The following is a 144179-nucleotide window of genomic DNA, read 5'->3' as shown; positions in this document are numbered from 1 at the left end:
AATGTCAGATGACTTTGGCCTGGTGAAGTGCTTCACAAAGGCTCAGCAGGAGGATCTAAGTGCAGTGCTCTCCTTTCTGCAGCAAGCCATCCCTGTGGAGCACCAGCGCTGACACTGCAGGCATCAAACTCGGCGACGGGAACAGCTTCTCCCCCCAACACAGCCCCGCGTCAGGGCAAAGTCTCCGGTGGGCTCCATCCTGCCAGGATGCTGGGTCCTGGCAAGCATCTTCCCCCCTGCTGCCCCAGCAAGGCAGGGAGGTGTAGGCTGGGGAAGAACTGACGTGGAGAAACCTTTGTGGAGCATCTTGTGAAGCATGAGGCTGCCACAAGCACATGGAAGCTGCAAGGCCAGGTCCTTGGATTGTGCCATTTCTCCTCTTCTCCTCTATTAAAAGGGCATAGCATCCTGTGCCTCCCTGGGAGGCGCTTTTGCTGCAGAGCTTGGAGACTTTCACATAGACGTGTCAATGAGTTCTGGTCCAAAGACTACAAAAATTACTCTCTGGCATGTTCCTGCAGAAGAAGCAAACCAACTCCTCCTGTGCAAAAGCCAGAAGACATGTGCAGTGGCTGGGCAGCTAAGGGAAGTTGTCACAGAAGGGCAGAGGCTGGAGGTCCCTCTGAGGTGCGTCTGGTCCAACCCGTGTCTCACAGCAGTGTCTGCTAAGGCAGGTATTGCATCCTAGTTGGGTATCCCAATATCTCCAAGGATGGAGACTCCACAACCTCTCTGGGCAACCTGATGCAGTGTTTGACCACCATCCCAGTGAAAAAGTGGGCTTTTTTATGCTTAACTATCATGTCCCATGCTTCAATTTGTTCCCATTCCTATCCTTCCACTGGGCACCCAAGAAAAGTCTATCTCCATCTTCAGGGTTTGAGGAAACCTCTGCCTTTTTATGGAATTGGGCATGCTTCCACCTGGGTGCAAAAAAATCCAACCTGCAGAGTCAAAAACTAACTTATCTGGAAAATATTGGCCCAGCTCTTTTCACAATGCTTTGGCTGGGATAGCTGATTAAATGAGAACTCCAGAGGTCCCCGTGCTTTTATGAAACCCAGGAGAGAAAGAGAGCTTGTGTTTAAGCGGGGCCAAGAGTCCCCATGGGCTCTGCCAGCAAGGGAGGGCAGTTCCAATCTAATTAAACTGGGAAAATATCACTGGGCAATGACTGCTTCCCCTCTTCCCTGACACTGCTTCCTGAGCTCTAGGATCCTTCCAGAGAAAGAACTGGAGAATATTTAAGATTATTTACCCTTTTAGCAATGGATTTTAAATGAGCAGGTATGGAAGTGGTGTGCCACCACCCTTAGGAAATTAGAGGAGGGGGCAGCTCTGATGCTCCCTTTGGCATTAGACCCTCCAGAGTCTGTCACTGCAATGATGGAGCAGGACAGGGAATTGATGAGGCTTAAAAAACCAATGATATCTACTCTCAAGCCTGTCTCATGCTTGTATTGGACACAAACTGCACAGCATGTAGTTGAATACATACCTACATACCCCATATATAATCGTGCCTCCTTTTGTATGCAAAAAAAAGCCCTTCCTCCCGAGAAAACAAGCAGGCAAGGGAGGAATGGCCCAAGACAGCGAGTGCAGGACCTGTTGGTGCTATCTGAGCACCTCCGTTCTGATCCGCTCGCATCTCCATCGCCTCCCCGGCTCCGCGGTTTCGGCATCCTGGGATGCCCGCCCTGCGCACACGTCAGTTCCTCGGCAGCTTCTCCCGGGCGGCCAGGGCTGTTTTCAAGAAGCAATTTCCTGCAGAGAAATATTTCTTTTTCAAGGAGGGTAAGTGGCCAGCTTCCTGGTGCAGGCTTTTCACAGGAAACAATTGCGAAAGCAGCTTCACCACCCACCAGGAAAGGCTGGAAATGAGCAGGGCGGGTGCAGGCTTCACCCAGCTCTGTGTCCCTAACCCAGCCCCTCTCCCCCCCCCATACATGCCCAGGGGGTGAGTTCTGTGCCCCTCACCCACCTCTCCTGAGCTGCTGCTGGGATGCTGGCTTGGGGCAGGGGGAGCAGGCAGATGGGGAAAACCTGAGATGGGTGCAGGCAGTGCAGAGCCTACTGGGGAAGGTGCTGTGAAGCCCCTCCAGCTTCCAGCCTGTCCCTCTGGTAGGAGAAGGTGAGAGAAGACACCATGACTTTGCCAGGCTTTGGCCCACCAGCCTTCACGCTTTCCCTCCTCACTACTTTTCTGGGTCTGATTTCGAGCAGGGCCACCAAATACCAGGACGGTCTTCTCTCCCCACCCTCAGCTGAGTGGTCACCGCTCCTCAGCCTGGTCCTGCAAGGCACCTGGGTTTCTGGGTGCTCCTCTGACATGCAAACCCGGCCAGGACTTCTCCCCACTGCTGAGAGGGTGAGGCAGCCCAGCTCAGCCCTGCTGTGGTGGATCCGAGGCAGTCCCGAGTCCCGGTGGCTTTGGCAGCTCTATCTGGGATTTGCACCGTGACAAGATCAGAGGAGGACTCAGCAACGTGGTGGTGCACCACATCCCTGCCTATCAGCAAAACCCCAAACTGCACCAATTAAGCCCTTAGCTGATGCCGAGATACCGGGGAAGGAGGTTGCACCATGCTGCTACTTCTCCGTGCCTGGCTTTAAAGTCAATTATTGTTCGTATCCTTTTATGCCAACGAACGGGGCAGCTCTCCCAGCCAGTGGATGTCCCCTCACAACGCTGCTTTTCATTCATGTAGTTGTTCTGGTTTGGATGTATTTGGTGGCTACTAATTGACAGGCAGCCCAGGCTCCTGCCCCGCTTTGAGGTCTCGCCACCTGTGCTGTGGCAACACTGCTTTTTCATTGAGAAGTTTTTTTTCAGACATCCGTGAAGATGCTCCAGTTCCGGAGGCTTTTTTCTTGCACCAAGTCCTCTGGTTTTGCAACTCCTCATTGCGATTCAACTAAAACCGAACAAAACCCGAGAAGCCATTTCCGTGAAGCGTTTCTGGAGCAAGGCGCTGGTTCCCCTTTCAGAGCCCTGGAAAACGACTTCTGTTTTCCTCCCAGTGTTAGTCATGTTCAGCTGAACCCTGCTCTTTTTCCCCAAAAAGTTTCGTTTCCAGGATACAAAGTTTTATTTTGAACACAAAGTGTCTCTTGGGACAATCTCTTTTTTGCTTCTTTTTGGTGTTTTTTTTTTAATTACTGTATTTAACAAAATTCCAATTTTTTTGTGAACTTGTTCAGCAATCCCTACCAGTCACTGGTCCAGCCTGTTGGACGCTCTTGGGTACACTCACAGCTTTCGGACACACATCTATGACCTGCAAGAACATGACCAAGCACAGAGGGAACTGGACCAGGTCTCAGAGAAGAGACTGGCCCCTTCCCAACTCACCACACTCACACCTAACTGTGTGATGCTGGGCAGGTCCCTACCCCCTGTCTGTATCCTGTTTCCCAATCCTTGAAATGTGATTAAAGCTCCTTCATCCAGCACTTCGCTGGATCCAAGAGTTGGCGAGAAATATCTGAAACACCCACAAGGTGTTTCCATCAGTGGCAGCAGTGCTTGGTGACAAAGGAGGAATCAAAACCTTCTTCCTTCTTCTTTCTTGGCTTGCTGGGAACACTTTTCCTAATGCAGCCCCTGACATTGCTTGCTCATGGTCAACTTGTTGTCCACCAGGAACCCCCAGGTCTTTACCTGCAAAGTTCCTTTGCAGCTCGTTGGCCCCCAGCGTGTACTGGTGCGTGGGGTTATTCCTCCCCAGGGGCAGGAGTTTACGCTTCCCTTTGCTGGAATTCATGAAGCTTCTCTCTGCCCACTGAGGTCCCTCTGAATGGCAGCATGATCAACTGATGGATCAGTCGCTCCTCCCAGTTTTGCATCTTCTAAAAGGCGGTGCACTTGGTCCCATCATCCAGGTCATTAGTGAAGAAGTTAAACTACTTGGCCCAGTTCTGACCCTTGGGGCACACCACTGGCCTCCAGCTGGGCTTTGAGCTGCTAACCATAGCCCTCCGAGCACGGCCGTTCTGCCCAATTCTAGTTCATCTCACCGTGCGCCAGAAAGGATACACCAGTATTGTCTGGAGAAGGAGACCTGCCCTCTGAGTGCTGTGGGCCTGTCTCACTGTGCCTGCCCGGCTGCTGAGCCACGGCAAAGATGTCCTGGCTGCAGCTCCTGCTCCTCCCTGTGCCTAGCTTTACAGCCGGTCCCGTTCAGATCCTTGCTGTGCTGCAGCTCAGAGAGGAAGATGCCCCAATTTCCAAAGATGTCTTCCAAGCCCCTCAGTGGACCATCAAGCAGTTCATCTACGTTGCAACAGCCAAGCCCTGGAAGCTTTGCTGGACCCTCAGCCCAGCCTATCACCCCAAGAAACACAGCAGACAAGACACTGGATGGTACTGGTGTGAGGAAGCAATGCACATCATTGAAGGCACTTGCCAGATCCCACCCAAGACATCATGTGCGTTGCGTGCCTGCTGGCAGCATCAACTCTGAAGGGTTCTCGAGGGTCTAGAGCTTGCTCGAGCGTGGCTTGGAGGGGCCAGCTTTGGTGGCCAAAGGGGACTTGGGGGAAACCTTCCCAGCTGTAATAACAGCCTGGCTTTCACAGGCAGCTGCTATAGCTGGGATGGCCCTGGCACATGTGCAAAGCTGGGGCGGGCAGGGAGAGCTCACATCATAGAGAGATGTATGCTTCTCCACATCTGACCACAACAAGGGGGAACACGAAGCCTGGAGACACACAGGGCACATGGAAAGGAGGATCCTGCACGCAACTTGTGCCGTTTCAGCGCACGCGTGCGTTGTGCCTGTGTGTCATGTTTCTTCACTCCTGACTTGAAAAGCGAGGAAGCAGTGAGCAGAGAAAAGAGGTGACCAGGCAACTTTTAAGCAAACACATCCTGGGGGATGAGTCACCGGCTTTGCGTAAGAAGCCGGACTCATCTCTGGAGGGAGAGGGGCCACCAGGGCACCAGGCAAGATGAACTGCAGCGTGATTAAAAGGCAACTTGGACCTTGTGTTAGGAGACCCGGCTGAGATGGCAGGTGGAGATGTGAGATCAAAGCCGAGGGGGCTCTGGGGGCGCCCATGCAGCTCAGCACGCAGGGAGCCAGTCCCAGCCCCACAAACCGGCTGGCCACGAGGATGCGGTGGTGGGAGCACAGCTCATCGGAGTAGGCTGCTCCCAGGAGCTGGAGAAATCACAGCATCCACCTAACCCAAGCTTTTCTCTGGAAAGCTGGGGAAGGTTTAGGTCTGGGTGGTGGCATTTCGCATTATTTCCTTGAAAACCACAGGTATTCAGGTCAAGTAAAAGCTATTAGCAAAGTGGCATCAGACACATTGAGCCGGTTGAGTCAGAAGGTAATTTCCGAGGATGAGGAGTGTTTCGTCACTGTGTTTTCCTGATGACATCTTCAGCTGTTTTGCTTTTAAGAATCAAGCTTTTGTTTACTATTTTAGCTTATTTCCCCATGGAAAGCTTTTCATTTACTCCCCAGCATTACCTGTAGCTTTTCATCTGAGTGGGTGAAGAAGGAGGTGGAAGAGGAACAGCTCTTCAGTGGCGTGGCCAGTGTGCCAGAAATGATCCTTTTTTTTAAAGCCGTTCATAAAGATAATGAGAAATGAAAAGGTTGTGTCGAGAGGAAGATCTTCTCTAGGTGGAAAACATGAAATACGAACGCGCTGCTGCCTTTTCTGCTGGGGCCCTGGCATTTCTGATCTTATCTCTCCCAGGGTTTTCCCTGTGGGGCAGATGCCGCAGAAGGGCAGCCAAGGTGGGTGGATGGACAGACGGATGGATGGATGGATGGGAGAGGAGCCCACCGAGGGACTCACACCCGTCCTAGAGGTGCTGCAAGGCCTCAAAGAGAGAAGAAAATCTGGCTGAAAAAAAAAATAATCTCAGAGTCCAGACTTGTAGGGTGAAAGGTGTTGAAAATGCAAATTACTAATTTAAAGAACTGGGACAGGAACCAGGGGTGCCAGGCTGAGCTGTTATCTGCTGCATCAGCTGTGAGTCTGGCTCAGTATTTCAAAATAAAATTAGACTTGCACTATATGTCTTTAAATATTTAAATTACTTTCAGTAATTCATACAGTGACATTTAAACAAAGTACGCCAAGCAAACGGCTCCCAGTGCTAAAAGGAAATGTTTGCAGGTAATAATATTTAATTTAAGAGGGAACAGCTGATATCAAGGCAGAATCTTAACGCTGAATTCAACCTACATTCCTCTGTGAACCAAGAAATGAAGAATAAATCCTGGGCCTGTGAACAGTTAAAGATGCCGAGTGATGTGACTGAAGTGCTGGTCCCAGGCACCCCAGCAGAGCTGCAAATTATGAACGTGCCAAAATATTTGCAGGATCGGGGCCTCCATGGAGAGTGGGCTTCCAAAGGTGGGGATGGGCGGGTCCACGGTGGGAGGTGAGGACCACCAGGCTTGGCAATGCCAACCCCTCCTGCCCCTCTCTGCGGCACCTTCCCCGCTCCCCTGCCCGCCCACATCCTTCTCAGCCCCTTCCCCGTGGCTCTGCTTTAGTAACTAAAGGCGAAATCCAGCCTGGGTACAAACAAGCAAAGCTCAATGAAGTCAACTTACACACGGGCTGTTGGTGCTCCCGGCCAATTTGGAGAGCTCAGCCGGGTCTGTTACATCAGTCACACTGGATTTCATAACATTAGACGTTTCAATGAGGGTGACTCATTCTCTCTTGAAGTGCATTGTATGTATGAGCAAAGATGATTAACTTTTGCTGAATGGTATGATTTCTGGGATGGGAACTGCTATTAATTAGGAGCGGATCTCAGATGTTCACAAACCCTGTTTTCATGGCCTACTTTGTATATTTTTCTCCATTCTACATGTTTTTTTAGCTCAGGATAAATATTAAAGTGAGCTTCCCTGCTATCTGCTAAAGCAGCCAGATGTCCAGTGAAGGCATCTGACTTTCACAGCCAGGCACGGCCCAGGGCTGTCAGTTCCTGTGGCCAAGCTTCAGTGACCTGCCCCCCAAAAATCTCTCTTTTCACATTAAAAGCAAGCAAAACAAAATAAAAGGGAGCTTCCAGCCATTGCAAGTACAGCAGATAAAGTAACAAGGGAAGTAAAATAAGTTTAAATGGCTCAGAATGTAAAATATAAAGAATTACCCTTCCCCATCCTCTCCCAAAATTTTCTTTATCAAAAGAAACTCAGTTCGGATCTTGTGCTAATCTTGTGCTTCTGACTGCTGAGGGTTTGAGGGTCAGCAACACCAGGGACCCTTGACATAAAGAGTCTCCCAGGTTCTGGTAGAAATACCCTTTCAGCTGTACTGGCTGCAAAGCTGGACAATTTGCCAGCACTAGGGTCAGGTTGCTCAGTGGCTTCAAAGGCATCCGCAGCACCTGACACCATGGTCCTTCATGAAGCCTGAAGGTATTAAGACCAGCCTGCTTGCAAAAGCCAAGGGAGGCAGATATGGGACAGAGTTGTCCTTCCCCAGGCAGTGCCCAAGGGATGCTGAGGAGCAGCCAGGGCTGAAGCTGAGGAGCAGCTAGGGCTGAAGCTGAGGAGCAGCTAGGGCTGAAGCTGGGGACCTGGCAGGCCAGGCTGCTCAGTAGCATCTTGCCACCACCTTGTGACTCCCAGCAACCCCTATTCTGATGACATGGTCCCCTGCCAGCCCCAGCCTGTGAGCTCCCTCTTACCCCATCCCACAGCACCGATCAACATACCACCCCACAGAGCCAAATGCTCCACGCTGCTCGGGCTCCATTGCTGCTGTGGGCAGCAAAACGGGCTTGGGAATAGATAAACTGTGGCCAAACTCTCTGCCTGGCCAGCGAGGAGCTGGGGACAGGTTTCTTGTCCTTGGTTCCTGGCTGCCATGCAAGTCAACTAGGACTTTTGGAGAGAGAGAAAGGACGGGCCACAGCTCAGCCTGGTGCTCCGCCAGCAAGGATGAGGTTCATCTGCTCTGCCCAGCACCCCCACCACCATGCACTTACGGTCGCCCTTCAAATGTCAGGCAGGGGCTGTGGGCAGCGGTTACGCACACAAAGGTCACTGGATCCGCGCTTTTCCCTTCCATCAGCTGCGGCTGCACGAAGCCCCTGGGCACAGGCTGGAGGTTGGGTCCGGCTTCGCGGCAGGCGGCTGTGATGAGTGGAGGCAAAGCCCGAGAGAGGCAAATTTTGCTCATCTTTTTAACTAATCAAGACCAGGACTGCTGAATTTTTCATTGAAAACTGAGATGAGAGGGCCGGGCGTTTCAGTGCAAATGGGGGGTGAGCAATGAAACCGCCTGTGCAGCTGGCCAGCCCTGAGCTGAGGGTTTTTGGAAACCTCTAGGGTAGGGATTTGCTTGGTCTCCTCCACTCCTGCCTGCCACAGGCAGCCCCTCTTCCCTGGCAGCTCGGGGTGACCCGCTCTGGCTTGGGCACTGCAACCAGGCTGGTGGCAGCAGACCTGGAAGCACCTGCTGCCCAAGCTTCCCCGTAACCACCACTGCTCCCAGGCTTGCTCTCGAGAAGCTGTGGGAACGTTAAAAGGCTTCTCCTTTCAGACTCAGTGGTGAGGAATGTGCACTCGAAACAGAGATAGGGCTAGTTTCTTTCGAGCTCACGGGAGGACATCCCTTCTCCTGCACACCAATCCAACCCTGCGAATCTTAGAGATAAAGTGGTCTATAAGGGTAGGAAAACCCCACAATTTGCCTAAAATGGGGCTGTTTGAACTAGTGAAATGCCACTGGCAGATGGAAGTATACATGTATGATTCAGGCACAAGTCTGGGACACGTGAGCCGCTGCCCAAACTCCAGGCTGAGCCACGCAGCCCCAAGGGTTTCCTTGGAGACTGACGCAGAGGGGCTGCTCCTCCAGAGGCTCCTTCTCCCTGCCTTACCAGGCAAAGGAACACCCTAAATCCCATCCCCACCAAGAGAACCATAAAGGCTCCACCACGCCGCTGGAGGAAGGGGCAGCGCTGGGAGCCCGGCGGGCGGTTTTCCTCCCCTGGCAGCGGTTTTCCTGCTGCGCGGCTCGCTCATGCTTCTAAAAATGTTCGCTGGAGCAACTGTCTCTAAGGCAATTTCCATAACAATGGGTGCAGAAGAACAATCCATGCTGCTGGTGTGCCTTGCTCCCTCACACGCACGCTGAGGAACCGGCACACTGCAATTTCAGCAGTGAGGTACCTATGTGAATGAGAAAGAAAAAAAAAAAAAAAAAAGAAAAAAAGAGTATTTATCTGGTTTGATCTCGATGGCTGCTAGAAAGTTCCCCAGGGGACCTGCTGTCCATCGCCCAGCCAAGGGGCACAGGCAGAGTTCCCCCCTGCCCTGCCTGGGGAAGACAGCTTGTCCCTGGGTCATCGCAAGACTGATGGAGGCATAAAACCACCCAACACCAAGGGTACAAAATGACAGAAAGCGCTTCCACACCTTCCCCACCGAAGTGGCTTACTGGTGCCCTGTGACTGCCCAGTAAACACACACCAGTGCAGGCAGAGGGGAAGGACCAGCGCCGGTGGCAAGCGGCTTCCGTGGCAGCACTCCTGACACCGGCCAACGTGCTTCAGCTGAGGTCTCGGTCCTCGAGAGGCCACGAGTTACACAAAGTCCCCAAGTGTTGCTCTTTTACCACTCAGTCCCAACTCCAGCCAAACTCTCCCAGGTTCACTCCTTCCCCACATCTTTTCCGGCTGACCCATTAAATCCAACACTCCGCCACTGCCTCTGGCTTGAATTGCTCGCATCCTGCCACTACAGCTTTGTTTAAATCCGTGCAGAGCTCAACCTGTTGTCAGACATACACTAATTTGTGTGTTTCTAATTATTTGTTTCCATCTTAAAACCTGTTTTTCAGCAGATTGCAGCTTTATTTTAATACATGCTTGGCTAGAGCTTGATGTACTGGTTGCCAGTAACCTAGACGCAAATGGGCTTGCATTGCATAGGGGGGAGCAGGGGGAGAAAAGAGACTGAGTTAAACTGAATTAAAAGCCTGTTCATAAAAATGAATTAAGCAAAACCATGAAGCAAGCAGCAGTTTCGCAGCGCAGAAGATTCTGCTTTTATATTCCTCTGTTTCTACCCCTTGAAATAAGATGAATCTCAGCACTCACAAATGGGCATTTGAAACATCTCCTTACAGAAACACTTTGACCACCTCCATTTTATGTGATTTAAGCTCTTAAACTTCTGTTTAATCCTTTTTTACACATATGCTTGGTGTTAAGAACTAGCTCAGCAGCGGATGACCAAACCAGAATCATTTTCCACCTGCTTTCCCAGGATGTGAATACAGAAAATCGGGCACCACCCTCGGCCTCTTCATTCAAACAACGCTCGACCAACAGCCTTTCACTCGTCCAGTAGCAGGCTGGGCACTCTTTCTTGGTCATTTCCACACAAGTCGTCAAAAGGCAGAAGAAACAGCTGAAAGGAAACTGGGGTGCTGCTCCAGGGCAGCCGGCGCCCCTGCAACACACCAGACAGCATAACCGATGCTCCGGGACTCATCCTTGTTTCATTCTTTCTCTGGAGCTCTTTCTCCTGTGTTGAGGATTTTGGGGTCTCTGATCTAAAATGCAGATTGGGAAACTGACTCTGAGGCAGTTAAACCAAAAGAAAAACCGTAAGTTATTTGCCAGCAAATACTGACTTTTTAGTGTCAGTTTAGTGGCTTTCTGCATATCACGCTGGTCTGGCTGCCCATCCGTCCAGCCTAGCAGAGCAGGAAGGGTGCTGCGGTGCTTGCAGCAGGTTGGGGAGACCCTCCCCAGCTCCTCAGCAGGACCCTGGGCCAACCAAAGCTGAAACAGCTACAGAGAGGTCCAGGCTAGGTTTTGCCCATGATAGTGCTGGTTGCTCCTTGCATTAGCCCTGAGATGGGGCGAGTCATTTGCAGGGGGAGATGCTCAGCAGCAGCAACCATTGAGCCGGTCCCCACTCCGAGGTGTTTTACCCTCAGCTCCCATCTTCTTCAGGTCCAAGACACAGCTCCTGTTCCTTCCCATCCTTTGTGTGCATGGCCCTGCCTTTTCTGGTGATGGTCGGAGAAGTCATCTGCCCAATGAGTTTGTGCTAAACTCTTCACACTCAGCCACGTCAGCCCTTCTTGCTGGAAAGCCATGAGGAGCCTTGGATCAAATGGCCAAATGTAGGGACACAAGACTCTGATATGCGGCTTCTCAGTCAAATCAGTGTATCTTCTGCAGGGACAGAGAAGGCTCCACAACTAACACTGTAACTGGGGTTACAGCGTTAAGAACCAAGTCCTGACTGAAGCTGCTCAGAATGGTCTCGCCTTTGGCTTCCCCTCCCCACCTCCCTGAGTGTGTGAAAACTCAGGAAGAGCATCCCACAGGCAAGAAAGCTTCACCCCCCCAGCACAGGAGTTGCTGGTTGCCCTCCAGGACAGGCAGGAGCCACATGAGGAGCTGGCAGCGTGATGTTTCCCGAGCGCAGCCTGGCCTCCAACTGTCTCCATTGTCAGCCGCAGAGGGAGAGTGAAATCCTTGTTTGGTTCTTTCCAGCAGTGAACACAGTCCAAGTACATCCTGATTTCTCTGCAGGCTTTTTGTCAGCAGACAAAGGTGCTCAAAAACTTGATGTGACCAGTGGGGTGTGAGGATACCCCTCCCAGGAGGAACTGCTAGAAGAAAGCAGCTTTTCTGTGTCAAAGTGGCCTGGGACTTTGGAGGAGACTCTCAGTTTGAGTATGCAGTCCAGAGCACCTGGGAAAGGCATCTTGCTCCTGATGTGCAAAGGCCCAGCTGGAAGGCTGATGGTGTGCAGCATCTCCACATGAGCACCAGTGACCTTCTCCTTCTTGCAGATCTTGGATTCTGCAGGGTACTTGGCCTGGGGCAGCCCCTCCATTGTTACTAAACACTTGGCAGCAGCATGGAGGTCACCTGGGAAAAGTCTTTTGCCCGGCTAAATTTTGGTGTGGGTACCAGCAGCAAGGAGATCCTCTGGACAAGGCCACCGCCTCCTTTCATCCTTGCAGAGGAGTATCTCATCCAGATATATCTGCCTCCACCTGCCAGCTGGGCCAGTGGGAACACGAAAGGTCCATCACCTCCTTGTAGCCCTTCCCCATTTCTGCCCAAAGACATTTTTGATGAGTTCCTGATCCTTTTTTTTTTTTTGCTAAAAAGGAAAGAAAAAGGGAATAGACACACTTGATGTTAAGGAAATCTAACAGAGCGTGCAGCAATCCAACTGCTCAGACACATATGCCGCCTTCCTTCTGCTCTGTACCAGCGAGGCTGTGCCATATTTAGATCTGGCTCCATCTCTCGCAAACTTGACCAACTGTTCCTCCACAGTGTCATCTTAGCTTGTTTACCCCCAAACTGTTCACTGAAATCCTCAATTCAGTGAGAGGAAAAGTAAAAAAAAAAAAAAAAGTAGGTTTTTCTTTTTTAATGACAGGAAAAGCACTAAGTGCCAAGAAAGTCAGATCGCAGCACTGCTGGGTAGAGAGGTCAAAAGATCCCTTGGTGAGTCACCATCTCCATCAGGGACCTCCTGTGTGTGCCGGCAGCCGTGCTTCCTAGAAATCGCTCCACTGTGGCAGCGGGGTCAGCCCTGCGCTGGCGGCCAGGGCAACCTCCGGCTGGAGGAGTCATCAGCCCGTGGGATGCTCCTACAGATGAGCGACAAGTTTAGTGACCACACGTGAGGGCAAGCAAAGAGCTGTGGTCACATTTGCTGATGGTGTAACTCCCCCAAGGAGCCACCCCAAGCAGAGCACTGCACACCTGCAAAGCAAACAGGTAACAGCCTCCTTGAGGGAAAGGCTGTAAAGTCCAGCTTTGTCACAACAAAACATGGGAAAGGACAGAAGGCATTTCCTTACCTTCCTCATTGTGCTAAACCACTGCAAGTTCACCCCAGTGTTTGGGCACTGGCTTTGAGACCAGGATCCAGGCAGAGATGGTCTTGCTCAATACTTTCACCCAGGGCTAAGTCATGCACAAGGCAGAGGTGAGCCCTTGTCCTCCCACACACCGTGGGGAGTCTTGCAGGCTTCTCATTGAACATCCACATCTCTTCCTGGCTTGCCCTTGATGTCAAGGTACTGCTGTTTACTGGAAGATCTGGTGACAACATGTCCTGCAGCCTTGCAGGACACCGCAACGTGCAGCATCTCAGCCCTCCCACCAGCTCTGGAGCTTCTATACGAACATTTCTCAGGTTTGAGGCAGATCTTACGGAGTTAAGAGCATTTTCTTGGCTTGCTGTGCCAGGGGAAGAGAAACTTACAGCACAGCAGATGGATGAAATTCTAATTTGGGTTTCACATGATTTATATAAATAGTCTTAGACGAGGTTGCGCATAGATGGCGCAGTCATCTGCCAGCTTTGCTCTGTTTACCTTAAGACCCTCTCCTCCTCTTCACACTAATCTTACAGAGCATCCCAGGAACGTCTAGTGCTTTTGCAGTGACAAGTCATCTCAGCCTATGCCGTCCTCCTGCACACCCCACAGCTCAGGTCTGGCCTCCCAGTAACGCCAAACAGCCTCCTGGCCACCCCAGCTCGCTGGGGACAGCATTGATGTGCACCCCTCAAAACAAGGGACAACTTGTCAAGGAACACCCTGGAGCCACAACTCCCCCGGTTGGCTCAGGAGATTAGGAACAGGGGATATGGACCATGCTGCTCCCTACCCAGGTGAGTGGGGACAGGAATGGGGCTCCTCCGTCTCCCCTACTCACTTGTAGGACATGGATTTCTGCCAGTGTTTCTCCCCACCAGTGTGTGCTTGGAGTGAGAGGACACCAGTGGCCCCACTGACATCCACTGCATGAAGATGACGCAGCAGCTTCCTCCTCCTCCTCCTCCTCCTCCTCCTCCTCTCCGCCAGTGCATCACAAAGGAGCCTCCACCACATCCTAATGAGGGAAAAATAAAAAATCAACAAGCACATCTTTGTTGGGTTTAATTAGAAACCTCTGCCTCATCCCCACTGCTCCTCTGTCCCTTGAAGGGTGGCATGGGCTGGTGATGCTGTCAAGAAGGGGCTTGTGACAAACAGATGCAGGTCTAGCTCCTGTGGGACTCCAGCATGTATCTGCTGAACATCTCTGTCACACATTTATTCTCTCCTAAAAAACAAGCATGATGTGATCCCAGCAGAAAAAGGATAGAGAACTAAGCTGGTGTTTTCTTTATGCGGCCACCAGAAGCTATCGCCAGGTTATGCGACAGCTGCATCTTCCCTGTGTTGGATACAGCTCAGGAGGTTACTCCATGCCTGGTGCAGAGGACAGTGGAAGGGCTCTGCTCTGAGCATCCACCAGCCCCAAGATATCCCTAAATCTGAGCCGCAGGGTGATCAATGCCAAAAATGCCAAGCCTAGGCTGAAATGGGAAGTTGGACACAGGTTTCTCCAGTTTGGAGGCCAAAAGCCAGACGGCTAAACAGAACAACTCCTCTCACCTGCAGACCCAAAGTGCCCCAGCCCAACACTTTGCCGTGGGGCTCCTCTGCCTTTTGAGGCGCCTTTGCCTCCAGCAAAATGAGCATCACCACAAAGCGCATATGTAATTTGGGGCAGAAACTGGTGGAAATGTCATTAAGCTTCCCCAGAGGATGCTCTGCCTGCATCCTTCATTTTACAACCTGATTTTCTATGGAAACAAGGTTTACACAGCCATACCATCCATGCACCCCTCCTCTCCGCCTCTCCTTTTTTCAGCCACACTCTACAGGGGCTCCCATTTATTATGGGAATGTAAATTTTGTGAAGTCTGGTGGCTGATGAGAAGCGGACGAGCGCATGTTTAGCTTTTACCCACCAGCGAGAGCCCACGCGCACCCTTTACCCCACGACACAGACCCGTCGGAAACCGGGCTTTGCTGGCTTCCGCCGCTCGTGGAACAAGTTGTATTATTTGTATTATTGTATCCTAGGAGCCCTAGTTTCTGTCCTGCATTTAGTCTCTGGCGTGAGCAGCATTTTCCATGGTCAGCCTAGAAGGAGGGAGCAGGCTTTAACCCCTTCGGCGCAAAGAGCAGATTCCCATGGAACCATGGAATTTTCAGAGTTGGAAGGGACCTCTAGAGATCATCTAGTCCAGCTCCCCTGCTAAAGCAGGATTTCCTATAGCACATTACTCAGGACTGCATCAAGGCGGGTCTTGGAAATCTTCAGAGAAGGGGACTCCACGACCTCCCTGGGCAGCCTGTTCCAGGGCTCTGTCACCCTCACTGTAAAGAAGTTTCAGCTCGTTTAAATGTTTAAAAGTTTAAATGGAACTTCCCATGTTCCAGCTTGTGCCCGTTGCCCCTCGTCCTATCACTGGAAACCACTGAAAAGAGTCCAGCTCTATCATCCTTCAACCAACCCTTTAGGTAGTTATAAACATAGATAAGGTCTCCCCTCAGCCTTCTCTTCTCCAGGCTAAAGAGCCCCAGCTCTTTGAGCCTTTCCTCGTAAGGGAGATGCTCCAATCCCTTAATCATATTAGTTGCCCTACGTTGGACTCTCTCCAGTAGTTCCCCGTCTCTCTTGAACTAGGGAGCCCAGAACTGGACGCAGTATTCCAGTTGTGGTCTCACCAGTGCAGAGTAGAGGGGGAGAATGACCTCTCTCAACCTGCTGGCCACACTCTTCCCTATGCAGCCCAGGATCCCACTGGCCCTCTTGGCAACAAGGGCACATTGCTGGCTCATGGCAAGTTTGCTATCCACCAGGACTCCCAGATCCTTCTCCTCAGTAGTGCTTTCCAGAAGATCCATCCCTAACCTATATTGGTGCCTGGGGTTCTTCCTCCCCAGGTGCAGGACCCTACATTTGCCCTTGTTGAACCTCATTAGGTTCTCTCTGCCCAGTTCTCCATTCCCACATCACGCTATTTCCGTGCAACCCTCCCCATGAGGAGAAAAGCCCTCCTAGGAGCAAGGCACACGGAGAGAAATCCTGACACCGGTGAGGATTGCCTGTAGGAGAGGTACGGATGGCTCGGGAGCAGCTGGGGAGGCTCCTGGGGGGCTGCTCAAGCCTTCGCAGCTCCTGCAGCCAGTACCATGCTCAAACCCCACCTTCAGCCCAGCTGCTGCCAAAACTCTCTGATTCAGTCTCTCTTTTCCAACCACACGCCATAAAACAGCTCTTCCCCAGCTGGGCCAAGGCACAGGTCACCAAACAAATGCAGAAAAAGAGATTTCTCAAGAGACAAGGCAGATAAACCCCATGCTTCTGCCTAGTTTCCCTGCTTGTGCATCTCTGGTGGAGAAGAGTGATGCTACACTGGCAGTTGGAGATACCTCTAGTTGGGGAGATGCAAGCAGAGCCAGGGTCCCTGCTCTAGACCCCTGTGAAAGATAACAGGAACTCCATCAGGCACCTCTGGCTTGAGATGGGCAGGCCAAGGCTTGCAGAAGTGACACGTGACTTCAAGCTTCCTGGGATCTGTGTCTGGTACACACTGAAGGACCCTGAGTTGAGAAGGCAAGGACTTAGGGAGGCCTTTGGGGAGATCGCACCCATCCCAGAGCACAGCCACCCTAGTTCTTGTGGTTTGAGTCCATTATTGAGGTCCTCCTTAGCCAGCCTGAGCCACATCAACTACCATTCCCACTCCTACATGGGTATGTTGTCTGAGATCTGCCCCTAATTATGGGCAGCAGTGAGAAGAAAGGAAGCACAGAGGAGGTCAGGTCAGGTCCCACAGATTCAGGTCAGGGAATGGTGGGGTCCTAGGACACCAGCAATCCCTGAGGGAGCTGCAAATGTGCTGCAGATGGGGGCTAGGAGAGATGCAAGGTGCAGGGCCACGTGGTCCATGGAGCCCCCCACCATCAGCACCTCCAGGGTCGCAGAGCCAAGCTGGGCTATTTGCACTGTGGGTCGTGGCAGACATGGGCCATGAAACCGAGCTTAGAGACTCGGTTCTTCACTGCCCTGGGAAAAATAAGAGCAAGCGGCAGATTCAGGGTACTGCCGGCAGAGTAAAGTTTACAACGATGTTTGGAAGTGCTCTTGCATTTCCCCAGTGCCCACGACAGCGGCAGATGAGAATCACGTCATCCGGAAAATATTTGGGGTTTTCTCCTAACAGTTGCTGCCTCTGTGCTGAGGACATACAAGAAAAAGGGCCGGATCTTCTGTCAAAACCATTTCCCATTATTGCAATGTTTTTCAGTAAAAGCCCAAGCATTCCAAAGAAGACTGAGGAAGACACCCATAAACCAGTGAAAATCACTTTGGGGATGCAAAGCAACTGGTGGGTTGGGGTGTCATGTGCTCGTGAGAGGAGTGGCAGCCTCTGCCCCGGCGTTACCCGGAGAGGAGGACACACTGAGCCCTGGGCTCAGGACCCAGTGTCCCCTCCTGCTTCCATCGCTGGATGGTGTGAGGTACAGCACCCCAGCAACCCCATCGCCTAAGACGTCTCACTGGGGACATGTCAACTGGGAAAGCCAAAGTTCCCATGGGAAATCATTCAGAGGGAAGGGCCAGCATCACCAGTGTGGAGCAGCGAAGGCAGCAGGAACACCGAGGAGGGACAATCCCTGCCCCAGAACCCAATTTTGGGCTGAAAGGCAACCCTTTCACCTGCCAGGACGTCTCTGCTGGTGGAAATTCAGCCCCCACTGAAGCTACACACATTTCTCACTCAAGTCACAAATGATTTGTGGCTGGACCTGCAGTCAGAAGAGTCAATACACATCCCTCGCAATGTTTCAAACAAATTTCTCCAAAAAGGTTTGCATTTAGAATCAATTTCAGAACCGGATGATTTGATTATTTCTGGATTTCATTTCAGGCTTCATTTTTTCTAATCCTTTTAAAAAGCACCTGCCTAGTAGTAATGGCAAAGGTATTCCCTTGGAGAAGTTTGAGTAGCTTGTAGAGGCGATGCTTGAAAAATAATAAAAAATAATAAGACTTTGCTAGCTCCCAAGAGCAAAGAAAAAAAATCACGTTTGTCTAGAAACATACTTACGCCAGCAGGATTCTACTGGCATGTGAACCAGTGTTTAGTACAGACAGTCGCTGAGGCCTTCCCTGGATATTAACAATAAAGTGACATTATTTCAGTCCCAAGCAGTAGGATTCCTGCCAACATCTTTGACAAATATCCTGTGACCAAGCTGAAAGCTTTGATGAACAGGACAACTGATTCCTGCAACAGGTACAAATCACCAGACCTCGATCCATGCCAGCAGAAAAGCTTGGACGAAGCATCTACTGAAGCCTCTTTCTTGTGCGAGAGACTTTCCCGAGCCGGGTGCTCAGGGTCTTTGCCTCTCCCCTGGGATACAAGGGCATCGCCTCAGTTATTTCGGTCTCACACCGGGTAAAGTCTCCACCGCCACAGCGCTACTTGTGCAGAGCCGTTCCCATTCACAACTCCCGTTCATTCACTCCAAAGCATTCCCGTTGGCCAGATATTTATCATTCTTGTGTCACCCTCCAACTATTTTGCAGGGGTGGTAGGAGTGGCTTCCGGAAGACATTTGAGCACACATACAAACACAGGCTCGGGCTGCTGTGTGTTTGGACAAATAAATAAGTGCAACTTATCAGAAGAAATGTTTTTATGGTAGCTACGAGCGGGAAGAGAGTATCCCAGTCCTGCCAGAAAAAAAAATCCCCCTGGGGATTTCTGAGTGCACCCAAAACCAATTGGACTAAGACCCTGCCTCCCCACCCCACTGATCTGCGTGGGCGAGGAATTCACAAAAATAGGAAGCTTTTAAAAAATAAACCTAAGCAAACAAAAAAAAAATCTCCTTACCTTCATAAACACAGTCTGAAAAGCAACACAGCTGCGTGGGTCGGGCAATACGGCCACTGGGCCAGGTCTCTTCAGCCCTGAGCTGGACATGGAGCGCCGGTGGAGGTAGCTGCGCCTGCAGCTCCCAGCAACCAGGGACCAGCACCTTCTGCCCAAAACAGCCACTCACATATATAAATTCAAACACATGTGGTTTTCTACCCCATTTATAACACAAGTAGGAAGGTCAGCCTGTCTGGGAGTGCTTTTCCTGGCCCCACGGCACGGTGGCAGCAGGCGAGCGGTAGCCCTGGTGCAACACTGTTGGTGGTAGTGGTTTTCCAGCCCCAGATAAAGCCATCCCAGACCCATTTGTCTCGACATTCAAAACAGATGCTGGCAGGATCTGTCATTCCTGCTGGTTACAGGCAGTGATGGGCTGTTTCTGTATCAGGAGATGGTTTCGAGAAGATGACTGAAGAATCACAGAATCTTCATGGTTGGAAGGGACCTTTGAGATCATCGAGTCCAACCATACACACACACACACACAAAAAAAAAAAAAGAAAAAAGAAAAAAACCACACAACAAAACACCCAACCCAGCAATCTCAGGCACTAGAGCATGCCCTGAAGTGCCACGGCTACATGTTTCTTAAATACCTCCAGGAATGGCAACTCCACCACCTCCCTGGGCAGGCTGTTCCAGTGCCTGACCACCCTTTTAGTAAAGTAATTCTTCCTAATATCTAATCTAAACCTCCCCTGCCGCAACTTCATACCATTCACCAATTAGCAGCTGCTGCTTGGTGAGGTTTCACAGACGCCTCAAGCCGAGCAAGGTGGGCTCGGTCTGGAGCCAGGACCTGCACAGGGGAGGGGAAGCACAACCAGGGCACCCCACTGCCATTCTAAGTGGTCTGCAATCATTGCAGCACCCAGGGAGCGGGATCCCAGCCGCGTGCTTGTCCCTGGCCGGGGCAGCCTGTCCTGCTGAGGGAAGATGTGCCAAACACCTGGCAGCAGGTCCCAGCCCTGATCCCTCTGAAACCAGCAGCTAAAGCTCCCATTTAACATCAATGGGACTGGGATTTGGCTTGGATCTCAACTAAACCCAGGACTGTCAATAGCTTTGCTTGGGATTTAATTCCCTGGATTAAAGGGAATTGCCCCGCAGTCCCCTGGAGAGCCCCAGCTCCCTGGGCAGAGCTCAGTGCCCACATCCCACCACCGCTCCACGGCCAACGAGAGCAAACCAACCCGAGGTCCCCGGGTTTTAAACAAACAAACAGCAAAAAGAGAAAGAAGGAAAGAAAAAAGAAGAGCATTTATTTCCCCTGCAGCTGTGCTCTCCCGGACAGAGGATTTCTGTGGCAGTACAATAACGCTTTATACGGCGAGGTTAAGTTTCAGTTACTTGAAACTATCAGCTCTTGTGTTCGAATCATCTTATTACCTCCACAATCAAACAAGGCTTCCCCGTTGGCAAGTATTCGGTCACGCTGTTTAAATCGGACACGGAGGCCAAGCAGGGCTGGATTTAAAGTGGTCTAATGGGAGCTGCCCGAGGCTACTTTGGGGAAGGGGGGGCTACAGCCATTGTGTTATTCACCCTGTTGGGCTGCCCAGCCCCTTTCCTGTGGGGAGAGGCAGGTCTCACATGCTGAGCCCTGTTCCTAAGAAAGAGGAACGCAAAACCAAGTTCCAGAGTTGGGCTTTTGGTTCCCAAATATTCCCTCTGACAGTGATGGACAACCATCTAGCATCAGGTTTGGTCCTCTGAAAAATGCTTAAGGTATCTTCAGGTCTAGAGACGCATCTCCAGTAGACTTGCACTTTATCTTTCTTCAAGCAAACCTTCAACCCAAGTCTCTCCCAGCTATTGCCTCTCCCACCAGCAGGTTGGGGAGGGCAGAATCTCTTCTGACTATCTATCTAAATGTTCTCCATGATCCAAGTGGAAAGAAACAGTCCTAGATCCCATCTGTCCTAGTCAGACACAGCTTGGGAAGTTACTTAATATTTGGGCACATCCCACAGTCAGAAGTGCTAAACATGTGATGGAGCCAACATGCATTTCAGAGCTGTAAAGCTAAAGATAGCAGATGCTACAGCCTGGGAGGTGCTTCTGAGCTACCACTGCAAGGAGGTGGCAGGAGCGCAGGGAAGCGCGTTCCGAACGTCACCTGGAGAGGCAGTGGGTGATCAAGCATTTGCATTTGTCCCCATGCAGGGGACAGGGATTTACAGACCAACCCAGTGCCATGCAGACCCACAGAGACAAGGGGAACATCCTGGACTGACATCTCACTACACAGGCATGAAAGGCAACTGGCAGCGAAACAAGAGAAAAACAAGTTGCCTGCATCTCATTTATTCATACTGAAAACTGCTGCTCCTCCATCCATCTTCACCCTGCCGGCTGCCCTTTCCCCTGCCGCAGCCCAGCCAGTGCCTCAGAGCTGTGGTTACAGAGAGGAGAAGCTGGTGGTAAAAATCAATGCTGCTTCAGCAATAAGCAGCAACCAGTTGCTGGCTGCTGCTGGTACCTTCTGCAGGGAGCGAAGCAGTCTGCCTCCTCCTGATCCAGGCGAGCTCCTCACAGCTTCGCAGGCGTAATTGCGTTTGGGTTTCAGCTCCAGCGTGACAGCCCTTCTCTCACTGGGCATCCTGGGTACCATCCGAAGCCTGGCTGATGCCGCACCAGCATCGGTCTGTCTCCTAGGTAAGATGCAGAGATTCATTAGCAACAAGCTGCGTGGAGGGAGCAGACAGTGCCGAATGAAACAGCCTTACGAAACACACGCATGGGGATACTTTACCCATCAAGGTACCATGGCTTGTGGCCCACAGCTACCCCAAACAGACACTCCAAGCTGAAGTCACTCCCAAAACATCCACTTTTGAACCCGTTCTGCTCTTCCTCACCAGTAAATAGTCTCCGGCCCTTCTCTGCACCAGAGCAAACAGCTCCTCCAGAAGAAGCAGCTGAGCTGGTCTTGCAGCAGGATCCTGCAGGTTTCATAGCACCATTGGCCTGGCTTCTTCTGCCAGCCAAAACCTGGATGCTCCATCAGCCCCTTGGAGCAGGCACCAAGCCTGGGAGCTGTGCTTGGAGCTGCTCCAGCTCTGTACAAGTGTCCAAGGGAAAACTGTGGCTCCCATGGTCTGATCCACCCCCTTGCCCCAAGGTGATACATGTCATTCTCCATTGAGGAACTGTAGGATGAACATGTAGCATGAAATTAGCCTGCTACCCTGCACTCTTGACTACCAAAGGGAAGGACGTTGCATTATCAGACCCCAGTGCATGGTCCTGGCTCTCAGGAGTTCTCTCACGCCCTGGGAAGGGAAGGTGAGGGAGCAACATAGAAACCCCCAGGGATGCAGACAGGCAGTGAGCTGCTCTGAGCAGCCTTCTGAGCTGCCTGAGGCAACGTGCTAAGGAAGATCCAAAATGCATGAGGACGGGGCATGTGTCAGCTTACCCTGTGGCTCCTTTCAAATTAAAAGGTTTTTTCTCCCACCCAGCTTCCTTCCCAGTTCTTTGGGATCTCAGTCCAGGGGAAGAAGGGGAGGCCGGGAGAAGGCACAAACACAGAGGAGTTAAGCAGAGCCTTCCTAAAAGCAACGTGAACATTTCCACAAAGCAGGACTGACTCTGCCCCAAGACCAGCATCTGGGGTCTGCACCCCAGATTTGCACGCCTCTTCCTAGATCTCCTTTAGGTCCTGCCCTAACAGGCACCACCAACCTGAGCTTGCTGGCTGGCTCCTCAATGCAAGGTGACATCCTGGTCTTTTCAGATGAGCCCCAACCGCTCTGCCAAGATGGAGAGGAAGCTCAGCTGGGCTTTCTGCACGAGCAAGCTCTGCCTGTCCCTCCAGGGGCACAAGCCAAGAACCAGAGTCGCTGCAAACAGCAGCTCTGTTCGAGGCAGGCAGATGCTCAGGGGATCGTCTAGACACGATCGCCATTTCATCCGCCTGATTTCACATCTTCAAGTAGCTCTTAAGTAGCTTGATTTAATGATCCAACCCATTTCCACCCAAGCCCCAGGCTACAGGGAAATTTGGGCAGGTGTGGCAGTGTTTCATTACACAGCAAGATGCAACAGCTCCCAGCCACGCACTGGAGCTTCCAGAGCGCTCCAGACACCATGGCTGCATTATCTCCTCCTCAAGGTGCTCGGCATGTGGCTCACATCAGCCTCCACACCTCTGAGCTCACTGTCATCGGGCGGAGGAGCCAGCACAGGTCCATGGCACGGCCACATCCCACGGCAGCAGTGGAGCTGGGCATGAAGTCCACCTCCCCTTATCGCTTCGTCTTGTACTTGTCATCACGTGGACAGCCAGGGTGTGAAAAAGCACAGGGTAAATGAGCCAAATCCCATAACTATTTAATATAATTAACCACAGGATTGAAAAGAAGATAGGCTGCTAGAAATCTTCCCTCTTCTTAGAGCACTAACTTGAACACAGGAAAGGCTTTGCCACATCTTCCCCATTGGGGGAACAGAGAGGAGTAGGTCCTGCTTTTCCCCCCCCCCCCAAGATTATTGATCCTGAAGACATCTCTCATCTCAGGCTCTGACACGGCAGGATGCCAGGGTGACCCCGGGGTTTCTGGACAGCCAGCATGGGTGGTCGCACTGGTTTGGATCAGAGCAAGGGAGGCAGCCGCCTTCCACAGCCCCATCAACTGCTTACCAGGGCCGTGGCCAGCACCCTTGCTATGGGCTAGTGAAATTAATTGATTAATTGCCCCCATCCTTTGGGGTTTTACGTGAGACAGCTTACAAGAACCATCCGTTCATTTACTTTGTGAAAAGCAGCCAAATCACCAGCTTTCTCCTTTCACCTCTTCCACTCCTACAGAGCCATCTTAACCCACTGCTCTGACCCATGAGCCAAAACACACCATGAGGCTCTCGAGGCTTTGAGCAGAGCCACCATGAGCCATGTTTTCAGCCAATCTGGCTAGCTCCTCACCGAGCAGCACCGCCTCAGCGTTTGCAAACACCGCCTGTAACGGGGTACGAGGATGAAGACATCGTTGGCAGTGCTTCGCCCAGGCTCCCTTCCAGCAGCCCTCGCTGCGGGAAGGGGGTGACCGATTCCCGGAGCGGATCTGTGAAGTCATTTCTCTCCCCACGCGCCTTCTCCTCCCCAACATCACTGGCTGGGGAAAGCAGGCACAACAGCGGTCCCCTGCTGCAGGATTTGCTTCCGAAGGCACCAGCAAAGGATGCCTCGCTGCTCACAGAGTTGGCTGGCACCTCAGGGAGCATGGCCGGGTGCCCCTGACACCTTTTCTCCCAGTAAACTGCCATGGAGAGGCAGCCCCAGAGGGCTGGTGTTCGGTGAGCTGGGTGACACTGGCTGGAAAAGGCTCAGAAAAGGCAGGAAGGAAACGACTCACCCAGCTCAGTCCCTCTCATTGAACCTGGCTTGGGAGCATCCTCATGCCACAGATAACCAGGAGTTCATGGGCTCAACAAAGCCTCTGTCTACCCTGAGGGGAAGGTCTCGCAGCATGGATCTGTGTGGTCCAGAGCAGGGATGCAGAAACCTCCCTTTAAATGAGAGAAACGTGGCGTCAGTGATGAACATCTTCTAGAGAGGCTCTGATGGTAAAGGAGGGCACACACCCTTCATTGCAGCCGGGTTCTTCCTCCAGTCCCTTTGATGCCCAGCAAAATATCCAGGCAGAGAGAGCAAGGTGCTGCCCTTAGGGATGCTGCGTGCCCAGGCTGCTCCCCTGGGCATCCCCCAGACCCAGAGAGAGCAGCCGGGAGTAGCTCCCAAATTAACAGGAGTGGGGGCTGAGCTCCTGTGTTGGAAGTATTTAAAGATTTTTCTGGGCTGGCATCTTCACCTCCTCGTCCACCCCAGCAGCACCCGCCGTGGTTTTACCCAAAGAGAGTCCCAGTATAGCTCATCCTGCAGCGCTGGGGCTACACGCTGCCCTTCCAAAAGCTTTTATCTACCCAGGATGTCACTGCCAACACACCCACAAACACTCACCTTCTGCCCCAGTTTCCAAATCAAACTTTTTAATTTAAGGCAGGATGAATTATTTCAAGTGGTGGCGGTGGGGGAATCACATGCAGAAAGTGGAATTTCTCTTCCTTTTTCCAGAAATTAGCACAAACCACTTCATTTCTCTTTAAAGTTCTTAAAAGATTAACCGGAAAATGAAATATTTGGCCTTTTTTATTACTTCTCCCCCTTCTTTCTTTTCATTTTTTTTCTGTGACAAAATGAAAAGAAAAAAAAAAAAAAAAGAAGAAAACATTGAAACCATTGGAAATCATTTACAAAAGGGAAGAAACTTTTGTTTCTCAACTACAACACAAGCAAGATTTGTAGTCTTTTTTAGCATCTTCACTCTATACCTTCTTACTCCTAGAATTTAGCAGAAGGGGGAGACTTCTTAAAAGATTTTGGGGGAAAAAAACACCCTGAATTCCAGAGATCCTGGATCCTCATGCTCTAGAGAACTTGCCAAAACTTACTGATCCTTGAAGACTATATACTAGGACTGGAACAATGTTGGTGGTGGAAACAGCCAAGAACTGATTTGAAATTAAGGGGGTTTGATGGTACTTGTAACTTTTTGTCTTCACTTTCATGCTGTCAGAGTTCAGTAACAGGCTGAAATGTAACCCTTGGGCTTATACCTCTCTAAGGGCAGCAGTAACATTCTTCCAGGCTGGGGACAGCAGCAAAGCCACGTGCAAAGCTGCATAACCAGGACTTGCTCGTTTGAATTCCAACCAAAGATAAAGTGCAATTTGAGAATATGCTTCCCCTGAGCAACTTCCATGACGAAGTCCGAGATAATCACGGATCTGTTCGTGGATGCTCTGCCATCAAGGGAGGATGGGCTCATGAAGGACAGGATCTGTTCCGACTGCTGGCGGTGGGCTGTCCGCGGTTTATTCAGGTGGCTGGGGGACACCAGCTTGGGAATGAGGTCTCCTTGCATGCTCCAGACCTACAGAGAGAAACCACACAATGTAAAGGCTGCATGTAGCTCAATGTGCTTTAGAGGTGCTCTTTCAGGGGCCTCCAAGCTCTTGCAAATCAAATGCACCTAAATACCAACCGGATTTCAACCTAATTCCAGAGGTAACACCACCTACTCACATGCCAAAGCAGGGAGCAGACGGCTTGCTAATTAACGTATCTCCTTCATGAATATTACACTTTCCGAGGAGGAATTTGGTGCTGGAGTGAAAGACTGCTGAAAGCAAGCCAAGCTCATTTGAGCAGAGAGGATGCTTTGAAACCGCTGAGATCCCTCCGGTGGGGCTGGTGCTAAAGCCAGCCCCTGGTTTTCACACCCGCTGGGTGACACACAGGTGACACCTCCAAAACATGCACGCAGCTCATAGCCACCTCCTGAGGAACACAGGAGAGGTGGTGGCAGGCATGGGGTGGGGGAAGACAGTAAACCACAGGGTGTTTGTGGTCCTGAACCTCCGTGACATTTGACAGTACCTGGGGCCTGATCTTTTTTAACACACACCCAAATCCTTCCCTAAAACCTTCTGGGAGCTTCCTGGGGCTGCCATACCCCACTGGCCCTCCTTTCTGCTGTAAGCAGCTGCCCTGGGCAGTGGCCGAGTCCCGTCCCCGCACAGCAATTAGGCGGCCCAGGGAAGGGCTGGCACGGCTGCACACTGCCCTGGGAAGAGCCGGCTTCGCCAGCCTGATGGAGCCGGGCAGGCGGGTTTCCCTCGGCCAGGGCTCCCATGACGAGGTGTTACCTCGGTCTCTATTTGTTTCCAGTCTCCTTTGATGTTACCCCACAAGGCTGAGCGGGGAAAGACCAAAGAAACCTCACCGTGATGCACCTGGTGTTCTCAGAAAGCAGAAGGTTCCCTCGGTGCCCTCCCCACCCCAGCATCCCTGCTCCCACCACAGCACAGCTCAGATGCCCAGTCCTCCAAAACCCACGCAGTGCCTAAATCCCATTCGTCTTGTGTACGGTTTAGGTATTTAAGTAGAAATTGTGCTCCTAAACCCCTCCAGGAGTCTCACTTTACTAGTTGTAATTGAACCGGAGAGGGAAAGCCAGGTCTGACCACATTAAAAGGGTTCCTGCTTTTAACCAAAGTGCTGGAACGGCCTCACTGGGGTCAAAGGACTCCTAGTTTGGATGCCTGCAAACTCAGCTGCTGTGCTGCCAGGGCTGAAGAGCAGCCAACCAACAGTCCCACCACGGCCTCATTAGGAGGAGACTTCCAGAGATATCGAACGGACACCTTTGCACTACAACACATGCTCCAGAGGAGAAGACAATGTCAGGATGTTGCAAAGGCATCATCTGTGAAGCTGTGTAGCCCCCGGCATCAGCTGCAGTCCCTGCCCTACCAGTATAACGTGTCATGGGCTTTGCTGCTCATGCCTGACCCCATAGGAGGTTAGCAGGTTGCTGCAGAGGGAACAGGAACCATGCAAGTCCTTTGGCCAGAGGATCCTTAGGTCACCTACCATGAGAGAGGGTAGGGCTGATTACCCTGCAGATTACCCCAGCAGAGACACAATAGAAGGATGATGGAAGAAGAGCAGGATAGACCAGGGTTTGCAGAACAAATGAACCTTTCCATTTTCCTCCAGGTCAGCTTGAAGGACACTGGTAACGCTGCTGAGAGGTAACAAAGCAGCTCTGTCCTCCAGGCTTGCCATGGCAAGAGAGCAAGCATGGTCTCATCTTCATCACTGGCCAACCCAAAAACACAGTCCTGCCCGGCTCATGCTCTTAGGAGATCAAATTCAAGGGCTGTGTTGAGCTCTCCCCACAGCCCATGACAAACAGCCATCCCAGCAGCAGACTCTAAGCTGAGGATGGATCCCACAGCAACCTTTAAAGCCACTTCCAAGAAAACACACAGGCTGTGTTCTTGCCCTGCAGGACAGGGAAAGACTTCAGAGACCTGCTCCATCGCCCTTTCTGGACAATCACCCTTTAAATTTAGCTCCTACTAAAAGTGTGCATGAAATCTACTTGGCAGAGTGAAAAACCACCCCAGAAAACTCACTCAATCTTCGTTAGCATTTCCAGTACTGCACAAACAGCCTCCCTTGATGCTGGAAAGTCTGCTTTTCCCCAGCCAAAACGCTCCTCTGCAAGTCATTTGAGCTCTTACCTCAGAAAACTCCTTTCCTGCCTGCACACAGGGGGAAGCAGCTGTAATCTGACTTTATTACGGTCGCACACGTGCTGTTGCCATGGAAATGGAGGCGATGCTACTGGGGCCGACTGCGGCACAGCCGGGCACAGGCAGGGACCGCCAACAGGCTCTCCGGGCAGAGCTGCCGGAGAGCCCCCCTTGGCCAAGTCGCAAAAACACCCCACCAGTAACAGTAGAACCCTCTCAGACCAGGGACGAGAAGGTTTCACTGCTGCTCCAGCCCTCAGGGTAGCACCAACGGCACCTACATGGGGACACCATTGGAGACCACTTGACGTTTATCTTGGTAGCAACACAGCTCTTGCTATGTCATTGTCAATGCACCTGCTTAATTAACTCCACTGAAAAGTCATTAATAACCCTTAGGTAAGCTAAGGGACAAACATCCCCAAATGTTTCTTTTCTTCAGATAACTGTTCTCAAGGACTTGGTTTCTGCAACAGTTTGGCCAGTCAAGTCAGCCCCCTGAGGGTATGAGATCAGCCACCACAAGGAAAGTCCTTGCCAGTGTACAGCAGGACATCTCCCAGCCTGACACATCCTCCTCCTTGGTCTTGAACCTGCAAGGCGAAAGAGCAGGAAGAAATGGAAAGGTCTCACTGCCTTCCTTGCCCCAGTGGAGCGGGCACTGCCTGGATCCTGATCCACAGGGTGTAGAGCAAACTCTCAGGAAAGTAACAGCAGCCTTGGTGATGGGGCCACGTCCACAGAGCCTGGAGGACAAGCTTAAGTTGTGATAAAAAAGGAGGGTATAAATTCCTGGAGAAGAAGTCATCCTCTCTTGATCATGATGGACTGGAAACCATCTCTGCTGGGGAAGTAGAGCTTAAACCACAGCTTGCCAAGGGCTGCCCGCCAGGGAAGGATGGGTCTACACGTGCCCCTAATTCTTTTAACCCCACAGCATCCCTCACGGTTACTCTTGGAAGCAGGAGGTGCTTCCAGTTGGACCCACGAAGGCTGTATTTATCTCCTCCTTCAGGCCTGTGCTCAAGCCTTGTGCTGGGCAGGGCTGGGAGAGCCCAAATCCAAAACTTGGGCTGTGCCGAAAGGGACCACACGCAATCCCTCACCAGCCTGCCCCAGGGCAGGACAGAGGATGGGCTGCAAGGGCTTTGTAAGTACAGAGAGATGCAGACACAGACAAGCCCTGCGAGTTTAAGAGTTACCAGGGTGTCAGGCAGAAGGGGTTCTATGGCACCCGAAGCAGATCGCGAAGGAAAGCGGAACAAAAATTTGATTCACTGAAAACATAGAGAGGACAAAGCTTCAGCTGTCACGTGTGGGACCTGAGGAAGCAAAAATGCTCCTCTAAACCACAAGGAAGGAAGGAAAGGCATCACAGCACCAACCTGCCCACTGACGTCCAACTGCTCCTCCACCGCCATGGGGTGCATGGGGAGCGTCAGCGCTCTGAACCCCTCGCCCTCGAGCAACGATGTGGATGGCCGGGGGGTGCACCCGGCGCCACGACACCCAGGTTCATCTCTTCGTCTGGGCAGGAACGCTTTTAGCATCCTCCCATCTTGGAGCCAGCGGGAGTTATCTGGTGTTTGGCAGGTAGAAACCGTGGGCAAAGGGAGATCCCACATCAAGCGGGTGCCTCCCTGCTGCACCCCGGCGCTTGGGCTCCCAGACCGCACGGCTGAGCGCCCCACTCCCAATTACAGATCTTCCAGCCTCCCTGGCCCTTTCATCATCCCAGACACGCAATACCCAGCAAACCTGGCAACTTGCTTCTCATTTACCTTCAGAAGAGTTGAAAGAACCTGGCCAATATTTATAGCAGCAAATCAAGGTAGTAGTGTTTTAAGAAAAATAGCTGAGGCTTTACTGAGCCTGAGATTATTTATTATTCATCAAATTGGATTCCACCTTCCCCCCTCAATTTTATGTGGGTTTTTTTCCCCTAAAATATGGATGTTTCTTTATGTTGAGGTTTTACTTAAGGATTAAAAAGGAGGGCACAGAAAGGGAAAACAGGAGAAAGGGAAAAGGAGGATAACAAAAAAATGCCATTTCGTAAAAACAAAAAAAAATTGCAGCTAACAAAATTTACCCTCTCAGAAGCCTGCAGAGGAGAGGACATCAACAAATGGCACTATGCACATTTTTTATGAACTACTCAATGGATGGAGAACCCAGTTTACACCAACACCTCCACCACAACCAAACCCATACTGCTGATAGAAAATGGTGTCCCAACTTGGCTGTGGGAATGAGTCCCCCCACAAACTAGGGGGATCCCTCTCGGAGGGCTGGAGCTGAGCAGGAGTGGGCACTCAGCTGATGCAAGGCTCCTGCTCAGAGGACCTCGCTCCTCCATCAGCCACCCAGGGCACATCTGACAAAGCTGGTTGACCACAGGGCCGTGAGAAAAGGACGGGATCTGCAACCGAATTACCACATCTGTTTTCTCCAGGGCTTGCCCAGGAGTGAGTCACATCAAGAGGAGGCTTTGAGCACGGTCTGGACCTGGGCAGATAAAAGCAGTGTTATTTGTGTGCATTTGCTTGAATTAGCCAGAGAGAAAAGTGCCCAACACATCAATCCTGCAAAATAAGTACTGCACCATAGAGGCTGACCCAGAAGAGATTGCCTGGGAAATGCTCTCCTTCGTTTATCACCTGCCCGGGGAGGAGGAAGCGCAAAGCACGGATGCACAAGAGCATGTTCCCACAGCACTGCGCAGCCTTGAATAGGGAAGGGAAAAAAGACCAGGGGAGTTTCTTCCCTGAGAAGAGTCCTTTGGTAGAGCCACCATAAGGGCTCAAATACAGTCAGGCAGGCATTTTCCATTTCCCTGGTTACTTTGGCAAGGAATTCTCTCACCTCTGGGTTAGGGGTACTCCCTGCATGTTAGGGGATCACATCAGGACAAGCTCTCCAGTCCCTGGGGCTTGAGCAAGTGGAGAGGCATAGCCTAAGTGTGTCTTTTCCACACAAAGGGGAGGCAGAGACAGCAAGAACCACTTGAACGAGGAAAAAACAAGTTCACAAGAGGGGTACTGCATCAGGGATCAAATCCACCATGAAAAATCAACCCCAAGATACCAGTATGTTGGCAGGAGGAAGGCTACAGAGCAGGCTCAAGGTGGAAAACTAAGCAGCTCCTGCAGTGGGGACCATGAGTGGAAAGAGAAGAACCAGGCTGAGGAAGACCCCAAGAAAGGCAAGAGACACTTCCACAGCAAGAAACAGATGGTCCAAAATGACAGGCAGGTCCTTGCACATCACGTCAGGCACCATTGGTAAACATTCACTGCTGACATTTCACACCTACACCAGGGCTCCTTGTAACATCTCAACACCCAGAAGATGAGACAACATCCTCGCTGCACTTGTCCCCAGTGCCAGGTCCTCCAGCCCAGATCTTTGGAATTAGAGTCCAGATCAGATCCCTTCCTCCCTCCCTGGAGATACACCCAGAGGAAGCACCATCCTACCACCCCGTTCCTTCAGAAGAACGGCACTTTCCTTGGCAGAGGCTACAAAAGCTCCCAGCGGTAGTATTAGACTTAACAGCTTTATGTGACCCTGAAGGAACTGCTATTTATTGGGCCACTGACTGAGGGCACTGAAGGTCCTGAACTTCAGACAGACCAAACCAAAACTCATGTAGAAAAACACCCAGTGATATTTTCCACTGTTCCTTGAAGAGTCTAAACAGAAGGTCTGTATGTGGTGGGAAGGGGGTCTAGTTCATGTGGCCTGTTGTCTAAAACAGCTGCTGTGCCTGAGACATCTCTACTCTGGAGGTCTCCCATTTATTTGGTCACTTTTCCCTTGTGCTTCAGTCCAAGGCAAGAATTTGCAAGAATTTTCCAGGGACAGGAGAGCCCCTGCCTGAATTCCCTTTGATTTCCTCACCAACCCGAGGGTCACAGCAGCCTTCCAACGCTTGTGAAGGGAGAAAATCCTTGTGAAGGGACACATCACTTGAAAGGGGACACCGCTAACATCAATGAGTCGTTTTGTCATCCGAGTCGGAGGGGAAGCGCACGGATGTAGTTACCCAAGTAGGTAACGTCACTGCAACGGCTTTGCCATTGGCAAAGGGCGCGTGGCTTAAAGATCCTTTTCCTTCCTGACATTTTAGAAATGACTTCTGATGTCTAAATGCCTTCATCATTCAGCATTTATCTTCCCCCATCTCCATGGGCTTCACCACAGTACAAACTGAGCAGCGTCCTGCTTGACAGGAAAAATGCTAAAAAAAAAAATTAAAATAAGATGAGTAGGATTTAGGAACTGGGAAAAATGGATTCAGATCTTGCCAGAAGCAAGAGGGAGTTGCTTTGAGCACAGGGGGAGCAGCAACAACCCCAGCCCTGCCCTTACCAGAGTCAGGCTGGACCTGTAATGGTTTCAGGATAAAGGAAGTGATGTTTTTCTACAAATTGCTATTCACTGAATTTCACTGAATTTTTTTAGAGTTGGAAGGGACCGTATAGATCATCTAGTCCAACTCCCCTGCTGAAGCAGGATTGCTTAGAGAATGCTACTCAGGACTGCATCCAGGCGGGTCTTGAAAATCTCCAAAGAAGGGGACTCCACAACCTCCCTGGGCAGCCTGTTCCAGGGCTCTGTCACCCTCATCGTGAAGAAATTCTTCCTCATATTCAAGTGGAACCTCCTATGTTCCAGCTTGTGCCCGCTGCCCCTCGTCCTGTCACTGGGAACCACTGAAAAGAGTCTGGCTCCCTCCTCCTTCAACCCACCCTTGAGATACTTATAGGCATTAATAAGGTCTCCCCTCAGCCTTCTCTTCTCCAGACTAAAGAGTCCCATCTCTCTTAGCCTTTCTTCATAAGGGAGATGCTCCAATCCCTTAATCATCTTTGTTGCCCTTCGCTGGACTCTTTCCAGTAGTTCCCTATCCCTCTTGAATTGGAGAGCCCAGAACTGGATGCAATACTCCAGTTGTGGCCTCACCAGTGCAGAGTAGAGGGGGAGAATGACTTCCCTCGACCTACTAGCCACACTCTTCCCTATGCAGCCCAGGATTCCATTGGCCTTCCTGGCCACAAGAGCACATTGCTTGCTCATTGTCATTTTGCTGTCTACCAGGACTCCCAGATCTTTGTCTTTGGAGCTTGGCTCCAGCAGGTCCACGCCTAACCTGTATTGGTGCCTGACATTCTTCTTGCCCAGGTGTAGCACCTTACACTTTTCCCTGTTGAACCTCATGAGGTTCTTCCTTGCCCAGCTCTCACTGAAGTCTTTCACCCAATTTCACTCTACTCGGAGCAAGTCAGTAGATGCTGGCTAGCAGCAGATGCCACCTCAATAATGTTGCAGAACGACTCCCACTGAAGCACTTAACAGACTCCCAAAATTTCCACCTTTGTAAATCAAAGTTTTCCCCAAGCCTGTCCAACAGGAAGGCTTCTGTTAGATTTCAACAACAACCATAAAAACAACCTTTCATAAGGCCAAATGTTAAGAACAACTGGAGAGCAAGATAAGAAAGCAAGCAATTTCAAAAAAAGACAATAAACTTTCTGTCATAACAAAAATATTCTTCATTTTTTTTCCTCCCAAAGACTCCCAGAGGTCTCTAAACAGAGAGTGAAAAAATGGAAATTGCTGCTTTATGCCTCCTCCACAACATGACTCTGAGTGTATGAAAACATATATAACATCTATATAATGAAGGAGGGAGATCAGAATTACCTCTACAAGAGCAGTAAGGCTCAAAGTTTCTAACACCCAATTGTGCATATTACACCTTATACTTGCATTTCAAAATCAGTTTGCACTAAGGGTGACTGATCACCCTCCGCCACAAAATATTTCAATCAGATCTAGAGTCAGCTGGACAACGAAGGCACATTTTATGGCAAAAGATTTGCAGTGCTCTTCTGTCCACGCATGTCAAAATTTGGGGGAAATTAGAAAGGACAACTAATAAGGGAACGCAATAGTGTCACTATTTCCACCAAGATACTTGCTCTGCCTTGCCCAGTGGGCTGTGTGCCCCGGCCCTGCTCACAACACGGCTGGGTTCAGGGCAGAGGGAAAGTTTTGTGTGTAACCTGAACTTTGAACACTGACCACCCGCAATGGGCACGGCACAATCCCAGCTCCTTCAGCCTGGGGGCCGGGAAACGATTTTATTGAGCTGGTCATCACATTCAACAACAGAAACAGTCACAGCTCTGAAACATCCCTCCCAAAATGGGTTTATACAGAAATGCTCCCCAGGCTTTGAGCAAAGCAGACGCTGGCCCCGGACCAAGGCAGCTGGAGAGGATACACTTGCTGCAGAGAAACCAGGGCTCATTCACCGAGAGCTTAGACTGGTTGAGTAAGTGTTTCCTAACACTGCAGAGGATGTCTCCCGGAAAACCTGGGTGAAGCCAGAGGGCTGCGCTCCTTTCCCTTCATTCACCATATTCTCACTGCCATTTTGCCCTCCCCGGTGTGAAACCGCACACTCTGGGTGGCACAGAGACCTGAAGAGCAGGGTTCAGGGGAAGGAAATGGTTGAAATCAGCCAGAGGCTTTCCACAAGTGTCATGCACCAAAGACAAGTTATTGCAAGGTTCCCGTCATAGCCAGCCTCACCCAACCACACCACAGCTGCCACCTGGTAAACTCATTTCTACTCAAACCTGGAAGCTTTTGTTGCAGAAGACACAAGTGAGGACTTTTAGATAAGAGGTGGTGTTTAAGATAAGAGAAGGTGTGATCATCTCCCGATTCTGCCTCCCCATGCAGCCTAATCTGCCCCCACAATCCACACGCTGGACTGACCACAGAGACCACCGAAGCACTGATCCCACTCCGCACTGGTTGCCCCATGGACCCCCAGATGCCGTGCTCAAGGCAGGAGCCAAAGGAGCACTGCACGACAAAGAGCCGATACACGTGTGCACTGCTTGGCCAACATCCTCCGCCTTTGTTTTGCAGCTTATTATTGTCTTGGGGATGGTTTAATCAACTAATTCTTCCCTGCAGCTGGGGAGTGGACACACCAACCTCCCGGGCTTCCCTCCAGCTGTGCAGCCCCACACACCGATAGGGCTCAGGAGGGAACTGGGCTGTCAGTTTGCCCCTTGGCAGGTCAAGCTCACAAGCTCAGGGAAAGCGTTGAGCATGTCCAATTTCTTTAACAGCACCTCTGAAACCCTTCCGCTCCACAGCGGCCAGCCTGAGCAGCAGGAGGCTCACCACCTCCCGGCTCCTTCTCCTGCCTATTGCACCGGCCTCTCCTCGTGCCCTGGGTCACCCTGAGAAATGGTGAAAGTGCAGGTGTCACCCCAAACACATTGGAGAAGGAAGTAACACCGCCTGAGCAACCCACTTTGTGCAACACAGGCGTTAACACGGCCAAGCAGGGCACATCCCATCCGGCAGGGGCTTATCTCATCAGCACAAGCTCTGTGGGTCAGGTTTGAGAGGTGATTTCCCACCGCACGTTACCAGGAACGTACCACGCAGCAGCTCTTGTTGGGCAACGGGAAATGCTGTTCCTTTTCCGCCGGACAAGCCGAGTCACCAAGCCACACGGCACTGCCTGCAGAGGACCTTGCTGCCTGCCCCTCTCCCAGCCCCTCTGCTCAGGATGGCAGAGTCCCACCAGCCTTGGCCAAACACAGCGATGGCAGAGTGGTACCAGGCTGGGAAGGGAAATTAAAGCTTGGGATTTGTGCCTGAACCCTGCCGCCAAGGAAAGAGGTCTCAAAGCGGTAGCAGCAGCCTGCTACACACCTGAGGCTTGAGGAAAGGGGTGGTCGTCATAAGCTACAAACCCTATTAGCAAATTCTGAACATCCTCAGGGTGAGCAAAGAAAATGGGCTTGAGGTGCGGACATATGTCTGGTCCCTCAGCACAACACAACGGGGAGAAAGGCTTTGTATCAAGGGAAGCAGTCTGCAGGGAAGAAAAAGGAGAGATTGACCCCTCCCTTCATAGAGGTCTCCAGTGAACCCACCAGGCAGCATCAAACCCTTAGGAGACAAAGAGGAAGGAAATAAGTCACAAAATCTGGGTGTAGAAACCAGCTTGTGGAGAGTCAACAAGGGAGGAGGTTTGGTGTAGGAGACAAGAAAGCCTCTTGAGAAAGGGCTGGAGAGATGAGCTGTAAAGATGCACAGGAAATCAAACAGCACCCGCAGCCCTGCACCTGGGCCATGACCCAACCCTACGCATTTCCACACGGCCACAGGCTGTTTCTTCAGCCAGGCACAGACACTGGCGAGGGATGCGGGCATTTGTGAGGACCTGTCTTTAGGACGCTGTTCTGCAGTCTCCAAAGAGACTGGCTCACCCTTGGCAAACCCTGTTTTGACCAACGTTTCTGCCTCCTGGAGTATATTAGTAGAGAGGAGAACATCACCACAGCATGGACTTCTTGTAGCTTTTCCAACACCTGCAGGTCTTTCAGCATTACCTCTGCTCACTTGGCTTTGACTGTCACACCACCCCATTAATAGAAATATTATCCCTATCTACAGGAGGAAAAGGCCTTCAGGACTCAGCTCTCCAGCTCAGGACAGGGAACCCAGAGCCAAACCAAACTCTCCCTGCAGTGCTGTGTCTCCATCCAGTGCCCAAACGCCAGGGCACCTTCCAGAAGGCAAAGCCACAAGTGTCCTATGGGACAGCCCGGCCAAAAGAAACAAGAACACAGGTGCTGATCTTGGCTCAGCCTCTCGCTGGCTCAGACGCTGCAGCTGCAGAAGCTGAGCTCCTCACAGGCTGCAGAAGTCAGCTGAGACGGTGGCAAAACAACTGGACAATCCAGCCACGCTGCACTTCCACCGCCAGCAGCACCCTGGCCAGCCAGCTCAAAGCAAACCTGCATCTCCCTGTCCAAGCTGGAGATCACAACCTGACTGCAAGCAGACAAGTTAACAGAGTCTTAAGCAAGTCCCTCCACCTTCCAGTGAGTCGGGATCTCTGTCCACAAGGGGTGGTTTCAGTAGGACCTCTCCCATCTCACAGGGCTCCGGCAAAGACTCAAGGATGCTTGCACAACGCTGCGATTAGGTGACATGCCATATACATGATGGTTTTCATCAGACAGCAGCACTGAGAAACCTACCGGCAGGGAAGTGGATTCTCCACTGGAGGAAAGGACTGTTTCCAGCACTACCCAAGACTTTTGGGGGCAGATTGACTCACTGGTGAGACCCACATACCAGCACACAGAAGTGGTGGGTGTTGTTCTGTCCAGCCTCACTTTGTCAGGTCCAGCTCATAGAACTGGCCCTGAAAGCCTTTCGCAAAGGGGCTTTACAAAAAGCCTCTCCATTCCCATCCCACGAGCAGCCCCTTCCTCCACAGGGCAACTCTAGCAGACAAAGCCCACCTAGAAAGGGTAAAAAGTCCTGATCTGTTAGCACAATAAAGTAAGAGACATTAACCCTTCACATCTGCAGATGAGACGAGGATGGCCCTGATGCTAGTGAGAGGATCTGGAAGAACAGGGTTCCTATGTGTCTTTGGAAGGGGTCTCCTTCTACACACTGACTGCCCTGAACCCATCAACGAGGCTTCAGCCTCCATGCAAGGACCTCAGCCACGGGGCCTGCAGAAGCCCATGACTGCCAGGGTGTGATGAGAAACACAGTCCACACAGCTCTTGTAATGTAGTTTAGCCAGGCTGGAGGTGAGCAGGAGCAAAGAAAAACCAGAGCTGGCCCATCAGGCAAACTCAGAGAGACACTGCTGAGCTGCCAGCTGCTTGGTGGGCTGCGACCATGTTTCCTCTCTTAAGGTTTCCCAGCTATTGCTTTCGTTAGCATTCCTGACTTTACCTGGTTGTCACACCAGAGGGTGATGAGAGGTTTCCAAGCGCACGCCATCGCTCTGAGACACAGTGGCCCGACAATGGTCTACACCAGCTGATGGACTTCATCCCTGAACAGCATGAGAACAAAGACCACAAAATTGAACACAACCTCACACATAGTCTCCTGGAGACACCATCTCCCACACTTTACATGGGTCCGTTGTTTAGATGCAATGGGACCCATTTGAACACCACCAACTGCAGGGACAATGTGCAACTCATCCCGCAAGGCCACAAAGCAGCTTTACGTCCAGCCAGGATGCAAACACAAGGAAAGAAAAGGCCCGGAAAAAAGGAAAATCCATGTTATGGCCCAGAGGAAAGGAGGCATTAAAGTCTCTCCAGCACAACAGTCCTGCAAATGGTAGCAAAGATGCTGTGTTGAGTCAAAAGCAATTTCACTGCCACCTTTCTGTGCAACAGGTTTCGCATTTGGAGAACTCGGAGCCGATATCCTTGGAAGGGACCACCCAAACCATCTGGCCCCAGCCCTAGCTCTGAGCAATTTTCCATACAGGTACCTGATCTCCCCTGCAGTGAGGGAAAGCCATCTGGGACATCACTGCTCGCTCTGTGTGACCTGAAGGGAAGGTAAAGGGTTAAATCCTTTGCAAAATCCCTTTCGTTTAGATGCAAAGGCTAGTTTTAACTAAACTGGGGGATTTCAACTGGGTTATTAGTTAAACTGGTGCAGATACATGTGGATGGATTATAGCGGTCTTGCTTGGATTGCCAAGGAATCAACTGTAGATGAATTGACGTAAAGCTTTTTAAGAACATTTTCCATGCAGCCCGAGAGCGAGCAAGAAGAGGGGAAAAAAACCCTTCAGTGAGTAGTTAAGCCACATGAAATTTCTCACTGGACAAAAACCAAGGAGTGTTCAGTGGGGCAAAAGGTGGTGAAAAGGCAAAGGGTTCCTAAGAAGAGGAGTGGCCAACACAGGCTACAGCTCTCCACCACCCCATAGCCACAGTTCTCCAAAAGCCCTGGGGTGGTTCACACCTGGGGAAAGCAGAGATACCTGGGGAGGAGGTGGAGCCTGGATCCACAATCCCCTCTTCCTGAGGGAAAGTCTCACCGGGCTTAGACCCCAAGATGGGACCATCCTGGCTTGTTGCAGGATGAGGGGAGCTGATCCCGCAGCTCTCCGGGCGAGCCTGTGCGATGCCGGGCTGAATTAGGGAAAGACGGCTTTAGCTGACCTTCCTTTAGCTTTCTGCTGCTCCCTTCCCATCTGTGTAAATTAGCAAGGTATTTGCATCTAAAAGGTGGGCAAAGCCAATCCAGGGGGGACCAGGGCAGCACGCACTTGCAGAAGGGGGCAAAGGGGCTTTTCATTTAAAGAAGGTAGGGAGGAAAAGCTACTTTGCTGACTACTGGGGCCAGGCTGGAACCCCCAGATAACACAGAAGCAGGTAAAACATGCTGCTGGCTTCCCCCTCCCCTCCAGTGCCATGGTGGAACCTGGCACAGTCCTGGTGAGATGACCTTGTGTGGTTTCAAAGCCGCCTCCCAACTTCAATAGGTGGGAGAGAAGGAAAGAGAACGGCCCCCGATCACCGCGCCAATTTTCATTGCTATTAAATACAATCATCTCTGCTCTTTCATCTTTGCTTCTCCTCCAAGAGCTGGCAACAAAGGCAGCACACAGCACGGAGAGGCAGGAGAGTGGGGTAATTGCAGCAAAGAATGTAACCTCCGGAACGCGCCGCCGAGCCGCAGGGCAGGGAGCGCAGGGAAACCCACCGGCCGCGGGGAGAGGAACGGGCCCATCGCTATCGGAGGGGTGGGAAAGGGGAGCAGAGCAGGAGACATGTTCAACTTTGTTTCTTGAAGCAAAGCAAGACCGATTCCCAGTGCAGGGAACAACTCGGCACCAATCCCAAACTCTAGATCTTGTTCAAGCAAGTCTCGCTCTGTTAAAATGCTGCTTCGTAAGCGGGCAGCAAGGCTGGCCCTTGGCACAGGCAGCTGCTCGAGGCAGCAAATGGCCAGAGGTGGCAAAATCACCCCCAGCTGTGCTCACAGCAGAGCTGGTTGCCGTGGCCATGCCTTCACCCACAGCCCGGGAACAGCAAACCCATCGCTGAGTTAGACAACATCGAGCTTCCCTGCCAGCTCCTGCCTTCTGCAGCACCAGGGAGGGGATGGAGGCAACTCCAAGCAGGAATCACTATGGGGAGCTCAGGAGCTGGAGGGGCTGTCGGCACAGATCTTGTGCTCCGTCTGGAGATGCTATCAGGGAGAAATCCCTCAGAAGGGAGCAGCGAGGGGCCAGGGTTTCTCCCCGATGCTTGCTCCTGACCCCACAAGCGGGTATGGCAGCACAGGAGACCTCTCTGTCCCCCGGGAACGGGACCTACATGTGCAGAGGACCCTGCCCCGCAGAGCTGCGCTCTCCATCCCACCCTCCCTGCGCAGGAAGACAGAGTGGTTTATTGCCTGGTGCTCAGGTTACCTGATTTATTACCTGGAAGCAGCAAGGGGCAGTTTAACCCCAAGCTCCCCCTGGTCCTGCTGCCTGTTTCTTCCACAACTCTTCTGTCCCCTGCCCAGGCCACCCCTGCAGCCCCCCAGTCCCTGCTCCAGCTCTGGAGCATCCTCCAAGGACTTACTCTGTGTTCCAACTCATCGGACCCAGACTAGCAGATGCCCTTTGACTTGAAGGGAGAGAACACTCACTTGCAACAGGAAAAACATAGCAGCAGTGAGGGGGAAATACACATTTTCTCCTACTCAGCTCCACTGTTTGCAGGAGATGCCTCTGCCCACATCCCTAGCCGATATTGAAGCCAGGTGCTACATCAGCTGGCTCAGAAACTGGTTCTTCTGGTGGCTTTGGTTGCTCTCAAAAAGCCATGTCAGTGCTGGGCTACTAATGCCTGGAGCATTAGTAACAGCCGGCTCTTTGCTCACACCAGCTTGTGACCATACCTGAGCCAGGCTGGAGACTGAGGGCCGTTCTCCAGCTCGGACGGGTGCAGAGAGAGAAGACAAAGCCAGGGTGCTCCTGAGCTGCACCCCACTGGCTGGGTCAGCTGAGACTGCTCGCTGCTGCCTCGTTACACACAGAATTTGACTTCTGTCTGCACGGAGAGGCTGGCAAAGTCACAGCGTGGAAAGCAGCAGGCCAGTTTGGGCTGTGGGACCCTAGAGGCAAAGGAACACGTGGCACCACCTTGTCAGGCAAAAACCTGGGCTGACACAGGTGTATCAGTAAATGACAGTCTGGACAGTCTTGGTAGAGGCAAGAGACAGCTTTGTACCATCTCGTGCAGGGTGCTGCACAGGAGCAACAGGTCAGCCTTCTAAAAATGAGATGAAGCAGCCCCATGGACTGCTGTAAAGTCTCCAGAGCAAACCGAGCCTGCTCAACACCACCAAACAGCCCTGTTAAAGGTATCTAAAGAATTTTCAGTGTCGTCTGCAGCACGTAGCCTGGATCAACGCCTCCCCTCTCCCACCTGGGCTGCCAAATTTAGAAGACCGATCCCATGGCCCACCCTTCCTCCTGCCCCTGCCTCACTGCGTGACCTGCAGGTACTCAGGCAAGAATTTCTGCTTTAGCTCCCACACCTGGGCCACTGCCAAGGCATTTTCACGGACAAACCACCCCTTTGTGCTCAGGTGAGGGTCTCTTCTCCCCCTCTCCGGCAAAGACGCTCGGCCGATGGGAAAGGCTGTGCTAGCAGGCAGGTTTTCACATTCTCCTCCAGCACACCTTGCTCCACTCACTTTGCGCAAATGTTCCTTTTTAAGATCTATTGATTTCATAAATAATAGAGCAAAGGGAAGAAACACATCACACAAATACACAGGTCAAATAATCTCTCTCTGAGGAAACGAACAGGAGCTACAAAAAAAAATAACCGATAGGCACACATGGATCTTTAAGCAAAAGATAAGTGCTATTAAAGCTATTTCTTAATCAACTTAACAGCACGTAGGTATGGCCATATTTGAATGAGTCACCTTGACGGGGTCTTGCTCCACAAAGCTGCAGCTTGAAGCCTGCCTTTCTCACTCCTGAAGCTGTGGAAGCACCAGTATTTTGTCGCATCATCGTGCTGAAGATCAAGCCCTTGAAGAAGGGAACGGCTCCCATGGCAGGGCACCGGTACCTCTCCCAAATCACTCGTCCCCATCACGTGTGCAGGATTTTAGTCTCTGCTGGTGGGGCATCATCTCCAGAGCTTTAGCTGCAGTACATCCCCTAAGTATGGTTTTAAACTGAAAGAGGGGAGATTTAGATTAGATATTAGGAAGAAATTCTTTACTGTGGGGGTGGTGAGACACTGGAACAGATTGCCCGGAGAAGTTGTGGATGTCCCACCCCTGGAGGTGTTCAAGGCCAGGCTGGATGGGGCTTTGAGCAACCTGTCTAGTGGAAGGTGTCCCTGCCCACAGCAGGGTGGTTGGAACTGGATGATCTTTAAGGTCCCTTCCAACCCAAACCCTTCTATGATTATATCCCCCCCCCATCCTATTGTTTTCTTTTAGCCAGCTGCTTTCCAGCTGTGCCACCACTGCTGCGGAGCAAGACAGGGGAGATGCCCAGTGAGCAGGAGAGTTTGAGAGCACCTTTCCTGGGCAGCATCACTGCTGAGAACAGAGTTAACCTGCCATTCCCCACCTGCGCTCTCAGACCTGAAGCCTGGGGTAAGTCACTTCCCAGCTGAATGCAGCCATTTCTACTCCAGCCCTTCACCTCACTCCATCTCCACAGAAAGCACAACCCTGTTAATGGGGACTTCACCTGCAGCCCAACACGGACAGTGCCAGAAATGAAGAAAGAAGTAAGTTTCCTCACTAGATATTTGCAGAAGAATCATGGTTCCACACAGAACACACCACCGTGTCCTCAGTGTGACTGGTGTCTGGAAGGTGGCAGTGAGTTATCAGCTGCATGGAAGATGCCTGCAGGGAGCAGAAACAGTGAAGGAGAACTGAGGTGACAGGTTTTTGGCACTGGGTCATGACGCTGATTCAGCCTAACCGTTTTGTGACAACAAAATGGTGCGTTTCCAGCTGTACTGCATTATCAGGGAGGAAGGGCTGGAGTGAGCATAAAGAAATCTAAGGGTGGTCACTGGGGAAAGATTTCCTTGCAGATGGCAAATTCATGGCCTCAAGCAGTGGTCACCTGGCATGTCCCAGCTGCAGCTGAGCAGACAATGAGCAACCCTCTGCCAGAACATCCCCAGTCATTCCCAGTGCTCATCCCCCACCAGAAAGCACCCCACAGCACCACCTCCCAGCATGCTGATGTAAGCATGTACCTCTGACCTTTGCTCAGAAGTGATACCAGTTGATTTCAAACTCCACCTGAAGCCCTAGGTGACAGCCACCACCGGTGCTGAATAGCAGAAAGGCACCCAGCACAGATCCCCCAGCAGCTCCAGCTGCCGTGCTACAAGAAGATGGGGAGAAAGTCAAGGATGCTTGAGACCTGTGCTCTGTAAGTGAGCCCACCTCTCTCTTCCCTGACATGCTACAGTCAAATCTCTAACGAGCTCTTCATCCACAGAACCTGTACCTCAAAAGAGGAAGTCATTTATATGCATCTCCCCTGACAAGGAGAACAGAGGGTTGAGGAGTGATGATTGCCTGCGACGGCAGTTCTGTTGCAGAGCTGGAAATAGATCCCAGCTTTCCCAGAGACACACATAGAGCTTCCTACAGCAGGCTAAATCCAGGTTAAATATGCAGATGAGCATCAATAAGAGAATCTTCTTTCCCATTGCATTTCCTTCCCAAAACTACAGCTGATTAGGTCAAGCACTTGGAGACCGACCGTTTCTAAAAGGAAGAGAAGAAACGCAGCCCTGCTCTCACGTCACAAGCGACAAACCTTTGCAAAATGATTCGCTTCCCTCCCCTCCTACTCACTCGTGTTTCAAAAAACATTTCGTTCAAAAGCAGCTCTTTAAAGAGGTTATATAATAAGTGATTTGTACCAACGAGGCCAGCTAGTTTTAGCCCAGCTACTGAGATCATAGCTGGATTTTATTTCCTTGTTAGCTGGCAGACTCACGTCCAGTGACGACCCTGCGGGCAGAGGATGCTCCTGGCCATCTCGCTTCCCAGCCAGAAGAGTCAATACCACAGCGCTCTGGTGTTTTTGCCTATTCAGTTATGAGCTCAGCTGTGGTATCTGTCCAATTCCAGCTCCCAGACAGGAAGGAAAGTGGGCAGTGCTTGAAGATTCTTACTTTTTCACAGATCACGGTTATGTTTAACATGCTCCATACTCCTAGCAGCCAAAAAGCCATTTGCAGCAGCGCCGGGCTCCCCAGGGGCCAATCTCGGCACAAAGAACTGTTGCTAAAAGTTTAGTGAGGTCATACCTCTGGCAAATGCAATGGCAACAATTTAAACTACTTTTTTAAGAACTTGGCTTCAAGCTGCCTTGGAGATCCAAAACAAAATCTTTAACTCTTTGTAGCCTCCCCATGCATAGTTCACCACAAGTGGTTTTCAAGACAGGGTATATCCTCACACGACACAGAAGCGGTGTCAGCCCAAGTACCAACAACGCGCTCCTCCTCGCTCGGCTGTTCCACAGCTCCCCAAGTTCACAGCTTCACAAATCAGTCACCGTTTTGACTTTCCCAAGTCAAAAAAAGATTGAGAGTGTAAAAGGAAAAGTGGATTTAACTCATTCCAGAAGCTGCTCTTTCCTCAGCGCTCAAAAGCTGTGGTGCTTAGTGGGCAGTTAAGCATGGAGCCCAGGGACAAGACAGGCGATAGGATGTATTTTTGAGGTTATTGCTCAGTGTTTAAGCACAAGGATTATAATTTAAACCTTGCATTTTCCACACCTTGCCTGCCTCTCAAGCAATAGCCACCCTTTAGAAGTGCTGGCACATTTTAAGTCCTGATATCCTACTCAAGGTAAGAGGTTGTAAGGAGGGGAAATGAAGAGAGCGCGAGTTGCTGAGATCTGAGACAAGGAAATGATTGTGATGGAGCGTACTGTCAGAAGAAATTCCTTTCAGGTTACCTTTCTTGCCATCTAAATCATGCAGAGGTTGTTAGATTCCCTCTCCTCCTACCTCTCCACACCCACCCAACCTGGGTTACCTCTACAACAATATGTTGTATTGATCAAATGAGTACTTTTAAGAAATTGAGGCCAGAGAAGCAACTTTCCCTACATCCTAACTGGCTTGCCCTTCAGCACCTGAGCATCTCATCTCATAGAAACACAATTAAACCTTTCAAATGGATTCACTCAGAAAAGAAAGTGTATCAAATGTGCCCAAATCATTTGTATTGCCATTCTCCCTAAAATACTATATACAAATTGCTTCTGTGGTCTCTTAAGACATTAGAAGCTACACATTAAAAGGAAGCAAAGGCTATTTTTAAAGCAAAGCTTAAAACTGATGGATGTTGGAAGAGCTTAAATTTTCCTCTCCCCTCCACACCCCCACTCCAAAAGCCAGTCTACAACATTGAGGATCAAGTTAATAAATTAGGCTCTTGCAACTCATTTTTGTCATAGCTTCAGCGGCAGCAGACCAGGGCAGGAACAGCCTTCTCCTAGCAGCAAATTGGCCGCACGTACCTTCAAGTCCCCTCCTCCCCACCCACCCGCATCCCAACATAAACTCATTTCAATGAAAATGATGTCAGGCTCTCAGTAGAAAGCCACTGAAAGCTTATAGCAAGAGCACAGAATATCACTGAATTGATTCCATTAGCGTAATCTAAGAGAAAATAATGATTTATCAGACTCGGAGCTTGGAAACAGAAAACAAACAGTCTGTGGCAGAGCAGAGAGAAACTCAGATTTATAATCGACCCAATAAGCATGGAAATGAGAAAGCTCTCAGCCTCCCGTAAATGAAAAAGTGAAATATTGTGTTAATGCCAACAAGGGGCTCTTAGAGATGTAGAAAGTACCAGGAGGGAAGGAGACCAGAAGCTTCCTAGTGATGGCAGGGGAATGAGAACAGCTTCACCCAGACAGGATGAGGAATAGTAACACTATCAAGATGCTGTACCAGCAGGCACAGCCTGCAACAGGAACAGGTGCAAAAACAAATGAACCAAAACCACATGGGCTGGCCTTAAGATCTGCTAAGCCCCATGTGAAATACGGATCCCAGCCAGTCCTCAAGGCAAGCATCCAGAATGCCCACAGCACATCTGCTGGCAGGTGGTGGGGGCAGGAGGGACCAAGGGTAGGGACTGAAGCGGCACCCCCCTGTTTGAAGAGGTCAGACAGGCAGTGGTAAGGAGGGTTTCATTAATCCTGAGGTGCTCAAGTTCCCGCAGCTCATTTCTCCAGGGATGTGGCTAATAGTTTATTGCAAGAAAGGAGACCTCCAGTGTGTGTTAGCAGAAGAGGTGTTGGAGAACAGGATCTCCCAGAAGTCCAAATTTTTGTGCAGCTACATATTGAACACCTGCTAAAGCCCTGAAAAAGTCAGGAGGAGCAGCGAGGGGCGCAGGGTGAGGGCGTAGGTGTGAGTAATGAGCTATTCAACTGTGAAAACATCTGCAAAATAACTGAAAATTAAAAGCAGTCCAGTGCAAGAGACAAGTTCCATGATGGAGCAAGTGCTCAGCTGTTTGGTTGCCTTTCCTCTCCCTCTACCCTGCCTTTAATTTAAGAAGCAGACAAAGATGAAGCAAAATCCACTTGGAATCCACCCTGCATCTGACTCATCAGGGCCTCTCTTCCAGCCTCAAGCAATCATTTTTCACACTTTGCACAAGGGAGGGGGTTAAACCCCCATCATTGGATTTAATTACCTCTGCACAAACACCATCCAGGGGCTGAACTGTTCTTTGTCAGATTTGCCAGGCCCCACCTGGGACTCAGGCGAGACAGACGGTTCTCCAGGAGCCGGTTGCGCTGGGACCCCACCTCGTCGCTATGGTCTGAGAACAGAGGTGAACTCCCACTGCCCAAAATATCCTTGGTAGCTCTTTGCTTGTCACTTACAGCTGGCACTCACCTCAGCAACAAGCCTAATACAGCCCACACCAGACACATGGCAACTCCAAGATGCTTAAACCTTTTAAAACTAACTCAGCAGCACCGAAGGCAGGAGAGGTGCAAGCTTCCTAGTTAGTACGCAGACCACACGCTGGCTGCTATATCACTGGAAAACACAGGAGATCACAATCATTATCCACACTTACGAATAAAATATTCCTTTTATTTTAGTAAAGTAACAAAGCTTATTTACAGATACAATAACTGTACATTCCAATTGAAAAATAGATTGCGCTCAAAATCCTTAACGCAAGTCACACACAGTCTGTTAGGAACACGAACAACTTCAAACCTCCCAACACCTTCAGCTCCCGTCATCTCTCTGGAAATCAGCTATTTTGTTCTGAATGATTTTCTGCTGATTCTCAAGACATTCCTTCAGCTTGTCTTCAGTGAGCGTCAGCCGCTGCTCCAGGATGGAAACCGTCTGCAAAACAAAACGAAAGCTGTTGAACCGCTCAAAGACAAGCTACATACTCTACTCTTAGTGGGTAATAAAATGCCAAATTAACATGAGTATTTTGAGGTATTTCAGGGCTGTAACTCCAGTATCAGCATTTTAGCAGAGCAGAGCCGCACACAACTTCAGAGAGGAGCAACAGAGGCTGGTGGGCACGAAGATCTCCTGCAGACACCACAATGCATCCATTTCAGCACTCTGTGCTTTCAAATTGGGCTCTGCATTGCTTTTCCTGGACAGGTTTTGTCCTTCCACGTTCGTGAGCCACCAGACACTGGAGAGCCACCAGACGCTCTTCTGCTAATGAGACACAGAGGTCTTGAACAGTTTCACCCAGTTTTAGCTTTGATTTTGCCTCTCTGCTTCTGACTCTTTCCTCCCTTCTCTGAATGCCATCAGTTTGCTGCAATTAAAACACACAAAACTTGCTGGACAAGCCCAATGACAAGCAAGAAAACCCTCCCAGCAAAAGGCAGTGCAACAAGCAATGGAAGGGAACCAAAACCCAAAGCAGCAACATCTACCTCAACGTAATGCCTAAATATTTCTGTATAATCCAGTTACTCCACAAACGATTGTTATATCTTTCTCCTCAAGCTGAAGTCACCATGTACAGGATGCACAGGAAAAACATTTTAACCACGTGGCAATAAAAGCCTCTGCTGAAAGTGTTTTATTGATCACTCCAAGGTAATCAAGGGACCTGGCTATGCAAAGCCGCTTTCAGCTTCCAAAGACACCGGAACAGCTGATAATAGGCAGTGATGATCTAATACTTTAATATCTATAAACTTATCAGCAACAATCAATAGCTTCACATTTTGAGCATTTTTACTGCATAAATAACATCCTCTGTTAAAAACAAAGGATGTTCAGAACCTTGGACTTCTTAAAGTAATTCAAATAAACTTGGACAACCACTGTTTGTATAGAAGTTATACATAGAAAGCCTTTTAATAGAATGTTTCATAAGCACATCTTTAAGTGCCTTACAAAAGAAAGCAGGTCTCGCTATCCCCATTTTACAGCTGGGGAAACTAAAGCACAAAGAGAGGAAACGGCTTGGCTAAGGCTACTCTAGTCACTAAGGAAAAGCCTCCTGTAAAGTGATTTAGGGAATGATATGAATGGGGGGAGGGTGGAGAAATCAGATGTAGTAAAAGCACAACACCAAGCACAACGGCAAAGCCCTTTCCCTCTGCCATCTTGCAAGATCACGTATCAACAAAGTCAGGAAGGGCCACACATCATGCCATTTACCACAACGCAACTTTTTTTTTCCTCCCTAAACGTAGTTCAAAGCTTATTTCTACTAGACATGCTCTGCTGACCTGGGACGAGGCAGAAAAGCCAACTCCTGCTGCCTAATGCAGCATTGCTGCAATGGTAGAAAGCTTCACCTGAAAGAACAAATCCTGCGTGGCTTAAATATTCCCTTGAGCTTCGGCACCAGCTTCATTTAAGTTTTTCCTTCTCTATTTGCCACCCCTTTGAGGCACAAGAACTCAGCACACAGAGCGCCAGAAGAAAACTCATGGAGCCAGCAGGTAACATCCCAGGTGCCCCAGAGGCAGCAGGAGCCCTCCCGTCTCTTCAAAGGACAGAGGATTTCATCTTTTTCATGTATCCAGCCATGCTATTGCCTAGTGGCTGCCTCACAGAGGTCAGGAGTAAAGCTGCTCAGGACAGAACACAGCAGACTGGATGTCTACCAGGGGTTTACAGCAAAGATCTTACCCTGCAAGCAATCAGAGAGAGAATGAAAAGCAGTAGGGATCCTGGATTTTCCATTTAAAAAAGAACTAGTAACTTAAGTCTCAGTTAAAAAAGGAAGGGAGTGAAACATTGCATCAAATTTCCTTCAGAAAGATAATCAACTGAATTCATGTCCTGGTCACACCACCCTACTAGAAGCAAAGCCCCAGATTACTTGTGGCTCCCATATGCCATGATTTACTGCCACCACAATCCCGCCGATACGAGTTAAGTGCTGGTACACACGGCACTGTGAGACTAAGCACAAGTAAAGCAGACTTCAGAAAGTGTTGAATTTGTGAAAAAGCTGTAAGGAAAATGTTTATTGGAATGGAAATTACATGTAAGTATAAGCAGAAACCTTGTAGTGAGTATTTTTTGGAAACTAGAAGTGGAAAAGTAGCAGTCAGAAATGAAATCCAGGAAGTCCAACGTAGGAACTGATGACTACAGCCCATTTAGACTTGAATATATGATGCCCAAAATACCCAGGGCATCTGACATCCTAGGAAGGTAAGGGAAAGCACAAATACTGCCCAGCTGCTATTACTGCTATATTGTAACTTACACATAAAAGAAAAGCTCCTTTATTAGCAGCTGACAGTTTTACAATATTTCCATGTTGTTGTTTATAAAACAAGTCCTTGTTGGTAGGCAAATTAAACTTCACTCATTCAGCTCCTGCAAGCTTTTGCTATTGCTTTTTAGAAGATAACGAACCAACAATTAAGCCAAGGAGGAAAACGTTGTTTGACAGATTCAGCGAGGATTCACTGGAGCCAGGTTCACACTCAAGCCCTTTCTCTGTGGCAGGATCTGAGCCTCCTGTCGTGTCAGGAGCACAGCACATGTCTCCATTGCCCACCAGGGAGTAAACGCTAGATAATTTATTAAAGCCCTGGCTCAAATTGGCAGAAGAATAACAACTTAAGACTTAAACGAGAAGAAAGATCAACCTATTTAATTTTTTTAAGGAGTATTTCTGACATTACAGTAATATACTATGGACACCAGCACTGAATATGGAATTCTTCACACAAACGAAAACTCACTTAAATTATTTTTACCAACACTTCATGAAACATTTCTCTTCATTCATCTTCACAGACTTAGCCTAGAAGAAAAACTGTTTTTCTCTTTAGAAATATTAATGAGAAACTATGTAGAAACAAGAAGTTCACAGAATCACGGAATGATATGGGGTTGGAAGGGACCTCTGGAGATCATCTGGTCCAACTCCCCTAGGGTTATCTTCTATTTACTTTAAGATCTGGGGAATATTCAGCTCCATCCTCCCTGAGGACACCTAAACTGAAGCACCCAGTAGCCATTCTTGCTTAGATGACAAGCCCCCTGTGCCATTCTTCCAAGTTATTTTTACTCCCTCAACCCAAATAACAGTGATTTGTGATGCTGTTCCAAGATGCTTTCATCAGTATCTTTCCCTTAGTTCCTGTTGAACATTTCCCTGCCTGATTAAGCAGCAGAGACAGTTTAAGAACCTCTAGCCTCGGGACTGAGGCTTTGGCAGCAGCCCTGGAGGGACAATCAGTCCTGCCTCTTTTGAGGACTACAGATAAGGGGAACCAGGTGCTAAATGAACACCAACAGAAACCAGTTCTACAACTGCCAAAGGAAGTCTGAAAAGCAAAGTCCAGAGCAAGCAAGGGGAAGCCATCAGCAGCCCTCCGGAGCAGTGGTGGGAGTTCCTGCGAGGGAGGAGGGACCCAGACAGACGGACAGACTGACGGGTACTCATTAACTAAAGCAGAGCTTACCCTGGAGCTGGGGCAAAGCAAGCAAGAGCACGGGAAGGGTGGAATAACGTTAGGCTCACCCCGCTATAAGGGATGACTGTTCTGCCCTGCACGCAGCACTGAGGATTTCAGCGTGCCACTCACACCGGCTTTGATGGAGATAGCACACGTAATAGCAGGGGGGACATAACTCTGCTCCAACTGATCACCAGTGATTGTAGGACCCCAAAAAACCCATGTATCGATACAACAGTTACTCAGATCAGGTAACAACAGCTTGGCTGAGCCTGAGGGATACCATCCTGCACACCGACTGCAAAGCAGATGTGCTCTTGCCTGTGTGCAAGAGCGTTGCAAGTGTCTTGTTATGTGCCTATTCCTGCCATCATTCCATAACAAAATCCATCTCTCCATTGATTTCAAAGGAGGTAGAAGTAGTTTCCTAGCTTTACTTAAATAAAAAGATTCTTAAATGTTTGCTCCACCAGTTTTTCTAGGCATATGCTAAAAAAGATTTTGCAGGGCACTAACATATCAACCAGCCCAAAAAAACCACACATTACTTCCACCTCTTCAGCTTTTTCTTTCCCTTATGACATGTTAATTTATGAAGACAACATTTTCTTCTCAATTTACCAAAAAGTGCACCTGCAAAAGAGCATGCAACAAATGCAGAAGTTTGTAAGTCTCAGTGCCCTCAGTTTCCCCACTCCACTGTGCTGGCACAGGGAGAGACTTAGGGATGTCTGTCAAGAGGTGTGATGAACACGAGAGATGGCCCATGGATTGGCAGAATGAGACTTGTCAAGTCTGACCTGGAGCTGCAGGTGTTAAGAGCTCTGCCCTCTGTAACGAGCAAGCCCAATGCCGGTTTGTTTTTGAAGAGCTACATGCCCTGCTATAACTTCTTATGGTTTTCCCTAAAAATGGTCATTTTGGAGCTGATTTCAGCCCCAACCATAGCCAAGTACATCAAGTAAACTGCATCATAAAAATGCTGCCTTAGCATTTGCCAAGGAGGGACCCTTGGATGCCAATGAGTGAGTTCAGAGGTACCTATATACCTCTAGGGCACAAATTCGTGACACCTGGGGCACAGACTGCTGTACAGCATCGCGGAGACCTGTTGGCACTATACTGGTAAGTGACAACAGTCTTGCATGAAAGGAGTACAGTTGCCAACGTTCAAATGCACCAGTTAGTGAGTGGTATCAACGAGAGACCCCAGTTATTGTATACGGATCACTAAAATGGTACCTCCAACACCCCCTGAACACAGTCCTGAGCTATACACAGTCCCATGTGAGACAGGAATTAGCAAGTATCCAGGTAAATTAAGCTTGAAAGCCCTTTCTCTAAACTAATGCAATGAGTGAAATAAACTACCACAGGAAGGGTTTGCACCAGGATAGCTCTACCTGCCTTTTACCAAAAAAAAAAAAAAAAAAAAAATTTAAAAATTTAATTCATTCCACACCAACAACAGTTTAAAATACCAACTTGAGCTGCAAGATTAAAAGGCTCATGGGAGAACTTGTGCAGCAAAAGGCACTCCGAGGTTCAAGCATGAACCTGCCTGGTAAGAAGCAGCCTTTCCTCCTGTTGTACCGAGTCTTGCCCTGACTTGCTGTCAGCCTCCCTTCCATCTCAGCAACTGCATCTCGTGCAACTCCAGGCAGCCCCCTGCCATCAATCAGCGTGGGGAAAGGAAGCCAGGCTGCCCTCCTCATGCACAAGTTCCATCTTAACACAGTTTTGAGATGGGGCCCAAACCAGTGACTGACATTGAATGTGCTCTGAAGCATTTGCAGCCAAAGCTGGCAGTTCAGACTAGCTGAGGAACTTGGCCTCGTATCTGAGAGAACAGCAAGGTATGAAGCCTTCAAAGTTATTAACACTTTATGTAGCAAACAAATGCACGCAAAGCTCTTTGCGTGCTAGGACCAGCCTCACTCTAGTGGTCAGAGCCTTAATCTCAGAGATGAAATATACAATTAAGGCTTTTTTTTTTTTAAATGTGAAATGATTTCCAAAGAAGTGATAGCTCCTCATCTGCTCAGACTAAAACAAGATCTGCTACCCTAGAGACATTTCAAATAAGTTCTGTAGCTCCTCACATCTCAATTGCTTTGAATGCAAACTCTAAGGTGAATTCTCACAAAGCCTATTTGCATAGAATATTTCACACCAGGTTGATTTACAGATAGTATATTGATTATTTCAGAATTAAGAAGATAGCTCTTGTTGTGCTTTAGTCTTCCCCTCAATCTTTCTTCATGAATATTCCCAGATTTACTTTGTAACATGCTTCAAATTCGACAAACTTTTATATGTTACTACAAAACACCTAGCTCCAGTATGGCTAGACAGGAACACACTGGTCAGTGCTGCTGTTCTACAGCTGCGTGTTAGGAAGTCCCACAAGCCTCTCCACACAGGTTTTGCACATTCATCCATATCACTATTGTATCATGTGGGTTAGGGAAATGTGATTATGCCTGCAGATGTGCAAGTGCCTCATCAGGATCCCTATGCAGAGCTCCAGGCCTGCTCAAGAAGTTGTGCATCTAAACCACCTTGAGGTCTGTTCTCTAGGGCAGGACGCAAGAGCTCACAGTCCCACCAGCTCTCTTCAGCCAGTCCAGACATGCGCTACTCGCAATACTTGAAAAGAAAACTTTTTATATTTAGCAGCCCAAAGCACTACAACAAGGAAGTGGGTAGTTATAAAATTCAAACCCAGTATTGCTCATCTGTCCCTTCCTCCTTATTACTGAGGGCGATAAGACACTGGACCAGGTTGCCCACAGAAGCTGTGGATGCCCCATCCCTGGAAGTGTTCCAGGCTGGATGGGGCTTTGAGCAACCTGGTCTAGCGGGAGGTGTCCCTGCCTATAGCAGGGGAGTTGGAACTCTATGATCTTGAAGATCCCTTCCAACCATATGACTCTATCAGCTGCCATCTCTCTTTCCACCTCCCAGTACACTCCAGTTTCTACAGATCCTTGAATCACAGTTAACCGGCCCTTTAACTAAATTATAGTTGCAGCTTTAGTCTCCTCCTAGGCTCAGGCAGTAGACTCGGTATGGCAACAAGTTATCACTTGCAGGGCTCTTGCTTTTTACAGTAGGAAAACTGTACAAAAGTACCTAAACATTCTATTATGGCCCACTTTGCCACACCAACCAGCATGGTCAGTGCTAGATTCACAGTGACCAAAGTCACCCTGGAGGACAAAAAAAAAATCTCCTTTGCATTAAAATCAATCTTAGCCTCAAATATGATGAGCCACAGGCTCTGCCAGTTTCCTCCGCACAGTGTGGGGACACATGGCACACAAACCATCTGTAACTGAGCATTTCCATTTACAGCCCTCTTACTAAAAATGTTTCATCACACAGCGCTGGTGCTTCAGCCTTGACAGTTGATCATCCAAAGCTCAGCTGATGGCACTTGCAGCTGATGGATCCTGCAAGTTTCTGGAAGGGACTACCTGCTGCTTCTGCACAGGTCCCAGCAGCCTCCCTGGTGCAGAGCTCCTGGACCTCTGGGGCTGGACAAGCACAGCTCAAGGAGTCAGAAAACTTCAAGTTTCACATGACAGTATGAAAACACAGCAAGTTATGATGAGCTACAACAAAATATCCACGCACGTACCATGAGAGCAACTGCACAATTTAGAGTTTAGCAATCCCAAAAGACTAGAGGTCTTCCCCCAACCACAACGACTTCAAAGACTTCCCATATCCTTCCCCTGCCACCCGATCTACTTCTTGAAAGGATGCAAATCACTCAGTGAAATTAACCCAGCTGCTGGTACCCAATGGCTGACTAACAATTTATATTAATCTTCAAGGTCTGCTTGTGAAAAGGAGTTGTGGGAGGTGTTTAGTATTCCTCCCCTGGAAGGATAACAGAAGGTGAAGGTCCTGTGGACCTCCAGAGAGGATCTACGCATTTGAGAAGCCAGTCTTTGCACAGTGTCCTGCTAATACAGCAATATCCCAAGGAGTGCATTTAATTTAGACAGCCTTAGAAAGAAGAAAATTCCAGTTGCATCTAGACTTGGAGATTTTGTAACAAGCATTATTTTGAAAGTGAATTTGAGAATGGTAGCTCTGATGACACGATACAGGGGACTGGCAACAACCAGGGTACTTCACTTGTTTTGAGTGAAAGATCAAAGCTACTGCATCTCCAAGAGATGGTTCTGACTCATGAGAAATAGCCCCTATGTCCTTTAAATTAAGATTTAAAAACCAAACTCATCTGGCATTTCACAGATTTTTCAGATGAGAGGTCTTTTTATTAGTGTTTTGGATTTCAAACCATTTCTTTAGGAATAAAGACTGCTTGCAGTTCTCCTCCCATGTGTTGGGTCCACCTGCAGCCAGTGAGTGTTCGGGTACGAGAGCAATATAGAAAACAAGACATTTGTGCAAGGCAGAGGTAGCAGCACTAATGACCAAAAGAAAAAAATAAAAATATTTATTAAAAGGAGTAACAAATTTGATTTCACTCATGTTCATTAGAGCTGAAAATGATGTGCTTATAATTAAAAAGCAACCCACTTGTTCAAGTCTTTTTTTTTTTGCTAAAGGATTTAATTTAAAAAAATTCTCCTCCCTCCCTCTCTCTGCAATCTTTTCTGGAGTGAAATAATCCTTTAATCTCACATGAGCTAGATTGTCCTTCAGTTCAGGCTTGGATTATTTTACGGATTTAGCAAGTCTTCTCCATTTCATTGTGTTGTTTTCTCCCAGCTTCAACGCAAGATTAGTTTGGGGAAGTATATAAAGCTGTTTCCTGTGGGTGGATTATCGCAGCTATTTATGAATTTTTATGCTAACCTGATTCTGAACTCTCCGTTTGGAGCAGACATCTTCCTTCCCACCTAAAACCAGCAGCTTTTGCCTCAATGCCTGGTGCCCACCAGTGCTGTGGATTAACAGCATGAAATGTGGCAGCTGCAGGTGTTCAGAGTGAGGGCTGGAGAATACAAACCAGCAAGAGATGACAGCCTTCAGCCAATGGCTTACCATTACCTCCTTCAGCAGAAATTGAAAGTATTTTCTCTCCTCACTTTTACATGATACCAATTTTAGCATGATAAACTTTGAAATGATAGCCAAAGAAAAAATTTTAGGAAAATAAATTAGTTTTATATTTGCATAATTTCCCAAAGTAGTTTATCACAACTTTAAGTTTCCCCCAGTGGTACATTACATCATGTTAACACAGTGCTGGAAACTACGAGCACAAAGAGCACAAGAACTCAAGGTACCACATTAGAAATACACCCAAACTTCCACAGAACTAACAAATTATAAGTTGCTGAAAAACCTGTGGATGGCTATGTCAACAGAGGGTTTCTGGAAATATCACGGACTCTGCCCTTTCTCTTTAACTGTGTGGCCTTGCTCTATGCCATTAGTGTTCTCTTTAAAGCAGCAGCACACAGGAATTACAAATGGAGACTACCAGGAGAACCCGGTACATCCTCAGCCCTTCCTTCCTCAAAAAGGGAAAAATACCGACACCTGTTATACACTATTTATGAAAGCTTTTTGTTCCGTTTTTGAAGTAGCTGTGTCCTCCTTTCACAACAAGGAGTCAGCAAGCCCAAAGCTGCCACGTGAGACACACAATGCTGGTTTGAACCTGCTACGCACAAGGGAGCAGCACCCAGTCGTGCTTTGGCAGAGACAGCAAGGAGAGACAACCAACCCAACCCCACCCACCGCTGTTTCCATTTGACTTGGATCTCTGCTAGCAACCACCATGCCATGGCTCCTCCCGGCCAACATCCAATTGCACAAAAGAAGAGTAACAGCAGCTCTACGGGAGCCACATTCCCTCCTCTGCTACAGGCCATCAGCGTTGGAAAAACCAAATTTTAGCTATGCAAGAAGATGCCATCCAGAGTTACCTTCCAAGGCTCTGCCTTGCTACCCGCCTGCATCCCTCCTCCTTGAGAAACCTCCTCCCTTACTCTAGGAATGAGGGCTTCTTCCATGCTCATTTGCATTAGCTTAAGTATTTGGTGTTGGTTTGTTTTACTGCTAAATATCAAAATCTTGGCATGAAAATGAAGAATTATGAAACCGTTTCAACAGTGTGTCAGGAACATCTACTTGTACAAATGCATCAGAACGGTGTAGAACAAAATACAACATACAAAGATTAGAACCAATGGGAAATAAAGTACTTTGAGGATGGCGAAAAAAAACTCCAAAAAGGTAAAAGGTTGCTGAATGCAGAGTAACTCAAGGCAGCTTTTTGGTTTTCTACTATAATTTCAGGCCTATTTCCAATTTTATCCTATAACCTACTAATTTATTCCTCCCCCACTGATCTCAGTTTCTCTTTCTGCTAGGTTTAAAACAACATTTGGAATTTTCTACGGTTACACAATATCTTCGAGAGAGATGTTTGCATTGCTTATATCTAGTTTAAATCCCACACATACTGTTTACTGCAATATTTGCCTCCTCTAAACACCTATGAAGTTGAAAAGGAGCCATTACATATCCATCATCAGAAGTGTGGATCTGATTTATGTAATGAGAGATAATGAGCACATTCCAAACTTACCGGGGAGACGTAAAAACAGTAATAAAATATTTTGTGTATACACTCGGTTGCATTTTACTTACAAGCACAAGTGCCCAATGTCATACAAGATTTTCCCCCCACTCCAGTGTTTAGTGTTTCAGAGATCATAGGGTAAGTGCTCTCTTGCATTTCTGCCAAATGAACTTAAATACCTTTTGGTTTCCACCCTACACTATTTTAGACTGTCTGTAGTCCTGGAATGCTTTTTAATCCCTAAATCAGCCCTACTTCAATCCCCTGATGGGCCCTCAAACCCATCATCTTACATTTTTTGACAAGTACTTCTCAAGAGCAGAGAGCTAACTAGGACTAGTAATCAGGATGTTCAATACTAAGTGTTCAAGACCTGCTTATTCTTCCTCAGAAACAACACTCAAACTCATAGAAAAACCCTCCTACACAGATTTTTCCATCCTACGACCATGGTCTCAATGACAGGAGATCACCAGTGCTTACTATCCCATGCTTTCTCCCTGCTTCTCACACACCTCAAAAATAAACAACGGAATTCACCCCCAGACAATGAGCAGAAATGGTATTTCTCCACAGAAGCAAGAAACAGCTGTTTAATTAAACAAAAAACATCTTTATCCCCAAATTCTTATTAAGCAAACATATACTGTGAGGATCACCATTAATGGTTGGCGCTGTTCAAGCACTGCTCAGTGACTCGGAGGAAGAGCGGTATGTTAATGCTGTAGCAAAGGATTAGTTGTTTGCTAGCTGTGGGTGAAAAGCATGTTTCAGAGATGAGGCACAGAAGGGCCCAGACTTGTTGATGGGAGGAGAACACTGCAGAAATTGGACTGTGTAGGTGAATGGTGGGTGGGGGAAAGGAACGGGATTCGAAGTGAAGTTTACCTATAGACTGCAGCATAATGGAGGAGGGGAGAGAGACAGATTATTCACCAAAACAGTCCTACTGCCAACCACTCCTTTAGGCATCACCTTAGATAAACCGTGGCTAACAGCAAGGGGTACCAGAGCTGGTTCAAGCACTGCTCTGCTATACCAGAGGAAAAGGGAGTTGAGGGAAGAGCAGGGCCTGAGCTGGAAGTTGATGGGAGGGAACTGACAGAAATAAGAAGATGAAGATCAATTTATCAAGAATTATCAAAAAGCAGAGGTTTTGAACTAGCCACACTTTTATTCTATGAAAGTATTGCAATTTATTCCCAATTCTTCCAATCAGAGGTACCTTTTTCATTGCAAAATTAAACAGCAAATCGTACCTGAGTCAGGACATCCAGCTGTCCCATAATATGCTCCAAGGTATTTGCAAGACTAGTCTCCTCTTCTTGCTGCTCCTGGTTCCTACCAGAATCCTGAGGTTTTGTTTTCTTAAGATGAACACCACAATCCATTTCTGATTGCTAGAAAAATAAACAGACAATTTGCTATTGCGATGCAAACAACTGGAGAAGGATTGCTGTTTCATGGAGGGTAAAGAACAGTTTATTTTGGGACAGTCTCTGGTATTAAAAACGGGCAAAAGAGAACAGGAATTGTTTGTTCTTGTCACAGCTAGAAAAGGAAAAGCTGCTACAGACTTGCCTGTCTTTACCAGGTGAAGGGTTTTAGGGTTTTTTTTCTGTTTTCGGAGGGGGGGGGGGTTGCGTGTGTTTTGTTTGTTTTTAAGCCTTCCTCAGGAAAGGCAAACCTTAGATAACAGTCTTGAAGCAATCCTGCAAGGTTCAATTTTTGTATGTGCAAAGAGCTTTGGCACGCTCAGGTGGTACACGGGCATAGACTGTACAGGCAAATGACTTACTGGAGCCGCATGGAAGCATCACATCCAAATTACAAGAATAAAGTAAGCCACCCCAAGAGGAGTCCAACTATTTCACTCCAACAGCAAAGCAAAAGCCCCTCTCCATGTTTGGTAGTTGTAAGAAGGCAAGGATGCCGTACCGCAGTTAAGGTCAGCAGAAGCAAGATGCTCCAATATGCATTAAAAGAGGCAGTTTTGATTTAGTCATTTTAATTTTGTTTATATCTTGAACTGGTTTTCCCTCCTCAATGAGGTTAAGAACAAGCTTACTTTGAAGTTTCAATTTCAACTGTTTTAGTTATGCAAGCTTGAATATTTCATTCAGAATAAATTAAGTTTTAAAAGCACAAATAGATCTCTACTAGAGAACTTATTCTTCTTTCCTTTTCTTTCAAAATGGTATTTTTCTTCTAGAACAAACACTAGTTGCATTATTTATCTTCATTACCACCAGCAGAAGTTCAGAGAAGTTTATCTAACTAAACAAGGTAGCCAACCGATTAAGCAATTGCAGACTTAACTTTCTCAATTTACACTAACAGATGAGATTTGAATCTAAAGCCAAGATCACAGCACTCAAAATGTAGTTCTCCATGGCCCGGTGCCCAGTGCAGCTCCATCCCATGCACTTATTAGTCACACAAATGACTGAAGTTTGCAAATCAACAAGGCAGCAAGGAATTCTGACAGAATGAAAAAGGGTCTCTAGAAGTTCTCCCACATGTACTTTTTCTAACCAAGAAATTAAGAGTTGCTTCCATCTCTTCTCTCGTACACGCTACTATGAACGCATTTCTCATCAGCGCTGCATCGATTTACCTGCTCATCTCTATATTTGATGCCAGGTGTATGCAGATGTCCAACTAAGCTGCAACAAGACCTCAGAACAGCTCACATAACTTTAAACCCGAAACTGTTTAGTGCATTATGAAGATATATATATAAACATATAAAAACATTTCTTTTTTTTTTTTAAATATATAGGAAAAACAACACACTTGTGCTGCTGGGAGTCACTGATTTAGGTCACAGAAAGGCTCCCAAAGCTGAGGTCCAGCCCAACAGTTCGGCAAAATAAGCAATAAACAGCACAACAGAAACATGACTGCACAGCGAAGCTGGAGGGAGGGGAAGGGAAGAGAAGAAAAAGAGGGTGCAGCTGCTGTCCTCCAGACCCTGCCAACCAAACTATCCTCATACAGCCAAGCATCACAAGACCAGTTTTGCATAAGGAACAGGAAAGGAAGGGAAAGGTTTGAAGGATACACACAACTGCTCCCGAGGGATCACTATGTTACACCACAGGCTTGGGATGCAGCTGGGTAGCAGCAGTACCAGCCACGCCAGCCTCGGCTAATTTGCTTCCTCCCACTCGCTTGAATAATTTGGATTATCTACAGGCCCTAGGCCAACACAGCCCACACTCCGGGTCACACTGCACAGTCCCACATGGTGCCACACTCAAACTACTCCTGTGCTGCAGGTAGCCCAAGAGTCACATGTTGCACACTGATACATTGGTTTAATCAACTAAAATACACTCTTGCAGAGAGGAGATAAAGCCAGCCTTACAAAGCTGCTATTTGCTGTTTAAAAGTAAAAAACAAAAAACCAAAACACTGCTTTTCAATGGGTAATTAGCATTAAAAAGCATGTTTTCTTCTTATTTTAAGGCTGACTATCATATTGTGATGATGTAACTTCAGGCCAGTCAATCATGGCACAGCAGAAATTTGAGTGAGCTAACACTGCATACAACCTGCACTTAAAAACCCCAAATGATGATGAGCTATCCACTTCAAAACCCATTAGAACACGCTGACTCACAGAAGCAGAAAAATGACTGTACCAACATATTTTCTCCCTCTACCTTTATAGCATATGTCAGACAGCTTTTCACAAAAAGCTGCTGGGTTGAACTCAAAGTTGATATTCTCTCTGTTACAATCCACAAAGTTTAAGAGTCTGGCATATTTGCAGGGGCAATATTGCGTAGATGTTCCCACACCTGATGATTTAGGGTCAAGCGGTCCCTCATCACGTCAAGTCGAAGCCAGAGGCGGCAGCAGCTCTTTGTCACTGATGCTACATTCTGACGATCGGCTCACAGGCAGAAAAACCAAGCAAGCCGCCTCCACGAAGCCCATGCGGTCTCCTGAAGGCACTCTGAGTGGTGGCAACAGCCCCAAGAACAGAACTATATCTACATTTAAAAACAGAAACACAACAATATGGCATATTGCCCCATTTCAACCACGGCTGCTTGAAAGAATGCTTACAGCCCACCATCAAGATAAGCTGTACCTAGTGCCTTCAGCAACGAAGTTCTGAGTTAATTTATCTACCTAAACCAGGGACACATCCAGCCAGCATATAAAAAGCTACGTCAACATGTCATTGGAGGCTCTCAACTGGCCAAGGTCTTTGAATATTCAGTTCTAGGAACTCACACATCCTACCTGGCCTACCCAGGTCCCAGGCCCACTACAGCAGGTGCAAAAAACCAAGTATCCAACACCCACCCCTACAGACAGCACCCTGACTTGCTGCCCACAGTCAGGCAGAGAAGCTGAAGTCAGTCTGCTCTAGCTTCTGACTCATCCCACCCGCTCTGATGGCATCAAGCTGCTATCTCAAGTCTGAGACCCGTCCAAGTAGGCTTCTCAGAGGGACCTTAGATACAGCATTCAACAAGATTTAAAGCCTGGATTTGCCCAACATAGGCATGTCCAGTGCAAGGTGGAGCTCACTGAAAATGCCTGCAAGCTCTCAGCTGGAGACACATGGACACGCTGCAAATGCAGCCCATGGTGTACGGAAGGGCAGAAGGACAGAGGCAGAGGACTGGCTGATGGCCAACCCAGCCAAGGTGCTGCATGTCAAAGGCACAGCACTCTCCTTTTCACAGCTTGAAGCAGAGCATCTGTCTGGATCAGATTCCCCAGGCTAATTTCAACTCACTGTTTTTGAAGAGGTTGAGGAGCCCAAGTAGGAATGTCTGTATTGACACTGCCCAAAGCATGTCCCTCTGCTACCAGCTAACAGAAGCCTTGTGAAAAGAGAGGAAAAGTGACATGTGGACCCTCCTACCATGGCATCAAGGAGAAAAACAGGGTGTTTTGTTTTTTTTTTAATCCTTTTGGGTTTTTCTTGCTAAAGTCTCAAATTTTTTTTACAGTCAAGGAAAGCTCTCTGCCTGCTAAGAAAACACAAGTAGGACTTCCCAGGGCAGATGCTGGAGTATTTTACAAGTATCCTAAATCTGAATGGACAACCAGAATTTTGTTGGACATTAATTTTAGGAATCTGCCAAACATTTGGTGAGCTCAGTCTTCTTCGATTAAAACAAATGTGAAAGAGTGTAATGCTCAGAGGGACAGACTGTCTGCCATAAGCACCCACCTGCACTTCTGTTGTATGTCAAATACAGCAGCAGCACCAGCTGAAGCTGCATTATAAAGGCAATAAGGTGGCCTCTACTGAATCAATAGTACAGCTTCCAAATTTGACAGCGGTAGCATCACTGCGGCATCCTTCAGGGGAAGCTTAACAAGAGGGAAATGTTTGGAAACTTTCCCTTAACAGACAGACTACAACTTGTACTTACCACTACCTTAGTGGCCAGTACCTTTGAAAGGAAATGTGCACCCAAGTGAGGGAGAACTGAATTGCCCCCAGACCGAAACCTTTTCAAATTTTGTAAGAGAGGATTAAATCATCCCTGCTACTGTCCAGAAGAATAAAGAACAAAGAAAACCCTCACAGACCCAAGTAAAGCCACCCTTCTCCCAATCGCAATCTCTGCCATGTGGTGAGCCAGCCACTAGCAATTTAAATTCTAACAGATTTGAAAAAAACATTGCAAAAATATAGAAAGAGCCCTGAAATATGCATTGGATTTGTGACAGTCTCAGTCCTGATGAGCATCACGATTACAGAGACACCTGTGCTCCCATGTGACTCACCTGCAAGGTAAAGTGCCAGATGAATCCTAGGGACAAGCACCAGAAACAATGACACTGCTACCGAGGTTTAATTTATTTTAGTCAGAGTTCAAGTGCATAATTTACTCAGCACAACCGAACAAATGTATTTGCCATTAAATATCTTATTACAACATCTGCTTATTAAGCACTGGGAGTACAGCAAGAAGCAGCTGAACATTAAAGGAAGAATAGATGAGCAGTTTCAGAATACAATACAGCTCTCAGTGACAAAGGGAAAACAGAAGTGATTTATTTATAGCAACCACTTAAAGACAGCACAGTGCAACTACTTGGGGGAAGGGGAAAATTAATCAGCCTTCATTCCAGAGGTCTCTTACTGAGTCTCTTACAAAAATTCTTCTGGCTAAACAGCATTCTGGCCAGCTATTATTGTGCTGATTGGAGAGGGGCAAGCATTAACTACACAACACATGTACATCCATAGTAAAACTGCAAGGAATAACTTAAAAAGTGCCATTTTGCTCTCTAAAGGCGATATTTAAGAAGATATATTGACAGGATAACCACCTGTCTGAATTTTACACCTACTAATAAAAAGTAGGATTCTTATCATTCAATCCAGAGGAAATATTTCCTTTCCCTTCTTGAAGTTCCATTTAAATATGAGGAAAAACTTCTTTACAGTGAGGGTGACAGAGCCCTGGAACAGGCTGCCCAGGGAGGTCATGGAGTCCCCTTCTCTGGAGATTTTCAAGACCCACCTGGGATGCAGTCCTGAGTAATGTGCTATAGGAAATCCTGCTTTAGCAGGGGAGTTGGACTAGATGATCTCTAGAGGTCCCTTCCAACTCTGACAATTCCATGATTTACCACTCCACTAAAAGGCAGAAACTGAGTGATGCAAGGAGAGTAGGTTCAGCTCAACCTTTAAGTCCCTTTAAATCAATTGCCACAGCCTATCTACTGGTTTGGGTTGGTTTGGTTTTTTTAAAGAGAATGTGATGTTGACAAGAATGCATTTTCAAGTATCTAGAAAGATAGCATTCCCTTTCGGCAACACATACATCCACTGTATTCAAATACAGACATCCAATGTATTGAAATTCACTAAGTGCAATTAAATTTACTTCTTAGCTGAAAAAAACTTCCCTAGAAACAGAGGAGCAGAAGACTCTCAAAAGTGATGTACACTGTTTATTTGGACCCCAATTCTACTAATCCAAATGGTAGAGAAATTTAATTAAAAGTCTTCTATTTTGAGGAGTCATTCTCACTACAGGTAAAGTGATATTTTAAATGTGTTCCCAGAGAGCAACAGTGACATCCAGTGGAAGCATATTAGCTTCAAGGTAAGCTTCACAGGAAGGTCAGATGGAGTACACTATGCTAGATGGGATGACCCATTAGAAACTGAGAGGTTTCCTTTCTCCCTACTACACACATAATATTGACTGAACACAGCTCCCCAAGCACAAGCACATCTCTCTAGACTGGAAAAGCATCCCCTCTTCAAGGCAGCTCTGAAATTTCTGGAGCAATCGCATTCTTCCAGACTTGCATTATTCCACATTTACTATCCAGACCAGCATAGGGTAACAACTAGAATTAGGATACAAGTGAAATTAGTTTTGTGAAACAATCCATAGGACCATTCACTCCTGCTCACCTCTTATTTCAGGATGCAAGTTGCGATAGTGGAAGGGGATTTGGGAGGGAGGGAGGAAGGGAGAGGAAAAAAAAGAAAGGGAGGTGCAAGAGGCTCTAAATGATTTAGACAGACCTCTTCTCCCTATCGGTGCTACTAAAAATACCAAATTAAAACATTAAAACTTGGCACCTCTATAGTAATGGCCATGTTTTGCCATCGGCCAATAAATATTAATTCTGTGATAACCCCAAGAAGAAATACAGTTAGTAGGTACATCTCAAACCTCTTTAAATCCCAAAGCACCCTCGCACCAAAGCTTAAGTGAATCACTGGCAGAGGCTGGCGGATGGAGTAAGGTTTGTATACCTGAAGTGAAGCAGCATCGCATCATCCACCTCTGCTGACCAGGCTGCCAGGGGTAACAACTTGCACTGAGCCAGCTACAATACTCAAACGTGCGTGAAGCCAGCCTGTCCACACGCAGAAGATTGCATGTGGAGTGAAATTTGTATCTGCTTACAGAAATACCAGGATCCCATCCCCGAAAATGACACTGACCGTCTCTGGCCAAGATGAGGGCCTCACTCTGCTCCTGCCAGAAGGGAAAAGCAGTTCCCCTCCCTTGTTTTCAGTGACCTTGCTCTTCTGGTTCCCTGTTGGTCAACTTATCTCTATATTCTGTAAGTGTCACTTTTAAACCAAGAGAGACTTTAGTATCACGGTTTTTGAGGTAACTTCAGCATCTACGCAGACTGCTAAGAGCACCCAAGCTACACACTGTCGACGCTTTTCAGCTGATTTGTACTGAGCACCACTTTACACACACCATGGCATCAACTGGTTGTGTGCCAGCTGAGATCAGGCTCATGGGTTTTTTTGTGCTATCTGATTTTATATAAAACGTTGAAAGTAGTTTCCTGCAGTGCTTTCTGAGGAGGAGCATATCTGGCACTGGAAAGAACAGAAGTCAGTTCCTGATAAGCTCTGACAAAGGGGGTCACCACAATCCAAAGCAGTAAGGAACACACCTCTAAAAGCTAGGGTTTCCAAATGACTTGTAATTAATACAGTTCTCCATTAATTCAGTCTTACCAAGGAAAGACCCTAAAATAATAGGAACTAATTTTCAATAGTCAGCTCCTTTCTCATTTGAATTACTTTTTAAATAGCTGAAAAAAATCCCTCTACAAACATGAAAGAAAATTGGAAAGTTTTGCACGATTACATTTCCAAATGCACAAATGGCATGTCTGTGATGAGTGAAAATGGGAAACAGCAATACCAGACACTGAGAACCCAGTCAAAGAGTGCATCGACAGGTAAAACTTAATGACTACCAGCTGTTTAAAAAAAAAAACAGGCCTGTATTTATTGAGAAGAAAAAGCTATGGGTAACCTTCAATATTTTAGACATTGTCTTTTAACATTTAACATTGTCTTTTCCTAGGCATTTTACCTCCCTTAACCAATTCTCCCCTCCCATCAGTCCTAGTGTTGTTTTTTTTTTTTAGGAGATTTAAGAAGTCTTCCAGAATTTAGGATGGAATAATTAAGCTTTGCTGTACAGTTGATGCTCAGCTGGCCATCCTAACGCTGCTCCTGGAGAATAACATCACCAAAAATCTCAGAACAGTTTTGTGTGAAAACAAGCCACTATAGGAACAGAAATACAAATATGAGAAACATCGGTAAGAAATTTCACCAAGAACTGACCTACTGTTTTCTGGCCCTTTTTAAGATCCCTCTTGGGAAAAACTCCCAAGAAAAAGCAGCCAAACACAGAAACAAACTGTTTATCTTCAGCCTTGGGTTATCCAGATCCAGGTTCTTTTATACTAAAGGCAACAGTCTCCAAGGCAAGAAGCAAAACACGCACAGGGAGCTCCTGAAGTGTGAACAACAGCTTCCAGCTCATTTTCTTCATCACAATCATTTGCCTCTTTCTAATGAAATATGCATATGCTATGTAATATACATATCATGTGCATGCCTCTGTATGTTACTTATGTATTAATAATGCATGTTATGTATATATACATATATGTAAACATATGCAGACACACACAGCATGCCCATTTGTTACTACTCTTGCTTGAAGTTTAGATTTTAGCAGAAACATTTGAGACTTTAGAAACTTTTAAAGCTTGAGCCATCTTCATCCATCTCAAAGCTGACACAGAATAGCAGCTTCAAAAAAAAAAAATCTTTGCCTCTGTCTCTTCTCTTTGAATTATGATTCAAGCATTAAAACAAGCCACATACAGCGGCAACCTAAGTGGATGAATTTACATTAATTAGCCCGAGATGCTGAACTTAAAAGGCAATTTTTATTCTGACCAATAAAGACTTGTCAGGACTTGCCTTATTGTTCCAGAGACTTAAAGAACAAATCTATTCGCTGTAAGATGACAGAAATTAAAAGCTGATCTCTTATTTCTGCAAAAAATCTTGTCAAACCAGAACACAAGGGAAAACAGCTGTAGCAGCAGGGCTGCTCCCATCCACTAACAGGAAAAGCTGTTGGAGGTTATTGCAGTCATTCAGAGACTCTCAAAAAGCCAAGCTGAAGGTGCCCCATACCCTGCCTTTTCCTCTCTCAAGCCCCTCATCAAGACAAGATATGAAAACTCTGATAAACAGCCTGCAATAACGTGTAAAAAAAAAAAATCTTAACACAAAATCAGAGAAGATACAGGCATTCATTTGTTTGTCATGCACACCCTTCTCTCCTTACATTGACCAGATCAAGAGAAAAGAAAACCCAAAAGCTTCAAGGGAAAGAGCAACAACATAGGGGCAAACCCCACTGGCTTGTGAAAAATGCAGTTTCACACAGCAACAACAACAAAAGCTGAAATAAGTGTATCAGAGGACTAGCCATTAACAGAGGCTTTCCGGAATATCTTCCAGAAACAGCTCTGCTGTTAGCTGTTTGTGAGGGAGACACTCAATTAGTGGAGTGAGAGAAAAACCATTTATTTTGCTCTGATGCAGTCTCACAAGTCAAATTAAGATGCAGAAAATTGGCGAGATGTGCAGTGAGGCTCCACAGAGAGCACAGTCAACTGATGCAGCCATCCAGTTCTGCTCAGATAAACTCTGCTTCCTGATATGAAGATACGTGGTACTGCTCACAGACTTTATTCTCTGATGAATTAGAGCTGGACTCTAGACCTCAGTTGGATCCAGCCTTTTCAACGATGAAACCAAAGGGTTACTCCCTCGGGCTACCCACAAAACAGATGATGCGACACTGATGCCTTCCTGCCTGATGTTTTGGGCTATAACCAGGTTATCCGTACAGGGTGAAGGAGATCAGATAGGCCTGTAAACACACAACACAAGACTAAGTTTCTATCTCTTTTGTTAACAAGAACATGTGTTTATAAATGAATGGGCAGTGCGCGCTCTTTCTGGCTCATGTTAGCCATAGTTCCTACTAACCATACTACCACAATGGGAAGAATTATTGTTTTCCCAGAGTCTGAGAATGCTGAACCAGGCAGGAAGAGATCAAGCAAATTTTCTCAACTAGCCAGGCTTGCTCACCACAACGGCTCCCTTAGTCCATTAAATGCCTGGTACCTCTTGGGGGTTAGAGTTTATTCACTCCAAGTCTCTGGTTTCTAGCAAGATGAATGGAAGACACCACTTCTTGCACAGCAAGAGCTATTAGCTGCTCTTGCTGAAATAAGGACACGAGCAATGAAAGAAAATTACATCCTTCTGGCTCTCAGAAGGTTTATAAGCACAGCCTCCTCAGGCACAGGCCACGGTAGAGTCCCAGCTTTGTCCACACCACAAAGGAGGGAGAAGAAAGAAGCCTTTTCCCCTGTTCTGGTTGAACCTCTCTCCTTGCAAAAAAAAAAAAAAAAAAAAAAAAACAAAACCCACACACAAAACAAAACCAAAACACCACCAAAACCCAAAAACCATCAAAAACCAAACAAGGTCACATGCTGCAGTAGGCTTACATGAGTGGGCTTCTTTCAATGACAGAAGAGTGGAGGTTCGGCAGCTATGAGTAACCATCTGCAACTGTACTGCTTGTGAAGGATGTGGGGAAGAGCTCCGGAGCATCCTCTGATCAGTCATAGGAAGACTCCTCCCCATCCCTATGAAGCTTCTGCTCTGACAGCCAAGCAGGATAGAGAACAGTGGAAGCATCTTGAGCATTCATCACACTGTTGTGCTTTTAAGTAAATAATCTGCCAACTTACTCCAAGAGGAAGACAGTCATGTACCAGACTAAAGCTTCTTGGAGTGGAAACGCACCCTCAGAAAAACAAGGTGACAAGCAGATCAGGACAAATAATCATTTTGCGGACCACATTTATCCTGAAGGCTGAAGGTTGGATCCCCTGCTGTTGAATACAGGATTCCTCCCTTACAACTCAAAAATAAATAAACAGAAGAGGGTGGAGGAGGTGCAAACGACAACACACATTCACATCCAATTGTGAAGAGTTGCAGCTCTGTGCAATGAAACTGCTTCCCAGGAAGGGATTTCACAGCAAGAAAAAAAAAAAAAGAAAAAATGTACGAAAGTATTCATAAGTATTAACGGATGCCAAAATTAGAGATAGTTAACCAATTTGGAAGCCAAAAGGTCAGAAAAAGAAAAGGCACATCTGGCCTATGAGTAACTCAGGAGGAATTTATTTACACAAGGGACGAGTGGCTGACAGAATGAACTGCTGCAGTCAGCACGGAGAGCACGGGCTGAGCACTGGAGGCACACGAGGTCACCAAACACAAACCAGAACCAGCAAAGGAGAGAGGAGGAGTCAGCTTTGGACATTCAGTTATAGGCCCCAGACAACTTTATGATCAGATCACGTTTTTTGGAATTACTCTCCTGTTCAACAGAATTTTTTTAGGAAAATTGCCACTGAGGAATCAACCATAGTCCAATGCCCGGAGAAAATTTTAAATCCAGCAGCGTAGAAACAGGCCTGTCTTAACCAAAAGATGCATTTAAAGAGTCATGGGGTCCCGAGTTATTTAAAAGTCCATTCTGCTGAAGCCCTGCGCTGCTCTTCCCAAGCTTCATTCACTTTGTGAAGTCTGCTGTGCCATGAGCTTTCACATTTGGTAGCTCCGCAACTGGGTACCATTTAACTTCAAAGGAGCTAAAGATATTCAAAACATTCATGCTTTTGAATTTCAGAAGAGCAGAAAGATTCCTTGGCAAGAGAGTGAGAGAAGACAACACTGCACCTCTGCCCACACCTCCCAAATTGCCCTACCAAGAGATTACTGGCTTTTGAGCCTGTCCGCACATCTACTCACACAAGCAGGTCTCTCAGAGTCCTACCAGGAGCTGAAAACTGAGCTGCGTCTATTTAAGTTACATGGTTGCAGAATTCACAGCTGACATGGTCAGAGGAACACTTGCCCATCACCTGTAAGCTTACGTTTGCTGTACCTATTACCTCTCTCACCACGACACCCTTGGTTTGAGATAAACAGACCACACACGACACTTGTGGACTGCGCATTTCACTGCCTTTTGGACATCTGAAGTTCCCACTCCCTCTCTTCAAGACAGCTTTGCCTCCGAGATACTGCAACACAAACACGTTTTAAAGTGTTTTTCTTCAGAAATCTATATGTAAAGGCTTAGATTAAAATTTCCTCACCAGCCGCTTCCTTTGCAAAATAGTATTTTGCACAAAGTTATAACAGGCCTAAAGAAGGTTCGTGTTTAAAAATGAGTAAAGAATCTCTACATCAATGAGTATTTCCTATTTTCCATAACATTGCATGAAAAACTGTTTACCAACTTAGCTTATACTACAATGTTTTTATTCATGATTTTCAGTGTACAAGTTTATCTAAACACCCAAGCACTTTCTAACTGTGGCATGAACTGCTGAGCATTTGCTCGTAACACTTGACCATACATAGTCTTCTCGGAATTAGTCAACAATAGCAGCAAATCTGCCACATAATGAAACAAGTGTTCTTGTACACTCATGTCAGCTGTAACTGCATATACGAAGCTTTCCTTGTTATTTGGAAGAAACCACCACCAAACTCCCTAAATAAAACACATTATCTGGCTTCTCTGGAAAGAACAAATTGTACGATGAATGTTTTCACAGCATATCAGATCCACGAACATATCCTTTGATCTGACCCTACACAAATCTTCATGCAGAAGATGTAGCTCACAGTTACTGACCCCAGGACAAGCGTAAGAGCCTGTATCTATGAAATCACGTGCAAAATCTATATCTGTTATTCTGATTTCCCACTAGGTCCTCCCCACTCAATATTACAGTTTAAAGCATGAATTTACTCTTACCCCTTAGATTCTAGATTAAGGCAAACACAAATGCTTATAGGATCAAGACACAAGACACAAGACTAAGACTTAATCTCTCCCAGCCAGCTTCATGCAGCATCCATCACAAGTGCCCTTAAACTTTAGGTTTCAAGGCAATTATGCAATACTTAATAGCAACAATCGTTAGCTTAGAATTTAAGAGTAAGCATTTATTTCAGAGCTACTGTAACTCAGATCTAATATTTAGAGCCTCACATCTACACTAACAGATACTTGTAATTCACTTCTAACAGCTTTTGTGTTTTCTTTATCACACTGTTCTGTCTATGCTTTTGCACCACAGTCACCACTGCAATTCCTGCTCATCACGAGCTTCTCTTTCATTCGCATTAGTCCTTGCATGGAGCAGTTTTACTTCCAAAGCAAGTTGCATCTCCCAAACCTCATATATTTACAGAAAATACAAGCAGGTGGGCAGAGCAACTTTGAAGTACATGCTGATTGTTGCAAACAAGCCCAATACCCTGATTCATAATGAACTTTAACCAACTGCCTGAGAAACCAGCATCTTCTAAAGGCTACGGTCTCCCTCTGCCTATGGAAGTGAAAATTGTTTTAAGCAAGTTTGTTTCAAGCTCACCAACCTTGACAGTGTTTCATGCCTCTTATCCCACGGGCTATTTAGGATTCTTTTTTCTTCCTGTTCATCTTGATGACAAACTAGTTTTGAAGTCTGTGTTTAGTTATTCTTTCTTAGATTTCTCAGCATGTCAGTCTGACTCTCCCCATGAGAAACCAGACACTGACCTGAGTGCTTTTACACAGCCGCTGTTTGATTAGCATTTGTGCTTTCACAACGCTTAAAAATCATACAGCTACACATGACAGCATAAGTTCTCCTTTGAAGAATATTCTCTGACTTAAGTGAAGGGTGAAAACAGATTCAAGAATAGTGTTTATGTGTTTTAGGGGTACCAAACCCAAATAACAACCTATATGTCTGTTTCAAATGTAGTTACATCTCAAAATGTCTGCAAAATCTCAGTATTATTCGAGAAGCAGAATCCTGGCACACTAACACAGCAGGAGAGAAAGATGAAGCAGCTTCATTCTTCATTGGAGGAAAAGGTGATCTTGGCATGAAATCAAGGGCCACAGGTGGCAGTTTCAAGACTGATTTTGAAGGTAAAAATAACTGATCTCAACTACACAAAATCCACCAAATAAGTACTTCATTATTAAAAAGCAAACGTTGTGCTCAAAACAAGAAGGAAACTGAATATATAGTGAAATTTAAGTCTTGCAGTAAGTTGTAGCATTGACAGTACACTTTAAGAGCCTGGCATGATACATTTCTAAAAGATAAAAGTAATTAAATTCACTTGAAAGAAAAGAGCAGACTGCCAGGAATTGACAAGTTATTGTGGAGCCAACATTTCCATGTTCAGGTTATACTTATTCCTTAAAATAACAAACCAAGCCATTTTCAGAGATATCAGGTTCTTTTTAACAGCAAAGAACATTTCACATCAATTCTAAATTTAAACTTAACCTATGCTATTCAAAACAAGCTCTTGGACTACATTGTTTATTCTTCCCCTTCTAACTTTAGCAATTACAACTGCCCTAATATTAAAACATTGCATTCCTAATAGCCTAATACACAAGGATATTTTTTTCATTTCCATTCTCATGAAGAGTACTGAGCTCTTAGTAGAGACCAGGTATAAGCTCTAATGTGCTACATGATGGTTCTTGTAACAGGCAGCCACGCTACAGTTGATGCCCTCCCAAAATTTAGACTACATTGGTTTGGCAGCACCAATCAGACTGAGTGACATGAGACAAAAATTGAAACTCCACTCCTTTATAGCAGGACAGAGCTGCATCACACTTCCAAGGCAAAACAATGTTCTTAACTGCATAAAAGAGATCACATTGTTGAACTGCATCAACAGACTAAGTCTACTAAGACACTGGTTTCAGTTGTGCCAGCTGGCACCCAGGCTCTCTGTTGCAACCACCTTCACCCCTGCTTTTTAACCAGAGAGAATTGTTACTGTTGAAGGCAGTCAAAGGTTTAATTTATATATCTCTATTCATGCTCATGGCTAATCTGGCAGATCTAATGGAAGCATCATTCGTGCTATTCAGACCAAAAGATAACACCACGTTTGCCCAAGGAATAAATAGGAAGGAAGAATCCCACTGACTATTGCTCAGTTTGATCTTCTCTAAGTTGTGCATAACACTTTTTATATTCAGGTAGCACTGCTGGGATCAGCAGCTCCCATGCTGCATGCCCAAGCCAAAGGTTGCATTTGGGTGGTAGTTCAAAATACCCACTCCTTTGAAGTAATTCGGGTCCCCAAACCAAAGTGAACGTCTCTTCCGCATGACTCAGCATGGATTCACTTTGCCCTCTGTAAAAACACAGCACCTGGTCCAAACCAATATTTTGCATCTCAAAGAATCCGCAGCACCCTGTTTCCCATAGGGCCAGAGCATGAATAGAGCAACACCTCGTCAGCCAGCACTGCATGAGATGGATTTTCCTGTCAGTGGTACACAAACAGTTGCTCCCAGCAGCATATGTTAGTGGTGTTGCCAGGTAAACACTTCCACAGGGGCAATTTTGTGGAGGGACAACAGGGTGTTTGTGTTCAGGGTGGTTAGTCATTGTTCAAGGGTTTTGTTCAGCAGCTACCTTCAATGCACACCTTATCATCTGCTGACACAGGTTCTATAACAAAGAGCTAAGTTTTAGAGATGCTTGGGCATTTCCTTCCTTTCCGTAAATTACTACTAGTTAATACACTCTGGTAACAACAGCAGTACAGATGGGGGTAAACGTACCACAATCTCCCATTAGCAGACACCACCTCTACACTATTTAAGCCATTCCTTGGAATGTTGCAAACTGAAAACAGTATTCCTTCACACAAAGGCTTTCTTTGCTGTATTTCACCCCAGAATTATACTACACAATTTAAGTTAAAGCAGATAGAGTTCAAAGTCAGTCCAGTTCAACAGGCTAACAAACAAAGAGGTCATTGGACTGCTAGTTTCATAGCCTGCATAACTTCAGAGTTAGAACACAGGAGAGGAGGAAAAGGAAGAAGTCAGTTTTAGCCAAAACCAGCTGAGGATCAATAAACACTGTCACCTCCTCGTTCCTTCTGTGTTTGCTTCTTGCCCTCCTCTCGTAATCACATACCACTAATATCCTCCAGTTTGGTTTGCTTTCTTTACAGAGCACTCCACATCATAAGGCATCAGGTTTACAGCTGCAGACTCAAATCTTGTCCATCACAAAATACCACAGCTATTCCAACACCTCCAGCAATGGACTGACATCATATTGAATGAAAATGCTACTAGGTTTAAGAGAGAACATAAGTTTAGTAGCCTGGTAAAGAAGACCTAAGGCGATAAGACTAAAGACAGTGCCCCAAAGCAACTGAGGCAATGCCGTATATGTATAAACCCCTGGTTCACAAACTGCTTTTAGCTTACAGCTAAAGTTGAACAAGATGTACCAAAAAACAGCCACGGTAATAACATATCTCAGAATCCTGTAGCATACTCAAGTGCGTAAAAAATATCCAAAAACTGACAAGACAAAATAATCAAGTTTAAGTGAAGCATTACCACATCCAAAAATTATAACTCACGGGCAGTAACTTTAAATGGTTGCTCTTGTAATAGCCATGACATCCAACATCAGTTCTACGCTTAGATCAGTGCACCATAATGAATTACTTGGTAGATTTATCTATTAGATACAGTCAGAACTCAGACGTCTCTTAACACATGGTTCAGGGAACGGATATGAATGGATGCCGCCAAGTATTTAGGAAAGAAGCTCCAGTAAAATACGTCACCTATTTCTCAAGTGTGAAATCTATGCACAGATTCCTTTTGTCTCTGCTGTCAGTGAAAAGATACCACGACCAATATCTATTTTCAGGAGTGACACCAGCTGAAAGGATTCATATCAGCTACCAAAACTGACTTCAGCTGTTACTCACGTCTGCGCTTTTTTGCGGACTGCCATCCAAGCCTACCACACATTCTGCAACACAGGCTGTTAATGAAGAATGCATATATACATGCACTAAATTTCTTTCCCTTTTAAAATCATCATATATCATTTTCCTATAAAGTAAGTACAGTTTAACAAAATAAACAACATGAGATCAGTTAAAAAACAGACATCCTGCAGCTCAAATAAATATCAAGGGAAGTTGACTCTATAGTTCAACTGCCTTGAAAGAACCACATGCTTTCAAGTTGCAGGAAGTGTACTGAAAAGGAACTCTACGTGATTTCAGTATGCTGACCTACCAGAGTGCGGTGGGTCCCATCCACACTAGTGCCAGACTTCTGTGTTTTCAGTACATCACCATAATCTGCTGCGTCAAAGTTAGTCTTCCACACCATCACCTGCAGAAGAAAGGCAAGTGACTAAGTTATCTCTATTTTCCACCTACAGTTGCTTAAAGGTCAATTTTTTCAACACAGAGTCAGTCACCAAAGCTTACCTAAGAATGTTTTGGCATCAATTGAATTAAGGATGTTATTTTTAAGTGTGCTACCAAATACAGACAGAGCATAACTGAGTTCTCAATGGGTAAGTGACCTAGTCTTCCAGTATTCTTTGTGTCAGGAACATCCTGAAACTAGAGCTACCAAGAGAACTTCAAAGCAACATGCGGAATATACCATTAAACCCACAAATATATTAAGATAAGTGCTATAATGCTAAGCATGGTATCAGACACACCCCAAACAATCACTGGTTTATCATCAGTTCATTCATAGGAAAAGGAGAGTTAGTACTTTGAGGCTAGCATTAGAAATCTGGAAAGCTAGTTTGTCAGCTAAATACCAAACTTAAATCCCACTTATAGGCTGCTTCTCTCCATAACGTGGTATTTATTTCAGAAGAGAAAAAAGGCCTCTAACACATAAACCATTTCAACATATCAAAGCAAATCTATGGAGCAAAATCCTTAGCAGCGGCTCTAAAAGTCTAAAAAAGTTTAAGAGCAATCAATCAGCTATTTCAGAAGTCTGAAAGACATCTATGAACCCAGGCAGCTCATCTCAGTCATCAGAAACATCAGTGTTTATTCTTTACTTAAAAGTTCTCATCCCTGCTTCACCCAAATAAAAGGATTTTTCTTCTGTAGCTGCATAGTTAACCAACAACACCATTCCACTGTGTAATAGAATAAAGCGATGCTCTTATTGTATAGATTCTCTCTTCACTGCTAGCAAGGGTGCTATTCCAAAAACAGGCACTGGACCTAGTCTAACCTGGGGATTAAGGGCAATGCAACACAGCTCAGCGAAGACTGATGACAGAAAAATGGATACTCACGCAGACCACTACTTTGGGTCGAAATCTGCCCATATCTTCAGCGGGGCAACTCACACTATGTTAAAACCAGCATATATTTGCAGCAGTGAGATGCGAAGAAAACAGTAACAACAAGGCAAAAAACTATCAAACTAGTCAGATACCTGTTCATCAGAACCTCCAGAGGCAAAGAAGTCTCCAGCTCTTGAAAACGCTACACAGGTAGCTGGCCCCTGCAAACAGATTTAAAAGATAAGTTTAGAAAAATGTGAAAGAAAAACTGTTATAAAGCTCCATTCATTACAGCTTTACAAGGTATTTCTCATTTGACATCAGCAATCTAAACAGAAAATTTAAAAAGCTCTTATCTGTCAGGTAAGTGGGCCACAATTAACATGCTAAGCTCACTGGCACTTACCACTTCCCACATTTTTGCCCCCAGTTTAAGACACCATATCTACAGCACAACATCCATGGCATTAAGGCAGAGACAGGAACAAACCACGTTTTACAGCTTCGGGCTTTTCCTTGTTCCCTCTCGATCATTCTCTCTCCCCTTTCAAATTAAGAATTTCTAAAACTCCTGTTCATTTATTAAAAGCAGTAAAACTGTTGAGTTTTGTTAAATGCATCCTTCAGTTAGCCACCTGATGGAAAGGTTTAAAGCACAAAAGGAGGTTTAATACACAGATATGCATGGAGCAGCAAAGGGCACGAGAAAGATTTTTACCCCCACTACTGACAATTCTAAGCACTCACAAATCATAAACAATGTCCCATAAAAATATAAGCTTTATTACAACAAGTTTGAGGAGTGATGAAACCACCTTTCAGGCTTCAATTGCTAAGCCCTCAGAATCTACATTTTCCAAGCTCCTCCTCACACCATGAATACTAGAACCATGAAAGGAAAAGCCAAGATTTTCACATAATCGTGGAACTCCAGGGGCCAGAACTTCAAACATTATCCCGAATCTTCAAAACGTAAGCATCACAAGACAGCAACTTTCACGAACCGCTGCGTGTACCAGATTCACCATGGACTCTTCCTCCACATGCTTTCCCAACAGCCTTTCTTTGAAAATACGTAACTTCACTAAGGGACAGCATAAAACATATGACTGATGATAAAAATAGCCAATAGGTAGGGCTACAGGCAAGAAGTGAAAGAAGTTCTATCCTGAAGGAAAAGGTTGGGGGAAGTGAATTTGGTTTTAATTTTTTTACAGTCATCACATGCTGTCCTATATATTTCTAGGATGTTCTGTACAAACTGCTCACTGCAGAAGACATGAGGCTTAAAGCTTGTGCTCCACCACGACATAACTTCAAAACATGCTTGACCAGCTATCAACCAAAGCAATCAATTTGTATCAATTAATTTGTCCAAGGTTAGAAGCATGTTAAGTCAAGAAATTTGTACAAGCAGAATAACTGAATGCATAAGATTCAGTGTTCAGAGCAGAATCCAATTACTCATTTTATTTAAGACTTGGCAGTCAAGAAGCCCACAGTTTTCAGCACAGGAGGAAGCAGCACCCAAGGCTACCTGAGGAGCACTGGTAAAAAGCACAGGTCACAATGGCAGACAGAGCAGTGTCAGCAGAATATACTGTATTTGTACACTAGCTTCTATTTACTGTATTCTGTAGTACTAGAGTTTCGCAGGAGGCAGCTATTCTCTTTGGATATGAACCAGCAGGACAAAGCCACAGGGGGACATGCAAAAGCATCAGAAACAAACCAGAATCACTGCTCTATATCCCCTCACGTGTAGGGCGTGTGGACAAGCAACGACAGAGGCACCTGCAGCAGCACAGGAGTGCGAGCAGCGGGCAGGCACTCCTTACAACACCACCGTTTGCCATTTCAAACCTACAGCCTACTGTTCTATAAGGGTTTGTGTTAGCTGTCAGGTTTTTAGCTGAAGAACAGAAGCCTGGCTTAAACTACTCTACTCTTTGTAGTTTTACGGAATGCCAGAGTTGATGCACCCAGCATCATCTCTGTACAGCACAGGTGCCTGCATTTTGAAGAAGCCTTGCTCTGAAAATAGTCAGTTCCAAGAGACTTTAAATGATGCTGAAGCACTGCTGGAGTAAAAGCATGCATTTCACACCAGGCATCTATTTTAATACATTTTCAACCTTCAGAAAGCACACAGGAGTACGCACACGGGAAGGATGAGGCAGGCGCTCTGAGATGCAGTCAAACAGAGCTGAAAAATCATTACGTGTGTTTGAGCACAGGCACAACAGACAAACTGTTCTGCTTAGAATAAACAGCCAAGGACCCAGAGACTGAAGTTTTATGTCAGCTACTGAAGACATTACTTTGCAGATTGCACTAAGCCTGAGCTTCTGCCCATGCCGAAATGGGCAGAGGCAGGAACGAGCACTTGCAGAGGCAGCCTATGGCTGAGTTTGCTGGGGAAGCAAGCTGAACTAGGGACAGGTGGAAAACACCACCAAAAAAAGCCACAGCAATCACCACCAGATAACTCCGCTACACAGACATACACCTCCTGACAGAAGCAGAGTTATCCTCTTTGAAGTAAGATCACGTATCTCAGAAGCCAAGTAAGGAGCTTCTCCTCACCCTGTATCAAGTGGCAAGGACAGACTACTTTATTAAGAGTTCACATCTTCCCAATGGACATCACATGGAAATCTCACATCTGGCTTGTTTCTGGTTTCCCTTCTTTCTCTCCTTTGTAAAAGTGAATTCATCGTTATAAATCCTGAGGGTAGACAAATACCCAAAGATTGCAGTCGGGATAAGCACCCAACTCTCACTGCAACCCGTCTTGTGTGCTTTCAAATACACCGGCACAAGGTTATGCTGGCAAAACTAGAGTCTTGATGTGGTCGCTACCAGTGTGAAGAGTTTTAGCTTCCTTAAAACACATTAAGGTATTTCCTTATTACCATTTCACCTGCTGTGATTTCAAAAGGTTTTGAGACCTTCTAATAGCAACATCTCACTTGAAAGATTCTTGCCAGAATCGATCTAGTAGCAGCAATTTCAAAACGGATGCGCAGTCATTAGCATGACTAAGCGTCTTTAACCAACACAGCATTAAATAGTGCAGATATTTCAAACCAAAGACACTGCCATCAATCGGCTGAGACAAAATGCGCTTCTGCCTTTTACTCCCACCCGCCTTCCCCAGTAGATCAGCTCTCTGACCACACTGCCAGGAATGGAGACTCTGAAAAAAAAAAAAAAAAAAATGCAAAAGCAAAAGACAAATAAACAGTAAGAAAGGGCAGAAACACGTATGTAGCCAGAAAACTGCACAGCAGTGAATATTGCTCAAAGACAACAGAGTAGAGGATACAGAAGCTGCGGTTGACTGTAATAAACCAGTCAGAGTTGGGAGGGCAAAAAAACATTCAAGACACTGCTTAAGACAAAATGTTCAGGGACAAGCACAAGTGAGGAATACTGGAGAATAGCAATGTTTCACAAAACTATTTTTATCAGTCTAAATATTTCCGTGTATTTAGACGAAGTTTAACACAATACAAATCACATCAAAACAGGCAGTGAACTGACTCCAAAGTCATAGCATTCTGAAGGGGGCAATGAAAAAAAGAGTTCAACAGAACATACTCCTCCCAAAATAGAAACTGATATCAAAGACTGAATGTGCCTTTATAAATTGAAAAAAGGGGAACAGACAAGCCTAAAGACACAACATCCTCTACAGATTTGTTGACATAAATTAAGTTAAAAGTATTTTTGTTACATGCACTTACAGCACTCTTCCCGGATATAACAGGTTTGCTATAGCAACATACAAATAATAGTTTCCCAAATACACTCACAATTTAATATAAACACATAAAATAAAAATAAAAAGCTACACATGCCAGTGATTAGACACAGCTTAACTCCCATTTGTTACAGGTAAGCATAGCAGATCCAACAGGTTTCTGATGCAGTCCTGGACAACAGGTACATGGTTGGAGACTGAAGAATTCAAATCTGCCTTCAAATTTCCCCCCACACACACACCTTAAACTTACTGTTTGCTTTAGGAGTGCCAAGAAGCGGCAGTTGCATTTTCTTCTATACAAGTTGTAGGGAGAATTTTAAGCTTATTTCCCATGGAACTAGAACATGCGTGATGCAGCGACCTTCTAAAGGACCACTTTTTTCCTCTTTCTGTAGCAAGACACAAATGTCTGTCTATTAGTATATCCTGAGGGTTCAGAAGTTCCAGTTCTGCATCCTCCCAGAGCAGGGGGGGTTGGAACTTGATGATCTTCAAGGTCCCTTCCAACTCTAACCATTCTATGATTCTATGATCCTCATCGTGCAGGTGTTACACACAAGCCACTAGCACCAGTCCCCAAATTCCCACAGCTTCTTGTCTTGGATTAAACAGCAAGCTGCAGAAAGAAGGGACTGGACAACAAGGTACACCATGTTAGCAGTAAGGAACATTACTATTTAGTCCTCTGCAGGCCAAAAACATTAAGAATGTTGAGCTTTTGTGCATGTCAAATTTTGACATTACAGTAATAGTTTTGGTAATAATGGGAGACAGCCGCAGAAAGTTTGAGGGAAAGTACACAAAAGAGCAATAGTTATCCACTGGAAATGTTGAATGGGAAGAACGTTGCCGCTAATCAATATTCAACTCATCTCCTCTAGTGAAAGAGTCCCAGGCAGGGTGGAGATAAGCCCCAAGGAGCCCTGAAAAGGACAAACAGCTCACACTGGATGCACAAAGAAACTAGAAACAAAAAAAGAGAAGCCATACAGAAGGAATGATAACAGGATCAAGCCTACTCCTTTGCAGCAGCGCTCCCAATGAACAGGATTTGGGGAAAGTCAAATAGCCATATCACGGTAGGTGAAACACCAGTTGACATCCCATTTCTAGCTGCATGCATAGGTAAGAAGGGTAAGGCACAGCATGTTACACCATGTGGTTTATGTGAAGACTACCCCCCAGAGACAGAGATTACACCTTCTCCTTGTTTTCCCATTTCGGATTGAGGCTCATCATCACAAGGCCTTTATTGCCCTAGCAATTCACAGGTTGATCAGCTAACACAAAACATTAAATGTGGCCTAAAAAGAGATGTTCAGAACTATTACCTATGTCCTGAATGCGTTCATCACCTACAGAGATGGGATCTGAAGCCAGAACAGAGATTACAACAGTGAATGACTGACTGGCAGGATGCTGATAGCATCAGTAACGATCGACACAGGGATGACAAGAGACAACAGGAATAGCATCCCTGAACAGAAAGCTTTCAAAGGTGGGGCTAAAAATAGATCTCTCTGAAATAAATACTTAAGAGAAAGGCCAAAAGTTTAGTTTAGAGAAATAGAAACATGCCTGGAGCAAACAGTCTTACCTGCATGCAGACAGCAGATGAACACATACCATCTAAAAACAATAAGCAGGCAATGACAGAGAAAGCCCTCTTGAACACCACTTCCTCCCCCCTAGAACTGCTGGAGGAGAGAAGGCACACGATTTCAAGAGCAGCAGGGCCAACACCAACAGTCAATTCAAGTCAAGAGAGGCCAGACTTGCGAGCTTCAGCTAGGAACAGAGCTGACATTTTGGCTTCAGCGTAACAGAAGAAACAAGAGCCACACTGGAGAAGGTCCAGGAATAAACCAGAAGAGAGTACTTTAACGATCCACAGTCTGCACAGTGACAGAAGAGGCAGAGAAGAAGGTAGCTAGAGAGACAAGTGAGGTCAAGGCTGCCAGCAGAATTTTCTTTCCTCCTTCCCCCCCCCCCTTTTTTTTTTTTTTAAATCCAGAGACGAGCCAGATAAGAGACTAACGAAGGTGCCAAAAGCTGGAACAGGGCATATCTAGACAATGCAAACAATTGAATTAAAGGAGAGCTTCCTCTTCCGCTGCCCACAAAAGGGGATGTAGAAGTGGAAAGATACAAGTCAGTACATTCAGTCAAACTCTCCCAGAATAACTAGTGCAAAGAGGAAAAGCAGATACAAGTGGTGATGAGGTCTGAGAAGCAAATCAGAGGCAGCAACAAGTACGCTGGGATCCTAGGCATGGAATCCTCAGTCCAAAACATAGAAGAAATAATAATAAACAGAGCAGTCATCACCACTGTTCACAGTGCTTTCAACTGCTTCATGGCACAGGAGAAGACGGCAAGTCACACTTGGACAGACGGACATTGATATGGCAGAGGGTAAACAAGGAAAAGAGGCAAAGAGTAAGTGATCAAGACAAACAGGAAAACACCAAGAGCAGGGAAGAAACTTGATAAATGCATTCGAGTGCTAAAGAACATAGAGGGCCTGGGACAAGATGCTGATGTGTCTTTCACCCATCACTCGGTTTCAGCAGCAGATAAAGCAGTGAAGAGTTCAGCAAAGACCAATTCAAATTAACAGACCTTTTGCTAAGGCGGAAGCACCCAGCCTGCATCTCGGGATCAATGACAAACTTGCAGCAAGGAAACCCACAGCTGTGAAGATCTATTCAATCTCATCAGAAAAGGCAGGAGACGATAGCAGGATACATAATAGGAGAAGAAAACTGAATTCAGAGAAGACATCAGAGGCAGGAAGAAATACAAGGGACAAGATAGGTGACAGTTACACACACTTGTTTCACAGTCTGGTACAGGATGCAGCACTGTATCCTGCAGAAGAAGCATCAGACAGGAAAATCCAAGTCTTAGAAAGAGGCAAGAGATGGAAAAAAAAAGAAAAAGCTATGAAAGCCATGGGTGTTTGTTGACTTTTTACAAAGAACACAGATACCCTAAAGAGGGTGTGGAGAGGGGAAAAGGTGTCAGCACAGGCATGGTAACGCTGGGAAATAAAGAGGTGCAGGACAGAGCTGAGTATTGTCCTCAAGTGGGGACGGAGTGGAAAGCAGTAGGGGCTGTGGAAGGAATCTACACCTCTAACAGCAAGGATAAGAAAGGTGTTTAGATAAGAAGAGCAGATTCCTAGAAACTGCACAATGGGGGTGATAAAGGAGAGAAAGGGAGAGTGAAAGGGAACCAAGGAGAAAAGCACAGGGGACAAAGATGGCAATGTCAACAAGTGAAGTTTTCATGCACAATCATTACAACCGCCCTTCCAGACCAAAAATCAGACCGGGACCTAACAAGAATACCTCTGACAAAAATTCACAAGGATTCTTGGTCCACAGAGCTCTGAAAAGCTCCTGTATCACTACACAGAGCAAGACTGTCATGCCTGCACCTTCCTTCACCAGGGAGCAAGGGCTACAGCTAACAGGGAAACTGTATACTGGCACTTCATCATTGACTCTTCAGTAGCTTTAACTCCTCAAAGCTTCAGTTTAAAAAAAAAAAATACAAGGGAAGAATAAAGCACCCATATTTCCTTTTTAATACTCAGAAATGCTAATGTAGAATCAATTGCTTGTTTTTTGCAACACACCCCTTCCCTCCCTTCGCTGGTCCAGTTCTGCGCAGCCCCAAGATGTCCTCACAGCCTTCAAAGATGAGTAGGCCTGCACAGATGTTTAATGCCACCTATGTAGAGCTGGCAGCAGGCCATGAAAAAGCACATTTGTTTCCTGTGCACCTGCTCAGAAGATCTTGCTCTTTAGCCAAGCAGCAAAGCAAAGAGCACTTATGCCACCCAGCTAGGTGGGAACGCAGCTACTTCATGGTTCAAGTCAAGGTTGCTTGGAGAAACGTAACTTTGCATTTTCTGTCCTCCTATTTATAAACATAACCATACAGATGTTTTCTAAATATTTACCGAGAACTTCCATTCCACTAAGGAAGTCAGTCTAGAAATCTTCTAATCAAATTGCCCTAAAGGGCAGCAGGCACTGTGTACGTACCTGCTCTCCACAAGCAACTCTCCGGAGGTGACTTACGGGCCCCAAAACGTTCTGTTCCTTAACGATGATTCCATACCAGAGGTGGACCTACGTACCAACTCAGTGTCTCATCCGTACAGAATTAGGCAAGAGTACTTCACAGCTTGAAGCACTCCAGAACTAAAATATGCAAGCACAATACAGAATGATATTTCACAGCTGCAAGATGTCAGCTCCAAGCTGCAAACTCCTGTCTCTAACGATCCTTCTGCTACAAGGAGGCCAGCTACATTACAATTAAAGACAGCAATGTAAACTTGGCAATCCTTCCTGTGTAAACTACAGCTAATCAGCTGCTAACAAATTCCTGGCACTCCAGCAGTTGCGTCAAAGTATGTCTAAAGGACCTTACGTTTTTTTCCTTTAAGTGTCCACTCGCATGCAGCCTTCCCAGAACAACACAACAGCAGTCAGCTGTCAGAGTAAGAACAAAGTCTCAACCAGCATATTCACCCACACAAAGTCACAACTCAAGAATGTCTTCAGAACAGGCTGTTCATTTGGTGACTAACCTATAGCCCTCACTTAGAAAGGCAAATCTACTTAATGACCAAAAAAATCCACACCCACTTCATTTTTAGCCACTTGGAGATACCGTCAGAAATCACAGTGAGGCCGGAGGGGGAAGAAAAAAGCTCTCAGTATTGAGCAGCCTGGGTTTATCTGCAAGTAGACAGGCTAGAGAAGCAGCCAGTGCAGGAATCCCCCCCAGCAGCTTCCGATGAAAGCAGGGCTTGTCACAGCTGGTGCTTACTGTGAATGAAGCACAGGTTATCATACACTTTTCGTGGAAAAGCAAGGTATCTTTTAAAACGAGCATTGAAAGCACCAACCTACAGCAATATAGCACATGCCAGCAGAAGGAATGCCTGCCTAAGGCTATGCCAGGAATGGTTCCACAGCCATCCCAGTGCAATACCCTTAAAGAAGGCCAAAAACCACTACCAGCCACTTTTATACTTCTACTTGTTTCCAAACCAAAGCAGATGTGATCCCAGAATGGCAAATATCCTTCAGCTGTGCCAGCGTCAAAGCATTTTCAGTGTCAGCTGCCTAGGAGAGAGTGGCAGACATCTAACTGATCTGGAACAGGATGGGGGGGCAGGAATAGTACAGAGCTTTAACTCAACTTCTGAACAGATGACTCACAAACAAACTGTTTTGTAGAAGCCACGAGTTAAGTACAGCATCAGCTTAAAGGGACTTTCTATTGTCTAATTCTGAATACCTCCATCACCATAATCAGTTTTGGACTTTTATTCAAAGCAAAACTCTTTTTTTGTGCCACTGCACCCCTTGAGGAGAAGCCTACAGCTCAGAACAGAGGACAATGGAAAGCAGGTTCAGCCTCCTGCTGAACAATAACCAGGCACATCCCTTCCTGAGGCAAGGATGAGAGGGGTAAAGATCCACTGTCTCTCCACACTTACCCTTTTCCAGAAACCTACTTCCTAAGCACTCACTTGGCCAATTAACACAAAAGACAAATATGAAAATGAGGTTAGGACAACAGTCAGAAGCTTTGCAGCCCCTAGTCAATAAGAGTATCCGCTTCGTCTAGTTTTCAAAGTAAGAAAGTTCTATGCAGTCAAGGTTTATGTGTTAAGATACCAGGCATTTATTATCTTTCCCTCGTTCTTTTAAGTATTTGAACCCTTTGGTCAGTTTTAATCAGATCTTTCCTTGAAGTAGAGCTTTAAGTATGAGATTGTCCTATTTTTCCATTAATATTACAAAAAGGGAGAAAAGTTTATTAACACATAGTGTAAGAAAAGTTACAGAACAAACTTGACCTTTTTACACATCAGACAAGGTAGACACCAAACATAAAGCCACAAGAAGCCAGAGTTATCAGTTTTGCAGCTTACCCAGCTACCATTACTGCTCAGAACTATCTCCACCACCCCCAAGAGCTTCAGGTTGTCATTTTTTCCCCCAGCTAGTTTTGATGCTTTAAGACTCAGCCCCCATTTTAAGAAAGAGAAGTCAGTTAAGAATCAGTTCTCTTTGTCCCTTTGGAAAGGGAACCTTTAAAGCAGGTCTGCTTTTCCATGCCTTTGAGCCCCACACAAATGAAAATAGATAGACTAATTTCATTGTCCCTGCTAACATTTAAAAAGAGAGCTCCAAGCATTCATATAATTAGCCTTACAAGCAACACATCCAGCAGCATAATATTAATTGGCCAATCAGTTAAACTTAACCAACCAGCAGCATTTATCACCTTCAATTATTTAATTCAAACTATTAACAAAGTAGTAACACGTTCCCAAATCACATCTCAAAATATATTTCGTCCATTTTACTGCTACTGTCCCCCAAGTCTCCTCTCAGGTAAGTAGCATTTATCTTCATAACACATAAGTCAGGGGGCCAAGTGTTATTTGTACCACTCTGGAGAGGAAGTCAGAGCTGTGGTACAGAGAGCACAGGACAGACCCAGGATTAGAGTCTGGGGTGCAGCTCTGTGCCCCTTAAGCCTTAAACCTGCATCCTCAGTCCTGGAGGTCCCTTTCTGCCTTGTTTTCTCATCCTCTTCATTCCTGCCTTAGCTCCTTCCCTTCAAAAGAGTCATGATCTCAAAGATTATTATTAGTACTATCATCATTGTTTTATACAAGGAAGTTTCAAAGAAGTTTTCAAAGGATTTTTGGCCACAAACAATGAAAAGCTTGAGCACAAATTTGTCCAGTTTGTTATGAGTTTGTACATTGCTGTATAAAAGGCTTTGTCTCACCTGGTGACCATGAAGAGTATAAAGAAGTCTTCCTTCTAGCAAGTCCAGAATTTTAAGAGTTGAATCATTGGAAGCAGTAACCAGATAGTTTCCAGAGGGGTGAAAGGAAAGACTGTTTACCACAGCACTGTGCACTAAAGATGGAAAAAAATATACATAATAGTCACTGAGACCAGTTTACATAAGCCCAAGGCAAAAGAATAAAATAAAGTGCAAGCACATTCCAATTTTCTGTTATAAGGTTTAACAGGAAAATTATCATGGGGAAAACATTCCACAAAAACCTCTTCAAAGGACTGGAGAACAAGGGCAGTATTCAATTCTTGTAAAAATAGGCACTACTTTATTGAAAGGAAAAAGGAAGCTTTGCCAATTATTCTGGGAGATTTAAGCCTATGCTTCCAGCGTAGCCCCAAAAAGTAACTATATGCACAAGCGATTTTGTGAGAGAGCTGGACATTGACATATTTTACTACCATGGAGCTCCTGTTCTCGTTCCCAAGTGGTTCTAGAATATAATCTATATGCCGGTACATTAAGATGACTGAAATTATGATGAAAGACAAACTCAAAGTTGGCATTACACAGGTTCTTTTGGTTTACTGCCCGACTCTAACCAAGACTGGGTTTCAGAGAAACTAAGAAAGAAGAATCAGCAACTTGAAAATGGTCCAGTATAAGCATTATTCCTTCAGCCATCCAATTCACCACCAAAAATTTAAACCAAGTATGAACAGATAAACTATCAAGAGTGTGAACTTCCAGTAAAGCAATCCTTCCTGTATCACAATGAAGCTTGAGTTATTTTGAGAAGAGTTAAAAGAAAATGCTCTAGGAAAAAAGTCAAACTACACTTGTAAGTTCACTGTAATGTTAAACATCTACCTAATGCAGGGCTTCTTCCCCCTACCGGAACTTTCACTATTGAACATATTTATTTATGAGAACATGCAGTACTTCACATATGCACAGCTTTCTGAGCGTATGTGACGCTACAGAATATTAAGACTATGCTTGAAGAGGGTTTTAACTATCCAATTACTCTTAATTATATTATGTACCCTCCAAATGTTCTGGTGTCTCAAATCTACTACTGCATCCTCTCCCCAACTAAATTTATATTCCCTACAGAGTGTACTGTGCATTCCAAATTCAAACTGCATGTTAAAAGACACTCACAATTTTAAAGACACTAGAACCAAATATTATCTTTTCCAGGTGCAATCTGAAGCAGAAATCTGAAATAACCTTGCTCAATTGTAAACCAAAATACATCTACTTTTTAAACTCCCAGAAACACTAGATACCTTAGCTTACGTTCTGAAAACATAACTGCTGTTGACCTGGACTATTACAAAAACACAGAAGAAAACCTTAACTCAACACAGATAACTTCTGAATAGTTATTCTTGTTAGTGAATACTGCCTCTATTGCACAGCTAGAGCTTCCTCTACCCCCTCATCCCAGCCTGTATTACACTATATATTACACTATTAAAGGAAGAAAGAGTCTCTGTGGAGTTTTTCCTTCTTAAAGAGTGCTAATTTTTCAAATGAGAAATGTATTTATGTTCTGAGTGATTTGCAACATTCCTCACCCCATTAGTGTCTATATTCAGACAGCACACTTTATTTTGTCAACTAAGAAAGATTCCTGAAAGGAACCAGAAATAGATTAAATTAATGATACATCCTCGAAATTCCAGATAGCGAATAAATAAATATTTCCAGCTTCACCAAAAAACCTTCTCATAATGGAAAGGAATCACACAGACTGTGGCCATGTAAGCAGTCGCAGCTTCTGTGCCCAAGGAGTTCTTGGCTGTCATAAGCTCAGAGAAAACATCATCTCTCTTCTGCCAAACCAGCTTGTGCCTCCCCACGAGACCATTCGCACAACTTCTTCAAAAACTTTCCAACATGGCCTGCAACCTCACTTGATTTCATGTTGTAAACAATAAATCTGGTGCAGCGCAAGGTGGCATCTCCTAGTGACTTGCTCCTACAAGCCTACCTTTCTACCAGCCACGCTCTAGAAAAATAACAGCCGGTTAAAAGACGTAAACTGGAGGGTTAACGACTAAAATTGAGTCATGCCAGCCTGTAGTGACTGAACATTACATAAAATTAGTATTGTCAGACTTGGGAGAATTATCAGGGAATGCAACAACTTAATAACCACCGCTGAGGAGATAACTTAGGATGAACTTGACACAGCCACAGTCTCCAGTCAACAGACAGCCACCGTCCAGCTCTGTCTGAACTGTATAGAAGTACCAATTGCTCTTTTTAAACATCAGTATAAAAAAAACAGGTTGTAGCCATTTCCATAGACCTGCAATAGAGGCGCACACCCTCCGCCCCAACTCTGCACAGGGAAAAAACATCATGCAATAAACATTGTCCATTTTTGTAGGGGGCTGATCCGTTGTACAAGAAGAGTCAGTGCCAAGTAGAGGAGTGAATAAAGCATCCGTCTGCTCTCCTGTACACTAAATGTGACCAGAGCATCCTTTACTCAGCTTAAAAAAAAAAAAAAAAAAAGCAAAAGAATCACACTACACCATACAAAAGCTTTTGCAGTTTGCTCTCTACTTCCAACTTTCATTTACAAATGTCACAGTTGGAACAAGTCCTGGCAACAAAAGCAACACTGCTAAAAGACTTACCAGTTTTTGAAAACAACCCAACTTTAACACGCAAGAATCTGTGGCCAGGCTACTTATCTATTAACTCCTGGATGCAACTCAATCTTTAAAATGGATTCCCTTGAAATCCGGCAGCACAAGCAGGTATTGAGGGAGGGGATGCCCTCTAGTGGGACTGAGAGGGCAGCTTCACATGGGAGAGCCACAAAACTAAATCTGATTTAGCCGAAAGGCATGTGTATAAACCCCTCGGAAGAGCAAGACTTACAAATACATCTCCAGAACACATTACAAATGCATCCATTTGCAGCCACAGGGCCTTGAGGTGACTGCAAACAGCTACCACTGTATGCATTTTAGGTTTCTTCGTCTTTTATGACTATTCCTAGTCCAAAGTTTAATACACAATTAGGATTTACACAGTAGCTGTTAAAAATAACACTCATAAACAGGAAAAGATCACTTCGATAGCAAAGGTGCCAGCCTAAAATGCTATTCAGTAAGGGTGGGATACACGAGAAAAATATAACTCCAAGACACAAAAAATAAATCTGTCAGCCAACCTAAATGACATTGGATTTGGACAATTTAATAGCAGTTAAGTGGAAAGCAGGAAGAGATGGGTTTTGAGCCAAGTTATACTGTGGCCGGAAACACACGCTGCAGATCTTGCCACTGCTGAAAAGCTGATAAAGTAGGTTAAAGGAAAACCTGGAACTGTTGAAGTATTTAAATATGCTACCTATTTTAGCAACAAGACTTCAGAAAGGCATTTCCAAGTTTTGATACGGCCATAAGTTAACAATACTCATTACACAAAGACTCATACATCAGTATACACCATTGTAACTGTACCAGCTCTATACAGATGAACAAAAGTCTTCAAAATGTTTCATTTCCATTAGATTTTGCTAACTATCAGAGAACCGGCAGCGATTGTGAGTCCATAAGAATAACTGAAGAAAAAAAATAAATCCTGCTATATGAGAGTTCAAGGACCTCAGGCAGGTCTATAGTTGAACAAAAAGAGTTCAAAGAGCGCTTGACTACAGAGGGAGAACACACATGAGAGGAGGACTCCACATTTGGAAGCCAGGAATAAAACACAACCCAGAAAGCAGGAAGCTGGTGTTAAAAATACGGAATATGCAGTTTTTTCTACCCAAGCAAAAGCCCCGTTCCAGTGATGATGGTGTCACCATCAGTGCTTAGCAGTCCGATCAGATGATCGTGATGGTGTTTCCATCTACATGCAAAGACCAAAAGAACAGCATCCTATATACAGCAGAATTAGAAAAGTATTCTAAAGTTTACAGACTGTTTCTGCTCCACAGCAACCTCTTTCTGGTGAGCTTTTACTTACTTTTTTATGGAACCCAAAGGACTTTCATAATCTTAACAGCTTCTCTGCAGACAATCTGCATTTGCTTTGAGATGGGTAACTCCCATCGCTCTTACCTACCAGAAGAGGTCTGGTCTTTCACAGGTTGCTGTGAAGGTAGACAAACAGAACTCCTCTGCTCCTTAAACATCACTATACTTTTTCTGCCTTTCTATATCGAGAGAAACTACAGAACCTGTACTGAGAGCCTGCAAATTTTCCATTGCCTTGTGAGTAAAAGGACACAGAGTCTAAAGCACTTCAAAAAACAATTCTAGTTACACAAAGCCAGGAGGACCAACAGCTTTAATTTAGAACTCAGTTTTTGTCTCTTGCAAAGTTAGCAGGAATCAACTGCAAGCTGTTTTACGACTCTGCCTTTTCTGCCTGGTGTTCAGCTGTGCGGCTGCCACAGCAGGAACTGAGAGCATCTGATGCAGAAAGAACAATACACCAAGCTCCAGCCCCGTCTCTCTGATCTGCTTTGCTATCATGCCAGAAGTAGTCTTCATGAAAAGCTAACAAAATTAAGTTTAATAAGCTATCTGTACTGGAAACAGTGCTTGAGAATGTATGGATTTAGAAAATACTACAGTAGCCCTAAAAAATTGTTAACAGCAAAGGAAAGAAAAAGCCACATTTAGGCTCAAGCAGCTAATATGCACAAAGCAGGGCGATCAAACTCCAAGAAGCTTGTGGGGATGGGAAAGGACCCTTTTCTATCCAGTTCTACCAAATAACAGCACTAAACAGTTTGACAAGAACAGGTAAGGAGAGGATATACCGTTTTGAAGGTAAGGGTGACCAGATAAAAAAAAAAAAGGATGTAGACTTCTAAATATAAAAACCAGCTACTCCAAGGACAAGCCAACCTGGAAAAGTTGTAAGAAGGTCAAAGCTAATTCCAGAAGCTGAAAACCAAAGCAGATACTGGAAAGAGAGCTGTAAACATGGATCATGGTATAGAATTGCAATTGCTTGATTTTGATTTTCCTCTTTTGTTAACTCTTCCTAGTTTTCTCATGAAGAACTTAAACTTTTGCTTCGCTGGAAAGCATCTGATTCCTCATCTAGGCTTATTTGGATGCAAAGGCCACATCCTTTTTACTACACATAACTTCCTCAAGAACAGTGAAAACAAGCCCAGTGGCATCGCAGATAACACCTATGCACACCCTGCGACATGGGACAGTTTCAGCATTGTGCCTTTTTTGCTTTTTGAGGGTGGGCAGAGGAGGAGGAATCAGAACAGAGGTGTTTTTCACCAACTATGAGAATCAGTCTTGGAGCTAACACAAAGCAAAGCATGATGTTTGGTGAAAAAAAAAAAAAGGCTTCCACTGGCAGACCTAACCCAGTGACTTTCTGGAAAAGCAGCAAAGGATGGAGAAACAGTCCTTGGATTTCAGAGCAATTCATATCAAAACGTGGAAAGGTCTGATTTTTCTAATATCTTAACTTGCCTTGATAATGTTGGAGAAGTCTATTCATCCTAACGTCCCACACCTTCACTGTGTTATCTGTACCAGCCGCAGCAATGCATGTACCACTGGGATGAAAATCCGCATGATTCACAAACCTGTAAATTGCAGTTAAATCCAACTGTTTAACATTCAACTCTCGCTAAAGATCAAAAAGGTCTTTTCAAGAAGGGAAGCTACATCATGATGCATTGAACAATATGGAAAGGAGGAGTTAATGTGAAAGTTTTTATTGCTGAATTTCTCTTAAGACCTTGCTAATAACCCCAAGTAGACTGCAGGATTATAGCTAAGCACACAGTCTTCAATGTTTTGCATTACAAGCTGTAGGAGCTGCAGACACAAGCCTCCTGAAATCTGATGGATCCAACTGTCACAACAGCGTTTTCAAGTGTTCATTTAATGTTTGCATAATATATGACTCCTATTAAATTAACAGGATTTCTAGAATGGTGTGTACAAGACTGAACAGATTTTTTTTTCTATTACACTTAACTATTTTCAAGATGGAACTGAATTTATGCCTGAAATCATATATTGCCACTTGTAAGGTAGCGAGGCTGAGACCAAGTTCCCTCCTAGACGTATACGCAATCAAGTTTTATTTTGCACACACAAGTACACTAAAACCTTCAGAACCTTCACTGAAGAGTACCTTGTAACTCCTCACCAAAGCCACACAAGAACTTGGATAAAATAAATTATCCTTTGAGAGTTCTTGTAACGAATGTGGAAGTTGAGGTATTTAAATTGGTTGTCTGGACAAACTATAATCTTAAAAGCACTGGATAAAATAACACCATCTCAATTTGTCTTGATACCATTGTATATTGCCTGGAAAGAACACAACTTGGTACTTAGAAATTCAATGCAGCAAGAAACTAGGAATAAACCAGTTCTCTAAGGACTTGTTTTGTGTTTCTGGAGAAATTAGCTTTTGCTGTGGCTCAATATTCTTCATGAAAAAAATACCAATTCCACAGCTGTTTTTCCAAATACAAAGTGGTTTTTGGAATAACTGCTATTCAGAAACTTGAGGATGAAATAAAGCATCCAAGTACCAATCTGCCAGTACACTTCTGCTCTTAATTTACTTCAACTCAAGAGAAAAATAAAGCAGCTTAACATAGCTAGAAGAAAAAGAATTTAAGCATCTCCAAAAATAAATAATCATCAAGAAACTAAGGCTTGACAGGCTGGACAGTTACTGAAATATAACGCTCAAGGTTGCAATCTGGAGAAGCCGTAAATAGGTCAAAGCAATTCTAAAAGTTCTTTTTGCATGTCCCCTCTGCTGGCTGCTTTTGTAATAGGTGCTAATGATTATTTAAGAGGTAGAAGCAATTGGCAGGACAAGTACCTCTGACTGCAGCCACAAAGCCAGGGGTACATTCACTAGGCACCCCCACTTCAGAAATCACAGGAAGGCTGGCCCTCCTGCCCCACCAGGTACTTACCCCCCATGCTCACAGAAGGAATGTATGCATTCTCTGCTGGTTTTATCCCACAGTTTGACAGTTTTATCATCACTGGCTGACACTATCAATCGTCCATCAGGAGAGAATCTAAAACAAGAGTTATAGCAATTAAGAAGTGCCCCCAAACAAAAGGTATACGGGGTCAACTGGATTTGGCCAGCTGTCGAAGTACGTTGGCAAACACACCTCGCTCTTCAAGAAGTCACACTGAATCAGTGAGCCTAAAAACCCAGTTGCTGTAAGTTGAGGGGGAAAAAAAGGCAAGCAATAAGCCCTCAAACTACCCCTGATTCCACAAGCGTATAAAATAACCCTCAAGAAAGTCTTGAGACTGACTTAAGATCTGTCCTACTTGTTTCAATTTAAACATATCAAGTTGTTTCCAGACCTTGATTCAAAACAATTCCTACCCTTGCCACAAGCATTCAGAGCGATATAATTACTCCCAAGATACCAGCAGCAGCAGGAGAAACTTAATCATTTGAGTGCCTTAGAAGAACGCATTAAGCTCCTATCTCAAAATTTCATATACAAGACAGATCAATACCTCTCTCCAGAGGGATACATTTTACAGGATCAGGACTTGAGTCCCTAACCAGAGATCATCATCATCATCCATACTGGAAAAACAAAACATTCTTTCTGCTATACTGTGGGCATCTATAGTAGATATATATATAGCCACTGCCCCCGCCACATTGAAGAACTATAATGAACTTTTCACCAACAGAGAAACTGTGGCTTTATCCTAGATGCATATATACATAAAAATTCCTCAGAACAATGAAATGGACAACTGAAACCCAAATCTGATATAGTTGTCAGGAAATAATGTTTTTATTGTGGCAGCACTTTCAGTCTTTTTCAAAGGAGCACAGGTGAGCATTTATAACTAGAGACATGACAAGTCTAAAAGCAACTAAGGTGAAATAACAATTATATTATAAATGTCTAATTCTGCTTCTGTTGGCAACTTCAAGATGCGGAAGTCTCCATATGAGGTAGAAGCAAAACACAACAAATCATTAAGCAGGAAAGTCTCTGCTTGACAAAGATCACTGAAGAAACACAAAGCGGGTGCACAACTATTATCCTGAAGAGATCTCTCCTCAGGTTTCCAGTACATTTCAGTCACTAGACACACTTGAATCACCCCGAATAGAAATGTGTTACACAAGACCATGATACTCAGTCTCTGCTTTGAGGAATAAATCCCCACCTTTATTTGTCAGAAAGCCGTTCTTACCTGGCACAGCGAACCCAGTTTATGTGTTGACTAAGTGAGAATAGAAACTTCTGCCTGTGAACTGTCCACACCTTGACTGTTTTGTCATCAGAAGCTGTAACTAAGGACTGGCCATCGCTGGAGAAATGAACGCTTCTTACAGTTGCCGTATGAGCCTTGAAGACAGTAGATTCTCCTTTGCTATACAGAAGGAAAGAATACTTTAAAATTGCACAACAGGACAGCAAAGACAATACGTACCTGAAAACACAAAGCTTCTGTATGCTGACCGTGCTGTTAACCAGCATTTCTATGGGAACTGCATGTGCTTACATTAGAAAGAAAACGTTGATCAACCCCAAACAAACTCATGCTGCATGAGCTTGTAACAAACTGGACATGAGAACCTGACAGAAAATAGGATGTCTCAAAGCTCACGCGCTGCAGAATACGTAGCTAAAACCACTTGATCCAGTTCAATACGGGAGCCCAATCCAACAGGAAACAACCCATGTTTCCTACAAAGGGGTAAAAAATGCTATTGTTAAGTTTGTGTAACCATTTAAAAACAGCATTTATGGAAACATCAATATAAAAGAAGATGCTGAGATTCTGTAATGTTACCAGGTCCTTTGCTGCAAGGCAGGTGAGGAGGGAGGCGTTTTCATCATTCATCTAGACAGAGCAAGCAGGCAACTACCTCACTATTACAGACTATTCCTGTAACAGTCCATACTCCAGCTGAACCCTTCTCATGCGGCATCACACAAGAAACAACAACTGAACTCAGCATGCCTGATGTTATACAACTTTGAGCAAGCTACCATTAACTGAGCCAGGCAAGACAAAAGACAAGGTGTTACTCTGCTTTACCCATAATTTCCAAATAAATGCAAAAGGCATTCTTCTGGCAAATAAGCGCAAGGCATATTTAGCAATCCAAAGCACAACATATTTAGAGATCCAACAGGTATATGGGACTCTTAGTCCAAAATACATCTCCAGCACGTACTGTACTACCAGGAGCTCTGTATTCACAGACAGAAGAGAACAACAGAAAGACACTGTGGTTTCCTCCCTTCTCCATTAGGATTTAACAGGTTTTATACTGAGGCTAAATCTGTAAAGGCCAAAAATCAAAATACTATATATTTTCCAGTAATATTCCCTCCCTCCCTCAAAAAAGGTCAGAGCTGCCTAGTTTTATTTAATCCTTTAGCTGCCAGAAGGCAAGGAACAATAAAGGTTACTTCTCAGGAAAGTTTTCTTTCTGTCCAAGCCCACAGAACATCCCCAAGACTAACAGAAACTCATGCAGAAACATGAAATCGCAAAATTCTGTCAGCACAGCTTATAAAAAAAATCCCAAAGACAAAAATCCATATACCAGCATAGCATTACCTCCTTCAGGAACATATTGCCCTTGAAAGGGACTGCACGTTTTCAGATTCTTTGGAAATAAAGTCCTGGCCCACAAATAGACTATGGGGCAGCTTCTCCCTTCCCTTTTAATGATGGCGCAAAGCTAGCAAGCTTAAGGTCTCAAACCTGATTCAACCTCAATGCTCTTATTTTGTTCTACCTAGAGAAGGTAAACTGGCAAAGAATGCTAAGTAAACACAGATTAGAGGTGCCATGCAGTGAGGTATTGACAACTGCCATAACAGTAACAACTCCCTTTCCACACTCACCCTTTTCTGACATGACAACCGTAGGTGCAACTTACGCCACAGAGCTCACATCTCTAAGCGACCAAGATAGAATCACCCAACATACCATTTAAGTTCATTTTTCCCCATCACATCCTGGTCCTTTCTTAAAATTTATAGTTTGGCTTCTGAGAAATCTAACAAGTTTAGACGGCAATTTATTTTCACCATTCTGTGTTAGCAGCACAGCTCTGGAGATGGCAAAATGACACTGTTAATCCCTTTATAGGAGACTGATGAACAGTATGGTTAAGTTTTAATCATAATCCACCTTGTGCCTTTTAATAACATATATGCAGACACATCATTGTGATAATTTCTTCCAGGAAAGCTTAACTAAACTGAAATTGACTATAATTGAAATCACAAGCTGCATATTTTGGTTTTATTTCACTATAAATTAAGTTTTAACTTTATGCAATTTCTACCATATTTACTGTTTAGTCACTTCACCATTATGAAAGCACTGAGACAGTTCTGTAGCTAAAGGATAAATTGGAATTTGCCCAAGAAGCAGGGCCTATACTTTTGTCACATGTGACTAGTAGCATATCTGTCCCAGATGCATAATGCAAGGAATTTCCATTTACAAGAGTTCAGGCATTCTGATAGTTTCAGGTGAGTTTCATGATGATTAATGGGTAGGGGGAAACAGGTACATCAATCTAGTTTAACTTAGAGCAGGGTATTACTCTAGCAAACATTATCACAGATATTTAAAAGTCACTTTCATCACAGAATTTAAAAAGTTACTTTCAGAACCTATCAGTTCCATGGCAGAGGTTACTTACGGTTTAACAGATCATCAAATAAAGCTGCCAGTGTGTAATCATAACCAGAATAACTCAAAAATAATAAACAACTAGAATAAACAAGCTTTCCCAGGTACCTGAAGTGCCATGTTTATCTTGGAGTTGGGGTATGTTTTTTGCATGGTTTGGGTTTGTTTGTTTCTTTTAAAAATCCCTTTTATTTGCCACCATAATCATCGGGTCTATTTCTGGACACAATCCTTTAGTCTTTGACAATAGCAATTTACAAACTCTGTCACAAGCAAAGGAAACTCAAATACCTTTACGTATCCCTGACCATTCGGAAAAAACAATCCACTGTTTAATGCGGGAACCAAGAGACCAGAGGAAACATTGACACCTGCTTTTATGCATCTCAGCTGCAAAACACTACCCATTACTTGCAGCAAGTTTTCAAGCAGAAGTTCTGCAGCTCTCTCCTGTTTGTGTTGTATTTCAAAGTGTTCCTTGCTGAAGGCATATCAATTAAAACAACGCGTGGCAGAGTGAAACAATAGAAGTTATGAGGTCTCTCAGACAATGATTGCCAAGGACTTGTGAAGCGTTAATGCGTTAAGGCAACTAAACCCTCTACTCAAAAATGGAATGATTCATTAAGGCGGCTAAGGTACTGAAAGGGCACGTAAATTCTTGTTAATCATATGCAAGCTCACAAAAAAGTCACTACACAATCCAGAGTAGTCTTCTCTTAGTAACGCGCCATCATTTACTGTCAATGGAACACAGAGTTACTGGTTTTAGACCAAGAAATAAAGATATTTAGACAAAGAAATAAAACCCTTAGGCACAGAACAGTTTTGTGGACATGCAAGCTAGTAACCTCCACCCTGCTCACAGAACGGGTATCCCATCACTAAACCCCAACTTGTGTTTCAGCATCTTGTTTAGCACTGGCAGAGAAGCAAAGGATCAGTTTACTAAGAGGAAAGTAGGGAAGGAAGGGCAAGAAAAATCCAGCACCACATCATTGATGAGTTACATTAGTGACTTGTTACATTAGCATAGGAAGTTAATACTGAGTTTAATCTTTGCAAAGGATTTTAGTTTTGTTTCCAATGCAATTTCAAGAGCAAATTACCTCTCCTCTCTCACAGGTGCCACATAAAATGGTTCTTCTTTCCTTCAAACAGATCCCAGTACCATAGCTGGAGAACTGCTATCAAGAAGCAAAGGGAAATCCCAATCCATATTTAAAACACAAAAAGAGAGATAGAAGGGAATGGATACTTACGCACTGGGAATCCATAAACGGACTGTTTTGTCTCTGGAGCCTGAAGCCACCAGGTGACCAGAAGGTGAAAACTGAACACACATCACTGCATCTTTGTGGCCCACGAAGCGATAGGCTCTCATCTGAGGTTTCATACTCCAGATCATCAGGCACGAATCCATTGAGCCACTTGCTGAAATAATTAAAAAAAAAAAAAAACCAAAACAAACTTGCCTTAATTCTCCTCCAATAACATTGAAACTACATTTCACACCCAATTCACCATCACAGCTTCCAGCAATCTCAAGCACATTGTCCTTTAAGCTTCACCAATGTCATGCACACTTATATTTCATTAGTAATTCAAACAAAACAAAAGAAAGTTATGCACTGGTTGGAGCTGACAATTCCAGTTCCAAGAATCAGTTCACACAACAGCTGCAGAGGCAAAAAGCCACACAAGTTACAAAACTTCTTCCAAATAAATATACACTAAGGAAACACTGAAAAGGTTTGTGGATGAAGGTTCTCTCATCACTTTTTTATTGGGAAGCAGAGGCAGCTCTGGGCTGCAGCAGGTTAAATATCAATTATACAGATTAAGCAGAGAAGCCCTGACTTAAAGGCAACCCATCTACATCTCCCTCCACCACCTCTCCCTTGTTGCAAAACATTGATCAAGGCCAGCTCAACACTTCTTAACAATATATGAAAAATCCAAGCTTGCAACGCAATTTGAGCAGTGTTCAGTTTGCTATTAGTAGGAGAAGCCAGCAGGACTTGAGAGTAGTCATGAGAGGCTTTAAGGAAATATGGGTAGAGACGGGGTCCCCTCCATCTACTCACACTAACTCTTTCACTCATGCCCACTTCCATACTGTCCTGCGGGAATAAAAAACAACCAACCAACAGCCACCATAACTTGCCTTTACTCTTGGGCTTCTTAGAAAGGGGTGGAAGAGGCCAATGGCATGCTCCAAAGAAAAGAAAGAAGAGAAAGGGCTGGAGGGAGACCCCGGAGGGCAAAGACTTTGCTTACAGGAAAACAGCTATCCCCCAGGACAGATTCTGCTTTTTCAGGATCTCCCTCAGCAGGAAGAGGAAAGGGTCACTTAAGTAGAAGGCAGAGTTTCAGGTGCACATTACATCTACTGCAAGCACAACTGACAACTCATCTCCACGACATTGAACTTCACACAAGCTACATCCTCCTCCCTATCTGACAGGAGCCGTATCAGTCCCCACCAAGAATACCAGGCAACAGGTTTCCCAAATGCCAGAGTAAATTCCACTTCAGTCTGGAACTCCCCTGCTTGGGTCCCATCACCACCTCTGCGCAGTGAAAACTGAAGAGCTGCTCATCCCCTATAGCCCCCCATACTGCATGGAGCCTGTAGTACTGGGACCCTAGTGGTCTGTAAAAGAGCCCGTGGCAACTTAAGTGTCTCATTAACAGTAAAAATACCCCTTCAAATAAATTTTAATGCCTAAATAACAGAAAATTCTGTATTTGCCTGTGGAAAACCTACAAAAGATACACATCTCAGCCTGCCAACAAACCCAAGCTGCATCTGTATCTCTCTACCCGAGTGCCAAGTGGGACATGTCTCCAGGGAGATCTTAAGATGTTCCTAGAAAAAAAGATCAGTTTGATGGTAGGTTCTGACACAGCAGTATCATTATTACAAGATTATTTCAGTTCATTAGTGTTATGGCAAAATATCAAATAGGTTTTGCTGGAAATGTCCTTATATTTCACAGTCATTTCAACACAAAAATATAATAGTCATCTCTTCTGCTATTGATTTGGGATTAATATATGCCCATTTCAAACAGGATCATTCATTATGCATGTCCCTTAAGGGGAAACCAAAAACTTTACATATTTGCCAGTTTAATTGTTGTTTTTGTTTGGTTTTGTATTTCATACAGGCAACATCTTTCCTTAGGGATATTAAAATTTAAGGGGAGACAACTGTGTAAAAGTAGATTGAGCACATGGCATAGCATAAAGAGATTGGAATGTTAGTCATAACTACACTAAGTCATTGTCTGGCAAAGATTAAGTTGCAAGCTTACCCAGGACTAATGTTAAAAAAATTAAGAAAAATAATGCTCTGACATCTCAATAAAGCACTTTAGAATGATACTGATTATATTTGACTTGTTGGCAATAACTATTATCCTTACTGGATTGGGGAAACAATCTAATGGAATAAAAAGACCGAGTCCTCTAGGCTCGGCTGTTTTATTTTTGGGGGCCAAATGGGGAAAAAGAACTTTCAAATTTCGTAAGAGTCAAGAACACACAACTTACTCAACAGTACCTGGAAAAGAAAAATTCTTAGAAGTTGTTCCCTTTCTTACCAGATCTCATTTAGTAAAAATATCATAGAATCATAGAATCGTCCAGGTTGGAAAAGACCCTTGGGATCATCAAGTCCAACCATCTACCCTACTCTACAAAGTTCTCCCCTATACCATATCCCCCAACACCACATCTAAACATCTCTTAAACACATCCAGGGATGGTGACTCAACCACCTCCTATTCCAATGCAGCCTATTCCAATGCCCAACCACTCTTTCTGTGAAAAATTCTTTCCTAATGTTCAGTCTAAACCTACCCTGTTGAAGCTTGAAGCCATTCCCTCTCGTTCTGTCATTAGCTACCTGTGTGAAGAGACCAGCACCAACCTCTCTACAGTGTCCTTTCAAGTAGTTGTAGAGAGTGATGAGGTCTCCCCTCAGCCTCCTCTTCCTCAAACTAAACAGTCCCAGCTCCTTCAACCGCTCTTCATATGATTTGTTTTCCAGGCCCTTCACCAGCTTCGTTGCCCTCCTCTGCACTCGCTCCAGCACCTCGATATCTCTCTTGTATTGAGGTGCCCAAAACTGGACACAATACTCGAGGTGTGGCCTCACCAGTGCTGAGTACAGGGGCACAATCACCTCCCTACTTCTGCTGGTCACACTATTTCTAATACAAGCCAGGATGCCGTTGGCTTTCTTGGCCACCTGGGCACACTGCCGGCTCATATTCAGCCGCTTGTCAGTTAGAACCCCCAGGTCTCTTTCTTCCAGGCAGCTCCAGCCACACTTCCCCAAGCCTGTAGTGCTGCTTGGGGTTATTGTGGCCCAAGTGCAGAACCTGGCACTTGCCCTTGTTGAAACTCATACCATTGATTTTGGCCCAATGATCCAATCTATCTAGGTCTCTCTGTAGAGCTTCCCTATCCTCCTGGGAATCAACACTCCTGCTTAGCTTGGTGTCATCTGCGAACTTGCTGATGATACACCCTATGTCCTTGTCGAGATCATCAATAAAGACATTAAACAGAAATGGTCCTAACACTGAGCCCTGAGGCACACCACTTGTGACCGGCCGCCAGCTGGATTTAAATCCATTGAGCACCACTCTTTGGGACCTTCCAGTCAGCCATTGCTTGACCCAGCGGATCGTATGCTCATCCAGGCCATGTGAAGCCAGTTTTTCCACGAGAATTGTATGGGGGACAGTATCAAATGCTTTTCGAAAGTCCAGGTATACAATATCAACAGCCTTTCCCTCATCCAATAATCTGGTTATCTTGTCATAGAAGGAGATCAGGCTTGTCTGGCAGGACCTGCCTTCTATAAACCCATGCTGACTAGGCCTGATCCCCTGGTTGCCCATTATGTGGGTTTTGATGGCACTCAAGATGACCTGCTCCATGACCTTCCCTGGTATTGAGGTTAGACTGACAGGTCTATAGTTTCCTGGATCCTCCTTTTTGCCTTTCTTGTAGATGGGTGTTACATTTGCCACCCTCCAGTCCATTGGGACCTCCCCAGTTAGCCATGACTTCCTGTAAACGATGGAAAGCAGTTTGGCGAGCATGTCTGCCAACTCTTTCAGCACTCTTGGGTGTAGCCCATCCGGTCCCATAGACTTGTGTGCATCCAAGCGGCATAGCAGGTCACTGATCTCTTCCTCTTTAATTGTGATGCTCTCATTCTGCTTCCCCTCCCTGTCTCCTAGCTCATGAGGTTGGGTGTCCAGGGAACAGCTAGTTCCACTGCTAAAGACTGACGCGAAGTAGGCATTGAGCACCTCAGCCTTTTCCTCATCCTTTGTGACTATGTTTCCCTCTGCATCCAACAAAGGAGGGAGATTTTCCCTAATCCTCCTTTTGTTGTTAATGAATTTATAGAAACATTTTTTATTATCCTTAACAGCTGCAGCTAGGTTGAGTTCTAGCTGCGCTTCGGCTCTCCTTATTTTCTCCCTGCACAGCTTTGCTACATCTTTATAGTGTTCATGAGAGACTTGCCCCCTCTTCCAAAGGTCGTAGACTCTCTTTTTGTTTTTGAGATCCAGCAAGAGATCCCTATTTAGCCAGGCTGGCCTCCTTTCTTGCCTACTTGTTTTTTGGCACACGGGGACAGCCTGCTCCTGTGCCTTTAAGACTTCTTTCTTGAAGTATGTCCATCCTTCCTGGACTCCCATACCCTTAAGGGCATCCTCCCAAGGGATTTTGTCTAGCAGTCTTCTGAACAGGTCAAAGTTTGCCCTCCGGAAGTCTAAGGTGGCAGTTTTGGTAACCCTTCTCCTTGTTTCTCCAAGGATAGAGAACTCAATCATCTCATGATCACTGTGCCCTAGACGGCCTCCAACCTTTACTTCCCCCACAAGTTCTTCCCTGTTCACAAGGAGCAGGTCTAGGAGGGCACTTTCCCTGGTCGGCTCACTTACCAGCTGCATGAGGAAGTTATCCTCCACACATTCCAGGAACCTCCTGGATTGTTCCCTGTCTGCCGTGTTGTATTCCCAGCAGATATCAGGGAGGTTAAAGTCCCCCACAAGAACAATGGCAAACGACCGTGATATTTCTCCCAGTTGCTTATAGAAGACTTCATCCACCTCACTGCTTTGGTTGGGAGGTCTATAGCAGACTCCCACAGCGATATCACCTTTATTTGCCCTTATCCTAATCCAAACACTCTCGACCGTGTTATCACTATACTTAATTTCTGAGCTCTCATAGCATTCACTAACATACACAGCCACTCCGCCACCTCTCCTTTCCTGTCTATCCCTCCTGAAGAGCTTGTAGCCTTCGATTGTGGCACTCCAGTCATGTGAGGTATCCCACCACGTTTCTGTGATAGCCACTATGTCATAGTTTTCCTGGTGCATCATGGCTTCAAGCTCCCCCTGTTTGTTGTTCATACTGCATGCATTGGTATAGATGCACTTCAGACGATCTAATGGTTTCAACATCTTTTTGTGAGTGTGGGCCCCATTTCCTACCAGGCCCCTCTCAGGTGTTTCCATAATTTCTAGGTGTCTATCACTTCTCTGAAATGAATTGGTAAAGTAAGAGTCCTTGCTAGTCCACTATCCCTCAAGCCCTGGCGTGTTTCCCCTTGAGTTTAGTCCTAACAGGCCCAGTTATCTCCCCCTCCCCCCTCATATCTAGTTTAAAGCCCTGTTAATGAGTCCTGCTAATTCCTGTCCCAAAATTCTTTTCCCCCTCTGGGACAGGCGCATCCCACCTGCCACCAGCATGCCAGGTGTCTCATATGGCAACCTATGATTAAAAAACCCAAAGCCCTGTCGATAACACCAGTCCCAAAGCCACAAATTGACCTGCTGTCTCTTCCTATTAATTTCCTCACTCATGATAGCCACTGATGGGATAGAGAAGAATACTACTTGTGTTCCCGATCCCTTAAGCACCCTTCCCAAGGCTTTAAAAATCTCTTTTAATTGATTTTGGGCTCCTTCTTCCCACATCGTCACTGCCCACCTGAAATACTAACAGGGAGTAATAATCAGAAGGGTTGACTAGAGTAGGAACTTTGTCCAACACATCCCTGACCCGTGCCCCAGAGAGGCAGCAGACTTCCCTGTGAAGCGGGTCAGGATGGCATATTGGTCCCTCTGCCCCCTTCAATAGAGAGTCACCCACAACGATGACCCTTCTGCTTTTCCTTTTGGAACTAGTTGTGATGCCAGGTCTACGGCGACTTGGTCTTTCTGGCACTTCCTGCCTAAACGTACCACCCTCCTCTCCAACAGCCAGTTCCTCCTGCAAGATTCCGTACCGGTTCTGCAGGGGTAACTGGGGAGGTGGGAGAGGGAGGGAGGGGATTTGCCTGCTTCGCCTAGCAGGGACCTGACCTGTTTCCATTCCCCTTCTTCTCTGAGATCCCCTTCTACTGCCGGGTGAGAAGTGGGGAGAGGGTCCTCTGGTGCGCGTGAGGCCTCAACGTGTTCCCTTACTCTCAGGGAGTGGGCCCACCAGTCGATCTCCCTCTCGCACTCCCTGATAGTCCTCAACCTTTCCACTTCCTCCTTCAGCTCAACCACCAGGCTGAGGAGATCATTCACCTGTTCACATCTGACACAGGTGTTGTCCCCACTCCCCTCCATGGCAAGGGCCAGGCCCCGGCACTCCCTGCAGCCAGAGGCCTGGACACCCACATGTTTGTGTGGGGCCTCTGTCTGGGTGCCCACAGCTTTCTTAACAATAGCCTTTGACCTAGTTCTAACCATAGCTGGATGTCTGCAAGCAAGAGACAGTGGAAGGGTCAGTTGGAATGAACGCGCTGGTCGTCTGACTACTAAAAGGAATTGAACTTACCTTGTACAATGGCAGAGGCTCAGGACTCAGCCGTACAAGTTACTGCCACGTGAGGCACTGACCAGGACACACACCCAAGCGCTGGTTACTGCTCGGTGGGCAGCCTCTGTCCTCCCTGGGGCTCCTTATAAGCTGGCGGTGTGATGAACCGCGGGAGGCGCTGGCTCCGCCCAGTCTCAGTCAGCAGCCCCCCGCCACCGGCTGGCAGCCCCCAGCATGAGGAGGAGGCTTTGCCTGGCGTCAAAAAAGCCCCAAAAAGAGCCTTCTGTCGGCCTTTTTAGCTACAGATCCCCTCGCCCAGCGCAGTCTTACCTGCCCTGAAGCCGGTCTCCGTCGCAGATATCAACTATTTCATGGTCTCCACAGAGGCAGCAAGGGCCCCCATACTACTTACAAAAGGACAATCAAAAGCAATGCTAAGTTACATCTAGAGCACCCTCACACAACAGAGATCTGTACTGACTGGATAAAGTTTTAGGGATACAGAAACAGAATTACCAACGCAGACCAGAGTGAACGCTTTCTCTGCAATCAAAGATGTAGGAATTGGAAAAGAAAAGATACCAGAGAGCAATAAAAACAGAAGCAGGGAGGGGGTAGTGGTGCAGACCCCAGTCCACATAGCAACATCAACACCAGCCAACATTACTCTTGCTTGAGTTACAAGGGCGATGGGCCCAACATTGTTCTTGTCTCAATTTGCAAACGCAGTGAGCTGGGACAATCTGGCACTTTCTGACTTTCCCTGTCGGGGCAGTGAGCGGAGACAAGCTGGCACCTTCTCATCCCAGTGCAAATACAGTGAGTTGGGGCAATTAGGGACTCCCTAATTGCACCTGAAACTCCTGTTGCCTGGGAAATGTACCTGAGACGACTCCTGCCCACAACACAAGCCCACTCTGAAAGTTGCCAAGATCACTGGATAAGAACTGTGGCCACAGTGGAAAAGTACTGACCAAATCAATCATTTTGCAACCCTATAAAAATTGATCCTAAAGTGATGCCCTTTGGAGCTCTCCGGGATCGCAGCAGGCTGCTACCCCTTATTTCACAATGTGATTCAGACCATTTGCTGATAGAAGCTGACACAGGGATAAGAAGTTTCAGACCATCAGCTGACAGAAACTGATGAAGGGAAGAGAGCGAGTATAGATCCATTTCAATCCTTTGGTACCAAAATTTACTATAATCTGCAGAAAAGAAACATTGATTCGTAGCTTAACCTCTATATCTGTTTGTGTCTGTGTTTGCGCAACTTGATTTAGGAAACTCTGTCATAAATCTTGTGTTTGTGTGTGAGATTTGATTTAGGAAACTCTCACAAGTCTCAGGTGAGCCTTGCTGTTTTCAAATCTTTAACTAAGTTACTGTGATGATCATAGCAAATTTTGTTAAATCACTCTGATAATTGGCTGATGACTAAGTATTGTTAAAAATCATACAATCTAATTCTGCGTTAATAAATCTTAAATTGCTGCTACCTCAAAGTTGTGTAGGATCCTAAATTGACATTCACAACAGAGGGAGGGGGTCCAAGACAATGTGATTCATTTTCGTTTCCTTGCAGCTTCCAGAGCATTGCGTAGGTTGCAAGATCCAGAACAGTATGAGTACCTGCTAGACTGCCGCATTTCTATTTATTCATGTCTACTGTGCCACTGTCTACCAGGTATATTGCCTCAAACTATGATTTCTGCAAGCCAAAGCAACATCCACCGTGCTACACAGACTAACAGTGACTTCACTAAGACCCCCAAACCCTCCTGGTTCCTACTCAACGCACAGGCAGTGGATTACTGAATAGCAACTATGACACATACCTTGGTATAATCACAGGTAACTGTCTAAAGGGGAGAAATGGAAGATGGAGAAAAAAACGTAAGGTTTTACCTTAAGTTGACTGCGCGGTAAAGCAAGGTATATGAAATGATACGTGACAGTAGATGCCCCTAAAGCTCTAGCAGGATGCACGCAATCTAACACATCTATGGTTCAAGAACAGGATTTTTTTTTCAAAGCACATTTCATCCTGAAATTCTCCAAAATCTTTTCACGAAAGTAAGTTCTTTGCTCTTGTAGAGCTCAGTACCTCCACTGCTCTCTCCATTTAACTAAAGGAGAGAAGCTCTTTCTTTATCATCTGGCTATCAGAACACAGACAACTTACCCAGTTGTTTCTTATTGAGACTGAAGTCCACACTAGTGACAGCATCTCTGTGGCCTTTGAAGTGTCTCTCCAGGGACGGATCTTCCTAAAAGACAACAATGTTCAGACACTATAGATTAAGAATCATCTTTGCACAATAAAAACACTTTGTTTCTATAACAAATGAACTAAGCCACATGTTTATCCCAGAAAAACTAGATAGAGATACAAACATCAGGCAACACAAAATGCAAGTTTCACATGTGTCAAAAAACTTGATAAGAAGCAAGTTACCCAAGCTGATAACCTCCCTGGATCTTTGGTGGCTTGCACAAATCATTCATGTACTTTAACAACATGCTGCTAGTGCAGAGACCCCAAAGCTGACTTTGGGACAGATCAGTTCTATTGATAACCACCTGAGCAGGCCATCAAGCTCAGCTTTGCTCTGACACTTGCTCCTCTCAGCCCAGGGCAGCCAAGAGGCCACTATTTGCACAGAAGGGACAAATTTGCAAGACCTACCACACCTGTTAAAACAGGCAGGTAAAATCAGAACTGCAACAAAACAGATTGACCCACTACCCTTTGCCTACAGCTGGGGAACACACCTACGCAGCACCTTGCTACAAAGACAAAACAAATCCTGAGGTAAGGCTGAGAGGACCATAACAAGGGATTGGAACATCTGAAAATTGTCCAGACGTCAGAACAGCCTGATTAGCCTTCAGTCCCTGTTATCACGCACACAGCCTCTGCCTCCCTGGCAACCCCCACTGCAGCCTACCTGCTCCCCCCCACCCCGAGCATCAGCCAGCTCCCTGTCACCCAGATGACCACAGCACCCTCCTAGGCTGCAGCCTGCTCCCCTTCAGGACTTGACCACAGCCCCAGCCTGCTGAAATAAGCACCCAGTCCCAGAAGAATGGGGCTGACCTCCCCCCAGAACACCCAGAACCAGCCCTCCCCAGATCCTGAGCTCCCCCCACCTGCACCAGCCCCTCCTACCACCCTAGAGGTGCCCTCACATAAAAACACAATCCAATCCCAGCTGCAACAGCATCCCAGTACCCAGAGCTGCCACTACAGCAGCATTAATCCCCTCCCCCTCCCCCCCAAAGCCCAGCTCTGCCCCCAGTTCCTCCCCAGTCCCAACTGTATGAGGCCACCCCACAGCCCAAGCCCAGGTCAGCCCCTGCTGCACAGGCCAACCCCAGCAGCAGAAAGCCTTCCCCAAACCCAGAGCTGCCTCCCCACCACCCCACTGCCCCCCAGGCCTTTCCCTGCACAGCCCAGCCCCAGCAGCACCAGGCCTCTCTCCCTCCCTCCCTCCCCAAACCACCCGGCACACCCCCCTTCCCCAGCCCTGCACCGTGCTCCCCCAGAAGCGCCCCAAGGGCCACGCTCCATTAAAACCCGAGCCCCCCAACACCTCCCCAACCTCAGAGGCCACGGCCCCCACTCCAGCACCCTCCCCAACCCGACCCCAGCGGGGCCCCTCTCAGCGCCACTAAACCCCTGGGCCGCAAGAGACCCCCACCCGGCTCCCCACACCCTCTCCGCTCCCCGCCCAGCTCAGCCCCAGCAGCACTAAACCCCCGGCACTGCTGCCGCCCCCTCACCAGACAGCCCGCGGCCATGACAGCCCCGCGCGTCCCAACTCCCTTCCCGCGCCGTCCGCGCTCCACACCAACGGTTCCGTCCTTAAAGGAGCCGCGGCGCCGGGCCGGAAGGGGCGGGCAGGGGCACTTCCGGCTGCGGGCGGAGCCTGTCCACTGAGGGGGCCGCCATTACAGGCCCGGGAGCTGGGGCCGGGGCTGTGCTGCCCCTGTCACCAGACAGGGTGAACGGCAAGCTCGGGGGGAGCCGTAGGGAACGGGCCGCACAAACCTTGCCGTTAAATTCAGTTCCTCCGAACGCAGCTGTCCCTGAGGGCGCTCACCGCTGCGAGGAGATGCTCCTGCCCTCACCGCTGCATCAGTCAGTCTTTACAGTATGAAACCGTATTAGCTTTGGAAATATATAGGAGTTCACGTTACATACTGCCATGTAAGGAGGTAGTGAAATTTGACTGGAGACTTTAGTTCCTGCTTAAGTAAAACAAGCTAAAGGAGGGCCCGGGGTGTGAGGCCTGTGCTGTGTGGAAGCTCAGAGCTGCCCATGAGTGGTGAAGGATACCCTTGGACAACCGAGAGAACAACAGTGTCCAGGCTCTTCTGACACAGCTTTGAGACCCTACCGACACAGCTTTGAAGCCCTCCCAGCATCTTAAGTAACTGTCCGCAAGACCGGCTCCAGGGACATCTGGATCAATAGATAAGCAGCAAGAATACAGCAGAGAGTCGCTTCGCAAAGCTTTCCTATGATTAAGCGATTAGTCATATCATGTTGTACCTGAACGCTTGAAGGGCCTAAGATCCTGGTGTAAAACCACATTTGGGGTGCCCCGATTTGCCTGGGACACCTCACCTTCTAATTCTAGACTTCACGTCCTGGCCTCTTTCCTCGGTCAGCACAGGCCAGTTGCAAATTCATAACATCAAACATTGCTCGCGCCAGTGCCGAAACAGTGTTTTCCATCCTGTTACATCTGTCCCCAGCACGGCTCCTACCACATCAGCAGGAGATGTGCTTTCTAACTTTGTGTGAAGTCCAAAAAGAGCAGAACTGCGCATAATTTTCCTGCCTGTATTTTACAGGCTCATTTTCAGACTGTCAAACATTGCGTTCCTTCCTCATAATCCTCTGGGCAGGAGATGTTCCTGGTTATGTTACCCGAATCACTCCTGCTTTGTTCATAAATGCAGAGCACGCACTTGTTTAGAGGCCTTGTGACTTTAAAGCTGTAGGTCTTTATGAGGGAGCTTGTTCTACTACATGAAATTGGGTTAAAATGGATTTTTCTCCAGTTGTTAAGGAACTGGCAGCTTCATTCAACAGACAGGGAATCCTCCATGTTTTGTTCCAGAGTTACCAAACTACTTCCGATTTACACAGGTCTGGCTTTGCTGTTGAAAATTGCCTGTTATGGTGTAGGGCAGTGGGTGGGCTCTAACACGGCGCTTCTGGGGAACACAGCCAAGCAATAAGGATCTTTACAAGACACATTTCAAGCTGCACTGAGGTTGGACCAGAAATTTTGCTCCTGCTCCTAATCAATAGCAAAAAATGGAAAAGGAGTTTTCCCTAATGTGTATCAGCCCAAGCAACCAAGCTCTGCAGTTCTCAGAAAGAGAATATATTTTGTTTAAATGCCTATTTGTGCCTTTTACAGCTTTTTTCCTTTTTCTTCTTTAAGATTAGTATTTCTAACTGAAAAGTTGTTTCATGCAGGGTTAAAAACCGTTCTCTTCCCTAAGGAAAAGCAGAGCCAAGTGGAACAGCTGAAAATTTCAAACCTTTTCCTTATCTGCCAGGGCGTCTTGCTTTGCTCAATGTCCAAACACACCTCTCCCATTGCCAGCTGCAGCTTTTTTCCCCCCTAAATCAGCCAACATCATCAAACTGGTCTCAGCGTGCGCTGGCTGCACCCACAGTGGTCGTGATTGGTCCCTGGGGACACCACGTGCACCTCCCAGCACCTCCACGCTGGATTCCAGTGAGTGGGAAAAGGACCTAAATCCCCGCTGAGGTTGGCATCGGTGTGAGGCTACATATGCTGCTGCCAGCCTGCAGTCACTGCCTACATGTTGCCTCTTGAGCCTACTGATGTCTCTCATGGCCACAGCAAACCAATACGGGTGTGATTCAGGCTGCCGTGGAGCCATAAACACAGTCCCATGAATTGTGCTTCTCAGAGAAGCCATCCCTCCTTCTCCCTCCTGCACTGCCATCCCGTGGCCGACAGTCTGCTGGTTGAAGAGTGTTTGTCTGTGAAAAGCTCCCCCTTTTCCCCTGCCCTTTGAGTTACAGGGTCTAAAGAGATACATACCTCCCTCAGACACGGCCCTTTCTGCACACATCGCTATGGATCTTGGATCTATAAATCTGAAGCAGTTTCCAGCATCGCTTAATCTGTTCCTCATGAAATTCTTTGACATTTGACTATTAGCTTTTCTTTCTCTAAAGAACGAAATGAACCAGAACACAGAAAAGAGATGCCCGAGGTGCTGAAGAAGTCTTGTACAACCTATTTTAGAGAACTATGAAGTCAGAAATATAGTGTGGTTGCACTCCCACTTACCAAAGCAGGAAATGGGAACTTTTGCTTTTATTGAAGGATTCTACCACCCAAAAAAAAAAAATCCAACCCACCTTCTAGATGATACTGTAGCAGCATCTATGGTGGACATGGAAGGCTACTTCACTTACCGAGTCTTCAGCCCTGGGGTGCCACTGCACAACACCGACAGCCAGAGCAAACAGCAGCCCATTGGTGAGACATTCACACCCACAGCAGTCCAGAACAAATGTCCAAAAAAAAGAATTAAAGAATATTCATGCCAAGGTCTTTGAGGAACAAAAGGGCCCTGAGGAGCAATGGGCACACATCAGGTCCTGTGGTGGAGAGGACAGGGTCTCCAGGTAGCCCAGTTCAGCCAGGGCAGCGCTGGCCAGGCTCTGTCCCAGCATCTGAACATCTTTGTGGCATTATCTGCCCTGGGTTTGGGCAGGATGGGATTTTCCCATCCCTCAGAAATCGTGGCCCTGGGAGCCAGACCCCTCCCAGCGCCTCAGCCAGGGAAAAGGACTTCAGCCCATGTGCTGCCACAGGCAGTAAGTACCCTGGTGTCACCACCGGCTGAAGACACACGGCCAGGAATGTGACTCCTGCTTTTCTTCAAATGACCACCTGAGGGCAGGCTGAGGCCTCTTCCAGCCTTCAGTTTTCCAAAGATAAAGAAATAAGCCAGAAAATTGGATAAAATGCAACATGATTTCATTGAAGATGAATCATGCCAAACTAACCGGCTTTTTCATTAAAACTACCATAACTCTGGGTGAAAAAAGCGTTGAAGAGCCTCTTTCCAACACCACTTCCCACCTTGCAACTTAGTATATAGTAATTCTCAGCAAGTCCTTTCCTGGAGTTATTCGTGTGACCATGAATCAGGAAGTGACCAGAAGTCCCAGGTTGTGCCACCTCTGTCATCAGGACAGAGCCTTGCGTTGCCAGCCCTGCCACGGCTGCAGCCCCGCAATGCTGCAAGGCAGCATGTGGCCACGTTGGGCAGCAAAGCTATTGCATAGCATCAGACCCACCCAGAATTCAGGTGGGTCGTTCTTGCGTGAAATTACAGCTAACCTTTGACTTCAAGCCCAATTCAGAAAGCCCTGAACTTCTTGCTAGAGTGAGTTGGGCTAAGTTTAGCAACTACATTGAATGTTTACCACTTCTGTATTGCAACCCTGCGTTCTCATGTGTCCTGTTAATATTTAAACTTGAGCACACCAATCTTGATACATACTTTTGCGGTTTTAAGAATATGCCAACTGGGGGACAGTGTGCTAGGCTTCAGAAAGCCACGATGAGATTGTTTTCCTGGAAAAGCTGAGGTTCTCAATGAGTAGGAAGAAGTATTTGTCATCTACAGAGGAAGCACCAAGAGATGTGGAGTTGGTCACGGCAACATCCATGAGCTAAGATGGAACCAGCAACAGCACCCAGGTCTCCCAGTTGCTAGCAGCCCTCTCAGAACAAGTTTTACATCAGCTGAAGATGTAGCTTGCTGCCACATCAGTGATTTTCTCTCTTACTAATGATTTCGCCCTCCCATGGGTGCCAAACCCATTTATTTATAGCTCACATTTTTTTTCTCCCACCTGCCTTTGTGCTTATTTTCCTTTCTTACAGACTTAAGAAAAAAATGGGAGGAAAAAAAAAATCTTTTCCTCAAGTAAAATCTCTCTCACTGACCTAAATGCAAATTTGTTCAAGCACATTCAGAGAGCTTTGATCCTGTGTGAGTTAAGAGGGGGAAGGGGAGGGGAGCAGACTCTGCTGCTATCAGAGCGGATCTTAACTGCTGCGTAACAACTAGGCAATGGAGCAAAAGCTACCAGAGTTTAAAGAGGAACCTCAGCCAAAGGTCACCTGGCTGTCCTAGGTGCTTGTTATCAGAGCCTTGAAAAGAGGGAAGAAGTTGACATGAGCTGATTATAGCAACAAGTGGAAAAGGCTGACAGGGCTGGGGGAGCCCATCACCCCTCCCCAGCACTCAGCATGCAGGAGTGCTCCGCTGTTGGAAAGCAAAGGGTCAGCTGAGCTCAGGCTTTGGAGATGCTCAAGCCACTAAGAGAAAATTTGTCTGTCTCTGAAGCACCTGCTGGGCAAAGAGCCAGAAAGTGCCCTGTTAATTGCAAGACCGTATTTTATTTGCTGCCTTGTCTTTGCAGGTGATTTGAACTACTTTCACTGCTCACCCATATAGCTGAAGTGGCGAGTGGAAGAGTCACAGTGGGACAGAGAAATACTGTCACCAGGACATATCCAGGAGGGACAGAGGAATATACTGCTACTCCCTGTGTAAAGCTGTACTTTTCTTCAGCCATCCAAGAGAGGTGGAGGGAAGGGAGCTCCATAGATGCCTACAGCTTCCAGAACTGGCCTAAATGAGGAGAAGGATTTAGAGTGAGAAATCCTGGCAAGCTGGATCCAGCCAGAATCCCATCAGCAGCTTTCCAGGCATCTAAGAAGTTGTCTCTGACCACTTACATTGGTTCTGTCTCCCAATACAGGTGGCCCCAGCTCTGCTGATCTTGCTGACCAAGGACAGGCAGCTGCTTTCAGTCCCTGAACTTTCTCTGCTGTTGCCTGCAGGGGTGAGGGAAGTTCAGACTTTGCTGAACTCATGATTGCATCAACCCAGAACCAAAGTGCACAGAGACAGGTACTAGGAGAACGATAGCTGAGTTCACAGGAGCGAAGCTGAGACCTTTGGGACATGGAGCTCCCCAGCATCCGCACCCGGCAGGGGCATTGCTGCACAGGGCAGGCCTGCCCAGAGCAGGTAATGCTGCACAGTCCAGCACCACCCACCTGATAAACCAGAATGGTATTATCAGACAGAACAGTGCTAGAGGAGCAAGCTTCAAGTTCTTAATCTCTCGCCATTGGGCTGCTTTCCAAACAGCACTGATCACTGGCCTGGATCACATTTGGCCTTAATTTTTAAGCCTATAATCTTGTCGAAAATCTTTGTCCTAAAATATCCAAAGTCCTCACTCTGCGGATCGAGGGTGTCAGTCTGCCCCTGCTCAAGGGTATCGAGTTTCTATGCAAAGTGTTACATGGGAAGAGCCAAAAGGATCCACACCCAGCCATGGGGAGAGCAGAGTGGGCAGGAGGACACAGATCTTTCTAGAGAAACTCTTCTTGATAGTATCAGTTTGGTCAGCACAGGCAAGCACACAACCATCTGGTCCTTCTTCTAAAGCTCTATGCTCCCTCACACGTCCTGAAGACCCAGGATGGCCACCTGCTCTCCTCTCCACACCATTCCTGCCTGCTGCGGAGGGGAATGGCAGATCAACACGATTAGGACTGACCACAGAACAAAACCAAGTATCTGTTGCATTTACTGCCTTTACATCCTGAAGGAAAAGATGAATCTGCTTGCAAAAAGTCAGAGCAGCCCTAGTTCAAACCAGCATTAACTCTATAGTATCCAGCTAACCATGTCCCCTGCAGCTTCCTTCTCCTCTCTGAGCAACCTTGTAGAGTTGCAGGGTCGGGAAGTGGGGGGGTGCGGCTGTGCCTGGAGGTGTATGGGGTCCACAGATGTGGGACGTGCTTTAGCAATTAGTTGCTTTACCTTGGCAAGTATGGACTTGCTGTGAGCAGACAGCTGTGTGTCCTGCTGTGGAGTTGGTGTGAACACCTTCTGCACCCCAGTAGCAGTTCCCCACGCAGGCCGAAGATCCTGGTGGCTTCTGGGGTTCTTTTCATCCATCTCCGCATCCAGGCAGCTGCGGCTCCCATTTTGCGTCCCACTCTTGGCTTGCACCTTTCCAGCAGCTGTAGATCATCCCTCTTAAAACTAAAGAAGCCTAAAACCTAAAAAAAAAAAATCTAAAAATGTAATCGTTAGACAAAATGATTAAAGTGCTTGTGGACCCATCGAAGGGTGAAAGTCTGCTGAGTCTATAAACTCAGCCTGGGCTTCTGCTGTTCAAACAGGACAACAAAACTGGAAAAGCATTATTATTCAAAAAGTTTATTACCAACTGTTCTAAGATCTGTTTCTTACCAGGGCTATTAAGCTCTACCTGGTAATGCTGTTAGTTAGATGCTATTGACTTCCTGCTGACTCTCCATGCTGTCTCTAGGATGTGCCATGCTGGGGTCCATCTGCAGGGTTCGGGGTGCAGGTGCAGGTGGGGCAGTGGCGTGATCTTGGCCCCAGCAGAGCTGAGGCTGCTGCCAGCACGGGCACTGGGAAGCACAGAGGAGCCTGAGCATTGTGCTGGAGGTCCTCCAGGGCTTGGCTGCTGGGTTAGCAGGAAGAAGAGGGTCAGAGGGATGAGCCTCTGGCTGCCTGCTGCTCCAGCTGGCTCTGGAAGGGTGGGAGCAGCTGTTGGTGGAGATGGGGGGACATTGCCAAGGCCAGGAGGTGCATCAGCCCATCGCTTGGTGGGTGCCTGCATGTCCCCTGCAGGTTGACCCCCCCGGCCTTCTGGAGGGGTGCCCTTCATCCACCGCTGGGGCATCTGGGGCTCTCTGTTTGACACCAACCCTCCTCTTGCACTTCTCCAGCAGATGGGGATGGTCTCTGTTGAAGCTGGGCTTGTAGTAGTAGAGTATCTAAAAAAAGCAAAGAAGAGTTAGTTGCCATCATTTCAGGACTGGAAAACCTAAAACTACAAGAACTTAGACTTTGAGCTTCAAGACAGGTAGCAAAGACACTCAGAGACATCAGATTACACTGAGTCTGTCTTTCCATTTAACAGGTTCAAACTAAGCAGATATAACTGAACTCTGTTCTATCCACGTTTCTACTAGTCCGAGAGACTAACTCAAACCTTCCCGAAAACAACCTGAGAAGGAAATTAAACCCAGACCACTCGCTACTGTCCCCACCTCCTCTATTGTGAGGCCTCATTTGATGTGAAGGCCCATCTATCCACCAAGACTACCATGAGCGTTAGTGGAAGTGCAGAGCAACTGCTGTACCTGGCTGTGGGCAGAAGCTGCTGCTTCTTCTGCCAGGAATTCAGGCAGGGAGGCAGATCTTTGGAAATCACATCTCAGTTTGGTGAAGCCGTACAGGTTCATCTGCCGAAGAAAACTTCATGCTGTTCATGCCAAAAACCCACAGAGGTCCTGCCCTGCCCAGCACCTCCTCTTTGAAGAGCTCTTCATTGATGGCCACACATTTTCCACCTGCACTCCACCAAATGGACCAAAACTGGTCACTTTCTACCAGTTTCCACAGCTTTTGTGGAAAGTAGAGGGCTGAGAATTCATTGGCTTCACCCGCCTTCTCGTTGGAAACAGCTGGACCAAAGCGTTCCTCGCTGGCCATCACCCTGGACAGCCAGGCCTTGTCCTGCCAGTCAGCAAGCAAAGGCCGGCTGGGGCCGGCTGACTGCGGATACCAGTGGGACATTCTGACAAGACATTGGGATGCCCGTCCTGCTTAGTGGGGACATCACAGCTTGACATCACGGTGCTGCAATGGTGCCCTGTCAGAAGGGATCAGCCTGAGGAGACATTGCTGAAGAGCACTTGCTGCTTTTCACTCCCAGAGCCAGCGGTGGTGGGACTCCAGAGCCCAGAGGTCAATAAAGCTGTGTGGAACAGCTGTGGGCAGTGAGAGGACTGTGCTGTGTCCGGTCGCATCCAGGAGTGGGTCTGCAGGGAGGAGCAGGGATGGCTGCAGTGTTGGGCATCCCAGTGCCCCATTTGGGAAGCTTTCCAGCTGGGCACCTCTGACACCTGCAGAAATGTCCTTACGGTCTGTGTTGGCTTGTTGCTGGATGCTGACTGTTAGGAAACTGTTAGGAAGAAGCCTCTGCCAAGCAGAGGAGAAGGTAGCCCAAGAGACAGAGAAAGCCTTGGGGAAAAGGAGGAGCATTCCTCCAGCGCTCCACTTTTTCTAGTGGCATTGCAATACAGAGCCAGAGCAGGACAGCAGCTTCTTTCTGAAGAGCAGAAAGAAAGAAGGAAGGGAAACTGCTCAGCAGGGACTTGCAGTTTCTCTTCTCTCCTGGGAACAGGGTGGTTCCTGCCTTCTCACTGGGCTTAGAGCAGTGGAGAAGCAGCAGCTCCAGTAAGGAGAATCCTTTTCCTGACATCTCCTGCCCCAAAGCAGCAGGACGTCCCTGATGTTGACCCGTTGTTCGTGCAACCTGCTTGAAAGGGGTTGCACTTTCTTAACTAATTTAACTAATTTTTAACTAATGGGTTCAGAACCCTTGGAAACTGCATGGAAGGTTTGGAAATAGCTGAGAAACTTCTGCTTTTGAGTTTTTCAAGTGTAGAGCTGGGAGAGCTGGGGTAGGTGACACACTGGCTTAATTTCTGGCAGGAAAACCAAAAGCAGCGGCTTCTTCACCCTCCATGAATGGCTTGGAGTGTTGGAGTGGTGTGTCCTGTCTTTACTGGCAAACCCGTGGGTCTGGGTGGGGAACGGGCCACCCTGAGCACTGCCAAGGGAGGGGAAAGGTTGAATGCCTAAAGGGGAAACCCCACTTTCTCGATGCTTGCATGAAGTGTGGAACACTTACGACCAAGGTGCCAGCCAGGAACATTGGCAGATGACCTCTGTGTCGTGCCTGCTGAAGTTGGCACAGGAGGGCAGAGAGCAACTCGGGGTTGCTACCCCCTCCTCCTCCAGCCTCCAGAAATAACGCAAACCTGCATGTGCAGAAGTCCCCTGGGTGAGCAGCCAAGGAGCTCAATGCCCCAGGCAGCAGTGCCAGGAAAGCAGAGGAACCTTCTGTATCCCCAGCAGATGATGAAATGTCAGAAGCCAAAAGTGTTTGTCTGTGTACCTACCAAAGCCCCTCTTGTTGCCCTTGTCATCCCTCCCTGGACAGGCTTAGGCATGGGCTTGGCTCTTCCCACCCCGGCTTGCTGGGCTACTGTCTCCATGTTCCTTGCAGATGACCTGTCCCTGCTCCCTCCTCCTCCCCACTGCATGGCCCAGTTTGGCCAGGGGCTCCTTACCCACCCATGCAGGTCTGTGGGAACCTTTGCCTGACTTCTGCTTGCAGGGATGGATGGCTCCGGAGCCTGGCATAGGTGACCCCTGCCTCTCAGCCAGCAGAGCATCACACGCTTGTGCTCTCTAGTGCTAACAAACCAGGCTGGGCTCTCCTCAGAAATGACTCCACTGGTGGCAGATCAGTTGCTTCTCCTTGTTCTGTGGGTGCTGAAATAGGAACTCACCCTGGGGTTGTGCTGTGCAAAGAGAGCAAGACAACCAGGAAAGGTTTTTTCTTCAAACAGTTTGTTACCAACACTATTAGGGTCTATAGGTTACCAACTCTATAATAAACTATTTATGGATAACTCTATTGGACTCTATTTATTTCCAAATCTATTAGACTATTTATTACTAACTCTATCAGACTTATTTTAATGCTAATAGTCTCCATTAACTTGGAACCAACTTTCTCCTCTCTATCCAGCCCCATCACATGCAGCCACAGCGCTGGTGGCACAGGCAGGACACTGTGGGGCTGCTGGGCTTTGGCAGTGGGGTGGCATTAGCATGGCCATGGCAAGGGCTGCTGCCAGCACGGGCATTGCCAGCCGGGGCTTGCAGCAGGGAGAGAGGCCGGCCCAGGGGACCAGCCCAGCCGCTGTGCCGGGCTGCACAGGGGGAAGGTGGGAAAGCCCAGCCCTGGTGGCAGCTGTGGTGCAGGAGCTGCAGCCCGGTGCGGTGCCGCAGCAGCACGCTGGAGGCCAGCTAGGGCCTGGCTGCTGCTGGGTGGTGGTACCAGGAATGTGGCAGCCCAGAAGCCCTCCCTGCCTGTGGCTCCAGCAGTGTCGGGAAGTGGGGGAGCAGCTGCCTGGAAAGGGGTTTGGACACTGCCGAGGCCGTGAGGTGTTTTAGCCTAGCAGTTTGTTTTTGGGGACTTCCAAGGGGGAGACACCAGCGTGTCCTGTGGTGAAGCTGGTGCAAATATCACGTCCTCCATCCCAGCAGCAGTTCTCCACACAGGCTGAAGATCTTGGAAGCTTCTGGGCTTCTGGGGCATCTCTGGGACATCTCCAGCTCCTCATCCAGGCACGATGCAGCTGGGTCTCTCCTTTTGTGGCCCGCTCTTGGCTTGCACCTTGCCAGCAGCTGTAGATGTTCCCTCTTAAACTTGGGACTATAATAGAGGCATAGAAGCTAAAAAATGTAAAGAGTTGCAACCACTTCAAGCCCAGAAAACACAAATATATGAGAACTAAGACTTTTAATCACAAAAGCCAAACTTGGGTATTGAAAAGGTCTCTTAGGGGTGTTTGAAACCTCAAGCTTGGGCTGTCTCAAACGTTACAATATGGTTCTGTTAAGTCATAACCAGCCTTGGGTGTTAACCTGAGTAATGCCCTGGGAAAGAAATGAAGGTGAGGACATTTATGGCCATCCCCATCTCCTCTGTTGCCAAGGCTTACTTGATTTGAAGATCAGTCTCTCCCACCAGTTCCTGTGCAGAGGAAATGACGTACCTTTCTAGGAACAGGTGTGGCTGCTTTTTCCGCTGGAAATTCATTCCCAGAATCAGGCAAATCGGCCACCTCTGGCAGTTCATGCAGCCCTTGGAGGTCGAGCTGATGATGGACACTTTCCATGCTCCCCATTTCAAAAACTCTCTCAAGTCCTCTTGCTAGCACTTCCTTCTTGAACATTTCTTCATTGATGGCAACAAAGAGTCCATCATCAGCCCACCGAATGGACTGAAAGTTATTGCTGCAGGCAATTTTCTAGAGCTGCTTGAGAAAGGAGAGGTCTTTGTCTTCACCAGTGTTCTCCTCAGAAGAAGCAGGAGTGTCTCTTTCAGGAGTGCTGTTATCACTCCAAGCTTGGAAAGACTCTTGTTCCATCATTGCTCCTACAGCAGCGCCCCAGCTACTTGATCATCCCACGCAGGAGAGGCAGGAGAAGCTGAGTCTGATGACTCCTCCAGCTCCTCTGAGGAAGAGAAGAAGATTTCAGCTGTTGATGACTCCCTTTGAAATCATCTGGTCTCATTTGGGCTCAACCTTTCTTCTGCAGCCATCACTCTGGCCAGCCAGGCTTAGTCCTGTCAGACACCAATCGAAGGCCAGCTGGCTAACTGCTGGTTCTGATGGGACATTCTCAAACATCACTGTGGTGCCTGTGCCACATGGCAGTGACATTGCAGGGTGGCACTCATGACCTGGCAGAAGGGAGCAGTCAGAGGAGAAGGTGCTGAAGAGCACTTATTGCTTTTCACTCCCAGAGTCACCAATAGTGAGACTCCAGAGCCCAGAAGTCAATAAAGCTGTAAGCTGTGCTGTGTCAATAAAGCTGTAAGGACCGTGCTGTGTCTGGTTGCATCCAGGATTGGGCCCACAGGTCTGTAACCCCAGTTGCATCCAGGAGTGGGGACAGCTGCAGCATTAGGCATCCCAGTGCTCTGGTAGGGAAGTTTTTGTGATTCACTGGGGTAACATCTTACAGGCCTTGGCTGCACGTTCTTTAAAAGCCAGGCAAAATACTCCAATCTCTAAACACTGCGGGACTGCACAATACTAATTTCTAGCCTGCCCAGGCACTGACAGTATTTTTGCTCTAAGAGCCCTAATGGGCCAATGAAAGATCATCATCTTTCCCTCTGAGTTGCACAGCCACTTTTGGAGGAGCCCAGCATATAGCTCAGCCCAGCCCAGCACACCAGGACAGTCAAGCTGTGTCTGATATGGGTTGTCATAACCTTTGTCACAGCCACCAGGCACCCTCATGCTCCAGGCATGTTGTGCCGTGACGTGCTCTGACCTTTCAGTGCGCTCCCTCCCCGATACTGGCTGCATCTTAAAGGTCTCCTCCAACCCAGACGATTCTATTGTGCCCTTCATCCTTCAGCTTCTCCAGCCCTGGAGGAATTTAACTGGGAGGAAGACATTTTGCCTTTTGTGTCTTGAATTTGATGAGAAAGGGAAGGGGGTGCATGAAGAAATTTGCCCTGAAATACCCTCTCTGGATTTGAAGAGCTGGAAACAGTTTTTCCTGAGCCAGCTTTACGTGTTCAACATAAGCTACACTGACCCAATGCTCCAGGCACTACCACAGCACTGATAACGCTCCATCAGGCCAGCATTTAAAGATCTGTCCTGCAGCTGGAAAAGCTCCCTGGTAGCAAACTAGCTTTTCAAAGGGGCTATGAATACTTCTGCCAAGCAAGGGGAAAGGGCTTCCCTTGTTGAAACAGATTGCAGCAAGCCTTTGTGTGGCGTAAACCCTCTTCATGCCAGCAGGGTCAATGTAAAGGACCCACCTATGGTACCCAATATCTGAGCTCCTGCGTCTCTCTCTCTCACAGCCCAGTGCAGGGTAGGTCGGCTGCAGCATTTTGCGAGCTCTATAACAGGGGAGGCCATTTCTAAGGTGACAGAGACCCAGCAGACAGCTGAGAGCCCAGAACAACCCCTGAGCTCACCTTGTTAGCAGTCCCAGGTTACTGCTCTCTAACAATCTGTTCTAAGCATTGGCTAAGTTTGGAAACGGTGATAAAAGCAGGCTTGCTGATACCATGCCAATGAATAAAGAGCTTGTCAACAGAGGGAGATTCACCAGCAACAGGACAAGGGAGCTGCACAAACATTACTGTGCAGTATTTCCTCTATAGAATAGTTTATATTTAAGCGCAAGTCCTCCAAAATGCTGTAATAGAGCTTTAATACTGCATTAAGTGCTGGGAAATGGGAGGAGCAGAGGGTATTTCACCGTCTAGCTTCAGACTTTCACAAATGGATGTGAAGCATAGAATCACAGAATGGTTTGGGTTGGAAGGGACCTTAAAGATCATCTAGTTCCAACACCCGTGCCATGGGCTTCCTTCCACTAGACCAGGTTGCTCAAAGCCCCATCCAACCTGGCCGTGAACACTTCCAGAGCTGGACACAGTACTCCAGGTGGGGTGTCACAAGAGCAGAGTAGAGGGGCACCTCCCTCAGCCTGTTGGCCACACTTCTTTTGATGCAGCCCAGGATGCCCAGGCTTTCTGGGCTGCGAGCACACATTGTTGGCTTATGTTGAGCTTCTCATCCACCAAGACCCCCACCTCTGCCCAGCCTGTATTTGTGCTCGGGATTGCCCTAACCCACATGCAGGATCTCACACTTGGCCTTGTTGAACTTCATAAGGTTCGCATGGGCCTACCTCTCAAGGCTGTCCAGGTCCCTCTGGATGGCATCCCTTCCCTCCAGCATATCAACTGCACCACACAGCTTGGTCTCATTGGCAAACTTGGGTGCACTTGATCCCTCTGTTGCTGATAAAGATGTTAAACTGCGCCGGTACCGATACCAGCACCTGAGAAATGTCACTGGTCACCACTTGGACATCAAGCTGTTGACTGCAACTCTTTGAGTGTGGCCATCCAGCCAATTCCTTATCCACTGAGTGGTCCATCTGTCAAATCCATGTCTCTCCAATTTAGAGACGTAGATGTCTTCGTGCAGGAAAGTGTCAAATGCTTTGCACAAGCCCAGGTAGATGACATCAGTTGCTCTTCCCTAATCAACCAATGCTGTGATACCATTGTAGGTGGCCACCAAATTTGTCAGGCACAATTTGCCCATGTTGGCTCTCACTGATCACCTCATTTTCCAGGTGCTTTAGCATAGTTTCCAGGAGGATCTGACCCATGATCTTGCTGGGTACTGAGGTGAGACTGGCCTGTAGTTCCCCATGTCTTCCTTTTTTCCCCTTTTTAAAAATGGGGGTTACGTTTCCCCTTTTCCAGTCAGTGGGAACTTCACCGGACTGCCATGATTTCTTGAATATGATGGCTAGTGGCTTGGCAACTTCATTCGCCAGCTCCCTCAAGACCCGTAGATGCATCTCATCAGGTCCCATGAACTTGTGCATCTTCAGGTTCCTTAGATGGTCTCAAACCTGATGATCTCCATCCAAAACACAGATTCAACTAACAAGCCAGTTTCTAACACATTTTGACCCTTGAAAAGTATCCATATTCACTTTATCTCCAAAAAATCCTCAGCAATTCAGGCTTGCTCTGAGGGTGAAGCTTATCGAGTGTTCACACAAGCCAAGGAACAGCAAGCAACGTGCATTTGCTGGCAGCAGGGCAGACCTTTTGGGGTGGAGAGCCAGGACCCAGTGATCGCAGCCACCTCTCCCATCTCTGTCTTCAGGAAGTGGCTTGTTCTGTTTTCTCCTGTGAAATCAGAAAGAGGAAGAAAGAAGCTGGTTGTCACAGGAAGATAGACAAGTCAAAAAAGAGAGGCGTTAACAGCTGCAGTGAGTTTGAGATATGCTACTCTGAGTCATCCTGAGGTGCAGGAGAAGCCACTGTCCCCTGCAGCACCTCAGGCCTTCTAAGAAGAATTTATTTCCCACCACAAGTCACCCAGCCCTGCATTTCTTGGTCAGGTTTACTCCCTCTTGGAGAGCAAGCACATTCCTCTGCCTCTGCCTTTCAGCTCAATGTCAGCTCTGCAATGCAACTCATAGATAAACCAAGCCCTGTCGAGACCAAGAACATTCTTGTCTATCACTCTACCTTGACCTATTGTACAAGTTCTTTTTTATCAACTCCTGGAGATGTGGGAAGCAGCTGGAGCCTGGGATGCGTGGGAGGAAGGGACAGCAATATCAGGCGTCTCAAAAATAGAAAGATCAGAAAGGTTAGACTTGAACCAAGTGAGGCAGACAAAGCCCATAACCCCTGCCAGGAGGATGAGCAATACAGACAGTGGATGCCTGCATCTGAAATAGAGATGTTTTCCCAGTCACATCAGAGGAATGTGTTTTAAGTAACTGGCTTTTGGCCTTCTCTTTTGTTTACTCTTCCAAAGACAAAACCAAAAGTGATGCCATATCCTGCTTTATTGAAGCACAGAAGGAAGCATCTGGGAAGAGGAGGCAGAACATGACAAAGTCCAGACCAGCCTAAAGGGAGACACGCACAAACCCTCCTGCTCAGCCTGCTGAATATGTAGATATTTATCTACACAGCCTGCTACCACAGCCAAATGGAAAATACCTGCTGGGCTTCAGGATGCTCCAAGAAGCCAGGAGGAGATCAGGGGGAATGTCACACTCAACTCTTCCTCAGTGGTTTGCTTGGTTTCTTGAATAACCACCACCGTACAGAAGGACCAGACTCTCAGCTGATGTGAGCAGGCTCCACAGCCTCCACCAGAGCTGCATTCATACTTACACCAGGTAAAGAGCTGCGTGGCTATGTCCCATTTTCAAGATTGTGGTAACTTTTAACCTTTAACCTGTACAAGTACAAGCAGAAGAGTAGAATGAGGAAGTGATCCACTGAAACTTGTCCTGTGTGAGGGACTTTCCTGGAGAATCAACATGAGAAAGGTGCTGCCTGCCCAGAGAAGTGCCGCACTAAACCTGGTGCTGGAGAATGGCCAAGCACTAGATCAAGCTGGGTGCTTTGTTCAGAGAAGAAAGTACCTCTGCCAAGTGCGGGCAGTGGCTGAACACTGTTATAATTAGAGCTAAGGTGCCAGGCCACTTGTTTCCAACTCCTGTTATTTTTACCACGCGTCTTTCAGTATTTTGTATTCACCTGAAGAGAGCCTGTGTTTGATTTCAGGGGGTAGAACTTCATGCTAAGAGCATCCAGTGTTTTATTTTCCTAGTTATGCAGAATGGTCCTCATCGCAAACCTAGGTGCACCACAAAGGCTTGTAACTAGAAAGCAGAGAGGAAGGATCCCACTTGCTAAGTCAATTTCTTGAACAACTAGGGTTGGCAGCATCTAGTTTTGTCAAATTACTCCAAGGATAATTCTTCTAATCAGCGAACATTTATTAGAAACTGCAGAGGTACAGGAAGGGAAGGATAGGCTATTTCATCTGCAACTGTCCTGACCTTCAGGGAAAAAGCCCTCCAGCATAACATAGTTGCCATAAATACTTACACCATGACAAAAGATGTCAGAAATGCAAGCTGTTGACATTACGGGATACTTAGCCAAAATGAAACCTTATGCCTTCCAAACTGTGAGCTGTAGAGACCAGCAAGTTTTATGACAGTGTAATATGCTCTCCTAGAGTTTAGAGGGCGGGAAAGTGCAGCTGACACTGAACACATCATACTAAATTCTTTGAAGGAGGTTAATTTCCAAATTATGCAGAACTGTCCAACTCATTGCCAAGTTCTGGATCTAAACCAAGCAAGTTCATAAAAGGGTTAGACAGATCACTGCATAACGGGTTATGTCCTGGGCTCTATCCTCTGGCTCAGGGGATTGCCAGGAGCATAGCGCACACCAGCATCTTCCCTCAATGTCTGCTGCTAGCTGGATGGACATTTGGTCCGACTTCCTTGTCACATACAGTCAGCCAAGACTCAAGTATTGAAGGCTTAATTTTGTTTGCACAAAACAAAGCCTCCTTGCCTGGTGGTTTGGGGTTTTACGGGCTTGTTTCTCAATGTCTCAGGCATTTAGTTCTTTCTTCTGTCTCTTGTGAGCCTGAGCAGCAGACACCATCTCCAAAGAGGGCATACACCTCCGCACAGGGCTGCTCTGCTTCTTGTTTGTAAGTTATTACAACACACCGTACAAATGGTACACTAACCCTGGATAAATCCCATGCAGGGGATTAGTCACACTGATGTTGCAATCATTGGTGTCATGGCTAAAAATGACCCAAAAAAGAGGAGTATGAGAATCTTCCATCACGGCTTATTTACATTGATTATAAACAAAGATGCCTAACTCTTGTGCTAGCCCAACAACCACTTGTACCCGCCTGATGCTTGTTATCTTAGCTCAGGACTATGCTAGAGCAGATTTTCTGCCACACCTCTGGAATGGGCTGCCTTGTTCTTCCAACTTCAGCCAAACAGCAAAAGCATAATTTTACTGCAAATGCTTTACACATTTCTTGCACAGTTACAGCAACAGTTCCTTGCTGCTATAAAGATGTACCCTCATCTCACCTCCAGATGTCATAATTATAAGCTAAAGGTTCCTAGTCCCAACCACACCATAAGCTCTTACATAGGTGAATGTCCTTGTTCAGTGTGGTGCGATGCCAAACACTGCACCCGAGCTCAGCCGTGGTTGCTGCTCTGCTGGTGATATTAGCACTCACAATGGTTGCTCTGGGCTTAAACTGTGGAGAAGAGGCTTTAGCATTACAAAAAACCAAAAAAACCCCACACTATTAAACTCATTAAATTGTTTTAAGCTGAACACATAGCTTGGCAGCACTAGGTTAACGGTTGGACTCTATGATCTTAAAAGTCTTTTCCAACCTAAATGATTCTATGATTCTATATCTTTGATACAACCCCTTTCCAAGTGAAATACAGCTGTGCAGATGTGATGCTCTTACAGCTTTTGATCTAATGCTTTTATGTGGTAGAGGAGGTGGAAAGACAATACAAAGCCCATGCATGGCAAGCCACCTTTGCAGCAGGAAAATCAAACCCTTTACATAGTAAAAGCAACCATGAGAGTCAGGTCAGAGGGCTAAATCAATTGGTCAGGTAGACAAACTGAGATATACAACTGGTTTTCTTAGGAGTGGGTTACTACTTACACAGATTGTGCAACTACTCTGTCTCTGCTCTGCAAACACAGCCCGATGTCCAAACACCAGTGTCTGTAATAGCGTTACTCTGTATTGATATCCTTTGCGTGCATTTTGTAAATAAACAAACAGTGACTCATAACTGATGGGCTTGGAGAAACTCAGGGCAAGGGTTATAACACAGACTAAGTCATCACCTTCTCATTTGTGCAAAGATTCCATCGTATGTAATGGGACTGACTGCAGCAGGGTAATTCCAGACAGGAAGCAACCCTGGATGCTGAGACCAAATCCTCCTGCTCGTGCTTGCCACAAGTAGCACCTTGCCTGCGGCAGAGTCCCGCAGCAGCCCACATTCGCTCCAGCAGCTCAGTGGCATTCAGTCTAACCAGCAACAGCAGCCCTGGCCTGGCAGGATATCCCACAAAGGTGGATGTTCGTGCTATGTCCTCACCCAAAACCACCTCTTTTCCCCAGCACTGTGTATACCATCCCACTCTCAGATATGTACAATGAATTAGCACTGAGCAAGTGGAAAAAAGTACAGGAGATACTAGATAGAAATTAACGTTTAACCTTTGTCTGCCTTACACTACTGGCAAATAGTTGCAGGCAATCCAGAAATCTTTTCCACTCACTTGGTTTCTAACTTGTAAGCAACTTTGTGTGCTCTGCTACGCAAGCAGCTCCATCAACAGCAGATGTAAGGAAACCTGGTCCCTCATGGATTTAGTATTTGGTTAATTAGTCTCTGCATGTTTGTTTTTTTTTCTTTCATGGCTACTATGGTTCGAGTCTGCTACAGCCTCTTTCTTGGTCACTGTATTGTAAGGGTTCTATCCACTGTCTATGTGGTTTCAGAGATCCCTTAGGGACCTTTAAAAGCTTTACTGTTCTTTAAGCTGTTCTTTGAAGTGTGGCCACCACACTCAAAGTCACTGGCAGGCAGTCAGCACAACCACAGCACAACCGTATGCCATCACGAAGTTCAGCTTAAAACATATGGAAAAGGAAGCCAATAGTGAATCATTTAATAGCCTAGCAAAAATCCTTTAAAACACAAGACAATTGCAATACCAAATCTAAAAAGGATCAAATCAGAAAATTCTTGTTTGTAGCCTCATCTCCTCAATTCCCAGAGATACAGCCTGAACCTCCAAACCAAAAAAGCTTGAACAGTCATGATCTAGCTACCAGGTCTTCAGCCCTGAATGCCCTGACAGTAGGGAAGCTCTTTAGACCAAATCTGGAGTCTTGTTCTTCTCTTACAAACAGCAGCCAGCCACAACTGCCTAGCATAAACCCTGCTGTCACAGGAGGAGAGTCAGTCCTTTATCCTTGCAGCCCATCGCCCTGCAGGACTGCCTGGTACCACTGGAGAAGCAGTAACTGTATATAAATGGATGGCTGATTCATGCTGGGACACTGGTCTATTTTCTTGTCCCCCTAACACAGTCTCACCCAGTACAAGACAGCTGTAAAGCCAGTTCCCTGCATGGTCCCACACCAAGCTGCAGCGGCCACACTGGGCTGAGCAACCAGAGATGTCAGTGGCTTCCTGGAGGCTGTCATCCTTAAGGCTTTGTCTGGTAGTAACTAAGCCATCTCATTCTTCTTGATGAAGGCTTGGTGGGGAGGGTACCCTGCTCGCTTTACTCGGCAGTGGCTGAAAATACTGTGTGAGCAAAGGAGCAGTGCGGGCACAGGGACAAAGGCTGATAGGATCTGCAGAAGGAAGAGCAGAGCGATGCTAAGACCATCAGTTTGAGCTTCCAGTGACCTCACCTCACCTCCTCAGCTCCCTCGACATACATCCAGAGGTGCATAGTCATCTCCATGTCCTTCCTCTCTTGCCCATCAGGGCCCAGCTGTGCTCCTCACTCCCACCCTGGGCAACCCAGGTCTGGGCTGGGGCCACTGCTCCACCCCAGAAGTGGAAGCCAGGACCTGAACGCTGACAGGGTGGGGGCTATGCAGGAAAGAACAACCCTGGGTTGCAGCGAGCTCACTGCAGCACCAACAGGCAAGGTGTTTTACTTCTTCAAGCATCCTCTACTTTGAGATTAATTCAAATAAAAGTTGTTTCATTCATAGGACAATTGAAGCTTGCAAGACAACTAACCGGTGGGACAGCTACTTGCTAGCAGCCCTAATTATTATTCAAGACCCAGGCTGGTTTTTACTTTAAAGACCCTCCATGTTCCGGTACAGCTTTTCCACTATCCAAAATAATTTGGCAACATCTGGGCTACCGGAACCGTTAAACTGTTGTCCCGTATTTTGGGTGAAAACCTGCATTAAACAATATCAAGACTTATCTTGAGATGAGCTAAGCAAAGTCGAGCAAACGAAAGATGTGCTCTCACAACAGAAAGCTGTGCAGAACCCCAGGCAGAGTGTTACCAACGCCTCCATCTCAAGAAATGAATGGAGGGCCACCTCCTTGGAATCAAGTCCAAGGGCCACCTAATCTCATCTCTTGTCCAGAGCAACACCAGACACTTCCAAAAGACGTCGAAGAACACCAGCCTGCCTGCACAGGTCTCAACCTGCCATTCAGTACCTTGGGACTGGTTTATGTCTGGACCATAACACCCATTATGCCCTTGGGAGACTATCACAGTTCATTACAAGACTAGGTCGCCTGCTTCCCATTTAAGAATTTGAGTTAGACGCTCCGTCTTGCTAAATTTATGGCCTCACCAACTTCTGAAGGCAATGAGATACACATAAGTAAACTCAGTTAATCAATGGTTAAAGTTATTTTTTCACAGCCCAATCATCCTTTAGTTAAGTTCCACAATTTCATGGCAAGAAGCCTCAGACAGGCCGGAGATGTTGGGAACAGGAGGCTCTCCCCAGTTACCACACAATACATACAATTCCTGGGTAGCTATTTGTTGCCACTAATCGTGCTGGGAACAGCATTGTGCCCTGTGAAACAGTGGGTTCGATTTATATTAAAACCAAAAAGAGAAACAATAGGGCAGCCTTGACAAGATCTGCTTGACTCACCCCTGCTGCTGTGTTTAATATTGTTGGAGAATTGCTCCTTGCAGGAAGCAATTTAGAAAAAGCTTCATAAGGAAAAGCTTGTGATGAGGAAAGCTCATCTGCTTTCCTTTAAAACAGCTGCACGCCTGCCCAGGACAGATGCACTTGGCACGTATATGGAGATGGCTCATACATACTGAAAGAGCAACTCATTCAATAATCACACATTTATGAGACAGTTTCTAATCAAACCCTTCCTCCAAGCAAAGATAACAGGCTATCCTCAACGTTCTCACCACAAGTACATGACAGCTCTAGCACTCTGCTGTCTACAGCACACAGCAGCCTCATTGTGCAAGGACCCACCAAGCCAATGTGACAATCCCAGCCTCAGGGCACCCATCCCCTGTCTAACTCAGAAAATCTTGTGCTAGGAACTTACCCTAATCCTACATCTTAAGTAAGACTTCCAAGCTGTCTGTGGTACACTGGCAGATCGCATGGCAGTGCCTCCAGCTAAGACACATGCCTGCTTTCTTAATGCTCCGCTTTGTGTGGGTGCACGAAGCATGGGAGATGTCTTTTTAATGTAGGTGAAAAAAATGTCATTCTGTTCAAAATTTCACTGCTGCATTGCTTCCTACATCGACTTGTCTCTACACTATTGTGGTGTGATGAGACAAGGAGGACTGCCTACCCTTGGGTTAGACAGCAGGAGAACTGGGGTCCACAGAGAGATCTTCATAAATTAAATAGAAACCACCAAGATCAAGATGCTGAAGAGGGAGGACAGATCCAGTCACAGACAGATGCACGTGCTTTATCCAGACAGCACAGCAGATGCTGGTATAAAGCAAAGAGCAAAGGCTGCAGGAAGCGAGCACACCTAAAACAAAGCAAACAGAACCTGTATTCTGGGAAAAGATTAGTCGCACCTTCAAGCACAAGAGTTTGTGCCAGGCACCTCCTGTAACTGGAGAGGCTTCACTCAGGCTTGGCAGGGGTGAATGCAGCAACAGCTCAAGTGCCCAGTGAGGGGTTGCTCCTCCAGCCCTGCTACAGTGAGCAGCATCATAGCCGTGATGGGGACCTGGGGAGGGGACCCTACAAAGGCAGAGGGGGGAAGAGCCCTCTCCTCACTGCACAACCCACCTCCCCATATACCTCTTCATTGCCAAAAACATGGCATATTGGAAACTCATTTCCTAAAGTAACAACTTACAAGATTGTGTTGTCTCACCTTGATTACTAAGTGAAGCCTGTGAGTGATTTCAGCTTCTCCTGCCAAGCCTAGTTGTCTCAAAAACATCACATTTCATCACATTCAGAAGGAAAAGAAAAATCCCTCAGTGAGCAGGTAGAGAGGGGATCCGCATTCGTGCTCTGGCTAAGGAAAGGCTGCAGCTCTATACCTGCCTGCTGGTGGCCAGCAAACACACACACACACACACTTCCCCAAGCGGGAAGTAGCCAGGGCACAAGGTGTCTCCAGCCCAGCTGATACTTAGGGGATTTGGTAGTGAAGCGAGGATAGTGAGGGGTATTGCATCAGAGGCAAGTATGAGTGAAGTCAGACAGAACCCGTTCTTCACTGAGCAGTTTGTCCCTTGCTTAAAGCACAGCCAAGAGCTTATGCTAAAGGGCTTTCTCTTTTCTCAGTGGGTATCACAAGTTGTCAGCTCTGCTACGAGCAAAGTGGAGCAGCCCCAGGACCTGGGTAATGGCACTGGCATGATACTGAGATGAATTTTGGTTCAGGTCCCAGTTTTGCTTTTGGCATCCAGAGGCATTTGCTTGTTCTGTGTCCCCTTTTTACCTCTGGCAGATCAGTCTTGACTCCCAGCAGGGACTGCTCCTCCAGCACACATGGCACAGGTTTCTGCTGTGCAGACACATGACCAAGGTCCTAACAACCTCCTAATTACCAAAATCAAGCCCAAGAAAGTCATTAAAGGACAAACAACACCTGACCACCCAAGTCAAGTCCCTATTGTCTACCTTAATGGACTGTTACCCCATCACAGGGCACGCTGGGTCTGCTTGCTGTCAGGGTATTGCACACCCCTCCAGCTGCAGTTTCCTCTCTCCAACTGCTCTGCCCAGGGTGAGTGGAAGAGGAACAGGCCACGCTGCCTGCCACCTTCCCCAGGGGAACTTTCCCTGCTTTTCCAGAAAGAGCTGCTCAGTGGAGGAGCCCTACTAGATTTCTCCTACTTTTGAAATTGTTTTTTCCTTCCAGCTGGTGATGACCTACATAATAAGCAGGTCACTGGAACATGAGAGATGTTTTCTGAGGCAGAGGAGAAAAGCCAAGCAGTTCCCCCACTGTGCGTGCTTCTGAGGACAAAGTGAAGCACTGTTTCCCAGGGGTCCCACTCAACAGCCTCCTTCGTGCTCTTCCTGTCTGAAATCAGTGGGAGCTGCTGGGATCCCACCAGGGACACAATCAGACCCTAAGCAGAACATCAGGCTAGTTAAGGACCAGCTCCATGGGGGATGGAGGTGAGCTTCAGGAACATAAACCCTCCTCATGTGGGCAGTAAAGCTGCCATGTGCAGCCTCTGCACACGCAGCTGTGAGCCCGTGGAATGGCCCAGCTGCATGAGATTCAATCCACTGGGCAAGGGGAACTCTCAGCAAACAAGCAGCAAAGGGAGGGAAGGAGAGAGTGGGAAGATGTGAAGGGGACAAGTCCCCACCATGAGCCCTGTGGTGCAACCCCTCCCCAGCCGAAGGAAGGATCTAGTTATAGCAAGTCTACAGACCAGAGGAATACAAGACCAAATCGTCCCCAGCTGGAATAGTGCCCTACCTGAAAATCTGGCAGGCAAGAAACACGGTTAGAAGAGCTTGAACTCAATTTGCTTCTTAAGCTGTAGTCATTTCTGCTCCTTTATGGGGAGCATTCCTAAAGGCTTCCTACAATGAAGTACAAACTAGAAGTGAGAAGGATTTGAGTAGCCAAGAGAAGAGAGACCCTACGATATCCTTTCAGCATCAGTATGGTTTAAGGCATAGCAGCACGGAACTGGACTGTCTCAGGATGTTGTCTCCAGCACCATCCTCTCTAATCTTGTAGCTGATCTCTCCCCATCTTCAGAGCCCCCTCTCAACACTGCGAAAGATGTAGGCCAGCATATCTAATCCCTACAATGACTGGTGCACTGCAGGCAGGAAGCAGGTAGCTACATACCCAAGGGTAAGGCAAGAATCTATTAGAGAAATGAATGTAATGTGATCCTGCCTGGGGCTCAGAGTCAGTCCCAGAAGGATATACAGAGCGAGTAACCAGAGCAGACAAAGGTAAGAAGCTCACTCAAACAGCCTGATGGCTCAGAGAGCTCCAGTAACAATAGTACAAGTCTGGTAACTAGGTCACAGTTATGATCCTTAATTAATCCTGAAGAGACCCCATCTGCCATGGGGAACATAACAGATAAGGTAGCTCATTAAGCCCAGAAGCAGGCCAGGGGTAATGCCAGACCCCAGCCTAGCCCCCAGAGGTTTGGGGACAAAATCCCATTTGGCAACAGCAGCTGCTTTGCCCAGCCCGCTTGCCCAGCCAAGCTTTTAGCCAGCAGACACACCAGGCTCTCCTCATTCCCTCCAAGGAAGCAACGGCAGCCCGGAGCCTGCTCACTAGCCACTGCCCAAACCACACTGACCTAGACCATGAAACAGGAGAGAGACGGGATCAAAAACAGCCCACGGGCAGGCAGACATGGGGCTCCAGCAGAGGAGCTATACCAAATCCTACTGGATAGCTGAGCCCCAGCTCCCTGCAACCCTGCTCTTCTCCCCCACACCCCTCTGTGCCAGGGCATGCTATCCCAAGTCGTTTCTTCCCCTGACTCCTCTGGAAGAAGCTGAGAGATACCAGCTTCTCCATGTGTGCTGCCTCAGCTTGCACTGAGGGTTAAATTAACATGCCAGGCTCACAGCCACAGCCCTGAGACACAGGTTCTGTAAAGGGGCATCGAGGCCAGTGGAGAAAAGAGCCTGACACTACAGCTGAAGTTAGGAGAGTTCATGTGCCCATAGGGCCAGGTCATTCACTTGGCAGAAAGATTTGTCCCTGACCATGACAGCAGAGAACACATCTGGCAGCGTGTTGGCAGAGACTGGCTGAGGGCAAGGGCATGGATGGCTGACACCTGGGAGAACAGTCTAGGTGCATGTGATCTGCCCTGGCCTCTAGAGCTAGCTGGGTTTTGCATCTACACACGATCCCTACGAATGTCTTGATCTGCATAAATCCACTGGTGACAGGTAGATAAGCTGAGATAATGCTGATTGAGTTTTCAAGCCCCACTTCTGCTACCTGAGCAATTAAAAAGCAGCCACCATCAGCAAAGACAGCAAAACCTAACAGGGCTTCTGAGGACGCAGCACAGAGCAGGAGCATTAAAAATAGATTTTTCAAAGAAGGGACGTGTGACTAATAAGCCTTAAACTAACAATTGTTGGGAGATGGGGGCAGCTTAGTACTAAAGCCATGTCACCAGGGACCCTTATTAAGGTGTCACTTGTGCTCACTACCACCCCCAAAGGCACTGTGTTCAGCAAAATCCACAACTGACAGCATGCCAGGGAACTGACAGGACTTCATACAATTAAACTAGAACAAGTAGCAAGGAGAAGAGCTGCCAAGTAAACATAGAACAGTATTTCTACCCAAGGAAACTCTGAATAGCAGAGCAATCAAACTCCAGGCATACACACCATCACCGTACACATGCAAGTGCAGCTGGGTGAGGGACTGCACCACTGCGAGATCGCTCCAAGAAAACGAGGTCACTGGCTATCAAGCCCAAGAGACAGTGCAAGCACTTTGAGAAGGATGTACTGAAATCACTCCTTCCAATTAAAACACAAGCACAGGAAGCAGCTCTAGTTTATTTGCTTTTGTAATTGGAGCTTTAAATCTCAATTACTTGCTTAAAATCTCATTGTCCTTCATGGTAAATATATCTTGACAGGGTTTTTGCTGTGGAGAAGACACACAGTTTTGGGAACAAACCTGAAGCAAACATAGAAAAAGTTATCACCTTTCTGAGACAATAGTGCAGAGAGCACAGGTAGTGTGGAACTACCAAAGGCTCACAAGGGAACCCAGAGCTTGTCCCCTTCACTCACTCACAGAAGACCAGCACACTGCTGTGCCAAGCACCAGCCCTCCTCTCTCCCTCCTCCAGCCAAAGTGCAAGACCAGGCCCTACACAAGCCCTGAAGACCTTTCTGGATTTCAGCAGTAGATAGCACGAGGATCCAGAGGACTGGCGCACCTTCGCATACTAGAGTTGTTGGCTCCTGTTTTGCGGCTGAAGTGGTGGTTGCCCCCCTCCCAGGTATCCCACCCTCTACTACATGGTCCCATTCCAGCTGCAGGTTGGACAGGATGAACGTATGCTTCATATCTTAGAGCCTGGCCTAGTAAGTGTGTGTTGCCCAGCTTGACATCTCTTCCCAAAACTACTTCCAAGACATTGTTGCCTCACAAAATGCAACTTGGCAAAAAAAGCCCTACCTTACACCTACAGAGATTGCTTAGCACACTTCATCAGAGACAGAAGAATTAATCAATTAGGGAAGTGATTGTCCTCCTGTACTCAGCACTGGTGAGGCCACACCTAGACTACTGTGTTCAGTTTTGGGCCCCAAAACTGAAAAACAGACATTGAGGTGCCGGAGCATGTCCAAGCTGGTGAGGAGTCTAGAACACATGTCTTATGAGGAGTGGCTGAGGGAACGGCGGTTGTTCAGCCTGGAGAAAAGGTGGCTGAGGGGAGACCTTATCGCTCTCCACAACTACCTGAAAGGAGGTTGTAGAGGTGAGTGTTGGTCTCTTCTCCCAAGAAAAAAGCAATATGTCAAGAGGAAATGGCCTCAAGTTGTGCCAGGGGAGGTTTAGGATGGATATTAGGAAAAAATTCTTCACCAAAAGGGTTGTCAAGCATTGGAACAGGTTGCCGAGGGAAGTGGTTGAGTCACCATCCCTGGAGGTATTTAAGAGACATGTAAATGTAAATGTAAATGTGGCACTTGGGACAGGATTTAGTGGTGGACTTGGCAGTGTTAGGTTAACAGCTGGACTTGATTTTAAATGTCTTTTCCAACATAAACAATTCTATGAACCTATGTTTGCGCTTCCATCTCTTTCTAGGACATTTCCTAGAATCAGCTTTTATCTTCTTCACCCAGGGCATTTCCCAGAGAAAGCACATGCATCTTGCCTGATTAAATGGAGGGATTCCTGAAAGAAGACATTAGATACTCCAGGTTCTTTACCACATCTCCTGGAGATAGAGACACTACATTTTTCAACCATTACCACCACTTTAAGCCAACACCTGACAAAATTAGGTTTGCTCAGCACACCAAGTCAGAGGCTTTTAAAACTCACTCCTTTGAGTCCTTTAGCCCTGTAAATCTCAGATGGAATGGGCTTCAAAGCAGCTGCAAAACCATCAGGTCAAATAAACTACATGCTGAAAAGGCTGCCAGTGGGGTCACAGTACTTCAGGAAACCTCCCATCCCAGCTGTCCTGGCTGATCCTCACTTGCACTCCTCCTGGTACTGCCTTTACTGCTTGGCAGGCAGAGTGGCCCGGGAGCCCAGAGCTTTGCGTGACTTAGACTGTTTGTAAGACAGTGCAAACAGAGCACTTGCCAGCTTTTCGAAGAGTTGAGTACAAAGGCAAATAAAGAATGGAAGCCTCGTATACTCAAATAACCTGAACACCTCACAGAGTTTCTCTAGTCTGCAGCTCCCAAGTTCAGATTTGGAGATATGATGTGCTAACCCCTTCTACCCTATTGCTGCCACTCTTCTCATTTCAATACCTTCACCACCCTCTAACTTTATCTATAGAGCACAAGGAGGAATAATATGTCTTGCATCTCAAAGGTTAAGCAACAAGAGCTATTGCAAAATAGCACAGCAAACCCCATGAGCAGAAAGCACCAACACTTACACTGGGAGATGGAAAGATTTGCAGAGGAAGGAGCCAGACACCAAGAAGGCTGTTGCTCATCCTTCCAGCTTTCTGCTGTGGCACAGAGGCTACGGTGTTACACAGACTCTCCTCCCACTCACAGGAGAGGGTTTGGCCCTGTGATGTTTCATAGACCCTATTGCCACACATTTTCATGCTATTTTCATGTCTGGAACATCTCCACTTAGATGTGAGGCATCCTTCTGCTCTGCTGCTTGGCCACTTCCCTCTCAACCCTTTGGATTTTTTCTTTCAAGGAGCTAATTCTAATTGACTGTACAACTATACCAACTAGTATTAACTATATCAACTAATTCTTTAACTATAAAGTTTCCCTGACCGTTGATGGAAACAATAAAAGATCAAAACTGCTTTACACTTCCCTCTGTTTATTGCTTGCTTTCTCCAAGACCATTCTTAAGACTGTCTCGAGACCAGCTATATCTAATGCTATGGAATAGCTGGATAAGAAGAAAAGCCACCCAGGTAACAGAAGAGCCACCCAGTTGCCTCATTGGGTACTTGTTCATGGGATAACACCCACACAGGAATTCCCAGCATGGGTATAGTCAGGAGGGGGATTTTCCCCCACCTTCTCATGTCATCAGCAGGTATTTCATTCTGAAATGCTTCTCCTTCTCCTTACTTCACTGAAATATCCATCCTTGCAGAAGAAATTAAAATACCAGATGCATAAGAGAAGAATAAGCTTTTGCTGAAACAAACCACAACTAGCCTTGCTTGTCGGTGTACTGTACCTACAAGAGACATTTTAAGGTGACAGCCTTTTGAAATTCCATCATTTTTACCTGCACAAAAGAGAACAGAGACTATTGGGACTTCCCAGGATGCCCTTATCCCTGTTGTCAGGCTGAAAATGCAATCTTATTTGTCTTACTACACCTGGGAAAAGAAAGGTAGCATGTACATCTGCAGGAAATTGTACTGATTAAAAGCCTGTCTAGTCAGGGAATCTCCATTTTGACAAACAAAACTACATCAATTTATACAAAGAATTTAACTTACTGTGTCAGCCTGAGTCTGGCATGACCGAGGAGGAGTGAGGGCACTTGAATATGCTGCTGCCTTGTAAAGTATCCCTGCGGGCCCATGGGACAATTATACAAGTCAGAGAGATTATTTTTTTGTGGTGGTTTAGCCCCAGTAGGCAGCTAATCCCCACACAGCCCCTCTCTCACTCCTCCCAGGTAGGATGGGTAAAAGTGTGAAAACTTGTGGGTTGAGATAAAGACAGTTTAATCATTAAAAAAGAGGAAAAAAACAACAAAGAGATAAAAACACTCAGCAAACCCAAAAAACCTAAGTGATGCAAAAGAAAACAATTGCTCACCACTGACTGAGGCCCAGCCAGTCCCTGAGCCACAGCAGCCACAGCCAACCTCCACCCCACAAGCTGCTGAGCTTAATGTCATATGGTATGGGATGTCCCTTTGGTCAGTTGGGGTCGTCCCCTCCTGACTTCTCATGCACCCCCAGCCTACTTGCTGCCAGGCCAGTGTGAGAAACAGAAAAGCCCTTGACGCTGTGCAAGTGCTGTTTAGCAATGGCTAAAACATCCCTGTGTTATCAACACTATTTTCATCACAAATCCAAAACATAGCCCCATACAAGCTGCTGTGAAGAAAATTAACTCTCTCTCAGCCAAAACCAGTACATTTTTACAGCAGGCTATCTACTTAATTCCTGGCTGGAAACTCCAGTTTTTTATAGAGAGCTCTGACTTCAGAGCTAAGTCCTTTCCCCACCCTCTCACATCTTCACACAGGAAGCCCTCAGATTGACTTTTTCTAAGGTACTTCTGCTCTCTGCTGACTACACAGAGAGTTCAAGCTCCTAAACTGGATGTAGAAGGTGGTATCTCTGCCCGAGTAGCTAATTAATGAGGAGAAATGAGGGCTGAGATATGCAAGAAAAATGACAGGCTGAAGCCCAGCAATAATCCTAACTAAAAATATACTGGTTGGAGCCTACTGGTTCTTTCTAGGAGAAGGATGGAAACAGTGTGAGAGAGAAGCAAACATGGGTATGAATGCAAATCATTGTAAGTGCAAAGCTCACAGTAGCTGGAAGGATTCATGTGACATTTCCTGCCGTGTGCTGCATAAAGCAAGACAAAGTCGAGGATGCAAGATGAAAAAAAGACTATTGTGTGATCTTCCATATATGAAGCAACTGGAGAGATGTCAGGGAGATACTCTAGAATTAAGGTAAACCACTGCTGGATACGTTAATCAGATGGGCTGTAGACCACAGCAGCCCTGGTGTGGGAGTGGTGCCCTTCAGCAGAAGGGCAGGGTACCTTGTATGAGGGCGGCAATAGCTTCTGCTGTCCTGACTGAGCGTGAGTCATGCCCCTGTAAAGGGACTTTGCCAAGAGACCAAACTCCTCTGCACCAGTGGGCAGCACCTGGGGCCTGGCAAGAGAGTCCTGACGGAACACCCTTGTGAGGACCCACTGGCAGTTCATGAATTTTAAAAGATACCCTTTACATTGTGGAGAAAAACAACTTGGCGCTTGTTTGTATGAGATGGGGTAAGAAGCTTGCCTGGCCTGCGTCTGTGAAACAGGGGTCCTGCTCAGTCACTCTGCAACAGGTCACATGTGCCTCAGCATTCGGCAGCTCTTCCAGCTTGGTCGAATTCTCTATTGCTTACAGGATCCTATAAAAAAATGAGATTTCCTGTTCTGTCATGTAGAGAGGACATTGGATACAAATGAGGAAAATCGGCTAAAAAGATTCAGCATGGGAAGAATTTTCACTATGCAGCTACTATCACAACCCTCAAATTTTGCCTTAAAAGGTAAACTAAGTTCTTTGTAAGAACTGCCGGTCTCAGGACTGGCGGTGGAAGTTCTCAGATCTAAGTCTGGAATTTGAATCTGGATTAAATCCAGATGTCAGGATCACATCCACGCCCTTGGAAAATTCAGATCTCAATATAGACAGTGCCTTGTGCTTGGGGAGGGGGAATTGTTTTTCTGGCTTGCCCTCTTGTGACACTGACTGGGTGGGAAAAAATTAGGAATACATACAGTTCTGCCTTCAGAAGTGGGCAAAAGGGATTAAATGTTGCTAATGGTACAGTTACATGGTTTCATTTGGACAGGCTGAGTGCGGAGGGGCTTTGTCTCTTGCTTTTCTGCTGAAGTATCTAAATGCTCCCTTAAAAGCGTAAAATTCATTACAATTCCATGAAAGGAGCTAACTGCTGACAGATCTGAGGCTGGATGGAGGCTACTAACCTGTGAATGAGGTTCTGTTTTCAGGAATATTGGGCAAAACATGCTTGAGAGAAGAGGAATGGGAGGGAATTATTGAAGGTAACTTACACCTGAGCCTATATGGTAAACTGGTAAAGTGGGAAGAGGCCACCTTCAGCAGCAACTCTTCACAGACATCTGCAGAAACCAACCTGACCCTATGGTAGAGGCTTGTTTTCCCCATTTCAATTTCTGTACGGGAAGCACTTTCTATGGCTTCTCCTCCACCTCCCAAACTGCTGGAATTTAATCTTTTTTCCCCTCTTGCAACTTATTTAGCAAAAAAATGGACAAATCATCAGAATGGAATGTGCTTTAGAAAACTAAAATCAGAAGCTCTGAGGGCAGCTGAGAGTCTTCCCTTCCCCTGCTGCTGCATCAGATGGGCCTTTCAGGCAGATCGAGCTTCCTGTGCTGAATCCATCTGGTACCCAGCATCTCAGGTACCAGCTCCAAAACAGTTACAGCCAGGAACTACCCACCTTCCAACCTAAACTTTGTCACAGCTGAATAAATTTGTTCTCGCACCAATGCTACCCCCTCAGTTTAAACCATTTTCCTTCTTTATTACATGCTCCTATGCCCTTTACATATTCACAGGCAGTCACTGCTCCTCCCCAGCCCGCTGTACCTGCTTTCTCTCTCAGGATGGGCTCCCTGTTCCCCCTTGGGCTGCTGAGGTACTGTCCCTTGTCGCAGCCTGAAGTCCTCCTTCTGGAGTGTGGCAAACAGCATTTCCGTGGTACTTCATGCTAGTTTCTCCTGAGCCCTGTAGGATGATGGTAATATATTGCCACAATTAACATCGTTAAATACCATTTAATTAATCCACTGAAGCTGTAAGAAACTTTAATTAATGGCAGCTTTACTAGTATTTATTTCACCTTCAACATGTAAGCTCTGACGCTATTTCCAAAGGGTGCAAACTGGCAGAGCATCTGAGAAGACACCCTTTCCCCCTGACTTTTCCCCGCTCTGTTGGTCCCAGAGCTCACAGCCATCTCTGGGCACTGACAAGGACATGTTCCTTCGGCAGCTCTCCAAGATGAGGGTCAAGTTAATGCCATTCCGTCACTATCTAGCTCTGCGCAACTCCTGTCATGTACAAGGTTAAATAAATTCACCGAAACCAAGCTCTAAAGAAGTGCTATCGCGGGGTCTGATTAATAGCACAGATTGTAGGGAAGTCTGACAGGAAAGCTGAGAGTTCTGCTCCACTTAGAGATCTCCGTATCATAGCCAAGGTCACTGTGTCTCAGCTGCCAACCTTGAATGATGTTTGTGTAAAAAACCAGATGCTCTTCAGGCTTCAGACTTCACATGCACTTTTGAATACAGAACCATGAGTTCCTGAATTCCAGCAACAGAGCAGACTAATGTACTTCATCTCTCAACCTTGCAACATGGTAAGATGCTGCTGTTAAGATTATCAGGATAAAGAAGGATTATCAGATTTCTGTGGGATTGAACCTGCTGTGGCAGGTGTCCACACAGAAGAGCTCTGCAGCGTGTTGCAGTACTCTGCCAGCATATGTGCACACCACCTTTCTCTGGTGCCTCTTACAACAAAACATGCATTCCCTCTGTCCCGCTTAAGTACTACGGTTAATTAATAAGGGAAGAATAGGAGGAGAAGGAACAATACTACCAACATACTATAAATGAAGCATGTGGGACTTGATTTCTGTTGTTAAAACTGAAATTAATCCAAGGAGCACTGGAGTGATCCCTTAGGTTCAGACATTAACTCTGTGCTCTGAAGACACTCCTCAGGTATCTACATGGTAGAACGTTGCAATGTTTCCTCATTTTTAAAAGTGACTGATGTGACACAAAGCTTCAGGGTAGGGAGTCAAATGTTGATGGTCAGGGGAACAGGGACAGCACTAATCTGAAACACAGATCAGGTGTCTTTAAACTTCAAGTGCTAATTAACTATTATATTTTGTAAAATGTAAATATTTGAGGCATGTAACTAACTGAAAGCCAGTTGTGAAAAAAAAATAGCACTTTTCATGAGCAAACTGAACTAATAATTTGAAACATTGTCCTCATATTACCAAATGACTAAGAGTCTTGCTATCACAACTGCTGTACAGGGTCAGGTCAAATACTATAGCCTGAGTTTAATCATATATTTACAGAACAAATTAAAACTAGTATATATCTAGTTTAACGATACCCAGTGATGAAAGGCTGTTTCTTAATGGTAACTTCTGCATTACATTGCTGGAATAACAAATTGGTTAAGAAGTAACATCGAGACTTATTAAACAATGCTGTCTTAAATTCCTAATAAGCAGGAAGTGAACTGTTTAAAAAAAACATCTAGCCTTACTAAATCCCAAATCCCATGCCTGCACCTTGTAAAGCCCTATCTACTTTTTTCAGAGCCCCACGAGGGGTACGTGAGAGCAGAACTCTGTCTTGTTTCCTACCTCAGAGCTTAGTAATGTGCTGGAGTTGACAGCGAGTCTGCTGTTTGGCTATGGTTTAAGGCTGCCTTCCTCTTGATCTGCTTACGCCAATCACAAAGTTTACATACTGCAGCCACCATCCGCAAAGTGAGTCAGGGATGAAGAGAGGAGGGTCAGGCAGATACCCTGCTGGTCTTGCCCCTGCCCTCCAATCTAAATATTAATTTGCAACTTGTAAATACTGACCAATACTTTCTGAGTGGCCTTTGGTATCCAAACTTGAGTTCAGCAGACACAGTCCTACACAGGATTTGTATTTCCCTAATCACTCTACTGTGAGCACTTTCTAGAAACTACACAACATGACTGCATGGAAGACACGAGTCAAGTGGGAGCGAGCTTTAAGTGTAACTCTGTACCTGTTACAAAAACCACTCTTGCCTCAAAGTGCCCGAGCTGGCTCTCAGCTGGCCGAGGGATGTGAGGCCGAGAGAGGCAGTACTCTGCCCGCATTCTCTCTTCCGTGAAATCATGGTTTCGCAAGATGAGGAAAAAAAAATGCATCGTCATCTTTCTTCTCCATTCTTTCCACACTTCAGCTGTTAGTATACACTTACAGGAATTAGTACTGCGCAGCTTGGATGGCCAGATATCTGAGAGCTCCTTTTATCATTACCCAGCTATAAATATTCTTTTAAACAAATGAACTTTAATACCTATTGCAAACCAGGGGATGCAGGATTCAATTTCACTTGCTACTGTCTTTCTCACAAGTCTTAGTTATCTTCAAAACCTGGGCAATGGTGCCACGCTTCAAAAACGCTGTGGTGGAAGTCTGAGTATCTCCAATACAGAAACTCTTAGCTTCCTATCGGCTGTAGGCAAAGCGAGAGGGGTTCAGGACCCCACCACCAGTAGTGAGACCCCCTGCTTTCTGAGCCCCTGGGCAAGGACTCTGCAGGGAGCCAGAGGTGCGTGTTATGGAAGAAAATACATGAGCTGGGGTTGCGCAGCACTGGGTTTCCCCACTTGGCTGACTCAGAGCTCATGCTTTCCAAAGAATAGGCATGCTAGGGGCCCCCCAATCTACTGTCCTGAGGGTAAGGGACTCCAGTGCTTCTGGGAAACAAGCGTCGCATAGCCTGGGACTGAGGGGAAGCCCACAGCAGGACA

At 46.6% G+C, this 144179-nt stretch overlaps 1 protein-coding gene across 1 annotated transcript; it reads right to left on the bottom strand.

Annotated features, from left to right (window-relative positions):
- Window positions 1-46862: 46862 nt before the first annotated feature.
- POC1A (POC1 centriolar protein A) lies at window positions 46863-109338 on the bottom strand. Its single transcript, XM_074151696.1, has 11 exons — window positions 109289-109338; window positions 107688-107772; window positions 98914-99085; window positions 95183-95362; window positions 93916-94023; window positions 92441-92556; window positions 86949-87082; window positions 76501-76569; window positions 75319-75417; window positions 58546-58686; window positions 46863-47152 (listed from the first exon to the last, which is right to left on the bottom strand). The coding sequence occupies exons 1-11, from the start codon at window positions 109304-109306 to the stop codon at window positions 47030-47032; spliced, it is 1245 nt and encodes a 414-aa protein (XP_074007797.1). The 5' UTR covers window positions 109307-109338; the 3' UTR covers window positions 46863-47029.
- Window positions 109339-144179: the final 34841 nt, after the last annotated feature.

This window comes from Numenius arquata, chromosome 8 (assembly GCF_964106895.1).
Source record: "Numenius arquata chromosome 8, bNumArq3.hap1.1, whole genome shotgun sequence".
Taxonomy (NCBI): Eukaryota; Metazoa; Chordata; class Aves; order Charadriiformes; family Scolopacidae; genus Numenius; species Numenius arquata.
The sequence above is the reverse complement of the archived record's forward strand: the minus strand, read 5'-3'. Positions and strand labels throughout refer to the sequence as shown.

Excerpts from the sequence above, each read along its gene's own strand:
- POC1A (XM_074151696.1), bottom strand. Across the intron at positions 92,557-93,915 it reads TCCTTCTGTGAGCATGGGGG|GTTTGTGAATCATGCGGATT; the intron begins GTAAGTACCTGG and ends TGCAATTTACAG. Across the intron at positions 47,153-58,545 it reads AGCTGGATGTCCTGACTCAG|ACGGTTTCCATCCTGGAGCA; the intron begins GTACGATTTGCT and ends TTTGTTTTGCAG.